At 36.0% G+C, this 140,836-nt stretch overlaps 12 protein-coding genes, 1 long non-coding RNA gene and 1 pseudogene across 19 annotated transcripts; 7 read left to right on the plus strand and 7 right to left on the minus strand.

Moving 5' to 3' along the window:
* Nucleotides 1–3,379: 3,379 nt before the first annotated feature.
* LOC103852716 (ethylene-responsive transcription factor ERF021) lies at nucleotides 3,380–11,094 on the minus strand. The gene has a single exon (XM_033285873.1). The coding sequence runs from the start codon at nucleotides 6,820–6,822 to the stop codon at nucleotides 6,274–6,276; it is 549 nt and encodes a 182-aa protein (XP_033141764.1). The 5' UTR covers nucleotides 6,823–11,094; the 3' UTR covers nucleotides 3,380–6,273.
* Nucleotides 11,095–29,195: 18,101 nt separating this feature from the next.
* On the minus strand, nucleotides 29,196–30,446 carry LOC103852717 (uncharacterized protein C12orf45 homolog). The gene has a single exon (XM_009129618.3). The coding sequence runs from the start codon at nucleotides 29,825–29,827 to the stop codon at nucleotides 29,321–29,323; it is 507 nt and encodes a 168-aa protein (XP_009127866.1). The 5' UTR covers nucleotides 29,828–30,446; the 3' UTR covers nucleotides 29,196–29,320.
* Nucleotides 30,447–31,139: 693 nt separating this feature from the next.
* Nucleotides 31,140–35,916, plus strand: LOC103852718 (SCY1-like protein 2). The gene is made up of 14 exons (XM_009129619.3): nucleotides 31,140–31,631; nucleotides 31,757–31,861; nucleotides 31,942–32,049; nucleotides 32,157–32,339; nucleotides 32,477–32,603; nucleotides 32,686–32,747; nucleotides 32,840–32,926; nucleotides 33,016–33,102; nucleotides 33,372–33,485; nucleotides 33,849–33,977; nucleotides 34,133–34,195; nucleotides 34,342–34,503; nucleotides 34,601–34,719; nucleotides 34,814–35,916. Exons 1-14 carry the CDS (start codon nucleotides 31,140–31,142, stop codon nucleotides 35,664–35,666), a joined length of 2,691 nt encoding a protein of 896 aa, XP_009127867.2. The 3' UTR covers nucleotides 35,667–35,916.
* A 720-nt stretch (nucleotides 35,917–36,636) lies between these two features.
* LOC103852720 (receptor-like protein 12) lies at nucleotides 36,637–39,661 on the minus strand. The gene has a single exon (XM_009129620.3). It carries the CDS (start codon nucleotides 39,173–39,175, stop codon nucleotides 36,746–36,748), a length of 2,430 nt encoding a protein of 809 aa, XP_009127868.1. The 5' UTR covers nucleotides 39,176–39,661; the 3' UTR covers nucleotides 36,637–36,745.
* Nucleotides 39,662–51,508: 11,847 nt separating this feature from the next.
* LOC103852722 (V-type proton ATPase 16 kDa proteolipid subunit) lies at nucleotides 51,509–58,699 on the plus strand. Its single transcript, XM_033285184.1, has 8 exons — nucleotides 51,509–51,621; nucleotides 51,786–52,074; nucleotides 52,127–52,140; nucleotides 52,475–56,916; nucleotides 57,082–57,648; nucleotides 57,733–57,783; nucleotides 57,918–57,994; nucleotides 58,095–58,699. The coding sequence occupies exons 1-4, from the start codon at nucleotides 51,509–51,511 to the stop codon at nucleotides 52,602–52,604; spliced, it is 546 nt and encodes a 181-aa protein (XP_033141075.1). The 3' UTR covers nucleotides 52,605–56,916; nucleotides 57,082–57,648; nucleotides 57,733–57,783; nucleotides 57,918–57,994; nucleotides 58,095–58,699.
* A 2,294-nt stretch (nucleotides 58,700–60,993) lies between these two features.
* On the plus strand, nucleotides 60,994–72,472 carry LOC103852724 (endoglucanase 9). 2 transcript variants are annotated; one of them, XM_033284753.1, is made up of 8 exons: nucleotides 60,994–63,461; nucleotides 63,623–64,129; nucleotides 64,217–64,366; nucleotides 64,561–64,666; nucleotides 64,743–64,835; nucleotides 71,366–71,448; nucleotides 71,628–71,739; nucleotides 71,812–72,460. In XM_033284753.1, exons 1-8 carry the CDS (start codon nucleotides 63,267–63,269, stop codon nucleotides 72,300–72,302), a joined length of 1,737 nt encoding a protein of 578 aa, XP_033140644.1. In that variant the 5' UTR covers nucleotides 60,994–63,266; the 3' UTR covers nucleotides 72,303–72,460. The 2 variants fall into 2 exon arrangements, with proteins under 2 accessions (XP_033140644.1, XP_009127871.1); XM_009129623.3 differs by lacking the exons at nucleotides 60,994–63,461; nucleotides 63,623–64,129; nucleotides 64,217–64,366; nucleotides 64,561–64,666; nucleotides 64,743–64,835 and adding exons at nucleotides 67,538–70,616; nucleotides 70,696–71,199 and having other exon boundaries at nucleotides 71,299–71,448; nucleotides 71,812–72,472.
* A 224-nt stretch (nucleotides 72,473–72,696) lies between these two features.
* Nucleotides 72,697–77,426, minus strand: LOC103852725 (annotated as a pseudogene).
* A 304-nt stretch (nucleotides 77,427–77,730) lies between these two features.
* LOC103852726 (cleavage stimulating factor 64) lies at nucleotides 77,731–80,809 on the plus strand. 2 transcript variants are annotated; one of them, XM_009129624.2, is made up of 10 exons: nucleotides 77,731–78,068; nucleotides 78,154–78,232; nucleotides 78,320–78,494; nucleotides 78,582–78,624; nucleotides 78,853–79,070; nucleotides 79,189–79,266; nucleotides 79,502–79,537; nucleotides 79,633–79,974; nucleotides 80,094–80,279; nucleotides 80,357–80,809. In XM_009129624.2, the coding sequence occupies exons 1-10, from the start codon at nucleotides 78,026–78,028 to the stop codon at nucleotides 80,510–80,512; spliced, it is 1,356 nt and encodes a 451-aa protein (XP_009127872.1). In that variant the 5' UTR covers nucleotides 77,731–78,025; the 3' UTR covers nucleotides 80,513–80,809. The 2 variants fall into 2 exon arrangements, with proteins under 2 accessions (XP_009127872.1, XP_018511731.1); XM_018656215.2 differs by having other exon boundaries at nucleotides 78,582–78,623; nucleotides 78,849–79,070.
* A 1,060-nt stretch (nucleotides 80,810–81,869) lies between these two features.
* On the minus strand, nucleotides 81,870–86,507 carry LOC103852727. Its single transcript, XM_009129625.2, has 2 exons — nucleotides 82,863–86,507; nucleotides 81,870–82,700 (listed from the first exon to the last, which is right to left on the minus strand). Exon 2 carries the CDS (start codon nucleotides 82,685–82,687, stop codon nucleotides 82,067–82,069), a length of 621 nt encoding a protein of 206 aa, XP_009127873.1. The 5' UTR covers nucleotides 82,688–82,700; nucleotides 82,863–86,507; the 3' UTR covers nucleotides 81,870–82,066.
* Nucleotides 86,508–88,612: 2,105 nt separating this feature from the next.
* Nucleotides 88,613–90,897, minus strand: LOC103852728 (cytochrome P450 709B1). Of its 3 annotated transcripts, XM_033284754.1 has the most exons (5): nucleotides 90,452–90,897; nucleotides 90,271–90,360; nucleotides 89,889–90,195; nucleotides 89,468–89,807; nucleotides 88,613–89,388 (listed from the first exon to the last, which is right to left on the minus strand). In XM_033284754.1, the coding sequence occupies exons 1-5, from the start codon at nucleotides 90,822–90,824 to the stop codon at nucleotides 88,957–88,959; spliced, it is 1,542 nt and encodes a 513-aa protein (XP_033140645.1). In that variant the 5' UTR covers nucleotides 90,825–90,897; the 3' UTR covers nucleotides 88,613–88,956. The 3 variants fall into 3 exon arrangements, with proteins under 3 accessions (XP_033140645.1, XP_009127875.2, XP_009127874.2); XM_009129627.3 differs by lacking the exon at nucleotides 90,271–90,360 and having other exon boundaries at nucleotides 90,452–90,895; XM_009129626.3 differs by having other exon boundaries at nucleotides 88,670–89,388; nucleotides 89,889–90,360; nucleotides 90,452–90,895.
* A 2,899-nt stretch (nucleotides 90,898–93,796) lies between these two features.
* On the plus strand, nucleotides 93,797–95,314 carry LOC103852729 (EPIDERMAL PATTERNING FACTOR-like protein 7). 2 transcript variants are annotated; one of them, XR_004455719.1, is made up of 2 exons: nucleotides 93,797–94,746; nucleotides 94,867–95,314. XR_004455719.1 is itself a non-coding variant. In XM_018656594.2 (2 exons), the coding sequence occupies exons 1-2, from the start codon at nucleotides 94,674–94,676 to the stop codon at nucleotides 95,044–95,046; spliced, it is 246 nt and encodes an 81-aa protein (XP_018512110.1). In that variant the 5' UTR covers nucleotides 93,807–94,673; the 3' UTR covers nucleotides 95,047–95,309. The 2 variants fall into 2 exon arrangements, 1 of the variants encoding a protein (XP_018512110.1); XM_018656594.2 differs by having other exon boundaries at nucleotides 93,807–94,746; nucleotides 94,874–95,309.
* Nucleotides 95,315–96,195: 881 nt separating this feature from the next.
* LOC103852731 (polyadenylate-binding protein, cytoplasmic and nuclear) lies at nucleotides 96,196–105,175 on the plus strand. Of its 2 annotated transcripts, none has more exons than XM_033285657.1 (21): nucleotides 96,196–96,798; nucleotides 96,869–96,906; nucleotides 101,550–101,670; nucleotides 101,833–101,891; nucleotides 101,964–102,081; nucleotides 102,160–102,248; nucleotides 102,327–102,350; nucleotides 102,441–102,504; nucleotides 102,650–102,708; nucleotides 102,789–102,906; nucleotides 103,005–103,091; nucleotides 103,285–103,355; nucleotides 103,438–103,555; nucleotides 103,671–103,756; nucleotides 103,868–103,891; nucleotides 103,979–104,054; nucleotides 104,200–104,276; nucleotides 104,354–104,471; nucleotides 104,603–104,676; nucleotides 104,777–104,809; nucleotides 104,910–105,175. In XM_033285657.1, the coding sequence occupies exons 1-21, from the start codon at nucleotides 96,634–96,636 to the stop codon at nucleotides 105,019–105,021; spliced, it is 1,731 nt and encodes a 576-aa protein (XP_033141548.1). In that variant the 5' UTR covers nucleotides 96,196–96,633; the 3' UTR covers nucleotides 105,022–105,175. The 2 variants fall into 2 exon arrangements, with proteins under 2 accessions (XP_033141548.1, XP_033141549.1); XM_033285658.1 differs by having other exon boundaries at nucleotides 96,204–96,786.
* On the minus strand, nucleotides 102,574–110,153 carry LOC103852732 (protein DETOXIFICATION 54). The gene is made up of 2 exons (XM_033285659.1): nucleotides 106,673–110,153; nucleotides 102,574–106,381 (listed from the first exon to the last, which is right to left on the minus strand). Exons 1-2 carry the CDS (start codon nucleotides 107,639–107,641, stop codon nucleotides 105,821–105,823), a joined length of 1,530 nt encoding a protein of 509 aa, XP_033141550.1. The 5' UTR covers nucleotides 107,642–110,153; the 3' UTR covers nucleotides 102,574–105,820.
* Nucleotides 109,827–114,557, plus strand: LOC117132104. Its single transcript, XR_004455601.1, has 2 exons — nucleotides 109,827–110,054; nucleotides 110,150–114,557. It is a non-coding gene; the product is annotated as an uncharacterized LOC117132104 (long non-coding RNA).
* Nucleotides 114,558–140,836: the final 26,279 nt, after the last annotated feature.

The raw sequence follows: 140,836 nt of genomic DNA on the forward strand, positions 1-140,836 counted from the left end.
TGGACAATTACGTCCATATCAGATCCAACAACCTTTTGATATAAATTTTTAACGTTATTGTACAAAAATATGGTTGATGAAATATTTTTCTGAGTAAAGGTATCATAAGAAATAATATTAAGATATGTTAAAAATATTTAAAATATTGTATGTTTAGAATGATTAATGTATTATCAGAAAAATAATAAATAGGTATACATAACTCCAACAACTTTTTTATATTAGATTTTTTAAAACTCTTTGCTTTTTAATAGTATTGATTCGTTTTAAGTGAAAAGTATATAAAAGTATAATAGAATCAATGAATAATTTTCAAAATCTTGAATAATCAATACTGATATCGTGAAGTCAGGTTAGCTTTAATAGAACCAATGAATTTCTTTTTTTTTTGTGAAGGTAACATGAATATTCAGAAAAATCATTTTTAAATATGAAAATATTATCAAACTATATACGGTTGAAAGTTTAGTATATGATATGAGATTTTAGTGGGAAAGTTTATATATGATATGATTATTTTATTATAAACGAAAGAGGAAGTTAGAATGTACACATATATGTCTTGTAATTTATCTTGCTTTAAATCATATATTATATGATAAAAGTGATAATATAAAAGAATAGTTTCAATGTTTTACGATTAAAGATCAAAATGATAAATATATTAATAGTAATGATTAGGACTTAGGAGTGAGATTTAAATAAATAAAAGAATTGACTAAATTATTGTTAGAGAAATATATGGTAACATATTGTTAGTATAAATTTAAGGTAATACCAAAAAATAATAAATTAAATGAAAGGGTCCAAACAACTTTTATAGGTAGATTTTTTTAGACTCCTTCCCTTTTAATAGTATTGATATATCATTCTCAGTTATAGTTTGATATATAAAAATACTAATCTAGTAGAAAAATCTTTATAAAGCTGTGACAAAAAGTTCAGTGTTTTACCACCAAATCATTTAAGTTTATGAACGGAAAAGCTAAAGCGGGTACAAAACGTATATGAGAAAGGGTCTGTTCGTTTTTTTATCCGGACGAACCATCTGGATCGAGACTAGAGTTTTGTTCGTTTAGACACTAAAAATGCAATTCATCCAGATAGATCATTCGGATGATTTTTAGAAATTTAGGGTTAATTTTGAAAATCAGTTGAATAATTCAAATTGAACCATCTAGATAGAGATGGTTCTACCAAATGATATAATGTCTATTATATTTTTTATGTAATTCACAAATTACAAACCTAAACATAATATCATTTTGTCACACACGAAAACTGACAAAACCACAAAACACACATTTTTCTGTCAAAACCTAAAAACGCATTTTTCGTCAAAATCTAAAAATATGTTTTTCCGCCAAAATCGCAAAAACGTGTTTTTCCGTCACAACCGTAAAAATATGTTTTCAAGCCAAAACCACAAAAAAATATATTTATGTTAAAACCACAAAAACGCGTTTTCGCGCCGAAACTATAAAACGCGTTTTTCCGTAATAAAAAGAGCAAATTAGCTCAATACACTGAAAAAAGTGGAATACCATTGAATTGGGGGAAAATGGTAGTGATGAGGGGAAAAATTGAAGGGAAATAGGGTATGGAATGCAAATAGGTGGGAAGTTGTGTGTAGAGAGTACAAATACTCTAATAAAAATGAAAGAAAGAAAGAAAGAGAGAGAGGCGAGGCTCATGTGTTTTCACCACGTGGTGTCGTGAATTGAATACCTCTTCTTTTTGTATTGTAGATTTTGTATAAACCATAAGCAATTTGATGAATCATATTAAGATTTTGTGTTGTTTTACATTATTATTTCGTATTTGTTATAATTAATACCTCTTCTTTTTGTATTGTAGTTCGCATCACGTCATATGATCATAATTCACAAAAAACATTATTTCGAAAAATATCCAAAACATGCCCATCATATTGATATTGAGATGTTGAAAATTATTTATTGCTTGAAGAAATGTTTATTGAAAAAGTATGGCCAACATGATCTTTTTTAAAAAGATAGAATATACCTTAGGGGGGATTGGTAATAGAAAGCTGCGAACAGATTTTAGCAGGAAGAGAAGAGCCGTAGACAAAAAAAAAAGAAAGAATCTCATATAAAGAGGTAAATCCACAAACAAGGACAAAGCAGACATCTCTATACATGTAATTCATATACTTTAAGACATGGTGTGAGTTGTTACTAAAGTATGTTACTTTCTCCATTTGTTGGGTAATGCTACCAGACCAAAGTGAGAGAGAGCGCAAGATAATAGCTGAAATGCATCTGTCCACACTTTTTTAAGTGGGAACATTTATTTAAGTGGGCCTCTATAATAGAAACGAACCAATGGACTCTACAGCGTTGTAGGCCAGAATGGAGTTTTATAAAAGGCCCATACCTTTGTCTGAAAATATTGGCTCACTTCTTTTGATACGTTAGATGCGATTAACCAGAACTAGAAAATGGATCGACTATTACGTTATATAGTCTGAATTTGAAATGTCTTCCAACTAATATAAAAAATAACAATATCATACGTTACTAGATTACCATGTAATAAACTGTATAAACTAAAGTTCAAGTTCAAAATGACCAATTAACAGTAACTTTGTTCACAGTATAAATCAAACCTAGGATACATGGATTTATACCGTGCCCCAAATCTTTTATTTCTAAGTTACCACTACTTGATTAACTTTTTCTTTTTAATGACTGAATCTATATATTTTTTTGGAAGAGATCTAAATCATATAAAACTCTCTTTTATAAAGTACACCTCTCTGAACTATATAAACTTAAAAAAAAATATTTATTCTCAGGAGTATAACTTCTCTTTTGTTGTTGTCAAGAGTTCTCTGACATGGACCACAATTATAGACGCCTATGGATGCAACGGACGCTTAAGGGTAACATGTATTAGAATTTATTTAGTTTGAGTTATGCAGAAAAATAAAAAATGTCACAATTAGTTTTGAGTTTTTGATGTTAGGTTTGAGTTATAATGTATTACTAGGTATTTTTCCTGCACCCATGTGCAGTGATAAATGTTTTAAGAGTTAAATTATATTTAAAATGAAATTTATTAATATTATATATTTTATTATTTTTGACTAATATTTAATATAAAGTTGATTATTTAAGCATAAAAAAAGCAAAAAAATAATTTTGTTTATTTTAAATTACATTTAATAATATATATGTAATATTAAAATTCGAATCTTAGATACATTTTTTATCTATTTATTTTGGTTAAATGTATTAAATCAACTTGTATAAAATTACTAAAAAATCAAATCATATAAAAATTTATAGTTATAAAAAATTATAACTAAATAATATTTATAAAATTGGTAGATATCTAAAAAAAACTAATGAAATTATGATTAACAATTTATTAATATTTTTAAAAAGATGTAGAAAATTTTGAAAATATTAGTAATAAAAATTGTATAATTATAAAAATACAATTAAATAATGTATTTCGAAATTTATAATGCATATTTCAATATATTTATTTTAGTGATGATTTATGAATTATTACCATATTTTAAGAAGTTTACCAAAATTATAAATCAACATTAAATGTAATGTATTAGTTATTGACAATAACTTATTGTCATATTCTATAAAGTTTACCAAAAATATATGTCAGTAATAAATATGATTTTCCATATCATATTAACTATAAGCTATGTCATCAATCTTGTTAGCCATGTCATCATTGTTTTTGTAAAAATGATTGTAGAGAGGACATGTGGCAAAATCACTTCGCAAATATATGCTCCGATTGGTGACATGTAGTATTAGAGTTGATTTGCAGTTGTATTACAAATCGATGTAACTTGCAGTAAAATTAATGTGGTAAAAACTGTAGATTTATACGGTAAGTTTGTAGTAAAATAAGAGTTACTATTTTATTAAAAATATTGACTGGTAACTTTTTTGAAGTATGAATTACACTGAAGTAATGCTTTAAATAAAATAATTAATGTATAAACATATAAATAATGAAGTATTTATTAAAGAAAAATAAAATTTTAAAATAATTTATTATTGAATAAAAATATATTACTTTGAATATGTATAAGAGATAAGAATTTAACAATTAATAAAATTGATTGGTAATGGTTTTAATTTATAAATTGTAGTAATTATTTTTTAAAATTAATAAAAATTATAAATACAAAAATAATAAAAGTTATTACTAATATAATAATTAAAATAGATTAGAGAAAATTTAAATCGATTAAAATTAATAAATATCTAAATATACATGTATAATAACAAAAAACTCTTATTATAAAATAAATTTATGGATGTAAATTTTAATTACCAAAAATTAACAATTTAAATTATAAAAGGTTTATTTCAAGTAATTGAATAGAAATAAAAAAATTTATAATGAAACTGACAAACAAATGAATTCATGTATATAACTATTGAAAATATTTATTTATTTATTGGCAAATAAATAGTTGTATGCAACAGTAAATGTTGGACAATTGCCATGTTTCAAAAGTTGATAAATTTCCTTAGAAAAAGAAAAAAAAACGTGGACAACCAACTCAAGTTAACTCAAAGTCTAATACATGCCATTTTCTTTGATGTTGATTTAATATTTGATTTGTTGATTTTTCAAAGGACATAACTCAAAAATATAACACAACTTTACCACATTATAATGCAAACACAAACTCAAAAATTTATAACTACATCATGATTGGTGACATTTCTGATTAGTACCCCTAATTCAAACTAAATCAAGTATACATCATGTTACCAATCAAAGCCATAGTCTAGGAGATTGTTGAGTTACTAGTTTGAGTTATGTCCTTTGTAAAAATGATAAATCAAATCTTAAATCAACATCAACAAAATTCTTATATATTAAGACTTGAGTTTAATAATTTTTTGATTTTCCATTAACTACCCCCACGTCCTTTTTTATTCTTTAACAAATTAAAAAATTAAAATTCATGATCATATAGTTGTACGTTTACTTGTTACTAATTAATACAATGTTTCAATAAATTACCTACTTGTTAGCCAAAGACTTTCTATGATTTTATTTGTTAATTTTAATTTTTAATTGTTTCTTAATATATGTTCTTAGTTAATTTTTACATTACATTTAGTTTTTCTAATTATTTTATTAAATATATAATATATGTTATTATTTCTGATATTTAGATTTAAAAAAAAAATTATACATACTGCAACTTATACATCAAAAATGTTACCAATTAATTATTTTCAAAATATATTAACTCAAATTTATACGGCAAACTCATTACATAAATCTAAAGTTTTTATCACATAATTTTTACTGCAAATTACATTGAACTATAATTTTTTTGATAACTCAAAGCTAATACTACACATCAACAATTAGAGCCAATAGAAGGTTATACTCTCAACGCAGCACTTTGGTTTCAGTTTTTTTGGTTTTAAAATAATTGGATTTGAGCTTTAATTTTTAAGTTCTTCTATTACGATTTTTAAATTCATCAAATAATAATGAATCTAGAATTTTTTCCAATAACTCGTATGAATACATATAACATGTTTGAAGATGTTTTACATACTAAATTTCTCAATAGCTCTTCTAAATTATTTTATATACAAATAAATTGTTTTCAAGTCCTCTATTCTGCGATGTGAAAAAATAGTCGTCCATTTGCATGGTGGTCGCTTTTTTTGCACCATGGCGAACGGTGCGCCTTCTCTCGCCACTGAGTGCCATATAGATTCCAAGTATGAAATGTAAACAAAAATTCTTAAGATCAGTCGTAGTTCGGTAAGGAAAAAAGTTGATAGAAAAAGTCTTGTTAGAATAATAAATATCTTATAGTTTTCAGAAATCCATAAAACATAATACCAAATCAAATCAATGTTTCATATCGAATTACATAAGCATATGGGGTAACAAACAATTGGGAAAATAAATAAAAAATAAGTCACACCTCACAATCTCTAACATAGCTTATGAAATAGAAGCTTTGTGTCTACTAGTGGCAAATAATGCTTAAAAATATTGGTGAAGAGGTCCATATTTGGGACCCATCAAGCTCTCTTGTTCCTTTAGAAGAATACAATCGTGCCCTTCCCTCCAAAACTCAGATGAGCTTTATTCCTTGCCATAACGTCAGAATCAACAACCCTTGTGCTAGACTCTGGAAACTAAACCCTAATAATTAAACATTCTAGGCCATTGACTTAAGCTGGAAGCAACCAATTATTGTTAAAATGTAGAAACTCCCCATGAGTTCGGGGATTAAGGGTCCCAAAGAGAGTCGGTCAGGTATGTATCCCAAACATTCATCCCCATATCATAGCCAAACCCCATTGAATCATATGTTGAATGCATCATCATGGTAGGAGATCCCATAGTTGACTCGTTGATCGCTTGAATTTCTCTGGGGGAGAGTCTGACCATCGTTGGACCTGCATTGGAGGAGCTTGAGGTGTCCACTTGCATGGCTGACTCCACTGGTTCGGTTCTGAGGCAGAGTGCTGCCTCATGAGCTGCCATGCGAACACTGTCTGAGCTAGAGTCTACAGGGCGTGGCAAGCTGCTGGCGAGTTCAGGGAAGTTGAGACGAGCCTCTCGTCCCCTGAAATGGAATGCTGCCACGTCATAGGCGGTTGCAGCCATTTCAGGAGTCTCGAAACTTCCTAGCCAGATACGGTTCTTGGTCCCTGGTTCACGAATTTCTGACACCCATTTGCCCCATTTTCTCTTCCGGACTCCTCTGTAGGCAGAGGGTATACCAGCTTGTCCATCACTTCGTGTATTGTTAGTGGAATTACTATGACCAGACATGAACAAACCACACAGAGAAGTAAGTTTTCTTTTCTCAAAATGTTTGCTGTTTTTTTATTTTGGACTGATTGGATTCTGATGTTGGAATGTTAACAATTGCTAGCAGTTATTTATAAGTGTGGATTAGTATCTTAAACAGCAGATAAAGCATGTACACGTTTAGTAATATATCTCAAATGTTTAAAAGTGTAGCTTCCAGGAAACTACACAGGTTGTTTGTGGGTTTAACAAGTGTTATATATCTCAATGGAAAACTGTAGATTCACTAAAATAGTATTATTGTGATTAAATAAGGTGTATCTAAAGGAAGGAGGCAGAATCTGGATTTTGTTTTAAAATTAAAAAGAAGTGTAGTGAAGAAATGGGACTAGTAGAGAGGAGCAGAGAGAAACAGAGAATGGATGAATTTGGATTTTGCTATAGTAGACGCGGTTTTCTTGCATCACATGTGGACCCTCTGATGATCCATTCTATAACTTTGTGATGCTAAGGGTTGGTGGAAATGTGGATTTATCCTCAAACAAATGTCAAAGATCATTGGATCAAATTCCTCCAAGTCAATTGCAAAAAGAAACATTGGTAATTTTTTTGTGTGGTAACAAATAATTACAGTCTCGGCATAAATACTAGAACCAAATACCCGGACTAAAACCGACTCAAAACTAACCGGTTCGGATCCGTTACATGTAAGTGTATTAAACCAATGGTTTTTCTCAACGAGAACTGTGACTACTGACTATCACTATCAGTTCGGTTAAGTTTTCTACCCAAAACCCGAGCGATTACTCGATCAACCAGAAACAAATGCAGTCTTATGCAGTTAGATTTTACAGATTCAACTCACCCTGTAATAATCAATACAGAGTAAGTGAAATTCTTACAATATACTTGTCTTTCATGTGCTAGTAGCTATTTTCAAGTACTTTGGATTTAAATTCTATATTTGTGATCAATATTGTCTTCAAAACTCGTTTAGATATTTCATTACATTTATATATTTTCTTGTTTCGGATATAATCATGTACTCTTTCTGTTCCACAATGATAATTTTTGAATTTTTTGTCAGAAATATTAGAAAATGATTATTACATAGCAATAACTATATTCATGTATAAAAAAAAGCAGATTTCAGTAACTTTATACCAATAGTTTTAATCTAAACTTTTTAAATTTAACAAATTATTCTTTTCACTTATTAAATATGAAGAAATAACTTAAAAATCTATTTTTATAAAATATTTTTTTCTCAAAACTTTCATTTTTTGTGGAACGGATAGAAGGATATTTTTTTTTGTGCAACCGGAGAGAATGATAATTTAAAATTAGATTGTTACCCAAATTTTTGAATATGAAACAGAATTTTAATTCTAGAACATATCCATAACTGACAGGAATCAAATCCATATCAAAACGCTACCATCCGATATGGATCCAAAATCTCTTTATCCAGTAAATTTAGAACTCATCAATGTCTACCTATTGAGTACCCGAATAAACACACCTTCCTGAAACTTATACTAATTAATCCGGAAATTATTAAAATTTATGTTTTATATAATTTATGATGTATTTTAAATATTGATATTATAAAGTCAAATTCTATAAATTTCAATTTTAAATCTAGGATAAACTAAATACAAAACATTAATCTTATATTCCTTCTATTTATCTTATTTAATTTTATAAATTTTATAAACAAAAACATCAGCTACCTAACTAACTATAATTAAACTAATAGAAAACAATTTGTAGAATATAAAAAATCATATAGCATAATTAAAATCATTAAATTTTACATTAAAATTAAAAATATCATGTAATTTGAAACAAAACAAAACCTCTTAAACTTATCAATTAAAAACGTAGGGAATAATAGATTACCAGTAGCAAAAAATAAACTAACACTAGACCATGTCAACCACTTATAGTTTTATATGCGCACTTTTTCAGGTGGCATAATAATTTTTTGATCAAGGTCTAAAAGCACGATGCAATTAGTTTAGTTAGTACTAGTAGTATACACATATACGGTAAAAAAACTATCAAAAGTTAAATCAAACTTTTTAAAAATACGATTGTACTTTGTGGGTATGTACCGAGTCAATCAATACAGGATCAGTGCTAGATCGCAGGTTGAAGATAAATTTTTACAAGTTTTACCAAGTTTTTAAGTAACAGAATTTTATACATCCAAATCGAAACGGATCACAAGGTTCGACCATTTTAACCATTTAACATCTAACTTGACACTTTATGTTTGTTTGTAACGAATTGGTGTTTGTTACCCTATGGTTTGAAAAAGTTTAGGACTTCTGTTTTGTTGTTTAGTTAGGTTTAAGGTTTAATCACAAATCTTATACTATAATAAAGTGAAATATCTATTTGCTTTACAAGAGCGTTGGAGAGAATGGTCTTGGTTTGAAAAAAGAGATATGTTTTTGTTTTCTTTGTCGGGAAAGACAGCAGATAAAAAGTTAATATGAACGGATACAGAAACAGATAAATCTGAGTAAAAAAAGGTTTAAACTAATGTTGTTGAGACATGTGTGACTTTGATCTTTATCAAAAAAGATTTACTTATAACTTTATAAGATACATGTGTGTCTGTGAGTTTTAGAAAGTTAGAACCAGGCGAAAACATAAAGTTTCTTTGGACCACCGACTTCAATTTGTCTTATATTTTCTGATATGAGAAGCATCTAAATACAAAATGATCCGTACTTGTAACTCAACGTACGTAAGAATAGGACGAAGAAAAGAATACAAATCTTTTCTTCTTTCCCTCTCTCCTGTTGTTTGTTATTGTAATTTGGGTTTCTTCAGTGTAAGCACTAAACATGGGTCTTACGCGTTTACAAAAACAATGAATCGAACCGCAAAACTCCTAGTAAAAGCTACAATGATGTATGCATACAACAATGCTTTGATTCATTAAATATAAAGAATATGCGTTAATATTCAAATAACTAGTGTTTAGAGATATTATTTAGGTGCTAAGTGCAATTAAATTAAGATAAAAGTGTGGTTCTTAGGAAGACAGCAACGGAAGATGTTAATTGGGCCTGCTACTATTGATGAACATCGAGAGAAAGTTGGGTGTGCGTGAATGTGAAAGAAGTAGTGGTGAATTGCAGCTGGATTCCTATTTTGGTGACTTAATAATACAAATGGTGGTGAGTTGCAGCTGGATTCCTATTTTTGGGTGTACGTAATTAGTCTTGATTATTAGTTTAATCCAAAAACATAAGTACACTCCTTTTGTCCTAAAGAAGGCCAGAAGTTATGACTTGTGAGCTCCTTTGACCATAATGTCGGCGTGAGAAACTGAGAATCGTTTCTCCTTTTTTAAATGGGCTTTCCCCAAACATTGAGAATTAGCCCATAACTTATGATTTGCTGTTGTTATTAAGGATGTAATAAGCCCAACATATTTTAACCCACATTTGTGTCAAGCCCATCATCATCGAGAAGCAGTCCCGTGAGAAAGCCAGCGTCCGTACACTCTTTGATCGTCCGTATCTGCGAAATGAGCGCCGAGTCTTTTGAAACTGGGAAGCGAGTCCACTCACTCAGCGTTGGAGTTGTTGAAGGATACTCTGGAGCCTGGATCGGCATTGACAGGGATCAAGACGGGAAACAAAACTGTTCCGTCCCTCTGCCTCCTTTGCTCCTTTATAGAATCTTAAACCATATCTAACCCAAACCTATTTTTCTCTCTATATTTTCTTCTAAAGTAAAATAATTCTATTATAAAAGTGAATTTTCTCAAATGGTATACCTTTATAATAGAGTTATAAAAAATATATAGGTATGTTAACTTTTACTTTATCTTTAGACAGAGTAAAATAATAATATTATTCTATATTTCTTTATATAATGTAACTCTATTTTAGAGAAATACATAAAGGTATTAGAGATGCTTTTAGCTGTGGTATCATTGTTCAGGCATTGGAGCTTAGATACCGAACGAGTTCAACTATAGACGAATAAGGTCTGCGTTGGTTGTAAAGCAAAACTGAGATTCATAAACTATTGACTTGATATTAACGTGAGCAAAGGCTCTTCTTAAATACAACATAGCGATGCCTTGATACGCAAGCTATTTGGACTTATCTCTAATATATTACATGTAGATAAACACAACTTTGAAGTTAATCCATAACGTAGGGATTATCTCCCTAATACTCCCCCTCAAGTTGGAGAGTGAAGGTCCTTAACGCCCAACTTGGAAGACAAGTATTCAAACTGAGGGCGCCCAAGAGCTTTAGTAAGAACATCGGTGTGGGAACCGAAATTCGCACCGTCGATTTCCGTTTAAATAAGGAAACTAAGAAAACCCTAGTTTCCCAGAGGACCCGGATATCTGTTAATTACCACACGTCAAGCAATCAGAACACGAGAATAACAACGATAAAAGTAAGAAATCGAAAAGAGAGCAAAGTAGATCTTATTCCGAATCTGCGTATGAGCGTTACAACAAGGTATAAGCCTGGGCTCGAGAGCTGTCGGCGAGATTCCTAGTTCTAGCAACCCTAAGACGGCTAAACCTAATTGAGTCGCAGCTCGAAATAACAAAAACGGAAAGTTGCCTAAATCGCTCTAAGTGCTAAGTTTGCTCTGAAAAAGTTCCCCCTTCTGCTCCTCGCCTAGGACTCCTTATATACTAGCTCCAAGGTCGGTTTACGCTTTTACTCTTCTGCCCTTAAGCCGTCATAGCATAAAAATGGAGATATTCCATTTTTCCCGATCTTCACAATTATCTTCAAAACTTCCGTATTTATCCGCGGAAACTTGACATTTATCCTTCCTCGTGGGCCAAGCGCGAACCATGCTGTGGTTCACGGGCTTTTGGTTAGGAAAAATCGTAGGATGGGCCTCGAGTCGTGTTTTAGGTCCCTTTGGGCCGTCTTCCGACTCGACACGTTTACTACGAGTTTTCCGCGGTTTCTAATCCGCGAAGTTTGATCGATGAATTAGAATAGCGGGAAACATAGACTGAGCTTGCTACGGTCTTCGGGAGATAGCATTCGAAGGTTTGACGAGAATGCAAGGACTGGTGTCGTATCGATGTTCGGAAAGGTTCAATCGCTACACAGCGACCAAACTTTGGCTCGAGCCCGGTCGCTATGTAGCGACCGAGCGAAACGAGTGCTCGGTCGCTACGTAGCGACCGAGCTTCGGCTTGAGCTCGGTCGCTACGTAGCGACCGAGCGGGACGATCGCTCGGTCGCTACGTAGCGACCGAGCTTTGGCTCGAGCTCGGTCGCTACGTAGCGACCGAGCGGGACGATCGCTCGGTCGCTACGTAGCGACCGAGCTTCGGCTCGAGCTCGGTCGCTACGTAGCGACCGAGCGGGACGATCGCTCGGTCGCTACGTAGCGACCGAGCTTGGCTCGAGCTCGGTCGCTACGTAGCGACCGAGCGGAACGATCGCTCGGTCGCTACGTAGCGACCGAGCTTGGCCGAGCTCGGTCGCTACGTAGCGACCGAGCGGGACGATCGCTCGGTCGCTACGTAGCGACCGAGCCTTGGCTTGAGTTCGGTCGCTACGTAGCGACCGAGCGGGACGATCGCTCGGTCGCTACGTAGCGACCGAGCGGGACGGACGTTCAGTCGCTGCGTAACGACCTGTTTCGAGCTTTCGTCGGACGTCTCGATTCTTTCTTCCGCCAAGCTTTTTCGTAAGGAAGAATCTATTTCGAAAAGTACTCTTCGGAGAAACTCTTATTTTCTTCTTCGGACGTTTTGAATGTTAAATTTGTCGTAACCGTTTTTGACCCCAACAGTTAGCCCCCCAGCCCGTTAGAGTTGTGACTCTAGCGGGCGGATAGATGACTTTGACAAGGTTAAGTGTATTGGACGAAATTTACAGTTAAAACTCCGCGGAAAAAAGTTGTCGAGGCGACATTCCGAACCCATACTTCTATAAGTAGTGAGCTCTTGTCATTCATTTTCTTCACACCTTTCCTCCTTCATTTTCTTCAAAAACCTCTCTAGTTTCATAACTTTCCTTTCAACATGTCTTCCTCCCAAGGTGATAAGAAGGATTCCGACGTCGAGATGGGTGAGGCCACTTCTCCGGCTCCGGTTCCAACTTCTCCGGCGGAAGTGCCGGCTTGTGTTGCCGGTCATCTTTCTTTCCGAGAGAAACTAGTTCGTCGCCAAGCCGAGAAAGAATTGGCTCAGACTGGCTCCGAGTTTCCGTCTTCCTCCGCGCAGGTCGTTGCCCCGTGTCATGGGACCGGCGTCGCGGCTTCTCCCCCGCAAGTCCTACCTGCGGGATCTTCCACGACTCCGATCCTCGTCGAGGACAAAGAGAAGGCCGCTGACTCTGTGCCTCCGCCTCCAGCCAGAAAAGAAATCGTTCTGGCATTGCGTGCTCCTAGCGCTGTCCAGGCTACTCAGCCTAAGAGTCGGAAGAGGAAACTGGCCAAGAGCGGTGACGGGGAGACTTCGCAGCGAGGTGGGTCGAGCCTAGCATCGGGACTTCGCGGAAAGGTTTGTTTCTTGTTTGAATTCTCGATCGTCTTTCGTGCATTCTTTTCATGGACTTAGTCTTAAGAATTTTTACCGTTCGCAGTTCATATCGTTGATCGATGGGATGATCAGCGAATGTGGTTCTGAGACCAGTCGTCTTTCCGGGGAGTTGGTGGAGCTTCAGGGCAGATGGTCCGAAACCGAGGCTATGTTGACGGCTGTCGAGGACTCTCACTCTGCGAAAGTGTCGAAGCTCGAGGTTGCGATAGGAGAGCTTGAGAGGGACCTCGGGAAGACGGCGAGTTCCTTGCTTAAGGAAAAGAAAACCAGGAAGGCCAAATCCTCGGAGGTGCGTCGACTCCAGCGTCAGATCGAGAGTGACGCTGGACTAGCGCGCCGCGGGATCCAAGAGGCTACGGATGCCCTTCGTGCGGAGTTTCAGGCTCGCTTGGCGAAGATTTCTGCTTCCCTGGGTTCCCTCGAGTGTATCCGGAGCAGGGATTTCGCTTTGGCGATGATTGAGGGCGGGATGGCCGTGGTCCGGTCGTTCCAAAGTGAGACTCCCCCGACCTTGGAGGCCGAAGAGGCCCGACTGTCCGGCTGTAAGGGAGATATGGCGGCCGAGGATGGCGATTTCGGTCTCATCCTGGCCGACCTAAAATCCGCTTGCTTCCTTCCGACGTGTCCAGAAGACCCAGAGGGGAAAGATCCGATGGTCGGAGAGAACGGAAGCGACGCGGCTCCAGGCTCGGACGAGGCGGCGGGTGAAGAGGGAGCGTAAGTTCTGAGGGTGACTTGGGTTAGATCTCTTGCGAGAGATTTGTTTTTTTTTTTTTGTCTTTATGCTTCGGCCTTGAACGGCCTTGTTTGTATTCGGGACTGGCCGTGTGTGGCTTTGAATCCCTGCCGCTCCGCGGCTTTATGGTATGATAATCGGATAACGTTTTTTATGAATTTGTGAATAGTGGGGAGGAAGGTGATGAGTTGTCGTCTCATATCCTTCTTCGATTGTGAAATGTTTTATTCGAGACCTGTTTCGAGAGTTCTTCCGCGAGATGTGAACTCTGCGGGGGCGCTGAAGGTATCGAACGTAAACATAGAGGCGTGGTTTAAGAATCTCTTATCTTTCGATATCATGCCTTTGAGATGTTAGAGACCAGTGCGCTGGGTTTAGGGCAAGACCTAGGTTTACTTTCGGTTTAAGGATTGTGCGGTGACTAACCGGCTATCGTTTTTCCTGTCGCGATTTCTTCCTGATTCGTATCGATGTAAAGTCCGCGAAAAGTTCTCGGCTTATACGACTTGTTTGATACGAATCGAGCATCTCTCCGGAGACCGGAAGTGCTAGACCAAAATTTCGGATTTCTTTTATAGCGCTATTATCCTTGTGTCGGATGTAAGAGAGTCATCTCCATGAGATGGCTATGTCTGTTTAGGACGTTTGTGAGTTCGATGTGATCAGCATCGGACTTGGTGGCGTGTGCCGTTGTTTTGATTAATTTGCGCAAAATAAATGTTAATGTGTGCATATATGTGTCTTTTTGCGGAGATTTCGTTTGCTCGGAAGAAACCAATTTTGAGGCATCTTTTGCGACGTCTCGCGATGCTAAAGGTTCGATTCTCCCAAGCGGCCGACCAATTTCCGAAGACCTCGTTGCGATTTCGCGGGTGAGGATGTTTTGATAAGTCGAAAACACCAAAAGTGCGGTAAGAAGTTTTTCGATTTTTTGGGAGTATACGAGTATACGTACCCACTCCCCCCCTTTTTAATAAGGGAGGACAGCTGAATTTGCCTTTCGGCAAACTGCCTACGTACTCCTTGCGGAGATCAAGCCGTCTCGTAGTTCAGTGATTGCGAGTTGGTTCGTTTAGTGATAGTATTTTTTGAGATGCATCGCATTCCAGGTTCTAGGGATTTTTATGCCCTGCATGTTGGCTATTTCGTAAGAACCTGGTCGGACGACTTTTTCGATTTTATAGGGACCTTCCCAGTTTGCTCCGAGTTTTCCCGCGTTTCGTTCAGCGGTGTTTTGGAAGACTTTGCGAAGGACCAGATCTCCCTGATTGAACCTTCGGTTCCGTACGTTGGAGTTATAGTATTTCGCAGCGGCGTGCTGGTAGTTTTGAATTCGGATGAGCGCTCGATCCCGGCATTCGTTAATGAGGTCGAGATCGTCCAAGAGCATAGCATTGTTGAGTTCCTCTCGTTCGGGTAAGAACCTTCTTCGAACACCGGGAAATTCTACTTCCGCGGGAATCATGCACTCCGCGCCGTATACCAAGGCGAAGGGAGTTTCTCCCGTTGCTCGCCTTGGGGTGGTACGGTGAGACCAGAGGACTCCTTCGAGTTCGTCGGCCCATCTACCTTTTTTGGCCTCCAAGCGTTTCTTCAGTCCGTCGAGAATGGTCTTGTTGATTGTTTCAGCCTGTCCGTTGCACTGCGGATATCTGGGAGTTGACTTGTTGAGTCGTATCTTCCACTTTTCGCAGAATGCCTCGAATCGGGTGGAAATAAATTGAGACCCGTTATCGGTTACGATTTCGTAAGGAACTCCATGCCTACAGATGATGTTTTTCCATACGAAATTCTCGACTTGGACGTCTTTTATACTCGCGTACGAGTCCGCCTCTACCCATTTTGAGAAGAAATCGGTAAGGACTAGAAGGAAACGCTTTTGCTTTGAATTATGCAGAGGTCCGACAATATCCATGGCCCAGCGCATAAAGGGATAAGGCGACGTGATGGAGGAAAGAACTTCGGCGGGTTGTCGGATAGTTGGCGCATGCCTTTGGCATTTTTCGCATTTTCGTGCGAATTTTTCGCAATCTCCGATCATTGTTGGCCAATAGTACCCGTGGCGTTTGATTTTCACGGCTAGTGATCTTCCGCCGGAATGGTTGCCGCATGAGCCGGAATGTATTTCCTCCATTACTTTCCTCGCCTTTTCTCCTTCCAGGCACGTCAGGAGCGGTCCGGAGAATCTCCACTTGTAGATTTCGCCGTCCACTGTTACGTAGCGTGCGGCCTGTGTTCGGATCTTGCGAGCTGACCATTTTTCGGCGGGCAGTTGCCCGTCGATAATGTAGTCTCGAATCGTCTGAAGCCATGGGGTATCACAACCGTAATCGGATTGCTCCGATGGTGGTGGTATCGTAATCTCTTCTTCCTCGTCGTCTTGACCCTCTATGAGATTGACAACGACTGGGGGTCCGATACTCGGATGTTCGATGAACTCGACCGGAATTACCCTTTTGAGTCCTGGATCGGAACTTGATGCTAAGGCCGCGAGGGCGTCCGCCTGGACATTCTCGGAACGGGGGATCCGGGTAAGGGCGAAACAGTCGAAGTCTTGAGCTAGACCTTGGACCAGTTTGAGGTACGCGTCCATCCGTTCGTCTCTGGCTTCATATTCTCCGCTGAATTGACTGGCCACTAACTGGGAGTCGCAGTAAGCGTGGAGATTGCGTATTTTTAAGCCGTGAGCCAAACGTAGACCTGCGATCAATGCTTCGTATTCGGCCTCGTTGTTTGAGGCATGGAATTCCAGTCTGAACGATTGTTCCAGGATCTCGCTTGTTGGAGATGTGAGACGGATCCCGATACCCGATCCTTGCTTGGATGAAGATCCGTCGACGTGGAGGAGCCAGGTGGAATTTGGTTCCTCGTTGGTTATTGCTCCCGTTGGAAGTTCGACCAAAAAGTCCGCGAGCACCTGTGATTTTGCGCTCGTCCTTGGTCGGTATTCGATGTCATACTCGCTCAACTCGACCGCCCACTTCGCCAATCGGCCTGATTGACTTGGGCTATGCAAAATTGTCCGTAAGGGAAAAGTCGTGAGGATAACAATCGTGTGGGATTGGAAATATGGTCGTAGTTTTCGGGCCGATGTTACGACCGCGCATGCCAATTTTTCCATCAACGGATACCTAGATTCGGCATCCAGCAAGGTTTTGCTTATGTAAAAAATAGGTTTCTGCTCCCCGCGTTCTTCCCTGATCAGGACTCCGCTTACGGCTGTTGCCGATACCGCGATGTACAAGAACAAAGGCTCTCCTTCCACGGGTTTTGCGAGGACTGGAGGAGTAGCTAAATAACGCTTCAGCTGTTGGAAGGCGTTTTCGCACTCTTCCGTCCATTCGAATTTTTTATTTCCTCGCAGGACGTCGTAGAAGGGCAGGCACTTATCTGTTGATCGTGAGATAAATCGGTTAAGTGCTGCGATTCTGCCGGTCAGTCTTTGGACTTCCCGTTTATTCTTCGGCGAAGCCATCTCGATTAGAGCGTTGATCTGTTTTGGATTTGCTTCGATACCGCGGTTGGTGACAAAGTAGCCGAGGAATTCTCCTGATGCCACGGCGAATCTGCATTTCGTCGGGTTGAGCTTCATGTTATGGGAGTTTAGTTGTGCGAAGCATTCTTCGAGATGTGACACGTGATCCCTTGCTTTGAGGGATTTGACAAGCATGTCGTCGATATAAACTTCCATCGTTTTTCCGAGTTGTTTGGAGAACATTCGGTTCACGAGTCGTTGGTAAGTTGCTCCAGCGTTTTTGAGGCCGAAGGGCATTACCTCATAGCAATAGGTTCCGCGATCGGTAATGAACGCAGTCTTCTCACGATCGTCGGGATTCATCCTAATTTGATTATAGCCTGAGAAAGCGTCCATGAAGGATAGGAGTTCGTTGCCCGCCGTTGCTTCTACCAATCGATCGATATGTGGTAGAGGGAAGCTATCCTTTGGACATGCCTTGTTTAGGTCGGTAAAATCTACGCAAACTCGCCACTTCCCGTTTTTCTTTTTGACTACTACGGGGTTGGCGAGCCAGTCGGGGTATCTTACTTCCGTTATCGACCCAACTTTAAGCAGTTTTTCGACCTCATCGTTTACTGCGGTAGCACGTTCGGGTCCCAGCTTCCGTCTTTTCTGTTTGACGGGTTTGAATGTTGGGTTGATGTTCAGCTCGTGACATGTTATGTTAATGTCGATTCCTGGCATATCTTCCGCAGCCCACGCGAAAGTATTAAGGTTCTTTTTAAGACAGGTTATGAGTTCTGTCTTTAAAGGCTCGTGGAGATTGGCTCCGATCTCGACGCAGCGTTCTGGGAAGGCTTCGTCGAGACAGATCGTTACCACGGGTTCACAAGTTGGCTCGCGTTTTTCATCTAGAGCTGCGAAGATACGAGATTGCCAGAAGAATTCCGCTGAATCCTGACTTCGCGTATCTTTGCTGGAGGTCACTTTCTCCGCTTTCTTAGGAGTAATTTCGAGGATCGGTCTCTTTCGTTTTAGTTCCGCGGCGAAACAAACCTGAGAAACTCTTGGATTTCCCCAGATTACCTCGACTCCGTTAGGGGTCGGGAACTTGAGGCAAAGATGGTAGGTTGATGGGATTGCGCGCATGGTGTTCAGCCATGGCGTCCCCATGATAACGTTGTAAGATGCGGGGCGGTCGACGACTAGAAACTCTGTGATGTTTGTCATGGTTCCGGCTTTGACAGCGAGTCTAATCGATCCGTAGGCCATGGTCGTTTCCCCCGAAAGCCCTAGCAGTGGGCTTGGGCATTTTGCGATCTCGGATTGACTGATCCCCATCTTTTCAAGAGTGTCTTTGAAGATGATATCGGCCGAGCTTCCGGTATCGATTAGTACTCTAGCGACGTCGATATCTCGAATTGTCAACTCGATAACAAGGAGATCGTTCCGAGGTTTGGCTCGATCGACCGTTTCTCCCCCCCTGAATGAGATGACATTCGCGCACGTCGAATCTCGCATGTCCTGATCGTTGAGTGGTTTTTGCGGGTTAGATTGATCCGTAAGTCCCCCTCCTTCTAGCGCCAAACTGTGGGAACCGAAATTCGCACCGTCGATTTCCGTTTAAATAAGGAAACTAAGAAAACCCTAGTTCCCAGAGGACCCGGATATCTGTTTCCGTAGCTCCCACGTCCCATTCTCCTCTTGAGCAACCATCTCCTCTTTCATTGAATCGCACCAGACTTTATGCTTGATTGCCTCAGAATAACTTTTAGGTGTAGTGGAGGCAGTGATCGCAGCTAAGAAGGCTTGATGCGTTTCTGAAAATTTAAGATTAGTAATATAATTACTGATGGGATAAATGATTTTACCTTGGACTATTTCAGAGGAGGACGATGAGGAGCAGATGAGATCGAGATGGGGTTCTTTAGTATCGGCGAGACACTGAACATTGTGAGATATGTAGTCTTGAAACTTAGCAGGTGGAGCTCTGTTCCTGTGGCCACGCCCTAAAGTTTCAACTATGACTGGAGTGTCTGAAGATTCCAAGGGAGCTGATACATGTTCTGCCTCGGGACTGACTGTTGTAGACTGATTTATTTGGTCACTAGACGGTTCCGCAGATGATGCAGAGTGTTCTGTTTCAGATGGAACTGACTGTTCTGGTGGAGATGAGGAAGGAAGAACCGGAGACGACTGAGGTAAGGTTGGTTCATCGTTACTCCCCCTTTCGACTGTAGCTGATAGTTCTTGTACTTGCCAGTCATCATCGGACGACAAAGATAGAACTGGATAAGTTTTACTTGGCTTGTTCACGCTGACCATAGAAGTAGCAAATGGAAACTCGTTCTCATGGAAAATAACATCACGAGAGATCAGAAATTCTTTCTTGTCAAGATCATAAATTAACCTTCCATCCTTTTTGATTGCACGGATAGCCTACAAAAATACAACGGCGGCTTCGAGCGCTGAATTTATCCTTGTCTCGAGCTCGATGATGTACAAAGCACAAGCAGCCAAAAATTTTGAGCTGATCATACGACGGTTTCGTTGTATACAAAACTTCAAACGGAGACTGATTGTTGAGAACAGCCGTAGGTGTTCTGTTAATCAGATAAGCTGCGGTTAGAATAGCTTCTCCCCAAAACTTTATAGGTAAACTTGCTTGAAATAGCAAAGCACGTGATACGTTCAGAATATGTCTGTGCTTCCTTTCAACACGGCCATTTTGCTGTGGAGTAGCAACACAGGATGTCTGATGTACAATTCCACTTTCTCGAAAGAATTGAGCCATGCAAGTAAACTCAGTACCGTTGTCGCTTCTAACTGTTTTGACTTGTTTGGAGAATTTTCTCTCAGCCATTGCACAGAAGTTTCGAAGTATAGTCTTGACCTCGGATTTCTCAAGAAGCAAGTAAGTCCAGACCGTACGTGAGAAGTCATCTACTACAGTAAGAAAATATGAAGCTCCAGAGGAAGAACGTGTACGATATGGACCCCATACATCGCAGTGAATAAGTTGAAAACATTCAGTAGTTTTATTCAAGCTTTCATAAAAAATCTCTCGAGTCTGCTTAGCTCGAAAACAAACATCATAAGGACTGTGATGAGCAGATTTATTTGAATCAAACGACAAAGGTAATAAAGGTAACACCGAAAAAGAAGGATGTCCCAGCCTTTGATGCCACTGAAGCCGACCATCTGAACCAACATTTGAGCCAGCAACATGAACTCTCGCAGCCATTACATCCTTGAAGAAATAAACCCCATCTCGTTCTTCACCTGCTCCAATCAGGGTCCTCGTGAAACGATCCTGTAAAATCAATAAGGTATCGGTCAGTACAGCAAAGCACTTTTCTTGTTTGAGTAACTTAGAGACCGAAATCAAAGAGCAGTTGAGATGAGGCACAAATAGAACATTCGAAAGAATGATATTGTGTGAAATTCGAAAGTTGCCAAGATGTGTGGCATAAGTTCGATTTCCATCTGCGAATCCAACCGGACATGGTGGAATCGGAGTAACATTATCCAGAAATGTGAGCTCTCCAGTCATATGATGCGAGACTCCAGTGTCTATAATAAGATCTCCATAACGTTTCTTACCAGTTAACCTTTCAGAAGGTTTGGACTGTTCATTGAGTAACTGAGTAAGCGCTTTCCATTGATCTTCAGTGAACGCTGGAAAAGTGGAGGAATTAGAGGAGGTGGCGTGAGCGTTACGAGCTCCATTGTTTCTACTCTGATCAGACACAGACGCTCCGCGTCCACGACCACGAGCTGATCTGGTATCTCTCGGTGGAGACCGTTCTTCCCACCAGTCTGGAAAACCCACCAGCTGCCAACAATTAGACTTGTCATGTCCTTTGCGTCCACAATGACTACATTGACTTCGTTTTGTAGGTCCTGAACTGCTGGTTGTTTCAGAAGATTCTTTCTTTGCAACAAAGCCAACTGCACTCTGCTGCGTCTCCCTGTCTTTTGCGGATGTGAGACGTTGTTCTTCACGAATAACCTTGGCATAAGCTTCGCCAAGATCAACCGGAGAGTCGCTGGCAATAATTCCCTGACAAACTCCTCCAAAACGAACCTCATCCAAGCCCATTAAGAACTGATGAACTTTCTCTTCTTCTCGTTTTGTTTCATAAATTGCGGCTGCACTGCAACTGCAAGGAGGAAGTGGTTTGTACATATCTAACTCTTCCCAGAGTTTAGCTAAGCGGCCATAATAGTCCATGACAGATTGTCCATCTTGACGACACCGAGCTAACTGCTCCTTAAGAAAGTGGAACTTTATTGCCAACAGAGAACCTTTTCTTCAAGTTATCCCAAAGCTTGTGAGAGTCTGAGATAAACGTAACTGTCGATCGAACGCGTGCCTCAATAGAAGAACGAATCCAACCTACAATCATCGAGTTAACAGAGGACCAAAGTTCGAAATTTGAATCAGTAATAGATGGTTTTGGTATTGTTCCATCAATGAATCCCAACTTTCGTTTTGCCCTCAACGCATTGATCAACTCCGTAGACCATTCATTGTAATTATCACCAGTAAACATCACAGATGTGATAAGCGCTCCAGGATTGTCTGAAGCAAACAACGAGAACGGAGATGTCGACTTTGAATTTGTAACAGGCAGCTCCACTGGAGCACTGCTGCTTTTAGTAACAGAAGAATCATCATCACCAGCCATCGACTTGATGTGCTAGAGATCTAAAAAAAAACTGGGAAGCGAGTCCACTCACTCAGCGTTGGAGTTGTTGAAGGATACTCTGGAGCCTGGATCGGCATTGACAGGGATCAAGACGGGAAACAAAACTGTTCCGTCCCTCTGCCTCCTTTGCTCCTTTATAGAATCTTAAACCATATCTAACCCAAACCTATTTTTCTCTCTATATTTTCTTCTAAAGTAAAATAATTCTATTATAAAAGTGAATTTTCTCAAATGGTATACCTTTATAATAGAGTTATAAAAAATATATAGGTATGTTAACTTTTACTTTATCTTTAGACCGAGTAAAATGATAATATTATTCTATATTTCTTTATATAATGTAACTCTATTTTAGAGAAATACATAAAGGTATTAGAGATGCTTTTAGCTGTGGTATCATTGTTCAGGCATTGGAGCTTAGATACCGAACGAGTTCAACTATAGACGAATAAGGTCTGCGTTGGTTGTAAAGCAAAACTGAGATTCATAAACTATTGACTTGATATTAACGTGAGCAAAGGCTCTTCTTAAATACAACATAGCGATGCCTTGATACGCAAGCTATTTGGACTTATCTCTAATATATTACATGTAGATAAACACAACTTTGAAGTTAATCCATAACGTAGGGATTATCTCCCTAATACTCCCCCTCAAGTTGGAGAGTGAAGGTCCTTAACGCCCAACTTGGAAGACAAGTATTCAAACTGAGGGCGCCCAAGAGCTTTAGTAAGAACATCGGCAATCTGATCTTTGGAGTGGACATACGTTGTAGAAATGACACAGGCTAGTACAGCATCACGCACACTGTGACAGTCACGTTCCAAATGTTTTGTGCGTTCATGAAACACAGGATTTGCCGCAATGTGCATATCAGCCTTATTATCACAGTAGAACGGAACTGGTTTGGTAATAGGAACACCGAGATCCTTGGAGATATTGATCACCCACTTGATTTCCTTTGTAGCAGACCCCATAGCTCTGTATTCAGCTTCAGCGGAAGAAAGGGACACAGTATCTTGCTTCTTTGTTTTCCAACATATCGGTGAGCCACCAAGAAAAACGACATAAGCACTCAAGGAACGTCGAGAAGTAGAGCAGTTACTCCAATCTGCATCTACATACATAGAAATGTCCAGGTCGGGTGCTGAAGAAAGTAGAATGCCCTGTCCTGGACAGCCTTTAAGAAACTTCAAAACTCGGATAGCTGCATGCCAGTGATCTTCATGGGGTGCTTTCATAAATTGAGACAATAAGTGAATTGCATAACACAACTCTGGACGGGTATTGGCAAGATATACAAGCCGTCCCACAAGTCTTCTGTATTGTTTTGGATCGGATAACAATGGACTCTTGTCTGCTGCAAGATGATGATTCTGTTCCACTGGTGTGGCGACAGGTCGTGCATTTGTTAGTCCAACATCAGCAATGAGGTCAAGAGTATATTTTCGTTGAGAGAGCACCATTCCTTCTTCAGAGCGGGCGACTTCAATGCCAAGAAAGTAACGAAGCTTTCCTAGATCCTTCATTTTAAAACACTGACTCAAATATGTTTTGAATTTGGACATAAGTTCCATAGAGTTGGATGCAATAATGAGATCATCAACGTAGATAAGCACCCGAACTTCTTTGTCTCCTTTCGTATAAGAGAACAGTGAGTAGTCATAATAAGATTGCACAAAACCAAACTTGATGAGTGCAGAGGAGAGCTTAGAGAACCAGCACCTTGGTGCTTGACGTAAACCATAAATGGATTTGTTTAGACGACAAACTTTGGTAGGATCAGAGTGCGTGAACCCTGGAGGAAGCCTCATGTACACTTCATCTTTCAAGTCTCCATGGAGAAACGCATTGTAAACGTCCATTTGATGGACTTCCCACCCTTTTGCAGTGGCCAAGCGAAGGAGGAAGCGAACTGTATTCATCTTAACCACCGGAGCAAAAGTTTCTTTAAAATCATCACCTTCTTTTTGATTGTTTCCGCAAGCTACTAATCGAGACTTATGGCGGCGTATTGTGCCGTCAGGATTGTACTTATCACGATAAATCCACATGTATGGAATAGCTTTCTTTCCTCGTGGAAGAGAAGCAATGTCCCACGTCCCATTCTCCTCTTGAGCAACCATCTCCTCTTTCATTGAATCGCACCAGACTTTATGCTTGATTGCCTCAGAATAACTTTTAGGTGTAGTGGAGGCAGTGATCGCAGCTAAGAAGGCTTGATGCGTTTCTGAAAATTTAAGATTAGTAATATAATTACTGATGGGATAAATGATTTTACCTTGGACTATTTCAGAGGAGGACGATGAGGAGCAGATGAGATCGAGATGGGGTTCTTTAGTATCGGCGAGACACTGAACATTGTGAGATATGTAGTCTTGAAACTTAGCAGGTGGAGCTCTGTTCCTGTGGCCACGCCCTAAAGTTTCAACTATGACTGGAGTGTCTGAAGATTCCAAGGGAGCTGATACATGTTCTGCCTCGGGACTGACTGTTGTAGACTGATTTATTTGGTCACTAGACGGTTCCGCAGATGATGCAGAGTGTTCTGTTTCAGATGGAACTGACTGTTCTGGTGGAGATGAGGAAGGAAGAACCGGAGACGACTGAGGTAAGGTTGGTTCATCGTTACTCCCCCTTTCGACTGTAGCTGATAGTTCTTGTACTTGCCAGTCATCATCGGACGACAAAGATAGAACTGGATAAGTTTTACTTGGCTTGTTCACGCTGACCATAGAAGTAGCAAATGGAAACTCGTTCTCATGGAAAATAACATCACGAGAGATCAGAAATTCTTTCTTGTCAAGATCATAAATTAACCTTCCATCCTTTTTGATTGCACGGATAGCCTACAAAAATACAACGGCGGCTTCGAGCGCTGAATTTATCCTTGTCTCGAGCTCGATGATGTACAAAGCACAAGCAGCCAAAAATTTTGAGCTGATCATACGACGGTTTCGTTGTATACAAAACTTCAAACGGAGACTGATTGTTGAGAACAGCCGTAGGTGTTCTGTTAATCAGATAAGCTGCGGTTAGAATAGCTTCTTCCCAAAACTTTATAGGTAAACTTGCTTGAAATAGCAAAGCACGTGATACGTTCAGAATATGTCTGTGCTTCCTTTCAACACGGCCATTTTGCTGTGGAGTAGCAACACAGGATGTCTGATGTACAATTCCACTTTCTCGAAAGAATTGAGCCATGCAAGTAAACTCAGTACCGTTGTCGCTTCTAACTGTTTTGACTTGTTTGGAGAATTGTCTCTCAGCCATTGCACAGAAGTTTCGAAGTATAGTCTTGACCTCGGATTTCTCAAGAAGCAAGTAAGTCCAGACCGTACGTGAGAAGTCATCTACTACAGTAAGAAAATATGAAGCTCCAGAGGAAGAACGTGTACGATATGGACCCCATACATCGCAGTGAATAAGTTGAAAACATTCAGTAGTTTTATTCAAGCTTTCATAAAAAATCTCTCGAGTCTGCTTAGCTCGAAAACAAACATCATAAGGACTGTGATGAGCAGATTTATTTGAATCAAACGACAAAGGTAATAAAGGTAACACCGAAAAAGAAGGATGTCCCAGCCTTTGATGCCACTGAAGCCGACCATCTGAACCAACATTTGAGCCAGCAACATGAACTCTCGCAGCCATTACATCCTTGAAGAAATAAACCCCATCTCGTTCTTCACCTGCTCCAATCAGGGTCCTCGTGAAACGATCCTGTAAAATCAATAAGGTATCGGTCAGTACAGTAAAGCACTTTTCTTGTTTGAGTAACTTAGAGACCGAAATCAAAGAGCAGTTGAGATGAGGCACAAATAGAACATTCGAAAGAATGATATTGTGTGAAATTCGAAAGTTGCCAAGATGTGTGGCATAAGTTCGATTTCCATCTGCGAATCCAACCGGACATGGTGGAATCGGAGTAACATTATCCAGAAATGTGAGCTCTCCAGTCATATGATGCGAGGCTCCAGTGTCTATAATAAGATCTCCATAACGTTTCTTACCAGTTAACCTTTCAGAAGGTTTGGACTGTTCATTGAGTAACTGAGTAAGCGCTTTCCATTGATCTTCAGTGAACGCTGGAAAAGTGGAGGTATTAGAGGAGGTGGCGTGAGCGTTACGAGCTCCATTGTTTCTACTCTGATCAGACACAGACGCTCCGCGTCCACGACCACGAGCTGATCTGGTATCTCTCGGTGGAGACCGTTCTTCCCACCAGTCTGGAAAACCCACCAGCTGCCAACAATTAGACTTGTCATGTCCTTTGCGTCCACAATGACTACATTGACTTCGTTTTGTAGGTCCTGAACTGCTGGTTGTTTCAGAAGATTCTTTCTTTGCAACAAAGCCAACTGCACTCTGCTGCGTCTCCCTGTCTTTTGCGGATGTGAGACGTTGTTCTTCACGAATAACCTTGGCATAAGCGTCGCCAAGATCAACCGGAGAGTCGCTGGCAATAATTCCTTGACAAACTCCTCCAAAACGAACCTCATCCAAGCCCATTAAGAACTGATGAACTTTCTCTTCTTCTCGTTTTGTTTCATAAATTGCGGCTGCACTGCAACTGCAAGGAGGAAGTGGTTTGTACATATCTAACTCTTCCCAGAGTTTAGCTAAGCGGCCATAATAGTCCATGACAGATTGTCCATCTTGACGACACCGAGCTAACTGCTCCTTAAGAAAGTGGACTTGAACTTTATTGCCAACAGAGAACCTTTTCTTCAAGTTATCCCAAAGCTTGTGAGAGTCTGAGATAAACGTAACTGTCGATCGAACGCGTGCCTCAATAGAAGAACGAATCCAACCTACAATCATCGAGTTAACAGAGGACCAAAGTTCGAAATTTGAATCAGTAATAGATGGTTTTGGTATTGTTCCATCAATGAATCCCAACTTTCGTTTTGCCCTCAACGCATTGATCAACTCCGTAGACCATTCATTGTAATTATCACCAGTAAACATCACAGATGTGATAAGCGCTCCAGGATTGTCTGAAGCAAACAACGAGAACGGAGATGTCGACTTTGAATTTGTAACAGGCAGCTCCACTGGAGCACTGCTGCTTTTAGTAACAGAAGAATCATCGTCACCAGCCATCGACTTGATGTGCTAGAGATCTAAAAAAAAAAAAATTAGGTTGCAGGATTGAATTGCTCTGATACCATGTAAAGCAAAACTGAGATTGATAAACTATTGACTTGATATTAACGTGAGCAAAGGCTCTTCTTAAATACAACATAGCGATGCCTTGATACGCAAGCTATTTGGACTTATCTCTAATATATTACATGTAGATAACACAACTTTGAAGTTAATCCATAACGTAGGGATTATCTCCCTAATATTGGTTTATATTCTCTACCTACAACTGTTCATAGCACATGCCTTTTGAATATGAAGTGAATCTCTTTTTTGCTGTTGTTAGAGGGAGGAAATGTATGTTATGTCTGCAAAGAATAAACGTGTTTCGATACAGCTTTTGGGAGGGGACAAGATCCAGGAGCTTAACAGTGCTTCTCTTCCTTTTCTTGGTGTTATCTCTCTTGGAGTTTAATCTGACTTGGGATTAGAAGCTGAACATTTTTTGACATTGCTTGTTTCATTTGCTTCCTCTGTTCCAGATTTGAAGCTGCTGGACTTAACTGGAAACTTGATTTCTGTCTGGGAGGTACTATTCTGTGACATTGCTATAAAATAATGTGATAGACACCACTATATATGATCTTCTATCAAGATGTTAGTTTATTGAAGAATACTAACAAAACTCCTACTACGGTAATTCGAGAAAACACTCCTCGTTTATTAAAAGAAACGACAACTCCTTTCTTGATCTCTAATGGATGATCTTTTATTGAAATCAAATGTCTCCTTTAAAATAGGAACAAACCTTGGTAAGCAAGTATTACATAAAGGAAGTTATGGAAATAACGAAACTAACAATAGGCAAAAGTGAAAAGTAAATATTCTAAAAGATGTTCTTTTACTACAGTTTATGATTGATCATCTGTTTCTGGCTTTCAGGAAATGGGTGCTCTTTGACTTTGTGAACAGTTACCACCCTTAACTTGTCTTGCAATTCTTTGTCAAGTGAATTTAATTCTCTGCCGGAGTTAAAACATATTCGTGTTTTGGTTGATTGGTTCTCAATAATACTGGTCTGACCTGGACTCAGGTGATATATATCACTCTTTTAACCTGACCTGTCACTTTCTCCCATGAGCTGTTTGAGCACCATTGCCAATTTTTTTAACTTTTATGGCTCTTACCATAATGGCGCGGGTTGAAAATCTTAGGAACAAGTGCCTGCAAATATGTTCAACATATTGGCTACCTTTAGTTGCTCTTTAATATCTGAATACATATATATATATATATATATATATATATATATATATATCGGTTAACCTGCTCGTGAGAAGATGGAGTCAGAAATCCGGTAAACCGTCAACTCTTCTTGGTCAATCTTATAGTTTGATTGCAGCGGCAGGACTTTGATTTGTATGATTTTGGATGATCTCAGGTATGTCCCGTATGGTGATGTCAAAGTTGAATGACAAGCCTGAGGAGATTGAGCTGCTCCACCCAGCCCTAGGTACATTTTGCAAAACTATATATCTTCTTCAGTCTAATCTTTCACAACCAAAATAGTAAAGGGTATTATTATGTTGGTTTCCGAATCCTGTTTTCTTCTATTCATGCAAGTTTCTGCTAGAAGAAGTAGATATAAGATATAAGATAGTTTCCCTCCCGAAAGAATATAGCGTCTGGACTTATCTGTATGTCTATATAAAACGTGTCTTATCTATGGTTAATTGATTCTACAGAAGCTATGGTTACTACATGTGCAGCCATTACTCTCAAATGCGTTCGTCCATCGATGGGGGAAAAGCCTCCATTGACAGACAAGTTACCAGGCAGTACCACGGTTATAACTAATCATAATTGCCAAGTGTTCTTTTTCGACAAAACACAACGATGAATCTCAATGATAACATTAGGTAAGTGTAACATATAAAGTATAAAACTTGAAAAGAGAAAATATTATCTCAAGAGAGCTCCATTATCTTGGTTCCTTTTCTGCTACTTTCTTCACCCAAAGAGCTCATCTTTTCATCATCATCACCATCACTCTCATCGCTGCTTGAATCTCCTCCACTTCCATTAGCCACACCATTACCGGCAATAGCCGCTTCAGCCGCACTGACTGCTTCAGGCGTGTTGAGATCAGCGACACCGAGCATCAAATCCATCTCAATAACCTGAGATTCGTTCCCCGTAAGTGCTTCGATATCAAAAGCCTCAGAGTTTCCTTCCTCTGTTTCTTGCTCCAACTTTTTGTTAGCTTCCGCCATGACCCCCAGAAAGCCTTTGACTTTGTCGAGAAACTCGCTTTTGGGAACTGGAGCTATCGTTGGCTTCGATGGACGAGCCTCCTCCCTCTTCTTCTTGGTCTCCTTACGGATCAAAAGTGCTGAATCGGTAGCAGAGGAAGAAGATGATGGATTCTTGTGTTCCAATTCAAGTAAGTCTCTGCAAGTTCCCTTCCCTTCCATGATGTTTGAAGCTTTGGAGAAGAAGAGAAGTGTACCTAGAAAAAGAGTTTGCGTCGGTGGAGCTTGATGTCGCCTGTGAAATCGCCGCTATAGCTTTAGGGTTTCGGTACTAGCTAGCAGTCGCGGCTATATAAACTAAAAAGAAAAAAATCTTATAACGGTAAAATGTAATTTTAACTTTTACTTTAAAAGGACAAAATGGGAACATCGACGGGTCAGACTTTGGCTTTACCGGTTGATAGCCGGAGCTCCGATCATCGTCCTCCTCTATTTGGAGATGATGACAAGTGTATCTCATTTCTCTAAGATTCGAATCGGTTTCACCCAGGGTCGGCCCTGAGATTTTGGAGAGCCTTAGACGATTTTTATAATAATTTTATTGAAAAAAAAAATTTAAGAAAATTTGGAAGCTTTTTAAAAAAATTTGAGACCTATGTATATGTATTTTTTTTCAAAAATTTTGGAGGTCCTAAACGAATGTTTCATCGGCTTTGCCCAGTACCGGTTCTGGTTTCACCATTTCAAAATTTTTTGCTGCTCCGGTGAATACTGGTAACCGCCGACAATAATAAGGTTACTTCCATCTCAAGTTAAGGAAAAGGACTGGTTTAGCAAATAAATAAAAATATTAAAAACGAGTGAGAGAAAAGAAATATAAAAAAGACTATTGCTGGATTCTTACCTCATTGTCGCCTTGTTTCTTCAATTACCACATCCGGATTCGATTTCACCGAAACTGAATCGATCTCTCTCTGTCTCTGCAATCTCTCTTTGTCTCTGACGAATCTCTCACTCTCTTTTCGAAACTCCCAATTTTTTTCTTGTTTGGAACCCTAAATTTCTAAATGAAATCGATTTGGGGAAAATGGTTAAGTCTGGGTCGGATTTTTCGTTTGGTTCGGGTCGGGTTTTGTTAATTGGAGTTTAACTTTACTTAATTACGAGCTGACCCCAATTATTTTAACTAAAATCAATTAAACCTCGTTATGATGTTGGCACCATGTTTTTATTAACGTCGTATATGTGGCATGTATTTATCATATACATCGTGTAGGTTTCGACACAATTCTAAACTCTAGATGGTTTGCACCATATTATAGTATACATGGTGTAGCTGAGAAACTTTTTTCCTTAAGGAAAATAAAAATCAATCAGACGACGAGAGGTGGTGGGGAGGAGGAGGAAGAAGACGATCTGATCTTCGATCCAGCAGACTTCTGCTTCAATCCTCCATCGTCTTCCTCCTCGATCCCAACTTAGATCTCTCCTCTGCAACAACATTCACGGAGCAACTGTCAAAATCCGTTAGAAAATGTCGATCAACATGAAAACCTTCACCGAAGCTCTGGCGAGAACCGCCGCCGTGATCGAGAAGACGGTTCACACCACAGTCCAGGAAGTCACGGGCCCGAAGCCTCTCCAGGACTACGAGCTCGTCCACCAGATCGGCTCCGCGGGCCCCGGCCTCGCCTGGAAGCTCTACGCAGCCAAGGCGCGTGACGCCACGCGATCGCAGCAGTACCCGACGGTCTGCGTGTGGATGCTTGATAAACGCGCTTTGACGGAGGCTCGTCTCCGAGCGGGGCTGTCTAAGGCGGCGGAAGACGCGTTTCTTGATCTGATCCGAGGGGATGCGGGGAAGCTGGTGAGGTTGAGGCATCCAGGTGTGGTGCACGTGGTGCAGGCGCTCGATGAGAATAAGAATGCTATGGCTTTGGTTACTGAGCCGCTCTTTGCCTCTGTGGCTAACGCGCTTGGGAATGTTGAGAATGTGGCTGATGTGCCTAAAGATCTCAAGTCAATGGTGAGCTTTCTTGTCCTCTCTTAGTATAGAAACTCGCGAATTAAACTCAGAAGAAAGCTAGAAAACTTATCCGTTCTCTTAGTAATGCTGATTTGTTTTGTTTATTATTTGCAATGATTGTGTAGGAGATGAGCTTGTTAGAGGTGAAGCATGGTCTTCTCCAGATTTCAGAGACACTGAACTTTCTCCACAGTAATGCCCAACTCATCCACCGAGCCATATCTCCTGAGGTTATTTTTTCAATTTTTTTACTTGCTTCTTGTCTTCGTATATGTTTAGTTAACATGTGGATTTTGTAATTTCCTTGCAGAATGTTCTCATTACTTCATCTGGTTCTTGGAAGCTTGCCGGGTTTGGCTTTGCTATTTCGACAGCACAAGCTGGGAATTTAGATAACATGCAGTCATTCCACTATTCTGTACTGAGTTTAAACTTTTAAATGTTACTAGACTTCTGTAGTTATACTTCCTGTATTCAAATGTACAAGCGAGATATGATGGTTGTCTTTTGATATGGACCGTGCAGGAGTATGATGTCGAGGATTCAATACTGCCGGTCCAGCCATCACTAAATTACACTGCACCTGAACTGGTGCGCAGTAAAAGTCCTTCAGCTGGAGCTTCTTCAGACATTTTCAGTTTTGGATGCCTTGCCTATCATTTGGTTGCGAGGAAACCGTTGTTAGATTGCAATAACAATGTTAAGATGGTAACTCTCAAAACCCTGGTTCTGACCTATTGTCTCATGCTTTATATCTTAGGAGTAGTTTTAGTCATCCACTAGAATAGTAATATTTCTGTGGATTTCACATGGTTAATGATGATTATTCTTGAAATATTTTGCAGTATCTCAACACGTTGAACTATATAACAAATGAATCATTCTCATCTATACCTTCGGACTTGGTATCTGATTTGCAAAGAATGCTATCAATGAACGAAACCTTTAGACCAACAGCAGTAGACTTCACAGGTAAGAGGACATACTCTTGATGAGGTTTCTTGATTTTTTCAGCTTCTTACTTACATTTTTGCCTTGAACTCTCACTCTGCAGGATCTAGTTTTTTCCGAAGCGACGCTAGGTTACGTGCTCTCCGTTTCCTTGACCACATGCTTGTACGTGTACACTTTCCATCTTTGTTTCAACTGGCTGTTTGTATCTCCACATGTGATAACCTTTTCGGAACACTTTTATTTTTTTATGTCAGGAAAGAGACAACATGCAGAAGTCCGAGTTCTTAAAAGCATTATCAGATATGTGGAAGGATTTTGATTCCCGTGTATTACGGTATAAGGTAGTCACTTTACTGACTTATTTTGCTGACTTGATAGAAAAATATTTCATTCAACAACTAAGCGAAGCAGAGTTTATCATGCATTATAGGTGCTTCCACCTCTTTGTGCTGAACTTCGGAATTTGGTTTTGCAACCAATCATCTTGCCAATGGTTCTAACTATAGCACAGTCTCAGGTAACTTTAAATTTGATAATCAGTCTCCCATGTGCTTCTTCACTAGATTGTTGTTGATATATAGAACTCAGTGGTTTCTAGATAAAACTAGTTTTCTTATTATTGACTCTACTTGTATCCTTGTATCCGAGCCGAGCAAAGGTTCTCCTTAACTTTTTTAGTTGTAACAAATGGTGTATGTTGTTAGATAATTCATTGTTATTTCTCAACCTGTAACTTTGTACAAAACTTTGAAGTTTCCTTGACCAACCTGATAATTACATTTACAGGATAGGAATGACTTTGAGTTGATAACACTGCCCGCTCTTGTTCCTCTTCTGAGCACTGCTTCTGGAGATACATTACTGCTGCTTGTAAAGCATGCAGAGCTTATTATTAACAAGGTAAAGTTGATCAATGTGTATGAGTCACTGCATTAAGTTTTTCTTACCGTGCACATGTTTATTTATGCTTAAGATCTTCTGATTGGATACAGTAGGACATTATAATCAGTGTAAAAGATTTCTTTTATTCTGTCATAAACTGAGACATACGGGGCCTCAATTTCTCTATTTAGACACATCTTTTATTTATGGTAATTTGGTTGAAAGCTTCCATATTGATGTTAGATTGGCTTATCTATGTTTCTGAATACCAGTTGTAAATATGCATTGAAATCACTTTTTTTTTTTTTTATCTATTGCATATTTTTGGCTTATATCAGGGTAAGATCCTTGCTTGGCTTATATTTTTGTGTACTTTTTCAGACTGATAGTGAGCATCTTGTATCGCATGTTCTCCCTTTGCTTCTCCGAGCCTACAATGATAACGATGTCCGCATACAGGAGGAAGTTCTTAAAAGATCAACATCTGTCGCTAAGCAACTCGATGGTCAGGTAATGCTCAATGCTTTCTTCGTATGTTTAATTATAAGAATTTTTCTGTCCAGAAGGGTAGATTCAATTTCAATCTATGGCTTGCACATATATAGTGTCACACACGTTTAGGCTTTTAGTTAGTTTATCTTTCTTTTTTTTTTCTCGTCTTGCAGGTTGTGAAGCAAGCAATTTTACCTCGCGTTCATGGCTTGGCTCTCAAAACCACAGTTGCTGCGGTATGTTATTGACCTATTTAATCATATCATCCTGGTTTTCTTTTAATATCAGTGTCCTTCGATAGTTGAAAATAGGAATGAGAAAACTTGGTAAGCAGATTCCATCATCCTATGTAAAAATTGATTGGAGTGTACTTCTTGCACAGGTCAGAGTAAATGCTTTGCTCTGCTTAGCAGAGCTGGTTCAAACGCTTGATAAACCCGCTGTCATTGAAATTCTGCAAACAATCCAGCGGTGTACTGCTGTTGATCGTTCTGCACCTACCCTTATGTGTACCCTTGCTGTCGCTAACGCAATTCTGAAACAGGTACGAAACAGGCTCAAATTTCACGTTAACATCTGAAATTTGAACCTCTTGAATACTGCGATAGCATCATCACTATTTCTCTGTCATTGTTCTCTAGTATGGAGTTGAATTCACAGCGGAACATGTGCTTACCCTGATGATGCCTCTTCTCACTGCCCAACAACTAAACGTCCAGCAATTTGCCAAATATATGCTATTTGTCAAGGATATTCTCAGGTATGCATTACTGTTCTGAATATTCTTTTCACGTCCTTAACATTGCCATAGTGTTGCTGTCTTTCTTATGATCTGGTTGTGTCTCTTGGAACAGAAAAATAGAGGAAAAGAGAGGAGTTACAGTAAATGATTCTGGAACCCCAGAGGTGAAGCCGCATTCTGTTGCCAATGGAGTCCAGTTTCAATCACCAGCCCAAACACCAGAGAAGGTTGCTTCTGCAGCCAAGAGCAGTCCAGCTTGGGATGAAGATTGGGTTTCTCCGAGCAAAGCTTCTGCTGTGGGAAACCCTGCGTCTTCTCATCACGTCACAAACAATCAGTTTAACAAATCCTCAACACAGCCATCTACCATGTCTACTTTGCCAAACAAGGCAACAGCGCCAACCACATGCCCTCCAGTGGACATTGAATGGCCTCCAAGACAATCATCAAGCCTCACTGCTCCAGCAATAGCTGATAAGACACAGCTGAACACAGGATCGTCGTCTACTCCTGGTTTTGATGAATTAGATCCTTTTGCTAACTGGCCTCCACGTCCCAACAGCAGCGTTTCTGTTGCTTCTACTGGTCTCAACAATGGCACATCTGGTTTCAGCAACAATTTACCAGCTAGCAATGATAATTGGGCATTCAGTAGTGCCTCATTGTCTTCCCTGAAACCACCTCAGCAAGGGAGTTCTGCAAGTAATCAGGATCCAGTAAACACTTTTGGGTTACCTAAACAGAGCCAAGGAATGTCATCTTTCAACGGTGGTTCGTACAATAACCAAAAGCCAGCAGACATCAGCTCCATATTCGGTTCAAGCAAAACCGGGCAGCCTGCAATGAAACTCGCGCCACCACCTTCGTCAGCAATGGGAAGAGGAAGGGGAAGAGGTAGAGGTGGAACCGGCTCCTCTACTGCAAAGTCCAATGGTTCACAACCATCTTTATTGGATCTACTATGACCAAAGGCACTCGGGGGTTGATGTTTGGTCATTTATAGTGAAGAGAAGCATATACACATGGAGATGTTATGTAAACATCTTTCGAGATTGGTTATTCCACGTATAAATTTTACTACAACTTCAGGCTGTTTCCGTCTCTCTCTAACTGTATGAGTTTTTTTTGTTCTGTTTATTTTCTCGCTCGCACCGTTGCTTCATTATACTGCTTTTACACTATGTTCATGTATACGAGTTTTCTTTTCTGGCGGCAGTTAAATATACAATGAGTGTTATATACGGAATGAATCTCCATTTCTCTTTTAAAAAAATTTAAATTGTTATGGACTTGTGGGTAAATGTTAGTATGATTGACGTGTGGGGAAGTGTGAAAAGAAGAAAAATAAGTTTGTACGCACCAGTTAAACAGAACTGGATATAGTAAGTTTTGTATTTAAGAGAACTTTTTATTGGGCTGTGTAGCCAAGATTTATATGTACTATCAAAAACCAACAAACGGGTCTATTTACAAAGTCATTACATAAAAAGTTACAAACAAACTAATCAAAAATAATAATAATACAAACGAGTCTTTTAGAGGTTGCACTGTCACATCTATGTTGAAGTCCAGTGATTCACAAGCCATCTTTATTGGACTTATCGTGACCAAGGCTCTAATTGTGACTACTCAAGGTTAGTGTTTGGTCGTGTAGCAAAGACTGGGATTCTGTCATGCAGAGTAAAGATGTCCTAGGATTAGGTTCTTCCACCATATCAACTTTACTACAGCTTCAGACTTTTGTCTTTTTATTAACTTGGAATATTCTAGTCCTATGGAAGAATTCAAACTAATCTCCAATGAAAGGTGTAGTCATGGATAAACTCTTTCTTCGGGTTAACAAGTTGTTTATATCTTTGTTGTTTTCAATTGTTATATTTATTTTACAGCCGCTATGCTATTTTCCTCTATATGTTGTTTTTAACAGTTGCTGGATACTTCATAAATATAAAGTTTATAAATCTTTTAAATTCAGTATAAACACGAAGAAGAAGACGTTGGACATACAATTTACAAATGCTAAAAGCAACTGCAGCATAAGAGATTAACGACCACTTATGGTGTTTTTCTTGGACCAAATTTTATGATAGTATGAAGTGAAGATATGTCCGATCACCAATCCACAAAACACACCAGGTCCATAGGCTATTGCAGCTGCTACCCAGCTGAACAATTCTTCCTCCGGCTCTGACAGTTTCTCAGGTTGCTGTGATGTAGGAGGTGAGACTTGGATTTTTCCACAGATTTCTTCGAGGCCGAAGAGTCTATCGTTATCCGAGAAGGAAGAACAGTTTTGTCTTTGAAACTGTGTGCCTCGTGGCACTGGACCTTTGAGAAGGTTACTTGAGAAGTTCATGTATGACAGAGAGGAGAGTTCACCAAGATCTTGAGGGATTTGACCTGACAGCTTATTACGCGATAGGTCTAGTGTCTCCAGCTTTGTCAGATTTGCCAAGGATCGTGGGATATGGCTTGTGAAGGCATTACCTGACAAGTTGAGAAGATGCAGTTCTTTCAAGAAAGACAAAGATTCAGGGATTTTGCCATAGATTTTGTTCCCAGAGATATCAATGGCTCTGAAGTCTTGTTGGATCCGCTCAAAGCTCAGCTCCACTCCTTTACTCACCATTACCATCGAGTTACGATAAAAGACTGATTCGTTGATGATATCTGCCATGTATGGATCATCTTCTTCCCTCAATATGGTCATTCCACGCCAGCTGGAAAAACAGTAAGGAGGGAGGGTTCCGGTGAAGTCATTGTGTGAAATATCGATGATTCTTAGACTCTGAAACCCAACGAACACATGGTCATGATGATGCAACGTCCCATGGAATTCATTTGATCTGAGGATGAGAACATGTAATGACGGCAGAGACCCCAACCATGATGGAAACACGTCCTTGATTCTGTTGCTTTCCATGTTCACAAGTTGCAAAGCTTTGCAGTTGATCAAAGACTTTGGAAGGTTTCCCTCGAGCTGGTTGCGGCTGACGTCTAGTGAACGTAACTCGATAGCATTGGCAAAGATATCTGGAAGTGTTCCGCTGAAGCTGTTATTGCGGAGAATCAGGTCACTAAAGGAAGCAATGGAATCCTCCAAGCATAGAGGAATGGAGCCGTTGAAGAGATTGTTGGACAAATCTAAGAAGCTTAACCCTTTAGTATTGCAAATCCAATGAGGGAATGGTCCTTGAAATGAGTTTGAATTCAGATCCAACGCTTGGATCAGTGTTTCTTGTGAAGGGTTTTCAAAGCTGCTGAAAAAGTTGTTAGAAAGTGTCACCGTTGTCAATCTCCATAAGCAAGCGGGTACTTGGCCTTCCAAGTTGTTGCTGGCAAGATTAAGAGTTTGGAGATTGACTAACTTTGATATAGATCTAGGGATATGTCCACTGAAATTGTTTCCGAAAAGATTTATCTCTCCAAGGTTGAGAAATTTAGATATGGATTCTGGGACTACGCCTATGAATATGTTACTAGCAAGGGATAGAATTTCTAGCTTAGGAGATGAAGAAGAAGATGTATTCACAAACTCTATAGGTCCTATGAATTGGTTATCATCCAAATAAACAACTTGTAACGAGGGAATTGTAAACAAGGATTTAGGGAAAGACCCAAGAAATGAGTTTGCAGCAACATCAAAATGTTCCAAATCATGGTATACACTCATGTCAGATGGAAGCGTGGATGTGAAGTTATTAGAGCGGAGACTAATATGATAAAGCTTAGTTAAATTGGCGAATGAAATAGGAATGGCACCATTTAAAGTGTTTTGACCAAGTGAAATGACTCTTAGGTCGTTAAGTTTTCCTATGGAATCTGGAACTTGACCTACCAAATGGTTAATCGAAAGCCTAAGTTCTAAGAGGCTAGAAAGGTTTCCTAGTGAAGAAGGAATCTCTCCTGTGAGCTCATTTGCCGCAAGGCTAAGGTATCTAAGCTGGTTTAGTTTGCCTAACGAACTTGGGATTGCTCCTATGAGAGTGTTAGCCCCAAGTTCAACATGTCTTAGCCGCTTTAGATTGCCTATTGAAACTGGAATCTCACCTACCAAATTATTATGAGAAAGGTCAATTACTGTGAGACGAGAAAGGTTTCCTAGTGAAGAAGGAATCTCCCCTTGGATGTCACAGTAACTAAGGTTTAGGTGACGAAGATATTGGAGTCTGAAAAGGCTGCTGTTAGTTTTGAAAGAGCCGTTTAGAAAGGTTCCAACAAGGTTGAGTGATATCACCTGACCAGATCTATCATCGCACGTGATGCCCTTCCATAAACAGCAATCAGTACTGCTCTTATTCCACGGATTAGGGTCAAACTCATCAATCGGAAACTCATCTCTGAATTCCAAAAGAGCCTCTCTCTGGTGGTGGAGGCAAGAGTGGGGTGTAGTAGAAGAAAGAGTGTGGATAATGAGGGAGAAAAAGATGGAAATGATACCAAAAAAGCAATAACAATGGCTTCCAGTCATCATGATAATGTTTATGATTGTGTTGTAACTGTAAGTAGTGTGTTATATTGAATGCTTCACTCGATCTCTTTAAGAAGAAGAAGAAGAACTGTTTGGTGTTGGCTTTACTTGGCAAGTTTTGCGTCAACTTATTTAATTCGGTTGGTTCATTTTCCCATCCCCCTATCATTAATGAATTATGCCACTTGCCTCGTAATTTTTTTTTTTTTTTTTTTTGTAACATTGCCTCGTAATTTTCTACATAAATAGTCACTTATTCATTGGGTTAGCTACACGAACTATTGGTCGCATTGATAACCATACCAACAATAACATGCATGTTAACTACACACCAATAAAGGGACATAGGATAAATTTTACTAACAAAAACATGTTATATGTCACAAATGATTTGTCTTATTAATATGTCTTGTCTAACAGCGTCATGAACTATTTAGGATTAAAAAGAAAGAGAACTTTAGAATTGTTACTTTAGTAGTCTGCTTTTGAGCAGAAGAACAAAATTTTCTATACATATCGGGGGTGATTGGTTGGGCTGTAAGAACTGACTTTATCTTTAATTTTCATCTACAACCTTAAATACTACCAATCATGATTTATCTTGGTTTTTAAATCTACAACCAAAAAATTAAAGTTACAGCAAAAACACACAAAAAATGGCTGTAAATATATTATTTTCTAAAGCTCTATTTTTTTAACTGTAGGAAATTTTAAAGCTACATCACATAAAACTAAATCAAAAATCCTACAGACAAAATGCTAAAGTAAATTTTCTACAGTTACAACCCAACCAATCACCCCCATCATCTATTTAATGTGTAGGTACACTGTCGGCGGCAGAGATATTACAAACAGTTCGCATTCATTTAGTTTTCAATTTAGCATAAGAATCAAACTTTTCGACTTTGGGTTCTGCATGAAACAGTTAATTTTTATTCGCTTTATTTACCGTAACTCCGTAAGTAAATATATTATCGTATTCAAAGATCTATAGACTGTGTCCATCTGAAGAAAACAGTTTGACAAATCAAAAGATATTAAAATCAGCTATTAACTATCCAGAAGATATAATGGGACAACTCCGGCGACAGACAGTGATGGCGATCGTAGTCACTCGTCGTATCGTCGTCTCACGAGAGAGAAAGCTAGTGAGCCCATTACCAAGAATGGCCCATATGCTCCTTTGATCATTGTAAATTTACATGATTTTATAACCCTCTCCAATGACCTGTAATACCCACAAGGTTAGGGCTGGACAAATAAAGCGAACCCGAAAACCCGAACCAAACCTGATCCGATAAAAATGAATCTGAACCGATCCGAATTCGGCATAAATACCGAATGGATATTGTTTTATGGTATTTTGGGTTATGGATATTATATGAACTGAACCTGAACCTAAATGGATACCCGATAGAACCCGAAACATTCACCAAAAACAATTTGTGCCAAACATGATCTCAATTCCTAATATGTATTCAAAGTATATTGAACATCTAAAATAATCAATACTATTAAAAGAGAAGAAATCCTAAAAAGTCTACCTATACAAGTTGTTTGGACCATTTCGTTAACTAAAAATATATTTGGTCTTATCATAATATTTAACTAATAACAGTACATAACCGAATATTTCTCTAATCATAATTTATGTATTGATATCGTAGACATTTATTATATTGTTACCTATATATTTGGAAATGTTAGCATCAGTTATTGGTTAATTTTATATCCACCTATATATTTGGAAAATATATATATCTTTTTCAACCCAAATCTATATTTCTCTGGGGTTGATTTTAATTCAATCAATATATTGATATCATTGAACGATATATTTTTGATGAGATTCTAATAATACTAAAGTGAATCATGTACTGAGTGAGGATGATTAGAATAGGAAACATCAAGTTTATGACTAAGAAGTAAGCTCGACAAAATGTAATTAGGTCGTGTGTGTTAAATATATTAATAGGTAGATGTATTAATTTAATAAAATGAGCCGTTAAATATTAGTATGCTTAGGTGGTAGTCGAGTTGTTAATATATAGGTAGGTGTGTGTTAACTAGAGTAGAACCTCTATAAATTAATAATGTTGGAATTTTGAAATTTTATTAATTTATAGAGATAGTAATTACAAAAAAATTCTTATTTAGATTTCTTATTTTAAGATAAAAAAATATTTGATTTTAGTATATGGACATAAATTTTTATTTCTGAAATTTGAAATTTATATTAATTTTATTATATTATTTGGTGTATATACTATATATTGCATAGAGCTTAAATGTGGTTTTAGATATAATATTACTAAATTTTATCAAAAATATATGAAGTGTTAAGAGAATATAAATATACTTACATTGTGAATATAAAACAAATAATATAATAATAGGTTATTAATTATATAAAATATGTATACATATAAATTATTAATTTATAATTTTCATGGGACCATATATTTACATATAAGTTTCTAAAAAAAATTATTATCTTATTATTTTATCGATTTGTATCAAATTTTGAACCGGCCCAAGTTGGACCGGCGAAATTTATTAATTTATAGGGATTATTAATTTATCAAATATTAATTTATAGAGGTTCTACTGTATAAGGCTGAAGTATTAAAAATTGTTAAAGGTAAAAAAAATTCTGAAAATATGATGGCACAAAAATAATATGTCATTATTTTTTTTTTTTGATTAACATAATATGTCATTATATTGAAAGGATAATTATTAAAACGATTATGTTAGACTAAATTATTATATGACTGAAGAATAACTTATAGTTAATGAAGGGGTGCAACAAATTTTGCAAGTAGATTTTTGAGATGATTTCCTTTTAATAGTATAGAAAGATATAAGTTGTGATGTATGTCAGAACTTTTGTAATTTAATAAATTAATTGTTATCAACTTATTACAGAATTTAAACATGTTACAATATTTTATATACTTTGTTTTATTTTTGTGTATTTTGATAGTTACTATACATATAAATAAATGTGACCAGAATTGTTTCTATATATATTTACCCCAGTTTATAATTTCTATACTACTAAATATACAAATTTCATTTTAAAATTTGAACACATTCCTCGAATCCGTATAAATCAATAGTGTTTATTTAAACCAAATATATATATATATATATATATATAATAATTTTTTGTCTATTGAATCAAACAATAAACCGTGTTTTAAAAACGTCCGGTCTGAATTGCGGTTCTATACTAATGTTTATGTGAATCCACATTATCTTATAAAAATTCATTTAAAATAATAATAATTTAATTCCAAAATTCATTTAAAATCTAGTTATCTATTATATGAAGATTGATGATTGAAGGTAGCGGTTGAAGATTGAAGTTTTTAGATTTTGCTTTAGTTTTCATTGAATAATGTTTTTCATTTTCTGAGAACTTGGTTTTCGTTTTATGCTTTCATTTATTTTGTTTTCTTTCGATCAATAACTATGTTTACCTTTCACTTGATTTTGAATGATCACATTTGATGTTTCTTTCCTTTTTTTGAACTGATTTTATTTATGTTTTGGTTACAAAATATGTACAAATCAAGTATTTTAAAACCAAAGAACCGATTTTACTTATGTTTTGGTTACAAAATAGATATAAATCAGGTACATTTAAACCGAAGAACTGATTGGGATGCAAACCCGAAAGTACATCGGATTGTACCGGTTCTTTGAAGATTTACTAACCTCGATCCGAACCCGATAGAACCCGTACCGGTCCCGAACCAAATTTTCATATAACCCGAATGAAGCTGATGTTGATAAACTCGAAAAACCGAAATCCGATTAGACTAAACCGAAACCCGATTGGGATCCCGAATGCCCAGGCCTACCCGAGGTTAAACAAAAAAAAACTTGTTGTTGGAAAGATCGAGAACATGAAGGTTGGCTAACTTTGACATGGATCTTGGGATTTTTTCCACTAATACTGTTTTGGAAAAGATATAACTCTCTGAGGCTGACAAATTTAGATATGTGTTCTGAAATTATGCCATCAAATTTATTACGATCAAGGTAAAAAAACTCTAGTTCAGGCGATGATGAAATAGATGTATCCATAAACTCTATAGGTCCTATGGATAGGTTTTTTCACAAACAAACCACTTGTAAGGAGTAAGTCATAAATATAGGCTTAGGAAAAAAAGAGGGTGAAATGAGTTTCCACTAACATCAAAATGCCCCAAGCTGTGGAATACACTATGTTACATCTAAACGGAATCAGCTACGTGGAAGCGGAAGCGTATGGAAGCGCAAAAACGAGATTTAAAAAAAAAACATTAGAAAGCGGGTACGTATTGGAAGTGTGTATCCATTTGTACATATATATATATTAAAATATAAGAAAATATAATAAAATTTAAGACTAAAAATTATATGATTTAAACTTAAAATTAAGTATTTATTCATTTATTATAACTTTGAAATGATTTCATATTAAAACTGTGAAAATACACATAATTAAATAAAGTTTAAAAGAAATTATTATATTAATCATTTTTAATACTTCATAAATAATTGACACAATATATTTGAATCTATGTTATATCTTTAATACAAACCTCTATGCATAAAGATATTTTATAGTATTAGTTTTAATATTTATATATTTCTATTATCTCTATCTCATTACAATTAAAATTTGGATTTTATATAAATTAAAACGTAAGCTTCCACAAGGTTCCGATCCCGGTTCCGAAGAGGGAAACAAACGTCCAGTTAAGCTTTTGTACGAAACGCAACCTAGGGAATACACAAATGTTAGATGGAAGCTTGGATGTGAAAGTATTTAAGGAGAGGCTAATATGATAAAAGCTTGGTTAAATTGGTGAATGAAATAGGAATACTTCCACTTAAGTTGTTTTGACCAAGTGACATGACTCTTATTTTGTTAAGATTTCCTATGGAATCTGAACTTCATATAATGATTAATCGAAAGTTGTAGATATAAGAGACTTGAAAGGTTAGCCCCAAGGTTAACATGTCCTAGCCGTTTTAGATTCCCCATTGAAGCAGGAATTTTACCTGTCAACCTATTATTAGGAAGGTCAACTAGTGTGAGATGAGAAAGGTTTCCTAATGAAGAAGGAATCTCTTCTTGAAGATTACAATAAGTAAGGTTTAAGTAACGAAGATATTGGAGTCTGAAATGGCTACTATTACTTTTCAAAGAACTGCTGGTCAGAGAGGTGTAAGGAAGGAAGAGTGATGATATCACCTGAACAGATCTATCATCACACATGACACCCCTTCCATAAACAGCAATCACTACTGCTCTTATTCCACGGATTTGGGTCAAGCTCATCAGTCGGAAACTCGTCTCTAAATTCCAAAAGAGCCTCTCTTTAGTGGTGGAGGCAAAAGTGGAGTGTCGTAGAAGCAAAAGTGTGGAGTAGGAGGGAGAAATAGATGGAAATGATACCAAAAAATCAATAACAATGGCTTTGAGGTCATCATCAGATATATATGTTTGTGTTGTAATTTGTTTCCAATGCGTTATGCTGTGTGACTTGGAAAGTCTTGTATCAACTCATTGAATTCGGTTGGTACATACCCCTCCATCTATCATAATTGAATTGGGCCACTTGCCTTGAAATTTTCCACACGAACTACTAGGCTAGGCAGAGTTCGGGGTTCGGTTGATTCGGATTTTTAGCTTTTCGGTGTTATGGTCATAAGTTATGTTTGGATTTTACTAAATATTAGGTCAGGTTCGGTTCGGTTCCTTCCGGATTTGGTTCAGATCAGATTATAACGAATGTTTGAAATCGTCTAAAAATATATTTTTCAAACCTCAAAATTGACAAAAAAAATTAATAATAAAAATTATTCACAAACTAATTAAAAATTAGTAAAACTATCTAAATTAACTAAAAAGTATTCAAAATAACAAATAAAACAAACTACAAAAATATTTTGGGTACTCTAAACTATCTAAATCACCTTAACATATATAAAAACATTAACATATTTAACTAATTTCAGATGTCTTCAGATCCTAGTTTGGATTTCGGTCGGTTCGGGTTATAATCAAACTCCAAAGTACTAAGCTTATAAATTTCGTTTGGATGTTTTTGTATAACAATTCATATCCGGTTTTGGTTTTTTCAATTCGGGTTTAGGTAGGTACTTCAGATTGGGGTAAAAACGCTCAGGCCTACGAACTACAACTATTGGTTGCATTGATAACGTTTTTTTTTTGAACGACTGATTGATTAGATTAAAAACTGAGTTTACACAATAACAAAAGGCCTAGACGTTCGGGTCTTCGGGTCGAGTTCGGACCGGTTCTTTTCGGGTCAGGTTCAGGCCGCTTTCTTTCGGGTCAGGGTCTTTCGGATCCTAAACATTTAGACCCAATAAGTACTTAGAAATTTTCGGTTTGGGTCGGTTCTTCTCGAGTCCAGATCGGTTCGGATCTATAATTAAAATACCTATAAAATACCCGTAATTGTTCGGATCTATATTGGGTCCGGATCGGGTTCGGGTATTTAGGATCTAAAAAAGACATGACATATTCAACTCCATCAAATTTAGTCGATATTTGTCATATATATCTAAAATTTTACAAAATAACTTAAATAAAACTATTAATAATTAAAATAAAATATTTTTAAACTCTAAATTTTACATTTAAAAGTTTCATATTACTTATAAAATATTACAAAATAATAAGAAATGTTGTTAACAAAAGATATTTCAACTAAATCATAAAATAATATCTATAAAATAGAACACAAAAAAATCATAGTTTTGGATATACATGTTTTAAGTCGGGTACAAATCAGTTCTAATCGGGTCGGGTCTATTCGGATCGGTTCTTTTCTGGTCCAGGTTTATTCGGATTGATTTTTTTCGGTTCTGATTCTTTCGGGTAAAATAAATTTAGACCCAAAAGGTACTTGTAAATTTTCAGTTAGGTTTCTTATCAGGTATTTTTGGATTGGTTCTGGTTCGGATTTTCGGATCCATGTTAAAATGCCCAGGTCTATGTGGGCTAAAGCTTGTGTTTTAGCTGCCTTAAAAGAGGAACGGGCCTGGATGTTAATATGCCACAAATGATCTTTGCTTTATTGATATTCTCTTGAATAACTGCTACATGAACTATTTTGGATTATAAAAAACATAGAATTCGTTGGTTTAGTACTTTTAAGCCCACGAACAAGTTTTTCAATTCACATCAGCGATGAGCCTGTAGGTTTTTCTGGTGACAGAGCTTACAAATAGTTTGCAGTCATGTAGTGTAATGTAAGCATTCAAAAGAAATCCAAAAAAAGAAAATGAACAAAGAATCACAAACTTTTTGACTTTGCATTCTGCATCAAACGGTTAATTTAGTATTCACTTTATTTACCACAAGAATTTTTTTTGTAACAAGTATATTATCTTTATTCACCATAAGTATTCTTTATTTACCACAAGTATATTTTCGTATTCACAGATCCCTAGTCTCTGTCCATACGAAGAAAACCATTTGACAAATAAAAAAATCTAAATCAGCTATTCCCTCCGTTTCCAAAAATAAGATTTTCTAGAGTATGCATGTTTATTAAAAATTTAATAAATATTTATAATTTAATTTTTTTTTTTTACTTTATTATACACTTTCCAATAACTTTCCACCAATAAAATTTAATCAGTTCAAATATTCTCAATTAATGTTCCTGAAAAATATAAAAAAAATACTTTAATAATATAAAAATTTTATTTTTGTGGAACAAAAAAAATTTAAAAAATCTTTCTTTCGGAAACGGAAGGAATATTAATTATCCAGAAGCTATTAAGGAACAACTCCGACACAAGACCTTGATGGTGACCGTCGGCACTCGTCGTATCTTACGTAAATTGTCTCATGAGAGACACGACTGAAGGCCAATTACTACAATACAATCTATATAGCATGTCAAGGCCTCAATACCACGATTGGGCCACATGGTGCTCCTTTGCTAATTTAATTTTTACATAATTTTATAGTCAAAACCCAATGTACAAATCTATGCATCGATAATGTACAAATCTATGCATCCGTAATTACACTCAAAGATAGTTCATGAGTTTTATTAACACAATAGGTCATTTATCACTATTCAAACACTTTTGTTTTAATAAATCTCATTTTCACTCATAAACTAACTAAATAACACTAGCACCTAATACTTATTACCCTAACTAAAATATAGTGGGACCTTGTAAATAAAGTGGTGTACTTGGGTTGAGTTTATGTAAAACTTAGAACTCCATAATTACATACACATATACAATATATACATACACAATTATGTATTTTTAGAACCTTCTAAGCTAGAACCTCCCATAGAGAGAATGCTCTTAGGTTTTCTATAATTTTTGAAAATGAAATTTGATTTTTCCAAATTTACTTTTTCATAGAAATTATCTTTAATATTGTATTCTTTTTAAACTATTTTTGATATATGTCAAACTACTACATCGCTGTTCGATGTGTAATGATGGCGTATTCGACGGCAACATCAACGGTAGAAACGTCGGCGACTCTTGTCTTTGGACTACCAAAAACATCTTCTCGTCACTCTGACTCATCATTCTCAACATAGCTACCTCGCCTATAGCCTCCGCGGGAAACCCGAGAGTAGTGTTTGGCTATGTTGCAAAAGGTAAAAAGCATCGATGGCATGTTTTTTTGCAAGTTGAGTCCCATACGTTTTGTTTAATTATGTTTTCAACCCAAACTATTCAATTGAAAAATTGTATCCTCTAATTAACCCCTAATTTTTTTGTTTTTTTGTTCCAACCTTTCTTCATAATTGCATGAATTGTCTTGTCTTTTGCTTGCTTTCATTTTTGCCCCAATACTATCAAAATAAACAAATTTTTCTTCGATTTCGCCTCAAACTTACCAATTATAAACTCTAACCCTTGTTACTGCAACTAAACACATATAGGAACTAAACACACCTACGTAATTATTACAGCTACATAATAAAAAATATTATGATTTGGAGAGTGTCCTATATACTCATGTACACACGTAAAAATGTATACATATTTAAACGTGTATACACATAAACATGTATATACCATTCAAATTCGTGATGAAATTATTTTTAGATATCATTTTGAAAGTTTTGTAGATGTATGTTTCAAGTGTGTGTGCATTTACACTATTCACATTAGGGGTGTTCAATCCGGATACCGGTTCGGTTTCGGTTCGGTTTTTTTCGGTTTTCGGTATTTCGGTTAGTAAAATATAACTACCATTCTAAATCCATATTTACTTCGGTTCGGTTCGGTTTATATACTGTCGGTTTTCGGTTTATTCAGTTTTATACCAAAAAAACATAATTATTTTGTTTGAGATCATATTATATGAATTTTAGAGTCATATTGTCAACACAATCATTTATTAAAAATATATTACACTTTCAAATAAATGAACAAAAAAATAAAAATGCTTCTACCATCAAATAAAATAATCAAATCTATAACTAAAATCAAATTTTGAAATTTTGAAAATAAAAATATGAAACAAAACAGAAACTTGAAAGAAAAGTTTTTTTCACTCTTCCATATTTAGTGTTCACTAAAATCATGCTTTTTCAATTGAAAATTTTCCATTAATTATTGTCCATCAAATTTATAATCTTCATATTAATTTAGTGAAGACTAAAATAAATCAAAAAGATCAAAAAAAGACTTAGAAAATAAGATGTCTCAATTGCGATGTATTGTTATTTAGTTATAGTTCAAATGTTTTACAAATTAAGGTTTTTTATTACTATAAAATTATGGTAATAATTATTAACACAAATTTAACTTATGTAACAAATAGATTTTCATGTATTGTTATAAAATAGATACATATTTACATGTTTCTACTTTTAATCGGTTTTGTTCGGTTTATTCGGTTTAATCGGTTATGTACCAAACCATATCCAAATCCTACGGTTTTTATAAAATTATATCCATTCGGTTTATATGGTATATACCAAAACCAAACCATATTATCTATTTCGGTTCGGTTCGGTTCGGTACGGTTCGGTACCATATTGAACAGCCCTAATTCACATGTACATCACTCCATAGTAGTTTATAACTAGTCTCGTGTACATCATTTCAATAATATACACTTGTACCCAAGTAATAATGTACACATTATGACCACTAGTAAATCTTGATTATCATGACTATTTATATTGGGTAAGAGTAAAGTAATCTACTACAATTTAAGGATAAAAAGTTGTGATATTTGGTTCGAAATAGTGATCTCATAGGTGAAAAAAGATAACTAAAGAGGTCTTTTTTTTTAATTAATGGCAAAAGCCTATTAAGTCATCTTCTACTTTTAGGCCACAATTTCACCGGCCAACTATGGTTTCTACTAAAATCACCAATTTTTTGTGTATTTTCATGTTGTATTGCCATTAAATTTGTAGATATACGTTAATAATTGATTTCTAACATCTAAACTTCTTAAGAAAGATATCTCAATGAATCAACTTTTTTGTCCAATATGCCAAAATCACCACGACCGTTCACCGCCAAGCCTTTCGATGTCGAGTACTCAGCTTCATCCTCACTATTGCGACTGCGCTCATGTAAAAATTGAAGCTCCTCCTCCGATGAGAAACAGCTGCCGAGGCGTCGGAAATTAAGGTACACTATGTGAGTCTGAGGTCGTCTCCTGCAACTCAGCTTCTTCGTCTCCATCGTGTTTTGCAGCTGTTTCTTCATCTTCACTGTCGGAAATCTTCTACAAAGTTGGAAAACTCTTAAAGTTATTTCCTGATACAAAGAGAGAGAAGGAAAGTGGCCAACTTTAAAATTAGTGGAGCCACTTTAGTTAGAAAATTAAGTAGAAGAATGAGTTTAGTTAAACAATTATTCAGTTATTAATTATTAGTTATAAAAATTACTTCAGTAGCAACAAGTGGCCTAAAGTATAATAAATAGATAGAAACTGACTCTGAGTGAAAATAACTCATTATATATATATTACAAATTTATTTTGGTTTAGTTTAACTGTTTTATAAATATATTGATGAATAGCGTAGTTAACAACTAGATAACCCATATTAGTTTTAGTATCTAGTTGTTAGAGTTCATAATTGGTAAGTTTGTTCTATGGGTCACTAGAATGGGAACCTCTAACACAAGGCTAAGGTAATTTCCGTTGAGCTAATGACCTCTAGTAACCCACCTCGTTTTAACATGTTATTAACCAAAGAGTTATCATATATATATTGACCACCAATACCAAAGTTTGATTTTACTCTTCAAACTTATTTCGATGAGTTGTTGCATTAGTCATGATCTTAAATAACACGTTTTGTAAACTCTTCCAAGAATCAGAGGAAGAATTGCAAATGACAAGCCCCACTATTCAACATCGTAACCGTGACGGGCAGGGATAGTATGATTGACCTGTGGGAGAAGGAAGAGTGTTGGGAAAGTGTGAAAAGAAGAAGAGAAAATATGCTGTAGTACAAGTGAAACACAGCTAGTAATTTATGTATGTAATAAAAGGAAGACTTTTCACTAGGCTACCCCGCAAGTATAAGATTTGAGGAGAATTCCCGTATTACATTTCAAGCTTTTAGATATATATACAAAAATATTAAATAGGCTTACTACAAAAAGATTAAATAGAAAATTACAATCACAAACAAGTCTTGGAAATTCAGTACAAAAATGAGCAAGACTTTGGACAATACATATGCCTTAAAATTCTTATTAGAAAGATTGCAAGAAATGGACTTAACCGCACTTGTAGCGACTGTGAGTTTTCTTTGACCAAACTTTAATTTCGACGAACCAGTCTTGATCGTGCGAAGCGAAGATATGCCCTATCACTAATCCACCTCACACGACAGGTCCATAGGCTATTCCAGCTGCTATCTAGTTGAACATTTGTTTATCCGCCTCGGACAATTCCTCAGGTTGTTATGATGTGGGATTCGGGACCTGACTTACTCCGCATATATTTCGAAGACCATATAGGGTTCAGGGTTGTCCAAAAATGATGAACATTTCAGCCTTTGAAACTATGTGCCTCGTGGGTCCAGCGAGGATAAATTGGCTAAGTTACTTAGAGCATGTACAACGGTAAAAAATGTGCAATCCTTAGTCAAAATCCTTAATGCTTTTTGATTAAAAAAATATTAAAAGAGGAAGGCAAAGTTAAGGATGATCCTTAATTAAGGATTAAAACACCGTAGTCCTTAGTGACGTGGCAAGCTTAGTAAAGTTAGAAAACCTACGGGAGCTGTCTGAGAAAATAAAAAGGAAATCGGAGGTGGCGAAATTTAATCACCGGAGAAGAAGAGTATGACGGTGGCAGAGCCCGGGAAGTTAAATATAGAGGAGCCTCCTCCGCTCTGGGGATCTCGCAGCGTCGATTGCTTCGAGAAGCTCGAACAAATCGGTGAAGGAACTTACGGGTAAATTACTCGAATCCACTCTCGACTTCTTTGGGTATTCAAAAAGGTGTAAACTTTCTTACTCGGGAGGATTGATCAGTTGTTGGGTTAGAAACAGTTTTTTGATTGTGGGTTTCAGTTTTTCACAATGCATATGCGTCTTCGTCTTCGTGTTCCTTCTGATTTCGATGTTCGTCTTCGTGTTCCTTCGTGAAGAGCGGGGTCGGTGTGGCGTCGATGGGTGTGATGAGACCAGAGCTTGTGATGAAATCGATTGTTCCCGTGGTTATGGCTGGTGTGTTGGGTATTTATGGTTTGATCATTGCTGTCATCATCAGCACTGGAATCAATCCAAAGGCCAAGTCTTACTATCTATTCGATGGCTATGCTCATCTCTCTTCGGGTCTCACTTGTGGTCTCGCCGGTCTCTCCGCTGGTATGGCTATTGGAATCGTCGGTGACGCAGGTGTCAGGTAATTGCAAAAACTATATAGTCTCTTTAAAAATATGGATTCTTTGTTTCTAGATTGATGATGCTATGTTTAAGTGTTAATCTTGGTGTTATATAATTGGAGAGTGAGTTGTTATTTAGAGCTAAAACGGTTGATGATGGATGACTTTGTTGTTTCTTTCTTGTGCTTCCTCGCTTCTTCCATAACCTTTGATAATAAAAAACAAGATCTCATTATCAGACGAAACCTACTCAAAACATAGCTAAACTGTAACAGTATGTACCTGAAAGTAGTTAAAGCCATAGTCGCTAAAAAGAGCCATACGTTACCAATTTCGTCTATTGTTGCATTAGTGTTTGTATCTAGTTGGAGTTGAGAGAGATGTTCTGTCTTTGTAATGTGGTGTGATTTGTGTATTGCAGAGCGAATGCACAGCAACCAAAGCTGTTTGTGGGAATGATTTTGATTCTCATCTTTGCTGAAGCTACTTGTAATCCTTTGCTACAATGGTTTTTAATTGTATTGCATTGTCGTTGCTTTCATTTTCGTTGAGATGCATATATGTAGAATAGAGTAACTTACTCTTTCTCTTAAAATTTCAACTTCTTAATTCCTAAGGATTTCAAATTAGAAAACACCATTGGAGATACAATTTTGATTAGAATCCTTAACTATTCAAATCAAAAAAAAAAATAGTTTAATAATGTTAAGGACTCCAATGGTGGTAACACCATTGGAGATGCTCTTACGTTTTGGGAAATTTCTAATGAGTATTATTAATCAAAGTGAGGATTAGCTAAGTTCCTTATGTTTTGGATCATAATTTTATATTTATATCATTTATCTCCCCTTTTTCTTTTATGTTATAATATAATCAAAGAGCTATATGATCTTAAATAATGTTATTTAAGATAATATAGCTCTTTGATTATATATGATTATATTATATATTTTTTTTCATCAACTTATACAGACTCATATAATTATTGCATTTACGTCTTTATAATCATTAATATTTATTTATTTTATTATTTTTATTGTAGATTATATTGATAAGTTTAATATTAACTAATACAATTAAGTATATTTTAATGTAACTTAATATATTTACACTATTATTGAAATCTATACTATTATTTGCGAAATAATTTTTCGCAATGAAGCTCTCACATGAAAAGTTAGACTGATTAATATTTTTACTGTTAATGATTTTTATATGTAATTTATTATATAATTTTTTTTAAACTTTATATTAATATGTTAGGTTTATCTCCTATATTAGATAATTGATTATAATTTAATATATGATAAGTTTTTTCACCAATAAAGTTAATAAATCTAAATTAGTTTTTAATTTAATTTAGTTAAAAAAATTTTACTAATGAAAAACTTAGAGCATCACATTGGTGATCTGATTTCAATAATTAAAACAATATATTAAAAGTGAAAGAGAACAGTCTTGCATGAGAGATTTCAATAAGTTTTGGAAAATTGCATCTACTGTTGTCACACGACACAATGATGAATCCTACTATATAAAAGGAACTAAATTTGAGACTCATAGACTATGCCACATCACCCAAAATATTTATATCCAATGAAAGTGCCACATCATCAAGATATACATGTCATCATCTAACCTCATGAAATCTGTATCCATTCCCTTCTCTAACGTTCCCGGTATAACTCCTAAAGACAATCCAAAAACTTTAAAGACAACCGTTCAGCAGCTCCGTAACGACCACTTAGATTCCTGAAAGCCTTATTTAATAATAAACATTCCAATGTCAGATGCCCCTTCGATATCCCCAGCTCTATTATATATATATTTCTAGGGTTTTCGATCTTGCACTATTCCATAGGCCAGCAAAAAAAATTCCAGATTTTATGGCTTCAAAATCAACCTTCATAGTTCCATCGGCAGTTTCCAGTGAAATTTGGGACGCTCATTGGCGTTGAGCTGCTCTTCCTTGACGATAAGGTACAGCCTCATATTCTCAAACCAATAAATTTGTTCCCCTTAATTGCAATTGATATGAATTAGTGACAATGTTCTTGAAATGATTTTTGGTATGTGTTTAAATTCCTTGAGATGCTTCATATGTTATCATGACTCTATTTTTGGTAATGATATTATCATGACACTTTCTGATGGACCTTTTGTTTTTGCAGGCAAAACCTTGCAAGAGTCTATAAGTGGACAGAACAAGCCTGAGTGTCTCAAATGATGACCTGAAGGTATAGTTTAGTAAATTTAGAAATCGAGGATTTAGGTTTCTCTGGAAACACAAGACACAGCTTTCGTTGATTATTACGAGATTGACGATACTCTACAGACAAGAAGCACGAATGTCAAGCAAATGGGTGGTAGTTACTTGCATGATTTTCTTCGACCACAAACCCCAGGTAGTAAGATCTCTTATGACATAACTTTTGATAATCAAAAACACTTTAACAACATATTTTATTCTGAAATAAAGTTGCATTTTATTTTACCTTTAAGAACAATGAGCTGGCTCTTACGATAACATGCATTGTAAATTATAAATCGCAGGTTAATTTTGAAGTGTTTAAAGTAGTTTGTCTCATGTTGCTAATGATATGTATCTGTTATAGTTGTTTTGATGTTTTATTATATGCTTACAGTATCCACACTCGTATGAAGATGCCAAAGGAGATGACCACTCAAGTAAGGTTTTGTGGATTCTTTTTAGGTGAGATCAAGAGACAAACAATTTTTTTCAATGGTGTCAAATCAGACTAATGCAATGAAAAACTGGATTTGAGAGTCATTTGTTTATGAAAAATGCAGAATTAACAAAAGTGGTTTACTCATCTTGCTCTAATAATATCAGCAACAACAAACATGTATGCAACTTCTCTCTTTCATCCCTCTCTAAATAATAAACACATTAACAACTAACGTAGTTTCCACCCCAAACATTGTCCACGTCTTGAAAGGCAACTGTTACTCACGTGCCTGAAACCAAACTTCTTATACAGTCTCACCAATTTCTATGCAACCACTCAAGCAAAGACATGTTCAAGTCTACCATTCTCACAATATGATTCATTGACAAAATCATCTTTAAAGTAGTATCTAATTAATGATATTTTAAACAATCTCTCAAAATATGCTACCAAAGAAATCAAAAGAAAAATATCTAAAAGTTTTTTTTTTTGCTAAAAAAAATATCTAAAAAATTAATAGATATATATACTAACTTATCGAAACTAACTTCAAAAGAGTCCAACAAAACAATGTTAACAAGTTTTATTTTACGGTAGATTACATGAGAATCATACTCCCAAACTAAATTAGAATAAATAACAAATAAAAACCATCAATAAGAAATTTAACTTGATATGGAAGCTCTTTGAAAAAGAAACATGAAAAGCTTTAGCTAATAGTTTTTTTTTAAACATTCCTAAGGAAAGCACAACTTTAAAATAGTCATATTTATCAAAAAGAAAAAATCAATGTAAAAGTAAATTAGAAAAGGAAAATACTATCTAAAATTAGTTGATATCTATGCTAAATTTTTGAAGAAATAACATGAAATATTTTTAAATGAATCATAGATTATGTCAAACATACGGAAATTGAATATATCAAAATAAAATAATATTTGTCAATATAATTAACCTGATAAAATTGAAAGAGAAAAGAAGATACATGGAGAAAATATTGAAAATAAAAAAAATAAAAACATCAAATTATTAAACAAATAAATAAAATTTTGAAATACAAAATCTATCAATATAACAATGTTTTAAAAAGGGAAATACCAAAAATACCACATTCTTAATACTGGGTTTTTGGAATATGAAATTTAGGATTCGAATAAATATATAAATGAATCATTATTTAGAAAAATAAAAAGTAGTTTCCAAAAGAATTTTAAAATTTCAAAAGATAATTAAAAAACAAATTCAAAAAAATTATTAGAAAGTTCGAATTTGAAAAAGTATAATTCAAAAACATAATTTTTTATTTATTTAAATAATTATTTATTTATTTAAATAATTATTTATTATATATACAAAGCAAGGTCTTTTGATTCTTAATGATGAAGGTATTTTTGAAAATGTCTATTTAATGAAAATAAACATGATTAATGGTACCAATAATGTAGTAAACATGGAAATTTTTTTTTTTTAAATGTCTTTTTATTGAAGGTAAACATGAATAATGTACCAGGTGGTAAATATGAAAATTTCCTTTTAAAAATTTTAATGAAATATTTCATCTATAATCACCTGCATTATTGCTTTAAAAATTTCAAGAATTTTTTTCTCTAAATTAATTCAAAATAATTTTAAATATTCAAAATAGTTTAAAAGTTAAATTGTTTATAATATAGAATCCGCGCGTAGCGCGGACACGGATCTAGTAAGATTAATTTTGTGAGACACATGTCGTCTTAAGAATAATTTTATTTTTAAGATACTAAATTTATTTGTGAGAGATCACAATACTAAAAGGGAGATATCTAGACTTCTTAGGGTGTCCACGTAGGCATGGAAATTCAAGCCAATCATAAGTCAAGAATGTGCCATGTCATCAAATACATTCATAACTTTTACAGATCGATTCGCCTCCGGCAAAGAGCAAAATAATTTTCTCGATTCACCTTCTCCCACAAACCGTAATATCTCTCACCTTTTCTAAATGTAAATGCACAATCGAAACAGCTCTGGAACTGAAGAGGATATTATGGCCTCCACTGGTTCATGATCATCATATAAGCTGTCTAGGATTGTGATTCACCTCCTTATCTCAAGAAAGCTAAGCCGATTGCTGGTTCTGCCTCTCAGAAGGACATCCAGTATCTGAGCACGGAAGGTGTGATCTCCGCTCCAGGTAAATTCAATAATTATATTAGGTTGTTCTGTTTCGTTTGATTCTCTCTGCAATCAATGAAAGCAAGTTTGAATATGTTGATGGAACCTTATGTTGCCGATCTGATGACCTCCATTGTTCATGTATTTTCTTATATTCTAAGTCAGTTTTTGATGACATTGACAGTATGGTGCCAACACAACACGTCACTCCATAGCTTATGATGCCTTCAGGTCAGTCTCTGTCTTCGTAAGTGTTTTTTTTTCATTCAGCAGGATGTGTGACAGGCTTTTCACAGCAACCTCTCATCCCCTTTCTGAATTTATCTTCTTTCTTAACAACCATTGTTAACAATTGAGTGACATGGTTAAGGTAAAGAACATGCATGAGCTCGCATCCACATCTTTCTCAATCTCTCGCTCTATTTCTTCTGTTTAGTTTATTGCTAAATTTTTAAGCTTTCTTGATTGGATCAATGGCTGAAAGAGCTTTGCATCAACAGCTTGGAGACCACAAAGAGGCGTACTTATAAAATCTGTGTCTATACTCCGCACTTGGCTCTTTGAACATTGCCTCCATCTTAAGAGACATCCTTCTTACTTCTCTTTGTTTAATTAATAACTATTTCCAGCTTTTTGCAGATATCCAAAGAAAATCAGACAAAATCATGCTTCCGAAGCAGACTTCCTCAGGGTCATTAAGATGCTTAACTAGACAATAGGAGTGGTGCTCGAGTATATGAAAGATACACAGGTTGGTAGTTCTATGCTCTGTCTTTTTTATGTGTCTACAAAATGTTTTTAATTGTAGTTTTGTTTCATACATGAAAATGGAAAGACTCAAAGAAGAGAGGACATTATCTTCTTGCTTCTGTGCGATTGTTAGAAGGTGATATAAACAGTCTTTATTCTAAAAAAATACCTTTCATTTTCTTTCTTTTTAATGTCTCTTTTTCCTGACGAAAAATTTACATTCTACATTGGTGACTTTTCTGCTCATGTGATTGTTATTTGCTGCTTCAGTGAGTTTTGAGTACTCCTTATGGAAGAACATTGATAGCCTCTGTCACTTTAGCTTTCACTGAACATTGATAATCCAGGTTCGTTCGCTAAGGATCCTGTCCTTATTTCTTTTACTCTATTACAAGGCTTTTACCATAATGCCTCCCAGGACAACTTTGTCTGATTTTTTCTTGACAGCCCTTTTGTGTCCACTTGCTTCTTACAAGTTACAATATTTAGCAATCGTCGAAAGCAGAACTGAACATTTACTCGAAGTGATCAACTCGAGAGATGATGTGCTTGGGACGTTGATGAGAAGGTGTACGTATCTCAGGTATGTGGAAGCTGGATTGATGGATAGGTTCTATACGCAGATGAGATATTGAAATATGGGTTTGAATGTGATTAAGACTTCTTATGTCCTTTGGAGGTTTTGAAGAATGTGCAGGAAGCTGTTAGGGATATGATGATATTGTCTTCAATGGTCTACCATCGACTGAGCCATTCTAGGTGTTCAATGAGATTAGTAAGTACTGAAGAAGAGGGTTACAACTCCTGTTATCATTTCTCTGGCCAAGGGTGTGGAAGCAGAGTTTGAACCTCATAATCTGATTGTTACTCATGTTTGAATGATCTAACGAGCATGTAAAATCACTTTTCATGTATTCTTTGTATGTTTGCTAGAATAGATGAATGTTTGATGTCATCCTCCTTAGTAATTTCATGACAGAGAGATTTTGTTTGTTATTGTTTTGCTACTGTGTATTGATTATTCACCAGAAATACCAAATTGCTTGATTGAGTTTAGTGTTAGTAAGAATCAAAAGCAGCTACTGTTACCAACTGCATCCATGGCTAGCCACCTCTTCCTTCCTAGAAGGGCTGTGATTATTCACCAGAAATACCAAATTGCTTGATTGAGTTTAGTGTTAGTAAGAATCAAAAGCACCTACTGTTACCAACTGCATCCATGGCTAGCCACCTCTTCCTTCCAAGAAGCGTCAGCCCCAATAAATGGAATTCTAAGTTTAGCTTCTTCGTAAGTTTCCCTTGATCATTCCAATCTAAGAAGCAGGAATGCGTAGGTATAGGGAAAAAAATAGCTCCAGATGCAGAGCTTCACTTTTATATAGTCAAAGAATGATTCGTGAGAATAACTCTAACACCGAAAGCTGTTAAAAAACTATAAACTGGTAAGCTCATATACAACTCCTCAAATTGTCCCTAAGTCTTTTATTTTTTTATTGCCTAAAGAAAGTATTTGTGCAGATTCTTCTGGTAGCTTTCACACGGGTGAATGGCATCAACAAGCAAGGAAACATCACTGTGCTAGATAAATATGGAGGGGGGAAACCCTTCTTCTGCAGAACAAAATAAAAGGACGGAACCATCTTGATGCGACCTATCTTTGCCTCATGTCTGCGTTATTCACTTCGACGTTGGCTAAGCAGTGGCGGGAAGTTTTGTTTTATTACTTGGGTTTTAAGTTATCGTCTGGCTGCTGGAACATGATTTAGCGAGACATTGTCATCTTTTTATATGAAATCCATGAAAAGACTATTATGATTTAATCTGTTATGGGTATTGTTATAGCTTTCAAGAAAATTTATGAGATATAGTGTTCAAAAGCATTTCAAAATAAGTGAAAAGATACTAAGAAAATATGCAGTTCTCTCATTTGGCTTTGGGCACTTTCTGATTTTAGAAGTTTGACTCAAATAGCTGGCGGAAAAAAAGACTTCAGTCGCCAATATTCATGGCATGAGAATGATGCACACCAGTCATCATACATATAAGTGGCATTTCATATAGATTTTGAAAACCCATAAGATTCTATAATACCGTAAATAATTAATAAAAACAACTCAAAAATTCTAAAAACAAAAAACAAAGCTCGAACGTTTGAACCAATTGTTATTAACGATTTATTTTCATTGAACTTTATGAATAATTTTATCTAATGTCCCTGAATGACTCCTAAATATGAATGATGAATTGGATTATAATTCAAGTTTAAAGTAGAAAAAGGTTTTATTGCACTCATTTCAAATTTGATATGAACTTGATGCAGATAAGTATTTGGAATATTTCCAAATATCTTGTTATTTATTTTATTAGTTATATTAATTTAGATAATTACCTTTTATTTGTATTTTCTATATTTTAATGGTTTTCCTATTTTAGTTAAGATTAGGGTTTTCTTGATTTAAGGATTTATTATAAATAGGCATTGAAGCCTAAAGTTGTATTCAGACTTTGATAAATAAAAATAGAGCTTTTGCTTATACCTTGAAAGAGATTTGATTCAATTCATCTTCTTTGAGTTGCCTTGTTATTGATTTGATTAAATTCATCAATACAAGAAGTTGGTCTCAAGACGCTATCGAAAGAAACTCTTGATTGATCCAAGAACAGGTCTCGAAAAACCCTAAAAGTTCCTAGATCGACCGTTCAACCTATCGTCCGCTGCAACAGAACTTATACTTTTATAATATGGCCACAATATATAGTATATATATTGAATAAAAAATATTTGTCCGAAATCCGGGCGTAGCCCGGAAGAATCTCTAGTTTCTCTAAAGGTTCTTTATTTCTTAGGACATGATTAGCGAGAGTTTTTTTTATCAAGATTAGTGGGAGTATTTCTTTCAGTTTCTCATATTAAAAATAATAAACAAAATTAATAAAAGAGGAGAAAGATATAAAAATATGAGAAATGGTTATGTGGCACGAGACTTTCTAAATAAGTTGATAAACTATGTCGCTATGTGTCACTCCAGTGTTCTAAAAATTGGTCTACACAGCGCTTAATTGTTCGTTTTGTCAATAAATCGGATATAACGAAAATATTTTTCAGAATAACTTTTTTTTTTTAAATCAGTTTAAACACTAAAAAATTCAGTGTATACATCTGCTTAATCAATAATCTCATATGAATCGTTTAACTAAAGTTTAGCGATTCGTTGAACATTGTGTCACTCTAATAATAAGTCTTTGCTTTGTTGAAATTAAAACTATATATATTATAATACTGCAAAAATAGCGAGAGGCTCTTTTCCGGTATCTGCTGACTCCACTATGCTATTAGAGCATGATTAATGGAAGTTCTTAGAAATAAGGTTCTTAGCGTTATTTAATAACCGGTTCTTAATTTTAACAAAGAAAAATGTTAAGAATTAATTCTTAAATACCCATCTCTAAGAACCTTGATTAACCATGGTCTTAGTGAGTATCCCAATTGAGGTATTTAAATAATACCAAAAGCAAAACAATAGCTTTATATTATCATATCTCTTTGTCTTGAGTATTTTTTTTTTTGGGTTATGTTTTTGGCTCTGAATGGTAACAGCGGATTGAGCGGTGCGGAACAAGCGGTTTGACTGCGGTACGGTTCTGACAGTTATAAAAACGTATAGATATATGTTATATGTAGAAATTTTTGTTACTGTTAACTGCGGTGCGGTGCGGGACGGATGTTACCATTCGAAGTCAAACTATATGATTCACTCTCTAAGAAAGAGAATTCATAGAAACCCTAAGTCGGGATGTGACTTAGCCAGTCATGTGTCAACGTGTCGGTTGGCTTCTCCAAGTCTTTGTCAATGAATAGGACAACTTGTCTCAAGTTTCCACATAAACCCTAAACTCAATTCAATACCCTCTCCGAAATATCTCTCAACGTCTTATTTAAGTTCTTCTTTTACATTCGCATCATCGTTGGCTAACTACACTGAACAAACAAAGTAAAAATATGACTGACTCTGTTAAAAGACATCTACTGTAGTTATGCAGAAAAAGTATTTGACATTAATAACATTAACAAAAGTTCCGAGTTGTACACTGGGTAGGGCCATACGGGGAAAGAAAGAGTAGGAAGATAAAAAGGTTATTGCTTAGTCTTCCTTTAGTCTCATACACTGAAACAAAACAAAAGATGATATTTTGAAATCTCATCTTCCCTTAGTCTCATGCAAACCTTCATGACATATAACTTACAGTTACAAAATACAAATTAATAAGTTATATCCTTGTTCATCTTTCATGCATCACGCGTCTGCCAGCTTTTTTTTTTTGATCAAACCGTGGTAAATATAGTATACCATAACCGTAATGCCATAAGATCAATAATATGGAGCAGCAGCGCCGGTCTTCGGCAAAGCGATGCCAAACATTCATTCGGTTTCCAAATTTTATTAATTTATAGATCATTTATCTATTAATTAAGTAAGAAAAATGTATGTATTAAGTAAGAAAAATGTATATATTTATTATATAACTTCAGTAGTTGTGTCAAACTCTATATAAATCTAAAAAACGGATGAACGTACAGTTGTCTCCTCCCCTTTTCATTCGCTTTTGTTATTCCATAAACTAAAAGAATGTACCAGGAAAAAAAATAACGAGAGAGGTCGATGAATAATTGGATTAACGAGCATGAAAAGAGAAACACATACAAAATTGGATTAATGTCGTCTCTAGGCCTGGACATATTTTCCGGATCCGAAGATCCAAACCGTAATTACCCGAAAAATCGGGGTTTGGATCGGATCGGATTCGGATATAAGAAAATATCCGGTTGAATAAGGTTTAAAATCTGGTCGGATGCCGAGTCAGATATGAGTAATATCCGGGATCCGTATGGGTATCCGAAAGACTCGAATTAAACTTTAATTAAGATAATTCTAGTAATATATTATGCTTGTTTCATTTAGGAGATTAAACTTTTCTTTGGTTATTTTAAAATGGTTATGTTATTTTATTGTATTGTAATTTTAATTATCTTGTTTATGTTTTTTTTGGATATTTAGAATATCTTCGGTTCTTTTGGATTATATTCGGTTCTATCGAATTAAATAATTTGGTATATATAAAGAACCGGACCAAATTCATTAATTTTTTGGTTACTTCGGATGTAACCAGATCCGACAGGTACCAAACCGTATCCGAATCAAAATTTTAAATTATCCGATCGATACCAAAATCTCTAGTTCTGAAATATCCAAAATCCAAAAAATCCGATCGGGATCCGAACCGGTTATCTGAATGTCCAGGCCTAGTCGTCTCCATTGTACTACAGTTTTGATTAAGACCGAAGACTAGGCACTGTTATCTTGGCACTAACGCTTCCTTCTTATGTTTTGTCCTCTGTTTCTTTCTAATATAACAGAAATGAAGAAATGAAGCTAAATTAAGGCTATTTTTTTTTCCAAGAAGCCGTATTTGGCACTTCCATCAGTGCCGTATCAAATCCCTCTCATATCTCTGCATGCATCTTTCTCTCCATTACTGTGTATATATATATATGGACGTTCATATCATAGACTGGTACCTCAAAACTCAAAACTAATCAACTTCTCTGCCTAAGTAAAAATGACTTCTCTTTTCTTCTTAGTTTTCCTTTTCTCTTCTTCTCTCACGCTAAATGTTGATGCCAATCCAAATTACGTAGAAGCTCTCTCCAAGTCATTGCTCTTCTTCCAAGGTCAGCGGTCCGGTCCCCTCCCAACAGACCAACAACTCTCCTGGAGGGCTAGCTCCGGCCTTTCTGATGGCTCCTCCGCCAATGTACACCCACTAAACCTCTTCTAGTTCTATCAGTAACTGTTTTCTTTTGCTAAAAATGTAAATATCATTTTAAAAAACGAAGGATGAGGGTTATAAATAGAATACCGATTGTCTTTTGCTTTTATCAGTAACATTTGATAAATATTTTATATGATTTGCAGGTGGACTTAACTGGTGGGTACTACGACGCAGGAGACAACATCAAGTTCAACTTCCCAATGGCGTTTACCACAACAATGCTTTCATGGAGCACACTTGAGTACGGTGCGCAGATGGGTCCTCACCTCCAAAACGTCTCACGTGTTAACATCCGCTGGGCCACGGATTATCTGCTTAAATGTGCTACAGCCACTCCCGGGAAGCTTTACGTCGGGGTAGGAGATCCTAATGCTGATCACAAATGCTGGGAACGTCCTGAAGATATGGACACCCCTCGTACAGTCTATTATGTTTCCTCTTCTAACCCCGGTTCTGATGTAGCAGCTGAAACCGCAGCAGCTCTGGCTGCAGCTTCTATGGTTTTCAGGGAAGTTGATTCTGAGTACTCGCTTTTACTGCTGGCAGCAGCTAAGAATGTGATGCAGTTTGCCATTCAGTACAGAGGAAATTACAGTGATTCCCTTTCTTCATCTGTCTGTCCTTTCTACTGCTCCTACTCTGGTTACAAGGTCTACTCTCACATGTATTATCTCTTTCCCAAAGACAAATCATTGCAACTAAACAATTTTAACGTGAATTTCATTATGATGACACAGGACGAGCTAATGTGGGGTGCGGCGTGGCTGCTGAAAGCAACCGATGACTCGAATTACAAAAACTTCATAGAATCTCTAGGAGGTGGAGATCATCCTGACATCTTCAACTGGGACAGCAAATATGCTGGCGCCTATGTTCTTCTTTCACAGGTATGTCTAGTTTTTTTACTAAATGTGGAAGTTCCGGTCTCTTATAGAACCGAAGTCAGCCTTTGTAAATTCCTAATAATATTTCGTATCAAAGGTGTTTTGAACCCGAGACACTTTAGTTGCTAAAAGAAGTTTCATAGAATCCCTATTTGACTCCCCAATTCACAACAAAAAGTTTCACTTTTTTTTGGCAGCGAGCATTAGTTAACAAAGACATCAACTACGAACTATACAAGCAAGAAGCTGAGAGTTTCATATGCAAGATCCTCCCAAACTCTCCCTCTACTCATTACACTCCAGGTGAAGATAAACTAACACAATCATGATTACGAATCGTTCTTTCTTTCTAAAACGTTTCTATTAACAATTACAACAGGAGGCTTGATGTACAAGTTACCTCAGAGCAACCTACAACACGTAACGGCCGTAACATTCTTGCTCACAACCTACGCCAAGTACATGAAAGCCACACAACACATATTCAACTGCGGAAACTCCGTTATTGTCAACCCCGACACCTTGATAAGCTTATCGAAGCAACAAGTGGATTACATACTCGGCGAGAACCCAATAAAGATGTCGTACATGGTTGGATTCGGATCCAGTTTCCCCATGAGAATCCACCACAGAGCATCATCGCTACCTTCACAAGTACTTCTTTCAAAACCTTTCAACTGCACCGAGGGATTCCAATTTTACCACACGCAAAACCCCAACCCTAACATTCTCACGGGAGCAATCGTAGGGGGTCCAGATAAGAACGATGAGTATCCAGATAAGAGAGACGATTACATACACTCGGAACCGGCTACTTACATCAACGCCCCCTTCGTTGGACCTTTGGCCTACTTCGCCTCCCGTGGATCTGCTTGAAATGGAATCCACCACCACTTTTGTCCCACGTGAAAGTTGCTTTTGAGTTGCGAAAATGGTTACTTGCAGCTGTTGGCTTAAACCGAACTTGACTATCTATAACGGAATAAATAATTCAAATGTAAAACTCTTAATGGGCTAAGACCTAATATTAACGAACATGTAATAAGTAAGATATTACTGAAATTTGATTTTAAAGAAGTTTTATAGAAACATGGAAGTCCTTCTAATCCAATCGTTTGATTACCAGTTCATTAATGACTTTACAATTTTGAAATACGATTGATCATTAATTATGTCTGAGTTATGGAAACAAAATCTAAAGCAAATCTTCAGCATAGTGGAATAAGAATATATACTGTTTCGGGTGAAGTTTCGGCCGTTCTAGGTGGCATCCTTATGGGTAAGGGTCTAAGAAAACATTGATAGAAGGAATGTTTTAGTATGTCGAAAAAGTAGTTAATGTTCATCATTCTTGCTATTTACTACTTATGAAAATTTTAATTTAGTTGTAAACATAGAGATCTGGTGATCACTGAAAACCCGATCGTATATGTTCCGATCTGTTCTCCTTTTCTTTTGTAGTGGAACAACAGCTCGCACATCAAAGAGGATTCGCTGATGAAGATTTTGCAAAAGTGGCTGTATAAACTTTGGTTTAGCCGTCAAAATAGTGTTGAAGATCAAGGCAGAGTCTGAAGGTAAATCGTGTGTGTCACGCCCTCTGAAAATTGGGGTTGTATTAAGGGACTTTGTAGAAACGATGCAATCAAATGAGAAATTACAGTCAGAGATGACAAAGCTGCGTGAGATGGTTGAAGACTATGCTAAACAGTTCCCAGCAACTGGATTCGGGAAAGAGATGATGAGATACAAAGAGTAGTTTTCATCAGTGAGAATCAACCACGTTTCCACATCCTCATGTGCCATCAGTGCAATAGAGTTCTATCATTAGTTTGCATTTTCCTTTGTTGTGTCCAATTTGTTGCCTGTTACTGCGTGTCTACAACTACAAAACACATTGCATCAACCCCCAGAAATATAAGAGAAATGGAGAACACATAAAATGTTACCATTACAACGTTGGCATTAAAGGAAAGAATTTCGAAGGCGGTTTGGGTGGGTTAGGGTCTTGCACTCTGACATTTTAATTCGCCTTGGGAACTCATTTGTCTTGGGGTTTTGTGTTCTCGGAAGAAAGGATCCGGTTTTGGATTCGGTTCGTATTACAACAGTACCCGTTTATGATACTGATTTTTTATGCTAAAATCCCCAACTATATTTGGATTGGATAAAAATCATAAACTAGAGATTTACAGAAGCCTTTTGTTTTACCGGCAATGTAAACAAAGGTTCTAATCTTTTAAATAAAATTAAGTTAAAGAGGTTTTGCTTTAAATCTCTAGTTTATAAGCTTTTACTCAAACCAGATTTAATTGAAAGGTTCTAGCATTAAAAAAAGGTTCTAGCACTAAAAAAAGGTTCTAGCATTAAAAATCCTTTAAAATATCATAATCTATCCACTTTAATATCAGAATCTTAGAAGTTTTTTTACTTATAGAAAAAAATCAGAATCTACCCCACTTGTTAGTTTTTGTGTTTAAAAAAAAAAAAATTCTACCCACTTGTTTTTTTTTTGTCACTTCCCACTTGTTTAACTTTTGTTGGAAAGTTAGACGGTGCAGCCGAGCGACCGTTCCCATTTACATTTGGACGTGTGGACCTGTGACCCAATAAAAATTCATGCATATTCACTATTTTATAGTTATGATCACACACCTATATTTTATATCACAGTGAATTGCAAATGACAAGCCCCACACAGCCGCACTATTCAACATACATCGTAACCTTACGGGAAGGGATACTATCATTGACGTGTGGACTGTGGAGTGTTCTAAAATACGGTCAACATCGTAACCTTACGGGAAGGGATACTATCATTGACGTGTGGAGTGTTCTAAAATATGATCTACGCATCCGCCGTCTAGGCGGCGGTTAGACGCTATACGGTAGCCAACCGTACTATTTTTATGTTATACCGTATTTTATGTGAATTTATTTAATTCGGATGATTAACAGTTTTTAGGTGGACATTATGCGGTTTGCGCCTAGGCGGATTTTAAGCATTAATATTCAAAAAAAAACTATTAATATTATTATTATATGTTATTAATGTTATTGTTTATATTATTTTTACTTATTTTATGCATTTATATGATTGTAGATATAAGTATAATTGTTGCAAAATCATTTTAAATTTATCATCTTTATATATTTAAAATGGTTTTAATTTTTATAATTTGAAACTATTTATATATGTTAAACTATATACTTATACATAAAATTGGATTTAAAATATATTTATGTTCAGTTTTTTTCAAAAATAATGTATATATATATATTAATCTCATACTTATATTTCTTGTAAAAAGTATATATCCGTATATATCCCCGTTTAGGCGTCCGACTATACGGCTAGACGCTATACAGTCATCTAACGCGTAATGAACACACGTTTTAGAATACTACGTGTGGGAGAAGGAAGACTCTGAATAGGTTGTAGTACAAGTGAAACACATCTAGTAAGTTATGATATAAGATAAGCAAGACTTTCCACAAGGCTACCGCAAGTTAAGATCACACCTATATTTTATAGTTATTCAACATACATCGTAACCTTACGGGCAGGGATAGATAGTATCATTGACGTGTGGGAGAAGGAAGACTCTGAATAGGTTGTAGTACAAGTGAAACACATCTAGTAAGTTATGATATAAGATAAGAAAGACATTCCACAAGGCTACCGCAAGTTAAGATATGCGGAGAAAGTTCCTTTTTCAAACTAAGATATGCAAAAACATTAAATAGGCAAGTCTGGGAAATTCAGTACAAAAACGAACAAGACTTTGGAAAACATATTCCTCACAAATGCTTCTTAGAGAGATTGCAAGAGATGCGCTTAACGAGCACTTGTAGCGACTCTGAGTTTTCTTTGACCAAACTTCAATTCCCGCGGACTAGATCTTGATTGTGCGAAGCGGAGATATCTCCGATCATAAGTCCTCATAACACGCCAGGTCCATAGGCTATTCCAGATGCTATCTAGTTAAACATTTGTTATCTACCTCGGACAATTCCTCGGGTTGTTGTGATGTAGGATTCGGGACATGACTTACTCCACATATATTTTCAAGTCCGTAGAGTGTAGTGTCGTCCAAGAATGATGAAAATTTCTACCTTTTAAACTATGTGCCTCATGGGTCAAGTGAGGATTAGCTAAGTTACTTATGTTTTGGAATTTGGAACATTGCTGATGAACATTATTTATCAAGTGAGGATTAGCTAACTTGCTTGGGATCATGGTTTTATGTTTTCATATCATTGTAGTTTATGTTTATATGCAATTTATGTTTAACTGAGAAAAAAAAATTTACTGTGTTATTTAAGATAATATAACTCCTTGATTATGTTATACATAATTATTGTATTCTAATAAAGTTTTTAAGATTTTATTTATAATCATTAGTATTATTGTTATTATGAATATACAGGATGATATCAACTACGTATAATTAATTAATACAATTAAATCTCTTTGAAATGTAATTTAACATATTTAAAATATTACTGAGATATTCTTTGATAAAGACAAATAATAATATATAGAAATTGTTTTTTCCTTAATTAACTGACAACCAACTCCAATTCTTTTATCCATTAACATATTAAAAATGTAAGTTACAAAGGTTGATATTATAATGTGTGATAATTTAATAGATACCTCACCGATAAAGTTAACAAATCTGAACTAGTTGTTAAATTTAACTTTTACTAAACTACTATTATTTTATCAGTTCCCTATTAGAGTACTATCATAATACCAAAATCAATAACAATATATAGCTTTATATGATCATATGTTTATATGATTCACTCTCCAAGAAGAGTTCGTAGGAACCCAAGTCGGGATGTGACTTAGCAAGTATTTGCGTCAACTTGTCGGTTAGCTTTTCCAAGTCTTCGTCAACTAATTGGACCACATAAACCCTAAACTCAATTCAATATTCACGCTTCCTTCTTCCCTTAGACCATGCACAATGGTGAGACTCATTGGAGTCCTTAGCACAAAGGTATTTCGGATTAATTTTAAATATTTTGGATTTTTTAAAAAAAAGAAAAGAAAAAAAGTGACCATTTACGGGCCGCCACGTAGTCAATGGGACCCGTGAACAGTGTAAGGATCAATCCTTACCAAAGGATTTTAAGGATTCTTTTTGACACAAACTCTAAAAAAAATGGATTCCATACCCTCTAAAGATTCCCTTAAGAGCTCACATTGTGGATGCCCTTAGTCTCATGCAAACCTTTTATCTTTACTGGAGAATGTATATTTCATATTATTGACATGACATTTAATAATGCGTCTGCCAGCTTAAATCATGGTAAATCTTATACATTATACACATAACGGCAATAACCATTGCATTAATTCACGTAATCTCATAAGGGCAATGACATCGATCGCGCAGATTAAGGATGGACATACCCATCCAGAACTGATCTTCGGATCAGGGTCCCAGACCCAATTGAACCCGGTTTAAATATTCAAAGGGTTCTAAATTGTTATATCCAAAAATTGATACCGTATTCAACCCACACCAAAAACCGAATGAACATATGCAAACATATAAATTAGTACATAAAAATATTAGTTATATTCATACTTATAATAATACTAGTACCTGAAATCATAAATCTAATATATTAGTCATTTAAAATATTTATAGATAAAATTGGATAGTTTAGAAACAAATACCGAAATCAAATCGTATTCATGGTAACTAAACATCAAACTGAATACAAATTAAACATGTGATGATAAAATTTCTCAAGAAGTAATGTTTTACAACATATTTTTTATTTCATAGATGAAGTAAAAATTCAGTCTTTTTCTTGATTTTTGAACTTCATGAAAATGTGTTAAGGTAAAAACATAATTAAATAAAATATATGGATTGGAGAAGTCATTTTTTCTCCAAAATGCCGTATGTACTGCTTCCATCAGCGCCGTATCAAATCCCTCTCTTATCTCTGATCTCTCTCTCCATTGTTGTATATATATATGTGAACGTTCATATCATGGATTGGCACCTCAAAACTCAAAGTAATCAACTTCAAAATGACTTCTCTTTTCTTCTTAGTTTTCCTTTTCTCATCTCTTCTCACTCCAAATGTTGATGCCAGTCCAATTTACATAGAAGCTCTCTCCAAGTCATTGCTCTTCTTCCACGGTCAGCGGTCCGGTCCCCTCCCAACAGACCAACAATTCTCGTGGAGGGCTAGCTCCGGCCTTTCAGATGGCTCCTCCGCCAATGTACATCCCAAAAAACACTAAACCTCTTATATAGCTTTGTTATTATATAAGAATGAATAAACTTTTATATGATCTGCAGGTGGACTTAGTTGGTGGGTACTACACCGAAGGAGACAACGTCAAACACAATTTCCCAATGGCGTTTACCACCACAATGCTTTCATGGAGCACGCTTGAGTACGGTGAGCAGATGGGTACTGAGCTCCAAAATGCTCTTGTTAACATCCGTTGGGCCACGGATTATCTGCTGAAATGTGCTACAGCCACTCCCGAGAAGCTTTACGTCGGGGTAGGAGATCCTAATGCTGATCACAAATGCTGGGAACGGCCTGAAGATATGGACACACCTCGTACAGTCTATTCTGTATCCCCTTCTAACCCCGGTTCTGACGTAGCAGCTGAAACTGCAGCAGCTCTGGCCGCAGCTTCTATGGTTTTCAAGGAAGTTGATTCTGCTTACTCGCTTTTGCTGCTGGCAACAGCTAAGAATGTGATGCAGTTTGCCATTAAGTACAGAGGAAGTTATAGTGATTCCCTTTCTTCATCTGTCTGTCCTTTCTACTGCTCCTACTCTGGTTACAAGGTCGGCTTTTCATATGTCCCATCTCTTTATTATTGCAACTAAAAAAACTTTTACTGCTACATATATATATATCAAAATGTAAAAATTATGATGACACAGGACGAGCTAATGTGGGGTGCGGCCTGGCTGCTGAAAGCAACCGATGACTCGTATTACAAAAACTTTATACAATCTTTAGGAGGTGGAGATCAGCCTGACATCTTCAACTGGGACAACAAATATGCTGGCGCTTATGTTCTTCTTTCACAGGTATGTCTCTCTGCTAAAAAGAAAGTTTTTTTTAATTGAAGTTCCAATCTCTCATAAGTCCGAACTAATCTTTTGTTAATTCCTAATAATATTCCGTACCAAAGGTGGTTTGAACCCGATACACTTTTGTTGCTTAGCATGTCACCAATTCACAACAATAATATTTCACTTTTTGGCAGCGAGCATTAGTTAACAACGACAACACCTTTGAACAATACAAGCTAGAAGCTGAGAGTTTCATATGCAAGATCCTCCCAAACACTCCCTCTTCTTCTACCAGTTACACTCCAGGTAAGGAGATCTAAATCGTGAATACGAATCATTCAAACTTTCTAAAACGTTATTTACAACTACAACCAACAGGAGGCTTGATGTACAACTACAAGTTACCTCAGAGCAACCTACAACACGTAACGGCCATAACATTCTTGCTCACAACCTACGCCAAGTACATGAAAGCCACACAACACACGTTCAACTGCGGAAACTCCGTTACCATTGTCCCCGACACCTTGATAAGCTTATCGAAGCAAGAAGTGGATTATATACTCGGCGAGAATCCGGCCAAGATGTCGTATATGGTTGGATACGGAACTAGTTTTCCCATGAGAATCCACCACAGAGGATCATCTATTCCTTCACAACCACACTTCAGCTGCGCAGATGGACTCCAATTTTTAAATACTTCAAACCCTAACCCTAACATTCTCACGGGAGCAATCGTAGGAGGTCCAAATGAGAAGGATGCGTATGCAGATAACAGAGAAGATTTCATTCAATCGGAGCCTACTACTTACATCAACGCCCCCTTCGTCGGACCTTTGGCGTACTTCGCCTCCGGTGGATCGGCTTGAAACCGTCGGCCGAAGCCGAACGTGACAATATCCAATTGAACAAGTAATTTAAATGTGTAACTTTTTAATAGGCTAAGGTCCAATTTTATTGGACCTGGTATAAATATGATAATCGTGTTCGTACGAGACTTCATTTAATAAACCAATCTTCCGGTTGAGACTAGAAACCATTTATTTTTTTGAATGTCGGTATTCAGAGGAAATCTGGAGTCCAAACCAACCCCCATGCTTCCATTCCATTCCCCATGGTTCCCGCAGCTCCTATGTATCTCATTCCCTAGCTTGCGGTTTGCTGAATGAACTGCCAATTCAAAATAACAAGTTTCCAACCAAGTTGAAGATAACAAACTGGCTAATAGCCATTGATCTGATCAGGGTAAACATTACATACATGTTGTAGCAGAAAGTGCTGCTGCATGTTAGTAGTACCACGCAAGAACCCAACCAAAAGCTCTACTCAAACTTTCTGAATTCATGTTCCCAAACAAAAACACTTTAGCTTTAAACTAAAAAATCGTTTGAACATGTATTACAAGGACCAAGGACAAAACCTTGTTCGAGATCACGTTACGATACTCAGAGAGCATCCATCATTCATCGTATCTTATCAATATTCAGCAAGTTTACAAGTTTGATATTGTTTTTCAATTAGAGTAATGATCCTTGCAATTTCTCAAACCGGCTTAACCTCGCAGGGGATAAGATCAACCCAGATTTCAGTCTCATCAAACCTCTTTGGATCCAAATATTTAGAGTAGTCATATACAAAGAAGGTTAAAAATTGCGAACTTTTGGTGAACAGAGAGATCAGTCAAGTGAGAAGAGGAAAACAATGTGTGGGCCCTCTATTTCACACACTATTTTCCTCTATCACTTTTGAGTTTTGACTGAAAGGTATGCATATCACAATCTGAAAAGAATACGCTGTTTAGGTTTTTCTATGAGTAGACGGGAGATAACGAGGTACATCCAGATTTCATGTAATCAGAGTTAGACTTATGTATAACCATGATTCAGATTATTTGAGAACATGCAAAGGAGTAAGAGTTGCAACAAAACTAGAGATGGTTCAATAGATTTCTACCATTAGATAGGCTCCAAACAAAGTCTACATAAAGTGCTAAGAGTTAAAATCTCAAAAGAAAAAGAAAACTATAGTAAAACTCAAAACAAACCAACCTTGCAAATAAAAAAAAAAAGGGGAACAAGATAACTAGTTTAAGCTGAGAGTTCCTAAAAGTTTTTTAAGACTGTCTAATAAAACCACAAAGAAATGTTGTCTTGAACAGTAACTAAATAGCCGGTTCACTCAGTTGAGGGAGCAAACTGGTCATCATGCAGAAGACACAGCTGGTGAATTAGCAGAGAGTCCTAGAGCAATCAAAGCCTCAGACACTTTGGTCTTAAGAGCTTCAGGTGCCTCGAGAAGGTGTAAGATCTCTGCTTGGTCCATCTGCAACAACATCCCTGTAACTTTGGCCGTATGAACTGGCTCCTGCTTCTCCACAAGTGGAAAGAGCTGCTCCCCAAGCATCTGTCATTAATTACTTATGTTGGCTTTGCGTTGAAACGAAATGTTCATCTCGTCTATGTCTCATGCCAGTCTCAGAAAAGACAATACCTGTGAGTGCTTGGCGGGGCTAGCCAGAGCCAAGGCAGAGGTGAGCTTAGAAATTGGGGAGTGGTGATGGCTTCTGTGGGGCTTGAGAAGCATTTTGAGAGATTGCAGATGCATCTACAGGCGGAGAGCCCATACCTCTTCTGTTGCCTACAACTCCCATGTATCTCATTACTGAGCTTGCGTTTTGCTGCATAATCAGATAGTTCAAAATAACAAAAATCCCAATCAAGTTTAAGATAAAACTTTTAAATAGCCATAGATATGAATCAGGTTAAACATTACACACCTGTTGTTGCTGGAAGTGCTGCTGCTGCATGTTAGTAGCGCCACGTCTGAACCCGGCCCAGGGACCATGCTGGTTTTGCCTATGAAGAGGGTAAGGCATCACAAAGTCAGCCAGGCCAGACCTCGGACGAGGCATTAACTGAAGTTGGTAGCCATATCCCATAGGCTGTGACGGCATCAGACCTTGACCGTTCTGGCCTATGTACATTTGATGATGTGGTGGTCCTGCCATTGCACCTCCTGATGGGTGTTGATGGAACCCAGGCATTGGAATTGGAGTCATTGTCCCATTCGGTCTCATTTGAGAGAACTTGGTCTGGATGAAACAAATGAAAACATAAAAAAATGTGTCACAATACAAATCATACAGTTCAGAGAGAGAGAGAGAGATAGAGAGAAGTATAAGAACCTGAAGGTAGTTCCTTCTCTCTTCCTTGCGTTGAGCCAAAGCAACGTAAAGAGGTTTCTTTCCTATCTTCTTCCCACTCATATCGTTCATCTGTATAGTGATCATCTCCAATAAAAACCATTAAGATCAACCAAAAGTGTGAATATGTAGAAAGATTATGAACTTACAGCTTTTGAAGCTTCTTCAGGAAGAGAATACGCAACAAAACCAAACCCTCTACTCAAACCTCCTGAGTTCATCATAACCTAAACACGTTCCCAAAAAAGCACTTAATAAGGTCAATAACATTAAACTAATAAAACGTTAGAACATGCATATATTTTAGGGATCAAGAACAAAACCTTGCTCGATGTCACGTTCCCATACTCAGAGAACATCTCCTTAAGCTTCTCATCATCCACACTATCATCAAGATTCTTCACATACAGATTTGATCCTTCCAGCTTCTCAAACCTGTTTAACTTCTCTTGCTCATGCTTTCTCTTCAACTCCTCTTCCCTCTCAGACTTCTTCTGCGCCTTCCCAACGAACAACACATTCTCCCCAAGACTAGTACCATTCATCTTCTCAACCGCAACCGCAGCGTCCTCAGATCTCTGGTAGTTCACAAACCCAAAACACTTCGAGTTCCCACTCTCATCTTTCATCACAACCGCACTCGATATATCTCCATATTTTTCAAACGTCTTCTTAAGCTTATCATCATCAATCTCTTTAGGAAGATTTTTCACGTACACATTAGTGAAACGCGGAAGCGCACGATTCTCGGACCGGGTACGGTCCTGATGTCGGACAAAGTGTCCCACAAAGACTTTCTTATCATTAAGAAGCATTCCGTTAAGCTTCTCTATAGCAGCCTGAGCGGTTTCCACTTTTTCAAACTGCACAAATCCGTACCCTCTAGACCTTCCCGACAAGGTCATCTCCACTTTGCAAGAGAGAATGGTCCCGAAGGTCGAGAACGTATCGTAGAGATCTTTGTTATCGATCGATACGTCTAGGTTTTTGATGAAAACATTGCCTTTCCCGCTAAGTCTCGTGCTCGGGTCACGGTTCGAACGCATGATCCTTATGGGTCTGTCTTTGATCGGTGTGTAGTTGAGAGTATCCATCGCTCGCATCGCTGTAACAATAAAATATCATAACTTTTCTAGCGAATATGCAACAAATAATTAAGCATACAATAATAACAATATTTTATTATATACCATCATTAGGGTTAGCGAAGTTGACGTAAGCGTATCCGAGAGAGCGATGACTCAAGTCGCGACAAACCCTAACTGTTTGGACAGGAGCCACTTGGTTGAAGAGATTCAAGAGATGCGCCTCGTTGACACTTTTGTCCAAATCTCCAACACAGAGAGACGAGTTAGGGTGCGCTTGCAACGCTTCCACAGCTGGTGCCGCCGCCGCGGCTAGCTGAGTCACAGCAGGGACCGCTGGTTGATTAGAGGCTTGATCTACCATCGCCGTCGTGGGGGCAGTTCCAGATGCCGCCGCCATACCGCTGATATTTAGAGTTTTTTCGCGTGTGTGTGCAAGACAACGAAAGATTCCTGTGTGTTTCTAAATTTATACGATATATATATATATATATATATATTTTTTTTATTTTTTATTTTTTTTTTGTTTTTAGGTTAACTCACGATTCGATTCACGAAAGGAAGTAAAGAGTGCACCACGGTTTTGTCTGTATTTATACGTTCGCTAATTAACGAATCGGTTCCTACGGATTTTTGATGCGTCTCTTCAGATTTAGACCGAGATTTACGCGGGACCTTGTGGGCTTTTTGTTGAAAGTTGAAACTGAAGAAAAAACGTCTGTGGATGCCACGTGTATTTTTTTTTTGGTCCTTGTTCTTTCTTTTTGTCGACATTTTATGCATTTTGAGAATTGGTAATATTCTGACCAAATCAAATGATATTTATTTTGTTTCTGCGTTGCTTATGAGTCTTTCAGGACTTTTAACAAGTGTACAGTTTATTAGGAACAATATGGTCAAGTTAAATCAATTGGTCCTGACATTTGTCTTGCTATATTTTAGTTTGTACCTAGGGTTTGGAGTGGACTCCATCGGGTTTGGATAGCCGGACCAAGGATTGGTCTCCCTTGCTTTAATTTGCCTATCACCCGTTCTGAGTCGCCTTCGGGACAGTCGCGGATCCAAGACTGTTCTCCAGTTGAAACCTCCAATGATCTCTGTTTGTTTATTGCATACATGGGCATCATTACTATTTTGAGGTCTATTGAAACCTAATAGCTTGCACTGTTATTTTATCTAGCTAAAGCTTTGATCTCTGTTCAAACATTTTATTGTTCTAAGAGGGTTTTGTTTTTACCTTTTTGTTGTTTTTTTAGGCACAATCTCCTATGTTTAGTAACTTCGTTAAATTCACTAAGATTTGATTTCTACATAACCTATTCTTTGTTGTATTCTTTGTTATTCTATACTTTTACTTATTTAATTTTTATTTTTTTTTTGGTGAAATATATGTGTTTTATGTATTACAATGAATGTCAATTAATTAGTTTCACGTCTTTTTATAACATGAAGACAAACTGAATGAATATCAATATAGATGATAAGTTCTAAAATTGATAAGGTCAAAGAAATTATAACATAAATTGATTTTAAAAGAAAATTATTTACAAATAAAGATATGTATTTTTGTGGTATAAACAAAAGTTCTAATTTTTTTTAAATAAAAATAGAATCATGTTATTTTGATATAATAAAATTACTGAAACACTGATTAATTAATATTAAGTTATATGTATACAATAATGACATCACATTATTTAAAATATTATATATTATTTTTCTGATATACAATTAGTTAATCATATTTAATTAAAATAAATATGTATTTAAATAATTTGTTTATAAACTTATAGAATTATCACTATATCTCAATATTCTGGGAAGATTATGCAATTTCAAGACTTTTGATTTTCAAAATATTTAAAGTCAAAAAAATTATTTTTAATAATTGTGATTATTATTCAAAATTATAGACATAATATTTACTAATATTTATACATTTTATTCATTAAAGGTATTTGACCAAAAAAAATTTGACCAAAAAAAAAAAAATTCATTAAAGGTATAAACGACATTAACCGCTCTAATTTTTAAAGTGAGAACTCGATTCCAAAAACTTACTTCGGTTTGACCGCAATATAAATTATTTTTTTGGACATCATATAAACAAATAAAGTTTCCTTTTCTGGTTTATTTTCGTTTTTGTTCTTGTAAGAACTCTCCCATTGACGAACGAATACGAAAGATCTCTGAGAATTCCACCAACCCACGGTTCGAACTCCACAGACCTCGTTCCAATCCAAATTACGCATTAATTTTTCTTCGCCGGGAGAAGATGAAGCCGCGCTTCTCCAATTGATTCAACATGGCTTCTTCTTCTTCTTCATCCCAACGACGCTGCGTCTTCGGTACTCTCTCTCTCTCTCTCCCTCTCTCCTTGGATTTCAATCCCTTTCGATTTTTAAAACAATCGATCTTTCATATTCTTCTCAGTTGGGAACATTCCTTACGACGCAACGGAAGAACAACTCCGAGAGATTTGCGGAGAGGTTGGACCCGTTGTCTCCTTCAGGTCAGCCTCCTTCTTCTTCAATTAAGAACTTAAAATCGTGTTTAGAGTTTTGATAAAGGAACCACCTTTTCTTCTTCCTGGTTTCAGATTGGTTACTGATAGAGAAACGGGTAAACCAAAGGGATACGGGTTTTGCGAGTATAAAGACGAAGAGACAGCGTTGAGTGCTCGTCGTAATCTCAAGAGTTATGAAATCAACGGTCGTCAGTTAAGAGTTGATTTTGCTGAGAATGATAAAGGAACCGACAAACCCCGAGATCAGGTTCTACTCCTCTCCTTATGTCTAAATGTCGAAGCTCCCATCTTAGGACAATAAGTTATAACTAAAGGTGGTAACTTTTTGATTAAGGGTCAAGGAGGAACTGGTTTACCTCCTGCTGTTGCTGCTACTGGTATGTTTTTGTCAATGTTCTAAAAATCGGTTTAGTTAAGAACAATTAATTCTTGAATGTTTTTTTTTAAAAAATTTGGTATAGATGCCTAATCAATAATTTCATATAAAACGCCTAATTACCCCATAGCTATTTCTTGAACATTGGTTTTTGTTTTAGTATGTGAAACTTTACTTGACTAGAACTGTCTTTAGAGAAATAAAACTTGTGGCTGTTGTTTGGTGACAGAGTCTCAAAAGCAGGTTGGAGGGGCTGTGGATTCGAGTATGCATCAGCCGGTTGGTATTCACCTTGCTATGCAGGCTGCGTCTGTTATGGCTGGTGCGCTAGGTGGTCCACAGGTGGGTTCGCAAAGTACGCTGCAGGTTCCAGCTAGTGATCCCCTGACTCTTCATCTTGCCAAGATGTCTAGAACTCAGCTCTCTGAAATTATATCGTCCATTAAGGTGTGAATGTCAACATGGGTTGTTTTCTTAGTTATTTGTTGACGTTTTGTTGAACTATTGTGTACTAGTAGTAGTGGTGTGAATGTGATTGTGACTGTGTTTTTTTCTTAATGGTCAGTTAATGGCTACGCAGAATAAGGAAGAAGCTCGACAGTTGTTGGTTTCAAGACCTCACTTGCTAAAAGCTGTCTTTCTGGTACTACTTTCACATCTCCTGATTCTGCAAATCATTTGTCTCTTGTGCAATCTTTCCAATGCTATAATAAGGTAGTGTTGGTGATATATCATGGAAGTTAGGAGGGAACAATCAGTTTAGTTTCGCCATTTACTGACCTTAGTATTCCCTTAACTAGATGAGTCAATCTCCCAGGGTGTATTACATTATGTTTTGTACACCATCTTTTGAACCTATACCTTCTCTGCTATTGTAGGCACAAATAATGCTTGGAATTGTGAGTCCACAAGTCGTAAGTTTCCATCTCTCTGAATAGTTTTGTGCGTCTTCCTTTTCTATCTATCTGCTATTTCTTAAGAGGGCTGTTTCCATTCTTGAACTGTGCAGTTACAGACGCCAAATATTGTTCAGGCCCCAAACCATATGACAGGATCTTCAATTCATGACACACATCTCTCTGGATCTAGTCAAAGCCTTTTACCACCACTTGCACAAAGACCGCAACAGCTAAACCGCCCTCCCCATAGTCAGTTTCCCGTTCAACAGTCTTCTAAACAACCTCTCAGTCAGATTCCACAACCAGGCGTGAATCCTCCTCCTAGATCCCAAGTTAAAGGTCTCAGCGAAACCGCTGCTCCATTCCAACGCCAAAAACAAGTGCTTCCAGCTTCTAATGCTATCCAACCATCTCAAGTACCTCGGCCACCATTAACAAGCTCTGTGATGCAGGTGAGTTTTCAGTGGGCTATATGATCCTATTCATTACTTTCTTACTTTTATTTGTGTGTTTAGATTCTGTGTGGAGATTACTTAACATCTGTGTATATATATATATATATACTTTACAGCAAGGTGGGCAAATGGCATCACTAAACTATGGCAAAAGAATAAACAATGAGGGACCTCATGAATCAATAGATAGACCATCGAAGATGATGAGAGTGGACGATCGGAGAACCACTCCATTTCATACAGGCCATGCGTCTAACACAATGCTTCCAAATCCACTACAGCTACAAGAGAAAGCGCCTCAGGTACCACCAGCTCACATAATTTGGAAGCTTAATTAGATGAAAGAATTGTTTGATTGATTGTTTTTTTTTTGGTCTAGGCACTTCTGTCCCCGGATGTTCAGTCAACATTGCTCCAGCAAGTGATGAACCTTACGCCGGATCAGCTGAGGATGCTGACCCCAGAACAACAGCAAGAGGTGCTGAAGCTGCAGCAAGCTCTCAAGCAACAGGACCACGTGATGCAGCCTTCATAGCTTTGAGGTTGTTCTCTTATATGCAAATCACCATAGAAAGAAAGCTCTCTCTCACACCTGAAGTTGGAGAGTGAATGTATTATTAGTGTAAGCATTTATTTGTCTTATAGAAGAACTGTGCAGCCATCAAAATATAAAGGAAAAAGAGAAAGTTATACGTCCAAACAACTGTGTTCTATCTCTTTCCTTCTCTTGTTATTTCGTCTTTTGTTTTCTGCTCAAGTCAAACTCTCCTCCATTCGTTTTCGCGTCATGTGGACACTACTAGTTTGGTCATTGGTGAAGATTTTTAGTACTTTTAGTGAATAAAACATTTTACTTCAATGAATAAAAATTGCGACTAAGCTTACAAATATGCAAATGAGATTACATAAAACATTACAGTACTGCGGTTGAATAATAAATCACATGTATACTGTCTGTAAAATGTAAAAAGTCTTTTATGATATTGGCTTCAACTGATTTCTAATAGGTATGGATTAAATTCATCTGCATGATGTGCCTGGTCAGTTCTTGCATTACCTTTTGTTCAATCATTCAATTTGAACCAACTTAGTTAGCTATAGCAGAAGATGGTTGGTCAGCATTTGCGTTAGAACAAAATGTTGGCACAGTTGTTTATCTAGTGACTCAAACTAAGCCATTGTTTGAGCTAAAGTTTCAACTGCAACATATGCAGCTGAAGAGGATCCAGACGTTCATCTAGGACAGCTCAAGAGATTTTCTTTGCGGGAGCTACAAGTGGCAAGCGACGGTCACAGTAACAAGAAACATTCTAGGAAGAGGCGGGTTCGGGAAAGTCTACAAGGGCCGTTTCGCCAGACGGAACACTTGTTGCTGTCAAGAGACCGAAGGAGGAGCGTACCCCAGGTGGAGAACTCCAGTTTCAGACAGAAGTAGAGACGAATAAGTATGGCAGTTCATCGAAACCTCTTGAGATTACAAGGTTTCTGTATGACAAGCGTTGTTTCTCGTTTAGGTGGAAAGGGTTGTTGAAGGAGAAGAAGCTAGAGATGTTGGTGGAACCAGATCTTCAAACGAACTAGAACAGGTGATTCAAGTGGCGTTGCTTTGCACGCAAGGCTCTCCAATGGAAACGACCAAAGATGTCAGGTTGTTTGTAAGGATGCTTGAAGGAGATGGGCTTGCTTAGAAATGGGACGAGTGGCAGAAAGTTAAGATTTTGAGGGAAGAGATCGATTTGAGTCCTAATTGATTCTACTTACAATCTGCACGCTGTTGAGTTATCTGGTCCCAGATAAAACACAAACATACAAACAAACCAAATTGAAATAAAAGTTAGGTAGCCTTTTAACCAGTAATTGGATCATAATCTAAAGATGTTTGTTGTCTCTAATGTAAGAACAAGAATGTTATTATCTCACACTAAACTCCAGCAACATTGTCTTAAAACCAATTCAAAAAAAAAAGAAAAAAAAGTTAAGCCTTAGAATTAGGGATTAGATGGCCACAACTGTTAATTACAGTCTAAAAGTTTTCACTGAACTCATCCAAATCACAAGACCAAAAGACTAATGTTAAACACAAACACAACTAATGTTTCCTCGGCCGTCCTCTCTTCCTGGTCGGCTTCTGGACATCCTCTTTTGCTCCTCCTCCTTGTCCACTCCCCAACGATTCAACCACTCTACTGGACGAACCCACCTCCACCGCACTCCTCTTGTTGATCGAATCATACTCTGCGTTTGGCCTCTCTCTTAACCTCCCCACGGACCACTCCTCATTTTTACTCGGAGAAGAGATTGGCACTATCATCCCATTACTCGCATCACCAGAGTGTAACAACAACTCTTGATCCCTCAACACCATGTCGCCGTCTTCATCAACCTCAGCCTCAACCTCAGCAGCAGCAACATGTTTGTCCTTCCTGACCTCCTCCTGGTTAGGAAACGAGGCGATCAGTTTCAGAGCGGCCTTAGCCGCAGCGACAGCTCTAGCAGCAGCGTAAGCTTTGGCATTTGCGTTAGCTCTGGCCGCCTTTGCAGCTGAAGCGGCGGCCGTAGCGGCCGCAGAAGCAGACCTCGACGCCTCTGCGATCTCTTGAGGGGGTTTCTCAAACTGCGAGGCTAAAAGCTTGTTGAGATGGTAGTAGACAATTGCATTGTTGGTCTCATTACGGAGCATATTGGCGTTGACATTGAAGGAGGGTTCCATTGATCTCTAAAACCTAATCAAGAAAATTTATGCAAAACCCTATTTCATCAAATCAGATCTTACTCGAAGGATAATTCTAATTCACGCAAAAGGGAGAAAGAGAGAGGTATAATTTAATAAATAAACTAATGCATTTTCTATAAAAAAATCAATGGAGTGGGGTAAGAGAGTTTACCTTGGAAGAATGCAGCCTGCGGAGTGGAGGAGGATGGGGGAGGGAGGTGAGATGATAAGTGATGATAATAAGAGAAGACTGCCACAATTAGGGTTTTTGATGATTAGGGGTGTCGAAATGGGTCGTCCGCGTTCAATTGGGCTTGTCTATACGCGTTTTATTTTAGTGGACTGAATTGGTTAGTCCGTTATGGGTAACGATCCAACAAAATAAAACTCGAGAGAGAAATGGATTTGTTTATTAACGACTCAATTTAGCTTCGGACTTAACTGTTTGCATATCTTTGAATAGATTCTGAATTGTTTTTATGGACTGAAATAGTAATGATCAAAAAGATGAAATTCGATAGAAATGAATCTGCCTATTAACAACCCAAATCATCTTCAATTGATATTTGATGATTAGAGCTATTAAATGGGTTGTTCGCGTTTAGTTGGGCTTGTATCTATGCGTTTTATATTTTTTAGACTGAATAGATTAGTTCGTAATGGATAACAATCAAAAACATAAAAGTAGTTAGAAATGTATATGTCTATTAAAGATCCAATTTAACTTTGAACTTGATTGTTTACATATCTTTGAATAGATTCCAAATTCTGCATTTTAGTTTTTTAGCTTTTTTGTCACTAGAGTAGTTTTAGGTTTTTAAAAGACTTGAATAGAAATTTGTCTAATTTTTGGATTTATAGTTTTTATCCATAGTTAGAAATAATGTGCATTTAGTTTTAATATTTCCCTTTTAAAATTACTAAATAAGTTGATGAGATAAAATATCATCAAGACCTACAAAGTAATCTTTTATATAATTTATATGTAAATCATAGCTATTCTGATAAAGTAATGTATATATATTTTATGTTTATATCATCATTTTAAAACACCATTAATACAAATGATTGTAGAGATGTTTTCATATATGGAAATTGTGTTTATCTGTATGTAGAAGTATCAAAACTTTCTTTTTATATAAAAATGATTTTTTCAAAGATTGGTTTATAAAATAGTCATATTTGCCCCAAAAAAAAGGGTAAAGAAAACAATGAAAATATGCTAAGAAAATTTACTCAAAAACATAACAAAAGTGCTCTTTATGTTTAGATAATGATTTCAAACTTGTTTAATCTTGAATTGGAACCAAGACAACAAAAATTTGGTTCTAGGTTTTATAAGAATTACTTTAATGAAATTTATATTTTGCATATAAGAAAATTGAAGAAATTGCTGGATTTGGGATTAAGCTATGCAGATTACATGAATCTGTTTTATTTGATTTCTCCTAAAACTGGTATTTTTTTGACAACCACTTATATAATTCATAGAACTATTCGGATGTTTTTAAAGATATAATAAATCTCATTTTTTGCTAATTTATTATCTTCTTATTATTTTAGAATTGGTCTATTTAATCATGAAAATATCACAATATGATAAACCAACCAAATTTTGAAAAACTATGTTTCTTAAACCATGAAAACTCTAATTGTCCTATATTTTGAACAGTTAATATATATATATAATATATATATATATATATATTGTTTTTTTATAAAAAAAAGTAATCTCAACGTACAAATAATGAAAAATAAGATTTCAGTTTTAATAAAATGATAGTTTTCATCAAAACAATAAAATAATATTCTGTCAAAACTACAAATTTATATTTCCATAAAAATTTAATGAAAATGTTTAAACTGTAAAATTATATCAAACTGTAAAGTTACACTATCACACCAAAACTAAAAAAATATAATATTTGTAATAATACATAATTATATTTTCAAAGCCGTAAAACCACAAAATTATATATTCTGTTAAAATCGTTAAAACCATAAATTATCTATTCATTTAAACTACAAAATTACATTTTTTGTTAAGATAGCAAAATTGTTTTCTCTCGCCAGAACTGCAATTTGAAATTTTTCTCACAGAACCAAAATTTATAATTAATAGCCAAACCACAAAATTATGTTTTTCATCAAAATTCTAAAATTTAAATTTCTGCCAAAATTTGCAAAAGTTGGAGTTTATGATTCATTTTGGTGTTGCTGCAGATGAAAACGGCTCTATTCGCTAGCAAGAAGAAAAAACGACTCCATTCACGCATTCATTAATGATCCAATTTAACTTCAGCCTTAATAGTTTGCATATCTTTGAATACATTCTGAATTATTACAGACTGAATTAGTTAGTCTATAATGGGCAATGATCCAGAAAATAAATTTGATAGAAATGGATCTGCCATAAACGTTCCAAATCATCTTCAGGTGATATTTTGTGATTATGGCTATTATATAATTAAATCGGTTGTCCGCGTTCAATTGGACTTGTCTATATGTTTTTTTTATTTTTTGGATTGAATTTGTTAGTCCGTAATGGGTAACAATTCAAAAAATAAAAATAGTATGGATATGTCCTTTAACAGTCCAATATAACTTTGATCTTCAATGTTTGCTTATCTTTGAATAACTTCCATTTGAAATTCTGTTTTTTGGTTTTTAGTTTTTAGTTTTTTTTTTATTATTAGAGTAGTTTAGGCTTTTAAAAACTTGCATAGAAATTTGTCTAGTTTTGGATTCATAGTTTTTATCTATAGTTAGAAATTATGTGCTTTTAGCATTTAGTTTTAAAATTTCCTTTTTAAAAGTACTAAATAAGTTAGTATAAGTCTGTTTAAGTTGATGACAAAAAAAAGTACTAAATAAGTTTATGAAATAAAATATCATTAAGACCTAAACAATAATATTTTATATAACTTTGATGTAAATAATAACCATCTCCGATAAAATATATATATATATATATGTGTATACATATATATTATATTTATATCATAATTTGTTTCATTCTTATTTATATCATAATTTTAAACCGCATTAATAAAAATTATTGTAGAGATGTTTACATAAAGGAAATTGTGTTTTCTGTATGTAGAATTATGAGAACTATCTTTTTATATAAAATAATATGTTAAAGACTGGTTTAGAAAATAGCCACATTTGTAAAAAAACGAAAGAAAACAATTAAAATATGCTAATGGAAATTTACTCAAAAACATAAAAAGTGCTATTTTTGTTAGATAATGATTAGGAACTTGTTTAATTTTGAATTGGAACCGAGACAACAACAAAATATTTCTCGGAGAGGCAGCAATTGTATAAGGATTACCTTAATAAAATCTCATTATTGTATATAAGAAAAATGAATAATTCTCTGGATTCGGGATTGATCTCTGTAGATTACATGAATCTGTTTTATTCGTTTTCTCCCAAGACTAGCATTTTTTGTCAATCTCTTAGATAAAATCATGGTACTACGCATATGTTTTTAAATATAATAAATCTCAATCCTTTTTGAAATAAGCACAAAATATTTGATTCGAGATTTCATAATAATTAGCTTAATAAAATCTCATAATTTTATATAATAAAAATAAATAATTATCTGGATTCAGGATTGATTTCTGTAGATGACATGAATCTGTTTTATTTGATTTCTCCCAAGACTGGCAGTTTTTGACAATAGCTTAGATAAAATCATGGTACTATTCATATGTTTTTAAATATAATAAATCTCAATCTTTGTTAATTTTTTCATCTTCTAATTATTTTAGAATTGGTCCATTTAATCATGAAAATATCACAATATGATAAACCAACCAAATTTTGAAAAACTAATAGTTAATATATATAGTGTTTTTAGAAAAACAAAAAACACAACCTACAGATTATGAAAATAATTAGTTTTCAGTTTTTATAAAATAATAGTTTTCATCAAAACAATAAAACAATATTCTTTCAAAACTTCAAATTTATATTTCCATCAAAATTATAAGAAAATGTTTAAACTGTAAAATTATATCAAACTGTAAAGTTACAATATTACACTAAAACTACAAAATTATAATATTATTAATAAATATAGAATTAATTTTTCAAAACTGTAAAATCAGGAAATTATATATTCTTTTAAATTTGTTATAGCTTATAACCATACAATTATATTTCAGTTAAAACTACAAAATTACATTTTTCGTTCAGATCGCAAAATGATTTCTCTCGCAAGAACTGCAAATTTAAATTTTTCTCACTGCAACAAAAATTATATTTAATAGTCAAACCCACAAAATTATGTTTTCCATCAACATTCTAAAATTCAAATTACTGCTAAATTGCAAAACTTGGAGTTTATGATTCATTTTTGTTGTTGCTGTTGATGAAAACAGCTCATTCGTTGGCAAAAAACAAACGACTCCATTCACATATTCACTGGTCACAGAGGTAACAACTTAGTTCGCACTTGATGCTACCAATGGTTTGTTCTTTACAGGTGAGCTTTATGCATGGGCTCGTAGCCCAACAGATCCTACCGTTGTTGCAACTGGAGGTGGAGATGATAAAGGCTTCCTCTTTAAGATTGGAAATGGAGATTGGGCTACTGAGCTTCCACGCACAAGGACTCGGTATCTTCTTTAGATTTTAGCTACGATGGTCAGTTAGTTTCATCGGGATGGAGTGCTTCAGGTCTTTGATGCATCATATCAGGGATTTGAAGTGTGTTTTGTACGGTCCTGGTGTTGAAGCTGAGGTATAAACATATATGATGGTATCTTCTCAGTACTACATTGAGTTACTTACTTGCCTTTTCAATGGCATCCGAAAAGACACATTGTGTTGGTGTAGGAAATGGATTGCATCCCTCCACAAAGCCCATAAAATAGAAGTTTTGGCCCGCTAAGCCGACCCAGGACACTAGTTTGGCTAAGCGGTCCCCGACCAAAAGCTCAAGCTCGGCTCAAGACCACCTCAATCGACTCATAGAAGAAAACACATCAGTTCGGCTCGAAAGCCCAGTTGCTCAGCCCGATCGAGATCAAGCCCGTTAGGACATGACGACCTAAGGGAATGGAAAAGAGAGGCAGCTTATATAAGGAAGAAGAGGACCGGCAGGGGATCCGAACATTCACATACATACTTGGCGGGCTAGAAATTAGGATTTACTCACCTGTATTTTTTCCGACTTGTACTTTCCCGGCCAACTCACCGAGCACCCGCTTACTTTTCCATTTGTTTCCTCATTTGTAAACGGAACCTTTTCCCGATCAATAGAAATACGCCTTTGAACTAACCCACCGAATTAAGTCTTACCGTACGAGTCCCGGTCAAACTCGGTTCAAACAATTGGGTGGATTATAAGATTGTTCTCGATGGGTGCGGAATGCTGATAAAGAGCATATCTTAATATGTTTTCTGGTCACAATCAGAGTTTTACTTGCGGTGACTTCACCCCTGGCGGTATCTATATAAGCTTCTGCCCCAGTATGCTTTATGTGGATTACTTAGTTAAGTCTTTCCTTTGCTTGCCTCATGTGAATGTGTGAAGTTTTCACCAAGCTCTGCAACCATCCCTATGGCGGCAACAGATGGAATTTTCAAGACATTTATAATTTGGGATCTGCAACATTCAGCTCCCAGGTTCATCTGCTGTATAAACCTCTTGTAGATTTCTCTTATGCTATAGAATACAGAAAAGAAACAGAGATTGAAATGGAAACAACAAGCCTTTCTTCTCTCTTTTGTTACAGGAAGGTGTGACATGCGTGGCTTGGATATGATTCTATAAGTCCTTTAATGCCAACAAGTTTAAAGAACTACCTGACATAGAGGTTCTGCAATATTAATCTTAGAGGTTCACCTGTGACCGATGGTGTAAGGTTGTAGTTTCTCTGATGATATAATCAAAAAACAGAGAAAGCAACAAGGCATTTTTCTATTACAGGAAGGTGTTACATGCATGACTTGGATAGGAAGTTAGGAACCATGTACTATTATTACCTCTCGTATTGGTTCAGACATGTGTGATTATCTGATGAGATGATAACATTCTACGTTTCATTATTATCAATAGCTTCTATGCAATATCAACTAGCAGTGTAGCCGCCACTCATAACCCATTAAGTCGGGTTAAGAAAAGCACAATATAGTTATAATAGCTTAGCCCAGAAAGCTCCCAAGGACTAAGGACTAACCCCATAAAGTATGAAAACTTGGCTAACACGTAATTAGGTAGAGATAAGTAGGTTCATTTAGACATCAGATCAATCCTCCAGAGGCTCAAGCACTAGGGGCAAGCCGTACAGAGGCAGTATAGTGATATGATCCACCGGGGCGTGCTTATACTCGCAAGAGAGGCTAAGCCGGAACCGTTGAAGGATCATGGTGAGTACGGTCTTGGCTTCGATCATGGCAAAGTTTTGGCCAATGCAAGCCCTTGGCCCTATTGAAAACGATACGAGAGCGTTTGGGTGTTTGGCGGCTTTAGAAACGCCGTTTTGGAATCGCAGAGGGTTTAATTTGTCTGCGTCTGATCCCCAGATGTCCTTGTCGCTATGCATCTTCAGGAGCGGAAAAATTAGGGTTGTGCCCTTGGGAATCTCTAGGTGTCCTAACGTCACGTCTTTTGATGCTTCTCGGGTAATAAATGGCACTGGTCCGTACAAGCGAAGCGACTCCATGAACACCATGTTCATCTGCAAGGACATAAAACATGTTGCTTAAATCACAAGAAACACTTTCTTGTATTACAAGTAAGTTTTAATTAGGTCATACCAGTTTGAGTTTTGAGAAAGTGTCTGAATCTGGGGTTTTGTCTTTACCGCATTCTTTGAAAATCTCTTCTCTGAGTTTCTCCTGCCAATCTTGGTGCAAGCTCAGCAACATCGTTGTCCATGTCAATAGATTGGAGTTATTCTCATAACCTGCGAAGAAGAAACTCTTGCACTCATCAATGATCTCTTCAATACTCAGGCGAGATTTCAACATGATTCCGAGAAGATCGTCTCCATAATCTGATTTTGATTGTAGCCTCGAATCTACAATTTTCTTGATTGAGTTCTTCATTTTCGTATCCAGCTTCCATATCCGAAAATTCAAAGGCGTAGGAAGATAGCTTGGAACACAAGAAAAAACAAGACCAATATAAAGAATCTTTGTCTGAACAGAGAACTAAAGAAAAAAAAGATTTACTTACTGTGTTCCAGGGATAAAAACGTTAGTGAGAGAGATAACACAACACTCAATAAGCTCCTTTTGTGTTCTAAACACTTCGATTCCTTGGTCGTAACTGCTCCCAAACGCAGCGGTTGCTATAATATCAGCCGTTAATCTATGAAAATCTCTGTCCATCTCCTTTTTCATCATCAGTTTCTCTGTTATGTCTTCACTCCACTCATCTAACATCCTCAGTGTGCAATCCACCACCACTTTTGTCATGACCTTGAGCCTATCGATGGAGAAAGCAGGGTTCAAGATTCTTCTATGGCGAACCCAATCAGCACCTTGAAGAAAGACAAGTCCTTTACTACCGACAAGTTTAAGGAACTCGGGTCTTATATTTGCTCTAAGAAAGAAACCTGACTTGCTAGACAAGACATGTTTCACAAGTTCGGGATCTGAGATGCATAATCTCGGCTCTGTTCCGTCCCAGTAAAGAAATGTCTCTCCTAATAATTAATAGATAAACTTGTGTGTTACGAATTCATTACAAAAAAAAATAACTACAAAAATAAAAAGATGGCCAGAGAGAAACGGCACCGTATAGAGACATCCATTGTTGATAATGAGGGAAAATACGTGGAAAAATATCATGGGAGATTCGATCAAGAACTGAAAGCTGAGATTCGCTCTTCATCTTGTTTATCTCCATGAGGTTTCCGTACAAGAATCTGTATTTTGGGCCAGAGATTCCTTGTTTCTTGAATCTTCTGGTCAACACAAATGGCTGCCAAATAAGGATCCTCAAAGCGTTGTAGATCTTGAGACCAACAAGAAGCAAAACAAGGAGTGTTAAGATAGGATTAATCGGGATTATGAGCTGCATTGTAAGAACACAAAATGTATTTTTGTTGGTGATTGTATGTGTAATTGTTGGTTTAGTGATTTTATGTTCCACGCTATATAATGACATGCATATAGCTAACTTCCACGTTTAGATTGGTAGGAGAAGCTAGTCAATGAGCCAGTGACTTCTATTTTAAACATGAAGTAAGGACAGACAGACACGTCTATCTATTTTCATTTTGAGACAAAGTAAGTACTTTAATAAATTGTTACACGTTCCACTACGCCCGAGATGTGAGGTGCAGGTATGCATGAAAAGTAAATAAACAACGGTCAGCAATAAAAGAATGCAAGATCTGAGATTCTGCAAATTTGCTTCCCGCACCTATATTCCACGCACGCAAAATCAGATTTTTGATTTTCTAAGTTTTTTCACAGGAAACTTTATTTTATTGGTTGTTTTATTCCGGTTTGGTTATCTAAACCACCTCAAGTTTGAGTAATAAAATAGTCGTTCGTTGTCAAAAGAAAAAACACCAAATGCAATTTGTACCGTCTAAAATTATATTTAGATCTTCTTCAAAGAAATATTAATGGTATATTTCAAAACATAATAATATAATTTTAATAGTTGATAGCTCCACTTATGTATGTTTAATTTTTCTTTTGGAATTATAGATCTTAAAGTAGTAATTTTAACATTTTATGTCTTAGTTTATACATCTATTTTTTTTAAATATCGTGATTATGTTCAAGTTTTTCACTTACACATACTTAAAACTAATCCTTTTGAGAAGAGTAATCGGATACACTGGAAATCACACGTAGAAATTATTTTAAATAAATTAACAACAGTTTAGAGGTTTTTTCTTTTGGCTTAAATGGTTAATTTTTCATTGAAACGACAGAAGCAAAAAAAAAAAAAAAAAAATCACAAATGCCTTCTAAAAGTTTAGTTTCTATTACAGGCCATATCCATAAGACTTGGATAACTAGAACTAAACTTATAGCAAATAAGGTCATGAAACTTAGTAGCAAATAAGATCATGAAAGTAAACAAATTTTGTGATTAAAACAAGGGCAAACCAGACTGGGATTGGCGATGCGATTGATCCTTTCTTGTGTATACCCCCGTAATCTTTTGAAATTTTAATTAGTTTGCTACGGCCAGCAATACAAGAAATGTGAAAGTCTTCGAGATTTGTAAAAAACACACACACGAAAGTTATCAGTGCCATCTCAAATTATTTCGAAATCTGGTCCAAAAAATATTAACAATATATTTACAAAAATAATTTTATAATTTCATCAATGTTTGTTTAACTTTTCTTTTGAAGTTATAGGCTCTAAATTAGAAATGTAACTAAAAGAGTTTTATTTCTTTTGAACTTGTAATCCTGTTTAACCGTTGCATTTACACATGAAAAATGACAGTTTTGAAAATAATATTTTTGAGTGAGTAATCAGATACTACATTGGAAACTAACTTAAAATTATTTTAAATAAATTAACAACAGTTAGAGGTTTAAATGACTGATTTTCTTTAACCAAAAAATGATTGATTGTATTTGACCAAAAAAATTATTGATTGTATATTGACACTGCAGAAGCTAAAAATGATTCACAATTCACAAATGCCTTCTAAAGGTCTAGCTTTTTTGCAGGCCATATTCATAAGACATGGATAATTAAAACTAAACAAGTAGGAAATAAGATCATGAAACTAAGTAGCCAATAAGATCATGAAACAACAAAAAAAATGGGGATTAAAAATAACCTAACCAGACTGAGATTGGCGATGCAATTTGGTCATTTCTTGTAAATACCGTAATCTTTTGAAATTTTAGTTTGTTACGTCTCTTATTTCTCAGTATTGTTTCATATATTAAAAGGATATTATTGTAGGTGAATTTGTTAAGACTTAACTATCCACTTTCTTATCACGTTAGAATCTTGTTGACTTGTGAACACTAATCAACTTTTTAAAAGAGTAATTATTTGCAAATCCGTCTTCTTGACAAAGATTTGTTGATACATATCTTGATCAGGCTCATATGATATGGACTCATGTCGTGCTAGTTAACCGTTAGTATTTTCATTAGATTAAATTTATAACTAGAATATTTACGCCAGATCCCTTTGTTTGGTTAAAATTTTATTTTTATTTCATAATGTATATATTGTAGTAGAATTCATGAGAAAAATGCTAAAACGGTTATGTTGGAACTTGGAAGTAAATGAGACTGAACTATGTGGTTGTAACAAAGAGTAGGGACTTCATTAATAGCAAGGTCTCTAGGAGTCACACTTGATGGCAGGTAGGACTTGATGAGAGTTTGATGATAATGAGTCGTCATAGCCAGTGTACCTTCACAAAAGTTCATATATATGCCAGTGTATCGTTAAAATATGAATTTCGAAAAAGAAAAAAATATAAGAGCAGCTCCATAGGTTATAGTCTTCTAGATAGAATATCTAAGATAAAAAGAAGAGTCATTCTTGGGTTCACTCCCTAGGGTGAACCAATAGGTTCACCAACCAATAGAATTTCATTATTTCAAATTCGATATCTTTTAAAAAAGGAAACAAAATATTCTCAAATTATATTATGTTTTTAAAATAAAAAAAGATAATAGTTACAGAAAAAAGAATTAAAAAAATATATTTTAATGTTCTCAACAAAACACTAAACCCTAAATCCTAATCCCTAAACCCTAAATCCTAAACCCTAAACCCTTGGATAAACCCTAAACCCTTGGGTAAATCCTAAATCCTTGGGTAAATCCTAAACCTTTGGGTAAATCTTAAACCCTTGGGTAAACCCTAAACCCTTGGATAAATCCTAAACTCTAAATAAAAAATACTAAAACCCTAAACCCTAAACGCTTGAATGTTTTAGTGTATAGTGATTTTGATTTAGAGTTTTGGATTTATCCTAGAATTTAGGGTTTATCCAAGGGTTTAGGGTTTAGGATTAAGGGTTTAGGGATTAGAATTTAGGGTTTAGGGTTTAATGTTATGCTGACGATGTAAAATATTTTTTTTGTAATTATTACTATTTTTTTTTTACTTTTAAATTTTAAAAACATAATATAATTTGACAATATTTTGTTTCCTTTTTTAAAAGATATCGAATATAAAATAAAGCAATCCTATTGGTTGGTGAACCTAGAGGTTCACCCTAGGGGGTGGACCTAAGAATAAGTCTTTTAAAAAAAAAATCAAAAATACAAAAACATGAAAGAAAAGAGAGGCAAGATCGCATGCGAGAAGCTCTGACACACTTATAAGAAACCCATATCACCACATGTCTTTCATCTATTGGATTAACTTTAACAAATAAAACAAAAATTAAACTTTAAATAAAAATAGATAGATTAAACTAATAATATTTTTTGGTCAGAGATACCTAAATTCAAGATCAACCGATAAGGTTCCTCTAAGAATTTAAAAATAAGAACCAAACAGTTATAAGAGCATCTCCAATTCATTGCTATTTTCACCTCTATAATAGCATTTAGAGGTAAAATTGATCCAACCCACCTCTATTTCTTTCTCTATAATAGAGATCTCTATATTTTCCTCTATTTATAGAGAAAGAAATAGCATTCCTCTATTTTTTACTCTATAATTGAAGATTGCTATTATAGAGAAATACATTGGAGCATATCTCACTTCTATTATAGAGTTCTTCTATTTTAGAGGTGAAAATAACAAAATACATTGGAGATGGTCTAAGAAGATTCAGCAGGTTAATGGATAAGGAAGATTCAGCAGGTTAATGGATAAGGATCAAAGAATGTGAAAGCCTTTTGAAAAGAAAAGGATGAATCATGTGAATCTAACACTATTTCATTTAAAAAATGTTACTCTCACTCACGTTATATATCTTAATTTATCTTCATCTCTTCATAACATATTCAACCATTCAGAAGAGTTTTTATATGAGAACCCAAATCATAACTAAAATTTTCAAATGAAATTGGTATCTTTAGTCGCGATTCTTCTTCTCCATCTCTTTGTTAGTATTAATAGTTTCCGACTGGATTGTGAGTATTATTTGGCAGTAACATAATTCAATATTAAAGACGATCAGCAGTATTAATTATATACTGTATCTTAAGTCTTTGTTGACGAGTGATTATTTTGTTGTTTATTTTTATTGCGAGGTTGTAGATGTGGCAAGTGGGTCAAGCATACCGGACTGCTCGCACGCATGTGGATCATGTACACCATGCAAGCTCGTTGTGGTCAGTTCCAAGTGCTCGGCATCAGAGTCCGAGGCTTGTCCTGTCGTCTACAAGTGCTTGTGCAAAGGAAAATACTATCACGTGCCTTCTATCGCCTAACCCCTTTACGTTATCATAAGCTTAAGAGATATTAAGATGGTCTGTTGTTGCTTATTGTCTCAAGTTAGGTGTAGTTGATTTGTAATGCCTGTAATAAAAACCAAGATTAGGTCATTTAACATAGAAACTAAAAAGGAACAAACTAAACGGCCGGAAAAATATAGCACAACAAGTGATGAATGTAAAATCGTTTGAAGAGAACTCAGACGATAAGGTGGCCATTAACACACTGATACTTATCTAAAATGAAGTACAGTTCATTCGAATACAGTTTATTCCAAATACAGTTCATTCCAATCGAGATTAACTTTTTAAGCGTAAACAATGATATCCCCTATATATTATTTGAGAAGCATTGCAACATTTTTTTGTAGCCACATGTCATCACTAAAATGATTCTTAGAATCCTTAGAGAAATATGTTGGTCCATCTAAATATATAATAAGTTTTTTATTAAACCACAATAAATACATTATTAAATGTGCTTCATTATTTCCTTAAATAAGATTACGGAATTTCCTAATGTGGTTAAAGTATATATGACAATTAATGATTTTGAATAATAAATATTTGATAAAATAAGTGTGTATTATAATTATATTTGTTTAATTTTAAGCTATTAAAATAAATTAAATAATCATAGCAACTATATAATAAAAATTTAAAAAATTATTTATATATTATATTTTGAATTTTTAAAAACGAGTATAAATTACTAAAACTGTTAAAAGTTTCAAATTCAAATTTTGTGATCTATGATTTAAAACTTTTGTTATGACATGGTACAAATAATTAAAAAATAATATAAGTTGAAAGTCTCATTTAATAAGTATCAAAAATAAAAGATATATAAATATATGTATCATTTTAAATTAAACTATATGCCATATAAAAATATATATAAATATCTTAATTTTGAAATTTACTTTGAACATTTTTTTGATAAAAAATTTGAAAAATATTGACAACTTAATTTTTTAAAATATTATAAATTACTTAAATCATTAATCCCACAATGAAAATTTTGTTATCACTAATTTAGACTTTTTGCTATAACAGATACAAATGATAAAAAAAAGCAAAAAGCATCATCTAATAAATATTAATATTAAAATATACCATATATATATGTTACTATCATTTAAATTTAATTATATATCATATCAAATAGAAAATATATTTTTCGATTTATATAATTTATTTATATGTTTGCACCAATTTAATTATATAAGTAGTAGATAATGACTTTTTAATTATTCAATATATATTTATTATTTCATAATATGTTATAAACATATAATATATAAAATAATTTATATATATATAATGTTTATTCCGCGCAAGATCTTTATTCAGTTTCGACTCCGAACCTCATATTCAAACAAAATTTACTTAAGCTTTTTATAACTAAAACTACTTAAGATAATGTCGGCTAGAGAACAAAATACAAAAAGCCCAACCAATAAAAGCCCAGCCCAAACAAGATATGTTGTTTTATAAATAAAGCTCTCCCTAGGGTTATTTAAAACTAATTTCTGCTCTCAACTCTTCCCGGTAAATAAACCCTCACTGTATTACATCTTCTCCATGGCCAGTTGTAGCCAGAAAGCTAATTTATTGGGTAAGCGAAAGCCGGAAGATGGTTTTGGAACCGAACTGGTTCTGAAGAAACATAAAGAAAAATTTGAGGAGAAGGAGACCGAAGCAAGGGTTGAGTTGTTGTCTGATGAGGCTAATTCGGTACAATTTTCTGTAAGTTTGAATATTTTGTATTTATGCTTTATGTTCTTCAGTTAAGCATCTTGGTTTTTATTATGGCCAGGTGACAGTGGAGACCGAACCTATTCTGAAGGGAATTAGGTATGGGACTATGGAAAGTCTTGATACCCACTCCTATCATTACGCTTAATATATTCTCTCATTAAGCCAGTATATAGCCTTACCTTACTTGTATCATCTCTACTGTATAAAACAGAGCATTACTCTTGTCAATAATATATGTTCAACTCATACCTCAATATGGTATCAGAGCAATAACGATCAAATATTTTTTCCTTTCTTTTTTTTTTTTTTTTCTCTCGTCTTCTCTTCTCTTCCTCTACGCTCCATCTTTTTCTTCCTCTGCTTCTCTTTGTTAACAATATGTCGGGAGATAACACTCATTCCTCTGCAGAGAACACGATTGTCTACAATACTGACAATCCTTCGACAACGTTGATCTCGATCAATATGTCCAACATAACGAAACTCACGCATCTCAATTACATCATGTGGAGCCGACAAATCAGGGCTCTCCTTGAAGGCCACGAACTCCACCAGTTCCTTGAAACACCGGCTCCTCCAGCCACGATCGTTGTAGATGGCGACGACTCTCCCAATCCAGATCTGGCTCCGTGGAGACGTCAAGATCGACTTCTCTATAGCGCTATCATTGGAGCCATCTCTCTTCCGGTTCAACCAGTTGTCTCGAGCGCCATAACGACAGCTGATGTGTGGAACATCCTTGCATCTACGTATGGAAACCCCACCAGAGGTCATATCCGACAGCTCAAATTTCAGATCAAGCAATGCTCCAAGGGTACCAAAACCATCAGTGAGTACCTACGTGTCATCAAATCAAAGGCCGATGAACTTGGCTTGCTTGGCAAGCCTCTGGATCCAGAAGATCTCACTGAACAGATACTAGCCGGTTTAAGTGACGACTACAAGCCAGAGATTGATGCTATCAACGGTCGTGACAATTCAATCTCTTTTGCTGAGCTCCATGAACGCCTACTCAATCGAGAAGCCATGATCCTCTGTTCTGAAACTCCATCGAGTGGTCCAATTACAGCGAATGCAACTGATACTCGCCCTCGCCAGAACTGGAAGCCAAACAACAACAACAACACCACACGCAACAACAACTATACGGGATCCTCACCGTACAACAACAACCGAGGCTCACGCCCTTATCAGGGTCGTTGTCAAGCGTGTGGGCTTCATGGCCATAGTGCCAAGTACTGTCCAGAGTACCGCATCGTTCGTGGCTCTGCTGGTCCGGTCTCTGCTACTGCACCACCGTGGTCACAATCCAACAACACCAGACCATGGCAACAACAGCCACAGCACTGGCGTCCCCAAGCGAACCAAGCACTGATGTCTGCTGGTGATTCCTCTACCTGGCTTCTTGACTCCGGTGCCTCCCACCATATGACATCAGATCTTGCGAACCTGGCTCTTCACTCACCATATACTGGTGGCGATGATGTCTTACTTGGTGATGGCTCAGGTTTACAAATCACACATACTGGTTCTTTATCAACCCCTTCCTTTACTCGTCCTTTCTTTCTTGACAATGTTCTTTACGTTCCATCTCTTGATAAAAACTTACTCTCTGTCTTTCAACTATGTTATACTAATGGTGTTTCTGTCACATTTACTCCCACTTACTTCCAGGTGCGCGATCTGAACACGGGGGTTCTTCGGTTGGAAGGCAAACCTAAGAACGGCACCTATGAATGGCCCCATCTACGCACGTCTTCCCCACCTTCTTTAGCTTTTGCTTCGGCTACTAAGACCTCCTTTTTGGATTGGCATTCCCGTTTGGGCCATCCTGCTTTATCTATTTTACAAACTATTATCTCTAAATTTGATTTACCTATTACGTCTAAAACTTTTTCAGACAAGCCATGTTCTGCTTGTTCTATCAATAAAATGCATAAGTTACCTTTCAAAAACTCAACTCTTGTCTCTACTCATCCTCTCCATGTTGTCTTTTCGGATGTGTGGACCTCTCCAATCCTTTCTATAGATGGTTTCAAATACTATGTGTTATTTGTTGATCACTATACTAGGTACATGTGGTTATATCCACTAAAACAAAAGTCTCATGTCTATGATGTCTTTGTTAAGTTTAAAGCATTGGTTGAAAAACAATTTCAATCCACGCTGCGAACATTGTATACGGATAATGGAGGTGAGTATATCGCACTAGCCAGCTTCTTATCTAGTAATGGTATCTCACACTTCACCACTCCGCCGCATACGCCTGAGCATAATGGCATTGCTGAGCGACGCCATCGACATATAGTCGAGACTGGTTTAGCTTTATTGAGTCATGCTTCGATGCCTAAGTCCTACTGGACCTATGCTCTTGCTACTGCTGTCTATCTGATTAATAGAATGCCTACTCCCACTCTGTCGCTTAAAACCCCATATGAATGTTTATTTGGCAGTTCACCAAATTATCAGAAACTTAAAATATTTGGGTGTCTATGTTTTCCTTGGCTTAAGCCTTATGCGCAGAACAAATTAGATCCTAGGTCTACTCCTTGTGTTTTTCTTGGTTATTCTCCAACCCAAAGTGCATACTTTTGCTTGGATCGCACAACATCTAGGATTTATACTTCACGTCATGTAGTCTTTCATGAATATGTGTTTCCATTTGCTATTACATCCCCACTAACATCTGATAACTCTTCCACTCATGAATTTTTAGACACTCCTGCAGATTCTGTTACAGTCACAACACTGCCCTCACAGACTCCGGTATCGTCCTCATCACCTACACCTCCCGTGACTGAACAAGGACCATCTGCAAGTAATCAGCCTGCAACAGCTTCACCACCAACCGCACCTACATCTCAAGCTGTGCCTCCTCCTCCTGCTGTTGTACCTGCACCAATGCCAACTGAGATCATTCCTGAGGAACAAGCAACAGTGTCACCTCAGCCACCCAAGCGTACAAGCAATCGTGTCAGGAAGCCGCCTCAGAAGCTCAATCTTACTGCAGCCGTGGTTCCCCTCTCAGATAAAATACCCACAAGTGTGGCTGAAGCTCTCAAGGATCCACGTTGGCGAAAGGCTATGTATGAAGAACTTGAAGCACTAGCTCGAAACAGAACATGGGATCTCACTGATGCGGCTGCTGCAGCTAATATTGTAGGATGTAAGTGGGTCTTCACTATCAAACGGAATCCTGATGGCTCTATAGATCGTTTCAAAGCGCGTCTGGTTGCCAAAGGATTTCATCAACGACCTGGTGTTGACTTCCAAGAAACCTTCAGTCCTGTCATCAAACCTGCCACCATTCGTCTGGTATTGAGTGTCTCTGTTTCTCGCAATTGGCAGCTGCGTCAACTAGATGTAAACAATGCATTTCTCCAAGGCCAATTAGATGAAGAAGTTTTCATGGCACAACCACCGGGGTTCAAAGATACAGCACACCCACAAGCTGTTTGTAAACTTCACAAGGCAATATATGGACTCAAGCAAGCTCCCCGAGCTTGGTATAATGAGTTGAGAACGTTCCTACTCCACTCCGGGTTCACTAACTCCCTCGCAGATGCCAGTCTCTTCATCTACAACAAAAATGGCACTTTCATCTATCTACTTGTTTACGTCGATGATATTATCATCACTGGAAACAATGACTCCATTGTGAACACCTTCATCGAGTCTCTCTCCCGCCGCTTCTCTCTCAAGGACCTAGGCCTTCTCTCTTACTTTCTTGGCATTGAAGTTTTACGTACTAATAAAGGGTTACTGATTAATCAACATCGCTATATTGCAGATATCCTACACAAGACCAAGATGACTGATGCTTCACCTGCAACAACACCAATGTGCTCTACTACACCTCTCACGCTGCACTCAGGAACCCCACTTGCTGATCCCACTGAATATCGTGCTACTGTAGGAAGCTTACAGTACCTGTCATTGACTCGGCCGGACATATCCTATGCGGTCAATAAGCTCTCGCAGTACATGCATCATCCCACGACAGACCACTGGACTGCAGTCAAGCGGATCCTCCGTTATCTTGCTGGAACTTCGTCACATGGTCTCTTCTTCTCCAGCAACAACACTCCTTCTCTCCATGCCTATACCGACGCTGACTGGGCTGGAGATAAAGATGACTACATGTCTACTGGTGCCTACATTGTCTACATTGGAACTCATCCTATTGCTTGGTCCTCTAAGAAACAATCAGGAGTAGCTCGTTCTTCCACTGAAGCTGAATACCGCTCTGTTGCCAACACCACTGCTGAAGTCATCTGGATCAAGTCGCTCCTCGCTGAACTCGGCATTTCAACTACTACACCACCTGCAATCTACTGTGACAACAAAGGAGCTACATATCTCTGTGCAAATCCAATGTTTCATTCCCGGATGAAGCACCTCGCCCTTGACTATCACTTTGTTCGTAATCATGTCCAAGCTTCCAATATACGAGTCTCACATATCCACACAACTGATCAGCTTGCTGATGCCCTCACCAAACCTCTCCCACGACCCCGCTTTGCTTCGCTCTGTATCAAGATCGGACTCGCTACCCCTCGTCCGTCTTGAGGGGGCGTATGGGACTATGGAAAGTCTTGATACCCACTCCTATCATTACGCTTAATATATTCTCTCATTAAGCCAGTATATAGCCTTACCTTACTTGTATCATCTCTACTGTATAAAACAGAGCATTACTCTTGTCAATAATATATGTTCAACTCATACCTCAATATTAGGGAGGAGAAGGAGACAGCGATAGGATTTTTTGATGAGATCAAAGGAAGGGTCGAGTTGTTGGAGAATGAGGCTAATTTAATCTCAGTGGAAGGACTTGATGAAGGTCCTGAGGAAGCTGCCGTAAGTATATTCTAATGTTTGTTGTATATTTTAATTCAATTAAGCATCTTCTTGTCATCTCAAAATCTTGTTCCAATTGCTAACAGGAGACCTCTTCTTGTATGCAATTGAAGAAGGCCTTTACCACTTTTTTATGCTAACACATCTTGCTTTTAAATTCAGGAACTTAAAAAGACGCTCTTTGTTGCTCATCTCCCTCCCCAAACTAAAATAAGAGATATGTAAGTAGCACCCTTCACTTGAACTAGTTGAGTTTCTCATACTGATGTGTATATATATATTTCATCCGTCAGCATCCGTTTCTTCAATGATGTTGGACAAGTTGTTCGTGTTCTACTTCAAGCTACCCACAAGGGAAAGTGTGTGGGCGAAGGCTTTGTTGAATTTGCTTCTGCTAACCAAGCAAAGAAGGTGAGACTAGTTCATATTACTGATGAACTAGTGTTTACTTATGATACATATAGTTATTTGAATCTTTATATGCTCTAGGCACTGGAAAAGAAGAAGAACGAATATTTGCACAAACGCAAGATTTTCCTGGATGTGGCTCATAAGGGAGCTCTATGCCTTCCACCCAAGTATATTCATTAATATTTATGATTTCTAGAGTTTTGATGCCATTACTGGTGATTAACACTATTGTTTCTCTTAATTAGGTATTGCATAGATCACAAGGTTTGGTAAGTGATTTTACTATTTGCCTCTTTAGACGAGCACATTGGGTGCAGCTTTTTTGGAGATATCCACAAATGTTCTTTGATGTATTCCAGGTACCAAGAAGACTATCTTCAGCAGGAAAGCCTTAGGATACAAGAAAATCCCAAGTTTTCGGAGGTACCTCTTCTTAGTATCTTCATAATATCACCACTGTTGGACACAAGTCGAATATACATCTTATTTTGCTACTTTTTGTTGTTGTGCAATTTTAAGTCATTTTCTCCTTAAGAGTCTTGCTAACGCACTTGCCTGTTAAATTCAGGAAGCTACCGTTCTCTTTATTGCCAATCTCTCTCCGCAAACAACTAAAATATTACATATGTACGTAGCACCTTAAGTTTCCACTTTCCTTCTCTGACCCAAGTTTTCCGTGACTGAATTTTTACCATCCACTTTTACAGCATCAATTTCTTGGAAGATGTTGGAGATGTTGTCAGTGTTCGACTTATTGTAAACCACGAGGGTAAGCATGTGGGTTATGGCTTTGTTGAGTTTGCTTCTGCTAACCAAGCTAAGAAGGTGATCAGTTTTTTTTCTAGTAATTATGAAACAAGTGTTAAAAGTATAAACGTAGTTACTTGAAAGTACCATAGCTGATTAAATCTTTTATACCGCAGGCACTGGAAAATAAGAATGGTGAATATTTGCACGATCATAAGATCTTTTTGATGAAAAGACGTGATGAAAGTCCCAATTTTTCTGAGGTACCTCTTCTTATTACCCTCAAAATATGTCACGCTTAGCCTTTAATAAACAATTGTTGCACACAAAGTCGAAAGATCTCTTACTTTTGGATTAATCGTTAGATGAGGCTCTGCTTTTTATTGTTATATATGCAATTTAAGTCTTTTTTTTTTCCTGAGAGTCGTGCTGATACACTTTGCCTGTTATATGCAGGCAGTTGCCACTGTAAGAAATAAGACGATCTGTATTACCCATTTCTCTGGACAAACTAAAATATCAGATATGTAAGTTACCACCTTAAACTACCATTTTTGTTCTCGTGAAATCTTTTTCATGACTGATATTTTTTATCCTCCATTTTTACAGCATCAATTTTTTCAAAGATGTTGGCCAAGTTGTTCATGTTCGACTTATTGTAAACCCCAAGATCAAGCATGTAAGGCTTGGCTTTGTTGAGTTTGCTTCTGCTAACGAAGCAGAGAAGGTGAGAGTTTTTTTAGTAATGATGAAAATTATTTTAGTAGTCATTGAAAACTAGAGTAAACTTATGATGAGAATTATACAAGTCGGATTCCTAATTATTTTTTTTTCTTTTGTAGGCGCTCGAAAAGAACGGCGAATATTTGTACGATAGAGATATTTTTCTTGATTTTGTCGAGGAAGCTACATACACTATACTATCCAGGTAAATTGGTATTCCATGTTATGGAGATTTGTTTATGTAACACTGGTTGCAACTTATTGTTACAGTTTTGGTACCATTAAAGCAGACTAACGCAATTTTTTTTTTAATTAGGCATTGCGTAGATCACAAGGTTTGGTAAGAGATTTAACTGTTTTGCATCTTGAGTCTGTTATCAATGGGGTAAGTTTTTGGTGTAGATCACAAGGGTTTTTGATATTCCAGGTATGAAGACTACCTACAACGAGAAAGCCTTCTGATAGAAGAACATGCAGTAGCAGAAACTCCCGATTTTGTTGAGGTACATCTTAAATATGTCAGGCTCAGAAGAACCATAAAGTCAAAAGATGACCGTCTCTGGGATGATTCTTCTTTTTGTTATTATGCACATCAAATACTCCTTTTCTCTATAGAGTTGTGCTAACACACTTGGCTGTTAAACTCAGGATGTTAACTTGATGAAAACGACGGTCTTTTTTGCCACAGTCTCTATGAAAAAAGAAAATTGTAGCATGTCAAATATGTAAGTAGCACCTTTAATTTCGTCTTTATTCTTGGAGCAAGTTTTTGATAGTTGATATTTTATCCTTTATTTTACAGCATCAATATCTTCAAATGTGTTGGAGAAGTTGTTCGTGTTCGACTTATAGTAGATGACTGGGGTGAGTCTCTGGGCTGTGGCTTTGTTGAGTTTGCTTCTGCTGAGGAAGCGAAGAAGGTGAGAGTCGTTTATAGTAATGATGAAAAGTATTGAAGTAGTCATTTGGGGAGTAGTTTATACATAGATGAAAAATATACGAGAGAAGAATGCATGCTGCGATTAAAGTGATTAAATCTTTTATACTATAGGCTGTGCAAGAGAAGAGTGGTTGTGCTATTTATGTCAAGGTGGCCGAGAAAGCTCCATACCTTTTCCGACCCAAGTAAAGCGATTCTCCATATGGAAATTTGTTTCTCTAAAGTTAATGCTATAGTTTTTATGCCATAACCAGAAGATTAACGTTATCAACTTTTGTTAATTAGGTGCAACCTTGCAGACCTTGCGGAGAAGCTTTGGTAAGAGATTTAACTATTTACCTTTTTTGCTTTTTATTATCAAAACCACATTTGTGAAGTTTTTGGGTATATATGACAATGGTTTTTGATATTATTCCAGGTATGAAGACAAGCTTCGACGAGAAGGCTTTGGTTTGCCGAGCAAATCAGAGCTGAGGAAAGAGGAGGCAGTCTTCTGCGGTAAGAAGATTACCTTCTCTGACAAAGACTGATCGAAGAAGAAGATGAAGTTCTTTGGTGTCTATTACTTGTGATACAATCCAACCTTTTATATTTTCTTAAAATATTTTCTGTGATGTAAGATTTCTCAGTGCCTCCAAACACAAGTCATATCCTTTTGTTAGCAAAGACTGCAATTTCAAAGCCTTTGTACAAACAAACAAATAGGTGATAACACTAGGCTTCTAATCTGAATTTCTTGTTGCTGACATGTTTATTGTTTCCTAAATTCACAGTCGAGACTTGATGTGTTTATTGTTTCCTAAATTCACAGTCGAGACTTGATGTATCCGACAAAAGAAGTCATTTGTATTGGGCTAATATGACATTGACAATGGTATGTCCCAAAGTTTTTGGGAACAACTTTATATGTGCCAGGCTTTGAATCATGGTATCATTTCTCATCATCATTTGTTAATCCATAATTACACAACTAATATTTACATAAATGTTTTTATCACTAAAAGTAAGATAAAGGACTATATGCATGCATCCAATGGTGTTTGGCTTAGTATGACCAAAAAATGTTTTTTTTTGGCTAAAAATGACCAAAAATGTTTCATTCAAGCTTTAATTATATTCTCCTTTTCACCATTTCTGGCAAAATGCCATATCCAAAATTCCTTTTAAAAACAGTATTATTAATCAGAATTCAACGTTTTAAAAATGATTAAATTTCCAGGAAAGATTCCAATTAGCAAATGCACTTAAAACACACACAAAAGATAAACAAGTCGAAAACAACAATAAGTCTCTAAAGTCTTTGCTTTACCCCACAACTGATCCGATTTATTACAAGACAACACCCAACTTCTCATCACTCCTATTGCGATCATCCAACAACGACGATGATTCTTCGTCCTTTCCAACTTTCCTCATCTCCAAACTCGTCATCCTCATAGCCCTCATTGCTTCTCCTTCCCAATCTGTCCTTGCCAAAACTGCATACAATATTGAAACTGCACAAGCCGCCTGGGCCGAAAGCAACCCAAACCACAATCCACTAAACCCAACCTTCAACCAAAACGCTAGTCCAACAGCAACAGGCGTCCCAACAAAATAAAACGACCCAAGATTCACATGTGCCCCAACCGTTGGCCGGCCTGTCCCTCTTAGAATCCCGCAACCCGTAGTTTGAGGGCAGTTCCCTAGCTCGCAAAGCCCAACAATTGGCATAACCGAAGCAACCAGCACCTTGAGTGGCTCGTAGCCAGTGAAAAGTCCTGCCCAACGCTCTTTTAGAACCACGGTCCAAGCCACATTGGATGCTCCTATAACAAATGCGCAAGCTAGAGCCACGTTTGCCGCTAGTCTCGCCTTGTATGGTCTACCTGCACCTAGCTCGTTTCCAACCTGTGAGAATATTAAGGAAACACCAAAAGAAATCAAATCTTACAAGTTGGTTATTGAACTCAACCTTTTGTCACGTTCAAAGGAAACAGAGAAGGACAAGTGGGTTTCGATGAGGTTAAAGCGTATCATGAGATTGGCAACAAATAAATAGACCATACTTGACTTCTTTCTTTTCAATCATTTATTTTATTTTTATGTATGTTTCTGTCCAATCACGTGTCAGGGTGTCACCTATTAATGGAAGGTGATGCAATATTTTTTCACAGTGGAGTGATAAAGACAAACACGTACCCGAGCAGACACGCATCCAGCTAAAGCCATAGGAACAGTATACATAAGACTTGTTGTCTGAATCAAAATCCCAGTAGCAGCCACAGCAAGCTTAGGATTCTCCAAATAACCACCCATCACAATCACAATCTCATACCACCACCACTCCAAACATATCCCCAAACAACTCGGAACCGCCACTCTCATCAACGGTCCCAACCCACCAACCAACTCCACAACCGAGGACTGAGCCGCCACCGTAGCCACCATAGACCCACTAACACCCTGACTCTTTTGCATCTTCCCACTTAGTGAAACATAACCCACAAGAAGCATAACCATAATTAAATTCGTCACAACTGAAGCAGTAGCCACACCAGGAACACCCCATCGCTTCACCATCACAAGCCAGTAGTTCAACGGCACGTGGAACGTCACAGCAGCTAACGTGCACCACATCATCGGTTTCGTCACCCGCTGTGACCTTAGATAAACCCGTAACGGCTGAAGCAGAGTATTAGTCAAAAGATCAGGAAGCGCGTAGAGGCAGTACTCTGCGGCCGTAGCGGTTATCTCCGGGTCTTGGCCCAAGAATAGCATGATGGGCCCGAGGTTGATCCATAACAGGCCGATGGGCACGGAGGCGAACAAGAGGATCATGACCATACGGTGGAGAGAGAGCGAGAGGAGCTCCCAGTTTTTGCTACCAAAGGCTTGGCTGCATACTGGCTCGAGTCCCGAGGCGAGTCCTACGAGGACTGAGTAGCCTGTGATGTTGGTGAAACCGATTGAGAGAGCTCCTCCGGCTAGCTCGAGGCTACCGAGACGGCCGAGGAAGAGGACGGAGACGACGGCGCGTACGTAGACTAGACAGTTCATTGCTGTGATCGGTAAAACCATAGCCCAGAGCTCTTTTAGCTCCTCTATGACTTGAGGAAAAGTTGGATGTTTATGGGAAGAGAAATCGTCTGGTTGGTTTTGCTCCTCCATTGTTCTGAAACTGTGAAACAGAACTCTGATAGTGTTGCGAGCTTTAAGCTGAAACAGAAAAGCTAGAAAGGTAAGGGAAAGAGAAGAAAAACGGATGAAATAATGATCAGTTCGTTTGTCTCCTGAAAGTGAAAGGAGGAAAACTGCAATAAATAGAGGAGAAAGAGTTCCAAGAAAAATATCATCATTTTAAAAACATTTAAGATTTGTCTATTCTAATATGCTTTGACATTTTTAAACAATTTTTAGTTAAATGAAAAACTGTCTGGCCAATTATATTATATAGTTTTTGATGATTGATTCGATTATTATACACTTAATAGTAATATATCATTTTTTTGTCCCAAATATCATAAGTCTCTTTTTCTTACAAGAATTATATATATATATAATATTATTTGAAAAGTCAGTTTTTTAATTACTTAAAAATCTAAGATATAAAATTACTTAAAATTGATAAATTATTTTTATTATTGTAAATTAACGCTTTCAAAATTTTATATGTTATTTTTATACTTATCACTGTTTTATTTTTAATATATTTTGGAAAATCAACATATATTAATTAATCTAAAAAATCCAAAAATATTATTAGTATCAAAGATGAAAAACTAAACTAATCCGATAAATAAAATCAAATTCAATTTGGCTTAACAGGAATTAAAATAACTATACTTCAATTTGAAAAATATATGTCACTATATATACCCACAAAATTAGTAATTGGACCAATCAAAAATTTTATATCCAAAATCAAAGATCTAACTAAAAAACACATTAACAAATAAATATAAAATATGAACAAATTGTTACAATTTATTTCATTTGTAAACTATATGCATGAGATTTCAAAATATTATCTTCATATTCATTTGTGTAATTTTGAATCAATTAACATTTTTGTTTAATTTTCCAATTTGATTTTCAAAATAATATATATTATATTATACCATAATTGTAATAAAATATATTTACATATGTAAGAGAAATCCAATTTAAATGTAAATAACAAATAATTTTTAATATATTTAGAAAAAATATAATGGTTGAATTCGAAGAAATTGATGCAATTTAATATATCCAAGTGACAACCAAACCGGCTAGATGCTATGTATCCAAAATCACATGTCTATTAAAACAGCATAATATTATTAATATAAATTATAAAATGATTGAATTTCTTTAAAATGATTTTTAATTAAAATTAAAAGAACGGATACAATCTATGATCAATGGATCATACAGTGAAACAACGTTTTATAAAGATAGCAACATGAAGCACTTAAGCCAACAACAAGCATAAAGATAGAAGAAAGAGCAGCAGTTCTAGATGATAAACTTTAAAAGTTGGAGGGACTGAGAAAAAAAACAAATGATCTAAAAATGAAAATAGACTATTAATTTATTTTTATTATATATTTATTTTATAAATATTATATTCGTACATGAGCACGGGAAAATCATCTAGTATATATATTTATGAGATGAACTGAGTGATACATTATTTGGAAATCTATTTAAATAAACTAATTTAAGGTTTTCTAGAGCCTAACCTGCATTTGATTTTGGCGTATATATTTCCTGAATTTGCTAGTATTAATTTACAGAAACAAATTCTCAAATAAACATTGAGTGAATACTGACCTTTTTCCGTTGCATATTATTATTAAAATTTTAAAATAACATTGAAAATTAAAAAACATATACAAAATATGCATGGGACCTTATGGTCGGGTGGTAAAGATGTTTTCTTGGGTTCATTCTTTAAAGTGAACATAGGTTCACCAACCATTAATAGTTTGTCATCTCATATTCAGTTTTTTTTTTAAAAGGAAACACAATAATAAGAATTTAAGTATATTATTATTCTTAAATATAATAAATAAAAAATAGTAGTAACTGCAAAAAAAAACGAATTAAAAAAAAAATATTAACGCCGTCAGCAAAACACTAAACTCTAAAACATAAACATTAAACTTTAAACTCTTGGATAAATGCTAAACCATTAGGTAAATTCTAAACACTAAACGCCCTAAATGTTGTCAGCAAAACTCTAAACCCTAGATCCTAAACCCTAGGGTTTAGAATTTACCCAAAAGTTTAAAATTTACCCAAATCTTCAGGGTTTTACCCAAGGGTTTAGAGTTTACTTAAAAATTTAAAGTTTACCCAAAGGTTTAAGATTTAGGGTTAAGTATTTTGTTGTCGAGTTAACATTGTTAAAAATATTTCCTTTCTTTTGGCAGCTATTAGTATTTTTATTTTGAAAATATAATATGACTTGGAAAATTATTATTATTATTTTGTTTCTTTTTTCAAAAACTGAATATGAAGTGGTAAACTATTATTGGCTGGTGAACTCAAGAAAAATTCGGTGATAAATGAACGAGTTTAGAACGCCAACATGTTTCAGGTTTGATTTTTTTTTTTTTTGCTAAACTGTGAATATCATAAAATGAAAGTTTAGGGTTACAAGAGCCTAAGAGTGTTACCTTGGCAAAAAAGAAGGTTTGATTTTTACGCAAAACTTAGTCACACAAAACTTAGTCACATTGTTCTCGACACTCACATATATATGAATCTTTGCTTTAGGCCCGTTATATTAAATACATGAAGAGAGAATCTAGCCGTGAGCTATTCCTTCTGTTTAGTCTGGATTTTTCCATAGGTCTGGAGTACCTCCAAATTAATACCAAAAAACATATACATAATATGAACGTACTTTAAGAAAAAAATGAGCCTTCAAAATATAATTACAGGTTTAGATATTCCTTTGTTGTCTTAGTTTAATGGTCTCATCTGACCATTCATTTTAATCATTTCCCTTGCATCATAGTATTTTTTTGTTGGTTGAAATTGAAATACAATTTTGAAAATTCGTGTATAGAGAAAGCCATGCATGTATTTAAACGTCAAAGATTATAATACTTGTACCATCTAAGGAGATAATTTACTCAAATGAACAGCAAGAAAATATGCTAATAGATGCAATATGGTGTAGTAGATTAGATACTATAAATGCTATTAAAGTAAAAATAGAGTCGGACAAAATAATGGACAATGTACTAAGAAAACAAATATTGATATCTGCTGTTTTTATGTTGATCTTGTGCCGGTAGAGAATAAAGAAAACCAAAAATGATGGGGTGCCTGAGTGAACTAAGGGGTGAAAGGTATGAGAAACCAATTGCATTGCCATGATTATTAATATTATATTACTATCCTCTTTTATAGGTGAATTTTATTTTATTTTTTATTGTTTATAAGATATTATTTTAAATTTAGCATACTAATTAAAATAATATTGCAATTTCCATTGTGTTTTAGTTGTTGGGTTTTTGTGCTATCTTTGATAAGGATCACACTCAAACTTTTATATGTACTACACTTGTAAACAATATAAAACAAAAACAGAAAGATAGGATGATGAAATGTTACCTATTAAATAAATTAATAATATTAACAAATCTACGTTACATATTTAACGCTATTTTACTACTATATTTGAAAACATTTAAGCTAGCATTAATTATTAATTTCATTGAAGTAATATAACAGAAAACGTATCACCATGAATTTAATGTTAGTTTATGTCTGTGTTATGATTTCATATAAAATCATAACCATCAACAAGACATTGTCAACTGCGATGAATATAGATGCAGCATGCTCTCATGTAATTTACAACCTGGTTATGCCATGATTGAAGACTAAATTGGGTGAATGAGAAACGCTCTACCCGCACGGTACAAGGTTAAAATCATGGGTGAGACAATCAGCTTTATATCATGCAAATCAACGGTCATACAATTGCATGAGTATGTAGCCAAAAGGTATTCTAATGCATAATATAATTACAAAATTATAAATAGCTTATGAAAGACTAAGAATAATATGTAGTTAGAGGCAGATAAAAAAACTTACTCCCTCCGCTTTTATATATATGACGTTTTGAAACTGTTTTTAGTTCCACTTTACATGACGTTTTGCAGAAAATTAGAAAAAATATAGTAGCATTGACTTTATTTACCCTTTATATTATGCTTTTTAATTACTCCTTCCGTTCCTTAGTGATATATTTTTTAGAAAATTTATTTTTTTCACACAGATGTATTTTTTTGTGTTTTTTATGAAAAAATTGTAAACAAAAATTAATTGACTTTATTAAATTACTATTGGTTCAAAGTTATTGAGAATTGAAAATTACAGAAACGATACATTTATTATAGTAGTTTAATGTGTTTTTTAATATGTGTGAAAATACTAAAAAATCTATTTCTGTGGAACGGAGGGAGTAAGAGCAGCATTATCCCTGAAACCCACTTAAGGGTTTCTTAAAAAAAATTTTGTCTGATTAAAAAAAATAAATAACGCACCAATCGCTGGCTGCCACATGTCGGTGGACCCGCAAACAGTACAAAAAACCACCACAATCGGTCCTTAATTCATGACTTTGGGAACTGGTTTTTATGGTTTAGTGGAGTTCACACATTGTTTTTTTTAAAGAAACTCCCTTTTAAAAATCCCAATAATGCTGCTCTAACAAATAAGACTCATTTTTTCTTCACGTCTATTAGTGATAGAGGATAATAATGGAATTGTGAAAATTGTCTTGTTTGGTGTGAAAAGTATAAAACTGAATACTAAAGATCTCTAATTGTTGGAAAAAAAAGATCTATAGTTAAATTATTTGTAACATCTCTCTATTATATAGAAAAATAACATATTTAAATACAATAGAAATAACATTAACACCATTTTGTTTTTGAAAAATATAGAGATATCTTTTTTTAACACAAAATATATAGAAATATCTTGAAAATTGTTTAAGAGGGATGCAACCTTTCCAACCTCTACTTCCTTAAACAACTACCATATTTAAGATATTTCAACATGCAAAACTAACATTCGATTCATACAAAACTGCTATAAATACCAAAGTGAAAAAATATAGTGTGTTCAAACATAAAAAAAACAATGGGTGTTAACTATGAATGAATTTATTCGCTTGGAACCTTGGACGATGGATTCTACATTTTTTGCACCTAATCATTCATATTCAGCCTAATAACATAATTTAATTTTCTTCCATTCTTACTCTATATAATGAGTATCAAACATTTATGTAATGGATTTTTTTTATAAATTAATTGAAGAAAAACTACTTATGTCTTTTCTGAAATCATAAAATTTTTTTTGAAAACTAATGTCTTGTAAAATGAGAAAAGTTATTTTAGTTAGACATTTTTGGTAACCCAATTTGTGACACTGATAGAAATTATTATTAATATTAAATTTAAAATAAATTAAGTATTTATATCATATTAAAATCATAAATTATATTACCAAAAAATAACATTGATTTAATTCTATTTGTCAACAGTCATTTTTTAATCTAATTAATGATATTAATATGATTTATTCTAAATACTAAGTTTATTTTAATATTAATATTAGTAATAATTTATATCAATGTCTTTTTTTGAAAAAAACACAATTTATATCAATGTCACAAGTTGGGTTACCATAAAAATGTCTGACTAAAACATTTTCTCATTTTACGAGATGTTGGTTTTCAAAAACGAATCTATGATTTCAAAAAAGACAAAAATAATTTTCCTTCAATTAATTTATAAAAACAAAATCAATTATATAAATGTGTGATACTCAGTATATAGAGTAAGAAGGAAATAAAACTAATTCTGTTATTAGGGTGAATATGAATGATTAAGTGCAAAAAATTATAGAATCCATCGTCCAAGGTTTGCAAGCGAATAAATTCATACATCTGTTTTTGCTGCTTAAAGCATCTACAATGGGAAAATGAAAATCTAACAATGGAGATCTATAGCTAGTGGGATTCAGGCTATGGTTCAGACATATATATTGATCAAAATTTTCACCATCCTGTTTTAGAAATATATATATACCATCTTGATTCAACTGCTAGAAGACAATCACTTACTTTCAAATGTTATTGTTTTCCTACTAAAATAATGGTGTGTATCCAATTAATAATTTAAGGTTTTAGTCAAAATATCATATTATTAAAGAAACTATCGTTATCAATATTTGTTTCCAAAAAAATTGTATAACTTTTTAGTTATGTTAGCACAATTTTAAAATAATTGATAAAATAGTTCCAATATATTAATAAAGGATCTTGCTTATTCGTCTAATCAAATTTTTTATTTAACATCAAACTTATGTTGCATTAAATTTTTGAATAAAATCTGCAACACAACACTACAGAAATATGCTTAATAAAAACATTTTCATTGTTGAAAAACTAATGAAAATCTCTTTCGTAAATTTAGCAGTATGTTATAATAATTTGGATAGGATTAAATTATAAATTCTCTTAAAATATGTCAGTAATAAAAGGATAAATTTTTCTATAACTTCTCATAAGTTTTATATTTTCTCATTTAAAAAATTGTTCTCTCCTTCTCTACTACTTTTTAATATTTCTTCTTTTTGATTAATGAAACACTCACTCAAAAATTCCCCATAAAAATGGTCTATAAGTCACTAGTCATCACAAGACAACACCAACTAATTTGGTGTTAATGGTTATATTTATATGTTAACAAAGACTTGAATATGCACGTACGGCTACCTATAAACCCAGTAGTGACAACTGACAGGTCCGATAATACGACATGATCAATATGCTTCTTAAAACATCACTAACACTTAATTAATATGTTTTCTGGCTTTATAGGCATTTATTTACGTTTCGGCTTGTCGACTAAAGTATATAGAGTTAATTAAAAGAAAACACCCTGACGAAAGCATGTGTCTTCAGAATTCAACATATATTATATCGTCAGTGTCTCGTACGTCATAAGCCGGGCCGGCTTAGACAGTGAATGTGACCACTCCGATACTAATAATATTTAAAAGCTCGATTATTATTTTTAAAAAATTAAAATTCATAATAATAAAAAATATATAGGTTAACATAAATTTATTTCCATTTATTGTTACTAGTTTTGTCACTAAATATCATATGATCTTTAATAGTTCCCTCGAATTAAAAATGTATATTTTGATCAAACTTCTTAAAAATATCATATGGTCTAATAGTTCTCTCGAATTAAAATTGGACTTATTCTTAGGTCCACCCCCTAGAGTGAATCTCTAGGTTCACCAACCAATAAAATTGTTTAATTTTATATTCGATATCTTTTAAAAAAGGAAACAAAATATTGTCAAATTATATTATCTTTTTAAAAGTAGTAATTACAAAAAAAATATTTCACGTCGTCAGCATAACATTAAACCCTAAACCCTAAATCCTAATCCCTAAACCCTTAATCCTAAATCCTAAACCCTTGGATAAACCCTTAACTCTAAGATAAATCCTAAACTCTAAATCAAAATCATTATATACTAAAACATTCAACGGTTTAGGGTTTTAGTGTTTTTTATTTAGAGTTTAAGATTACCCAAGGGTTTAGAGTTTACCCAAGGGTTTAGGGTTTACCCAAGGGTTTAAGGTTTACGGTTTACCCAAGGGTTTACGGTTTACCCAAGGGTTTAGGATTTAGGGTTTAGGGATTATGATTTAGGGTTTAGTGTTTTGTTGACAACGTTAAAAATATATTTTTTTTTAATTCTTTTTTTGTAACTATTATCTTTTTTTACTTTTTTATTTTAAAAACATAATATAATTTGAGAATATTTTGTTTCTTTTTTTAAAATATATCAAATTTGAAATAATAAACTTCTATTGGTTGGTGAACCTAGAGGTTCACCCTAGGGGTGAACCCAAGAATAACTCTTAAAAGTATATATTTTTATCAAAATAGAAATTTGCTCAAGTGCCCTATAATAGGTTAGCTGGCGCTGGTCATAACGAGAGAGAGAGATGCCTTGTGGCCAATTCGAAGGGGTTAAAATTCCACAATTATATTGAGATGCCTGTAATTATTATATTTCTCTAATCAATCAAACAGCAAATTAAAATGTCATTGCTTTCATATATAAGTTTCAACCACCAAAAAAAAGTTTCAACAACGATATAATTTATAAAATAAGGTGCATTCCAGAAGTAATAATTGACTATATATTTTAGGGAAGAATCTTGGATAGGGAGACGGCAAATAAAAATTGGTAGTGTGAGTGTTGTGAAATGCAGATTGTATTATCAGTATCACATAAATTTTCTACAGGGATATATTACATATTTTACGAGTGGCTAATATGCAATAAATAAGTAATCGTATATAAAACAACAGAGACATCTAACAATACTAAAAGCAGGATATCAAGTCCTCTAAATATGTCCACATCGAATTGAAAATTCAGACCAATCAGAAAGTTTAAAATCGCCATGTCAGAGCTTAAAACTGGGCTTCTGCGTGGGGTTTCTGATGTATCGAAAGCTTTATAGGGATATAATCCGTTGATTCTTAAAATACCCGGAAAACTAGGATAATCACAAAGATCTTATTTAGTCTAAGAATGCCTAAGATTAACGTCTTCTTAAATTCGTTGAGAACACTTATGTTCTAGCCTTAGTCTAAAAATGCCTAAGATCAACGTCTTCTTAAATTCGTTGAGAATACATATGTTCTAGCCGAAAACAAGGAATAAAAAAAAATCTCTTAACTTTTATTAATCAAATCATCAACTGAATACAAACTTAAGCTTAAATGGCTATATATAAAAAATCCACAATAAATAAGTATCGTATATAAAACAACAGAGGCATCTAACAATACTAAAAGCAGGATATCAAGGCCTCTAAATATGTCCACATCGGATTGAAAATTCAGACCAATCAGAGAGTTTAAAATCGCCATGTCAGAGCTTAAAACTGGGCTTCTGCGTGGGGTTTCTGATGTATCGAAAGCTTTATAGGGATATAATCCGTTGATTCTTAAAATACCCGAAAAACTAGGATAATCACAAAAATCTTATTTAGTCTAAGAATGCCTAAGATTAACGTCTTCTTAAATTCGTTGAGAACACTTATGTTCTAGCCTTAGTCTAAAAATGCCTAAGATCAACGTCTTCTTAAATTCGTTGAGAATACATATGTTCTAGCCGAAAACAAAGAATAAAAAAAATCTCTTAACTTTTATTAATCAAATCATCAACTGAATATAAACTTAAGCTTAAATAGCTATATATAAAAAAATCCACAAAAACCTAAAACAATAAAGATAAGTATATAAATTTAAAACAATCAATAAAATAAATAATACTAAGATATTTGAAAATATTCCAAATACTTATCTTCATCATTCTCTCCGGATTGGGGAACATTCGCCCTCGAATCTTGTTCTTATGTAGATATTCTTTTTGTATTATCTTCTCTGATTGTTGACCCCACACGTGATACATCTTGGAATTATTTATCTTCAATACTTCTTCAGTAATAACATTGAAGAACTTTTCCAAATCTACCGTGTAGTAATATATCTCCTCACTTGATAATGCATTGATCAATGAGCAGTCACACAATTCCCAACCTTCCAGTGCACGTGTAGTCCTATTGATAGAACCTGAAATCTCTCACGTATGCATGCATGGTCTTGAATGCATCCTTTCTCAATACATAGTCGATTGGCTCGACAATCATAACGTCTTCACCATATGTATTAAAAATCGCAGGACCCCTAATTTCTTTGTATACTCCGTACATGTCCTCCATCGAACTAAACGGATATTCATCACAATGATAATAACACCCAAGCGTCTTCTTCACCGTGGATCCATGACTCACCATGAGCAGCCATAGAAAAAAAGGAAAAGAACAAAATAAAACCGATACCAAGGATCGTGGTTTGACTTAGAAAATCAAACATGCAGTCTCTGATACCAACTGATATAGCGGAAGCTTTATAGGATGGAACTAGAGATCCGTTGATTCTGAGAATACCCCGAAAGTAGAATAATCACAAAGATCTTATTTAGTCTAAGAATGCCTAAGATCAGTGTCTTCTTAAATTCGTTGAGATCACCAATGATCTACCGAAAACAAGGATTAAAGAGAAATCTCTTAACTTTTATTAATCAAATCATAAACTCATAAACTACATAAAACCATAGCCTCAAAGACTATATATATAAGAAAACATAAAAATCCTAAAACATCAGAGATAATTATCTTAATAATAAATAAACTCTAAATAAAACACTAAATAAATAAGATATTTATTCTAAATATCCTCTCTGCATCAGTTTCTTCAAATTTCTATCTGGCCCAACCCAGCCTATGCCTAGAAACTGTATCGTCTCCAAACGTCTCTCCCCGACTCTTCCTCTTCATCTTCTCCAATGTCTGATTTTTTTTCCTTAGTTACTTTCTCAATCAATAATGATCTTAAAGCTATTCTTGAATTTTTTGTTTCACCTTCCCTCAATATTTCTGCTATATAAAGCTATATCTCTAAACCTAAATTCATCCTAAATTAAAAAAACTAATCTGAAGAAAATACATCCAAGGCCATGAAATACCACCGGAAAATTTCAGCTCTCCACCTACAAATTTGCAGTCGTCGTCTACTTCTTGAGTTGCTTGCTATACGCTGCTTCTCCTCTGTTCGAAGAACAAAATTTCCTCGATTCACCTCCTCCCACAAACCGTAATCTCTCTCCGAAGGTAAATGCAAGTCGAAATCAATTCTGAAGACGGAAGAGAATCTTATGGCTTCTCAGTTACTCTACCGCTTCATGCTCAATATACAAATGTCGAGGATTGTGAGTTACGATTCAGCCTCTCAAGAGAATTGGTCGAAATCTCAGAAGAACATCCAGCAGCTGAACAAGGAAGCTGTAATCTCCGCTCCAGGTAATTTCAAAATCGTATTAGGCTGTTCTGTTTCATTCATAAAGTCTGAATATGTTGATGGGAACCCTATGTTGCTGATCAAATGGCTTTCCTATAGAATCGTCAATTGTACTTTTTTATATTCTAAAGTTTTGTTTTTGATGACATTGACAGTACGGTGCCAACATGATACACCCCAAATTAGGGAACGATCACTCAATCGGACTTAAGGGATATGATCTCGCCAAAAGGGAGAAATGATGGATTGAATGGTGACACAAGAGGTGCAGAAAGTCTCTTGATACTACCAGACCTTAATTGTTGCTTGATATGACACACAAGTCCAACAAAAGAAGGGTTTCTAAACGTTTCTTGATATGACGCACAAGTCCAATGAAATAGAGATTTGTCTACTCGGAGATAATCTCACCAAGAAACGAAAAGTGTTTTACAAAGAACAAAGAAGATAAACTCACAAAAAGGGGAAAACAACTTATCTTATTCATTGGATGTGATTACATATTTTTAATACAACGAGTCAAAGAAAGACATAAATAAATTGTGGAAAACTAAAAACTTTGTAAACACAAACAAAGACTATGACTAAAGACTTTTGTAGAACCGAGAAGTTGAATTTTGACTAGTCTTTGAAAATATCTTGGCAAGCCACGACCATGACTTATTTGTTGACTCCCTCTTGGTATTCTTGATGAAAATGGGCTTGAAATAGACTAAGGAAAGGGCTGGACGAATTTGGAAAGAAACAAACCCATATTGAACTTTTTATGAACTTTTCTTTGGGCTGAAAAAGGTCCATTTCTCTCAGCAGCTAAACCAGCTCCATCTCCAGTGTCACTTAGCTCACTTACCTCCAAAGTAATGTCTCTTAGCTCATCCAGCTCCAAAGTAGTGTCACTTAGCTCATCTACTCTCACTTCAGCTGGTTTTAAATCAGTATGCTCGCCATTAATCCATACTGGTTTGTCCTTTGTTGAAGAAACATCTGTCTCAACCATAGTCGCATCATCCTGGCCCGGGTCTACGAGCCGATGTGCATCATTCCCTCCCTCTTGAAAAGGATTTGACCTCAAATCTATTTTACCTGTATCAAAAGAAAATGATTCAGACAAAAAGAATTTAAAAGTCATGTAAAATTCAATAAAATAAATTTTTGGACAGAAACTTCTTTGGAGTTTTGAAGTCTTTTTCGTCAAGTACATGCAGCTCCAAATTTCAGGCTGATGAGCACGGTCAATGCTTTCACTTTTATGAGTGTTGGGGTCAAAATCGGTCACGACGGAATCAATGTCTGAAAGTCCGTAAAAATCAGCATAACCATTTTTACGAAAAGTAATCTTCGTAAAGATATCTTTACGAACAGCCTTGCAGTAAAATATCGTCCAAATCTCAATCGAACCACTAAATACCGATTGTCCGAAGGCAACGGACATGTATCCAAATCGGCCGCGGACAAGCTCGAGTATGGAAATCAGACCGCGGACAAGCCAAGCTCGATCGGTACGCGGCAACCAAGCATGCACACAGCTCGGTCGCTACGTAGCGACCGAGCTCGAGCCAAGCTCGGTCGCTACGTAGCGACCGAGCATCCGTCTCGCTCGGTCGCTACGTAGCGACCGAGCCCGAGCCAAGCTCGGTCGCTACGTAGCGACCGAGCGATCGTCACGCTCGGTCGCTACGTAGCGACCGAGCGATCGTCACGCTCGGTCGCTACGTAGCGACCGAGCTCAGCCAAGCTCGGTCGCTACGTAGCGACCGAGCGATCGTCCCGCTCGGTCGCTACGTAGCGACCGAGCTCGAGCCAAAGCTCGGTCGCTACGTAGCGACCGAGCGATCATCCCGCTCGGTCGCTACGTAGCGACCGAGCTCAGCCAAGCTCGGTCGCTACGTAGCGACCAAGCGATCGTCCCGCTCGGTCGCTACGTAGCGACCGAGCGATCGTCCCGCTCGGTCGCTACGTAGCGACCAAGCTCGAGCCAAAGCTCGGTCGCTACGTAGCGACCGAGCGATCATCCCGCTCGGTCGCTACGTAGCGACCGAGCTCGAGCCAAAGCTCGGTCGCTACGTAGCGACCGAGCGATCGTCCCGCTCGGTCGCTACGTAGCGACCGAGGTCGAGCCAAAGCTCGGTCGCTATGTAGCGACCGAGCGATCGTCCCGCTCGGTCGCTACGTAGCGACCGAGCTCAGCCAAGCTCGGTCGCTACGTAGCGACCGAGCGCTCGTCCCGCTCGGTCGCTACGAAGCGACCGGGCTCGAGCCAAAGTTCGGTCGCTGTGTAGCGATTGAACCTTTCCGAACGTCAATACGACACCAGTTCTTGCATTCTCGTCAAAACCTTCGAATGCTATCTCCCGAAGACCGTAGCAAGCTCAGTCCATGTTTCCCGCCATTCTAATTCATCGATCAAACTTCGCGATTAGAAACCGCGGAAAACTCGTAGTAAACGTGTCGAGTCGGAAGACGGCCCAAAGGGACCTAAAACACGACTCGAGGCCCATCCTACGATTTTCCTAATCAAAAGCCCGTAAACCACAGCCTGGTTTACGCTTGGTCCACAAGGAAGGATAAATGTCAAGTTTCCGCGGATAAATACGGAAGTTTTGAAGATAATTGTGAAGATCGGGAAAAATGGAATATCTCCATTTTTATGCTATGACGGCTTAAGGGCAGAAGAGTAAAAGCGTAAACCGACCTTGGAGCTAGTATATAAGGAGTCCTAGGCGAGGAGCAAGAGGAGGAGCTTTTTGGACTCGGAATTTTCTGCACTTAGAAACTTTAGGCTTATTCTCGACAAGTTCGGTTTCTATGACTGGCACTCAATTACTAGACGAACTCGCCCAGGCAGTTCGATCTCTTGTCCAGCTCTATCAATTGAACTACGTTCGGCTTGATCCTCGAAAGGGGTACGTAGGCAGCCTTTAACAAGGTTCAGTCCGAAATCAATCAAAAACCTTTTATATATCTTTTTCGTCTTTTGTTATCGAGCTGCGACTCAACTAGGTTTGAGCTTTTAGGCTGCTAGAACTAGGTAACTCGCTGATAGCCTTTGCGGCCAAAGCTTTTATGATCTCTTGTAATGATTGCAACGCTCTTACGCAGATTCGAAATAAGATCTACTGTTTTCTCTAAACTCGTTTGTTATCTTTTCACGATTTCCACATATATTTGGTCACTTGTCGTTGGCTCTCGCAGAGATCCGGGACCTCTGGGAAATTAGGGTTTTCCTAGTTTCCTTATTTAAACGGAAATCGACAGTGCGAATTTCGGTTCCCACAGTTTGGCGCTAGAAGGAGGGGGGGTTACGGATTACTCTTACTCATGGCCACAAAACGCTTGATCGAAACGATGTTTGGATATATGAAAGACAAACTCGCAGCACTGACTGCTCCTATGGCCAACGCTTACGCAAACGCCGTAGTTTTCAACAAAATCGAAAACTTAGTCGCGACCTTCCGCCACAGGAAGAGCACTAAAACAAGCTCGCGATTCCTCCCTGTAAACAAGAAGGGAAACAATAAATCTTATCAAAACCCCGTAAACAAATCTCGATGCATAAGGGTTTTACCAAAACACGTTTTCCAAAAACATTTCGGAAGGATAAAACTTGTTCTCCCAAAAAAAACCGCTGAAAAACCCTATACGTTAATCGCGGAAAAAGGAAACACAATAAAACGATTACACAGCTCGGTCGCTACGTAGCGACCGAGCACACACGCTGCTCGGTCGCTACGTAGCGACCGAGCACGCACACGGCTCGGTCGCTACGTAGCGACCGAGCACGCACGCTGCTCGGTCGCTACGTAGCGACCGAGCACACACGCTGCTCGGTCGCTACGTAGCGACCGAGCACGCACACTGCTCGGTCGCTACGTAGCGACCGAGCACGCACACGCTGATCGGTCGCTAGCGACCGAGCACACACACTGCTCGGTCGCTACGTAGTGACCGAGCTCAAGCCAACTCTCCACTCGCTACATAGCGACCTGTAAGGCCTCAGAAAGGTCCTCCTTTGGGTTCTCTTTTGAATCCTCGTCGAAACGCTTTTCGTTTCGTCTCAATCGAAGTTTCCGTTGAGATTTTACGACGAACACAAGTGGGACTCTTCTCGGCTTGCTTCCACTCGCTACGTAGCGACCTGTCAGACTGTCAGTCGCTACGTAGCGACCGAGCACACACGCTGCTCGGTCGCTACGTAGCGACCGAGCACGCACACTGCTCGGTCGCTACGTAGCGACCGAGCACGCACACGCTGATCGGTCGCTAGCGACCGAGCACACACTGCTCGGTCGCTACGTAGTGACCGAGCTCAAGCCAACTCTCCACTCGCTACATAGCGACCTGTAAGGCCTCAGAAAGGTCCTCTTTGGGTTCTCTTTTGAATCCTCGTCGAAACGCTTTTCGTTTCGTCTCAATCGGAGTTTCCGTTGAGATTTTACGACGAACACAAGTGGGACTCTTCTCGGCTTGCTTCCACTCGCTACGTAGCGACCTGTCAGACTGTCAGTCGCTACGTAGCGACCTGTAAGGCCTCAGAAAGGTCCTTCTTTGGGTTCTCTTTTGAATCCTCGTCGAAACGCTTTTCGTTTCGTCTCAATCGGAGTTTCCGTTGAGATTTTACGACGAACACAAGTGGGACTCTTCTCGGCTTGCTTCCACTCGCTACGTAGCGACCTGTCAGACTGTCAGTCGCTACGTAGCGACCTGTAAGGCCTCAGAAAGGTCCTTCTTTGGGTTCTCTTTTGAATCCTCGTCGAAACGCTTTTCGTTTCGTCTCAATCGGAGTTTCCGTTGAGATTTTACGACGAAAACAAGTGGGACTCGTCTCGGCTTGCTTCCACTCGCTACGTAGCGACCTGTCAGACTGTCAGTCGCTACGTAGCGACCTGTAAGGCCTCAGAAAGGTCCTCCTTTGGGTTGTCTTTTGAATCCTCGTCGAAACGCTTTTCGTTTCGTCTCAATCGGAGTTTCCGTTGAGATTTTACGACGAAAACAAGTAGGACGCTTCTCGGCTTGCTTCCACTCGCTACGTAGCGACCTGTCAGACTGTCAGTCGCTACGTAGCGACCTGTAAGGCCTCAAAGGGTCCTCCTTTGCGTTCTCCTTTGAATCCTCTTCGAAACGCTTTTCGTTTCGTCTCAATCGGAGTTTCCGTTGAGATTTTACGACGAAAACAAGTAGGACGCTTCTTGGCTTGCTTCCATTCGCTACGTAGCGACCTGTCAGACTGTCAGTCGCTACGTAGCGACCTGTAAGTCCTCAAAGGGTTCTTCCTTTGCGTTCTCCTTTGAATCCTCTTCAAAATGCTTTTCGTTTCGTTTCAATCGGAGTTTCCGTTGAGATTTTACGACGAAAACAAGTGGGACTCGTCTCGGCTCCCTTCCACTCGCTATAGCGACCGAGATGACATCCTCACTCGCTATAGCAACCTGTCAGGCCTCAAAGGGGTCCTCCTTTGCGTTCTCCTTTGAATTCTCATCGAAACGCTTTTGGTTTCGTCTCAATCGGAGTTTCCGTTGAGATTTTACGACAAAAACAAGTAAACCTCATCCTAAACTCCTTGGCTTGTTTCTGCTCACCCTACCTCCATCTTTGCGTTCACTTTCGAATCTCGATCGAAACGTCTCTTGTTTCGCCTCGATTGAAGTTACCATTGAGACTTTACGATATAAAAAAAAAAAACCGCAAAGACCTATTTTCTCGCATGGATTCAGATTAATCGTATAAAACGGCAATGGTTAACTTAACACCTTAGCCGCCTTAACTATACGATTACGTTGGACCTTTTTACAAAAATCGACGTCTTATCTAAGGAGAAGATAACAGTCAAGTTCGGAAGATAAATGTCAAGTTTCAAAGGATAAACACCAATATCGGAAATGGCGAACATACACGAGAATAGGAAACGGAAATGAGCACGCAAAACTGAGAAGGGACAAAACTGCATCTTCGAGAGAACTAAGGTATTTCCGACTTGAAATTTTTGAAATCAGACTTGGAATTTTCGTAGGAAATTACTTTGAGGCTGCCATAGAACTTTAGGGAACGTAAAACCTAGGCGGATAGTCTAGCGAACTAAGTTTTAAGCGATTTTTCCTGTCTCGATATATTGTCCCATAATTGTTCATCCAAATCTTGCAAACCGATCTAAACTCTCCGAAAGTCGAGAAATGATCGCCACGCATATCAAGCTCGCTTCCTAAAGAGAGAAAAAGTTAGAGACATGAACGTCGTCTTAAAACCGATTCGTTTCTGGCAATTTTCTCGGAACCGACATATCCCAAGTCGTCAACGTGGAAACAACCAAATCACAGTCCAAGCGTCGTCTATAAATCGTCCCGAATTATCGATCATTCCAAACATCAGGAGAGGAAACGTACACAACCCTTCAAAGTATCGGTTCAACCGTTTTTCTTTCGTAAAAAAAAAAAAGGGGGGAGTAGGTACGTATACTATACTCGTATACTCCCAAACTTCAAAAAACTTCTGCAAATCGTCAAGAATAGGCAAACGACAATCTTAATATTCGTCTAAACGCTAGCAACATATCCAGACGATCATGAACATAATCTCAAAAACTATACATCATTTCTTGTCGCAATCATGCGTACAGAAAACTTGTACCAATATCAAACTGAAACTCGACGATTAGCCAAAGTATTGAAGCCTTTTCCGGCTTCAGAAATCCAGTTTCGTTTTAAACTTAGCGGCGAGAAATCTTCAATCACCAAAGCATTTCTTTCAGTTTCCGTTGTACCAAGTAAGTCACGGAAAAGTATCGAAAACATTTGCGACGAAAACTCGAGAATATATGTAGCATCGTGCACATTAAAAGGAGCACTTTCCTCCCGATGGTTAGCTAGATCCACTTCTGGTTGACCAATTCTTTCAAGAAACAAATGTGTCATGAGAATCCTCTCGAAAAACCTATGAAAAACGTTCCGCGACTAGATCGTATTGAAATAAACTTCGGTAATACTCCATGGGTAACGCCAAGCAACTTTCACCTAAGATCAAAATCACAGCGGGAACGTTTCTCGTAGAACCCGCAGAAACAATGCTACTTTGACATATGTATACATATCACTGATTTACGACCTTCGTAAAATCGGTTATATGATATGATAAATTATCGTATAGCCCACAATCGGAAATCATATGATAAATTCTTCATAACGAAACTAAGTCCTAACAACCAAACGGTTAACGGAAAATCTAAACTTTTCGAAAATTGACCAAGTTCAATACGCTCCACAATTCACTTTAAGCCCGCAACGTTTTAACCACAATACGCGGCATGTAAGGAAAAATTCGTAACAAAGCTTCTAGAGCTATACGAAACATCCTAAAAAATGCACGAAATACATCTCGGAAGGCCAACTCTTCACAAAGCACCATGAAGGAAAACACTTGTTCCCATGGACAAATTTACACGACACCTCAGTCATAATTCCTCGATCGCAAACAAAACTATTAGCATCCGCAGGAACAACAATTTTTGGCTGCGAACATTCTTAGTCAAACCAGAATGTTTCTCAAACACAGGGCTAATACTAAACCCTCGCAACATCGCGAAATATCTTCAAAGCCCGCGAACATTTCAAGCACGAAACGTGGCATACGAAAGAATAACAAATCTTCAGCATCGCGAGACGTCGCGGACGCCTGAAGATTAGTTCTTCGACGAAATTTCCTTCCTCGATAAAAACACCTTCATGGAAGACCAGACAGTCATACGCACTAACATCTTCTCAAAACATATTCTTCGCGAAGACTCAAAATAGTAATTTTTACCATTAAGTTTGTTGCTGATCACAACAAACTCTTAACGTCCTAAACAGACTTAGCCATCTCGTAGAAGATGACTCTCTTACATCCGACACAAGGATAATAGCGCTATAAAAGAAATCCGAAATTTTGGTCCAGCACTTCCGGTCTCCGGAGAGATGCTCGATTCCAACCATACAAGTCGTATAAGCCGAGAACCTATCGCGGACTTTAAATCGGTATGGAATCAGGATGAAACTGAAACGGGATACGTAAGTCGAATTAGTCATCGCACCCTCTAAAACCAGGAGTAAACCTAGGTCTTGCCCTAAACCCAGCGCACTGGTCTCTAACATCTCTAGGCATAGTATCAAACACCCTGATACGAGATCCCAAAATTTGTCTCTTTGCCAATATTCGAACGTCTTCAGAAAATCCCGCAAGTTTACACACTGCGGAAAACTCTCGAAACAGATTATGGATATGGCAATTCACACAGAGTTAGATTACGAGACGACAACTCGTAGTCTTCCCTCTACACCCATACAAAATGCCATCGGCAGCAACACGCCTTATAACCGCTACATAAAAACTAGACCATAAAGGTCCTACTGGAAAACTAGTCATAAGAACCTTAACTCCAAGATGAACTACGAAAGGCTTGATCCCTTCAACAAGGGTACGTAGGCAGCCGTCATAAGGCGCAGCCCCAATCTTATCGCGTTTTCTACTTTTAGGAGAGCGAGAAGATCACTTACCACAGACCTTTTCAACCATTAATTCCGCCTAACTCACCTAACTTGCCAAGCCACTCGCTAGAACCTCACGCTAGAAGCTCATGATTCTAACGAGCTGGGGGGCTAACTGTTGGGGTCAAAATCGGTCACGACGGAATCAATGTCTGAAAGTCCGTAAAAATCAGCATAACCGTTTTTACGAAAAGTAATCTTCGTAAAGATATCTTTACGAACAGCCTTGCAGTAAAATATCGTCCAAATCTCAATCGAACCACTAAATACCGATTGTCCGAAGGCAACGGACATGTATCCAAATCGGCCGCGGACAAGCTCGAGTATGGAAATCAGACCGCGGACAAGCCAAGCTCGATCGATACGCGGCAACCAAGCATGCACACAGCTCGGTCGCTACGTAGCGACCGAGCTCGAGCCAAGCTCGGTCGCTACGTAGCGACCGAGCATCCGTCTCGCTCGGTCGCTACGTAGCGACCGAGCCCGAGCCAAGCTCGGTCGCTACGTAGCGACCGAGCGATCGTCCCGCTCGGTCGCTACGTAGCGACCGAGCTCGAGCCAAAGCTCGGTCGCTACGTAGCGACCGAGCGATCGTCACGCTCGGTCGCTACGTAGCGACCGAGCTCAGCCAAGCTCGGTCGCTACGTAGCGACCGAGCGATCGTCCCGCTCGGTCGCTACGTAGCGACCGAGCTCGAGCCAAAGCTCGGTCGCTACGTAGCGACCGAGCGATCATCCCGCTCGGTCGCTACGTAGCGACCGAGCTCAATCGTCCCGCTCGGTCGCTACGTAGCGACCGAGCTCGAGCCAAGCTCGGTTGCTACGTAGCGACCGAGCGATCGTCCCGCTCGGTCGCTACGTAGCGACCGAGCTCGAGCCAAAGCTCGGTCGCTACGTAGCGACCGAGCGATCGTCCCGCTCGGTCGCTACGTAGCGACCAAGCTCGAGCCAAAGCTCGGTCGCTACGTAGCGACCGAGCGATCGTCCCGCTCGGTCGCTACGTAGCGACCGAGCTCGAGCCAAAGCTCGGTCGCTACGTAGCGACCGAGCGATCGTCCCGCTCGGGTCGCTACGTAGCGACCGAGCTCGAGCCAAAGCTCGGTCGCTACGTAGCGACCGAGCGATCGTCCCGCTCGGTCGCTACGTAGCGACCGAGCTCAGCCAAGCTCGGTCGCTACGTAGCGACCGAGCGCTCGTCCCGCTCGGTCGCTACGAAGCGACCGGGCTCGAGCCAAAGTTCGGTCGCTGTGTAGCGATTGAACCTTTCCGAACGTCAATACGACACCAGTTCTTGCATTCTCGTCAAAACCTTCGAATGCTATCTCCCGAAGACCGTAGCAAGCTCAGTCCATGTTTCCCGCCATTCTAATTCATCGATCAAACTTCGCGAATTAGAAACCGCGGAAAACTCGTAGTAAACGTGTCGAGTCGGAAGACGGCCCAAAGGGACCTAAAAACACGACTCGAGGCCCATCCTACGATTTTCCTAATCAAAAGCCCGTAAACCACAGCCTGGTTTACGCTTGGTCCACAAGGAAGGATAAATGTCAAGTTTCCGCGGATAAATACGGAAGTTTTGAAGATAATTGTGAAGATCGGGAAAAATGGAATATCTCCATTTTTATGCTATGACGGCTTAAGGGCAGAAGAGTAAAAGCGTAAACCGACCTTGGAGCTAGTATATAAGGAGTCCTAGGCGAGGAGCAAGAGGAGGAGCTTTTTGGACTCGGAATTCTCTGCACTTAGAAACTTTAGGCTTTATTCTCGACAAGTTCGGTTTCTATGACTGGCACTCAATTACTAGACGAACTCGCCCAGGCAGTTCGATCTCTTGTCCAGCTCTATCAATTGAACTACGTTCGGCTTGATCCTCGAAAGGGGTACGTAGGCAGCCTTTAACAAGGTTCAGTCCGAAATCAATCAAAAACCTTTTATATATCTTTTTCGTCTTTTGTTATCGAGCTGCGACTCAACTAGGTTTGAGCTTTTAGGCTGCTAGAACTAGGTAACTCGCTGATAGCCTTTGCGGCCAAAGCTTTTATGATCTCTTGTAATGATTGCAACGCTCTTACGCAGATTCGAAATAAGATCTACTGTTTTCTCTAAACTCGTTTGTTATCTTTTCACGATTTCCACATATATTTGGTCACTTGTCGTTGGCTCTCGCAGAGATCCGGGACCTCTGGGAAATTAGGGTTTTCCTAGTTTCCTTATTTAAACGGAAATCGACAGTGCGAATTTCGGTTCCCACAATGAGGTTGAACCTATTTATCCTGGATACTCAAAACAAACATTAAAATACCAGAATCATATGTGCAAGACATGTACTTATTCAAATCGGAAATCAAAGTCTCTTTCCGAAGAACAAGTAGCACACGTTTCATCCTTTCAAAATTCACACCAAAATAGGTATTAATGACAAAAAGGGTTTCAAGGCACGTGATTGAATACTGGAACATGGAAAGAAAAGAGGAAATGATCTTCTTGCTTTTTGTGCGAGTGATTGATTGAAAAGTGCATATAAACAGTCAATTAATTTACATTCTACATTGGTGAATTTTCTGCTCATGGGATCGTTATTTTTTGCTTCAGTGAGTTTTGAGTACTCCTTATGGAAGAACATTGATAGTCTCTGTCACTTTAGCTTTCACTGAACTCTTTATCTTGCTGACAGTCCTGATGCATGGAAACATCAGGTCGTAGATCTTCTAGACCATATGCTTTTAGTCGAGGGCAGAGAGGAATCCAGGTTCGTTCGCTAAGGATCATGTCCTTATTTTTATATTCTATTACAACACTGTGACTGTAATGCCTCTCAGGAAAACTTGGTCTGACTTTTTTTTTACAGCCCTTTTATGTCCACTTGCTTCTTACAAGTAACAGTATATAGAAATCGTCAAAAGTAGAGCTGACCATTTGTTCAAGGTGATCAACTCGAGAGATGATTTACTTAGGAGGTTGATGAGATGGTGTGCGTATCTCAGGTATGTAGAAGCTAGATTAGCGAATAGGGTTCTATACGCAGATGAGATATTGAAAGATGGGTTTTTCTTGAATATGATTAAGACTCCTTTATGTCGTTTGAAAATTTTGAAGAATATGCAGGAGGCTGTTAGGGATGATGATATTGTTCTCTATGGTGTACCATAGACTACGAAATTCTAGGTGTTCAATGAGATTAGTAAGTACTAGAGGAAGAGGGTTACAACTCATGTTATCATCTCTCTGGCAAAGGGTGTGGAAGCAGAGTTTGAACCTCATCCTCGGATTATTACTCATGCTCAAATGATCTACCGAGCATGTAAATTCAGTTTTCATGTCTTCTTAAAATGCTTGCTAGATGAATGTTTGATGTCAGCCTCCTTAGTATTTTCATGATAGAGAGTTTCTGTTTGTTATTGATTTGATATTGTGTATTGGTTATTGGTTATTCACCGCATCGCCTGATTTTGTGTAGTGTTAGTAAGCATCATAGGTTGCTACTGTTACCCACTATATTCATGGCTAGCAACCTCTTCCTGCTAAGAAGCGTTAGCCCCAATTAATGGAGTCATAAGTTTAGCTTCTCTTTTAATTTTCTTGGTGTGTGTAATATAACGGATCCATGTTTTCCCTTCATCATTCCAATCTGAGAAGCATGAATGCGTACATATGGGGAAAATTTAGCTCCAGATACAGAGCTTCACTTTCATATAGTCAAAGACCGATTTGTGAGAATAACTTACACCGAAAGATGTTAAAACTTATAGCTGGTAAGCTCATATACAACTCCTCAAGTTCTCCCTAAGTTTGTCAGTTTTTAAATTGCCTAAAGTAAATTATTTGTGCAGATTCTTCTGATGGGTTTCGCACGGGTGAATGGCATCAACAAGCTAGGAAACATAATTCTGCTAGATAAATATGTAGGGGAAAAACAGGTGGTGGATCTTCTGCAGAAAAATATAAAAAATAAAACCATCTCCATGGGAAAAGGATAGCGAGGAAAAATGACTTTTGTTGCTTAAGTTATGCACTATATATACTTTGAGACTTTTGTTTCTAAAGAAGAGTCACACAATGATGTAGGGAGATTTCCAGATATGTTGCACTTACAAGAAAATGTTGTTTCCAGATATGTGACAAGTGTATGTTTTTCCAATGCATTTTTTGCTGTTGTAGAAAACGCAACCATTCATGAAGAAAGACATTCCCACGACGATGAGTGTATGATCCTTCATTTAATTATTTTAGGATTGATGTTCTAAATTTATGGTTTGTACAAGGCGTTAAATTAGATGTTAAACCTCTAACATGTGTGAAATTGTAGATACTCTATGATTTTACAGCGGTTTATTTTTATTTTGCTCTTGTGTTTCTTTTGTGTGTGTATACAAATGCTGTCGCTGAATTTACAGTAGATCATCTAACAAAGCTGCAATTTGTGCTCTTCTACAAATCTTCTATGTCAACTTCTCTTAATATTTTTTCATATATCTGAAAATAACTTCTCTTGGTATGTTCCTGTCTTCATTTTATTAAATTGTCAAGTTTGTGTTACATTCTGGAGCATGAGTGTGTAATCATTTTGTTTCAGATTCTAGAATTTCATGCAAAATGAGTTCGGCTTTATCAAGCTTTAAGAATTTCCATAGTGAAGACATTGTCATCTTCTTATATCAAATCCATGAAATAACTTGCAATAGCTTTCACGAAATTATGAGCTACTGTGCTCAAAAGTATTTCAAAATAAGTGAAGAGGTATTAAGAAAATGAACAGACCTTTTATTTGGCCTTGGATACCTTCTAATTTTAGGTATGGGAGTTTGCCGCAAATATCTGGCGGAAAAACGACCGTAGATGCCAATTTTTATGGCATGAGAATGACGTACATCAGTCATCAAACATCATTATAAGTGACATCAGTTCATATAGATTTTGTAAACCCATAAAATTCTCTTATACTGTAAATAATATATTAATAAAAATGTTCAAAAATTCTAAAATCAAAAACAAAGCTTGAAAGTTTGAACTATTAACGATTTATTTTCATGAAATCCTACATGTGAATAATTTTATCGAATGTCCCTGAAGGACTCCTAAACACTACAAGAAAACGCATTTATAACGACCACGGTTGAAATTCTTAAAAATCATATATGTCAATATAAAATATAAATAAGCTTAAATATATTTTAATAAAAAATTATAAGATAATAATTTATGAATTTAATAAGTTTTTTAGAGCTGCTTTTGATTATACTCAGTAAATCGCATTACATTTTTTTTTAATTGTTACCTTCAATCTATCAATATACCGCTAGATTTGTCCATCGTTATTTATAATGTTATATTAAATAAATTTGTGTAAAGATCAATTTAGGTTAGAAAATCACCAACTAATGCATTGAGAATTATTTTAAAATTTTTAAAAAAACTTTAAATTATTTCTCGCTATTCCAACATCTTCGTAAGCTTAAAAATAATGGAAATACGTTTCTACTGTAACATAAAAACAATATTCCAAGGTTATGAATTTTTTTAATTTACCAATGACTAATATATATGCATATGTGTAATGCATCATATCCAAAATACTTTTATGTAGTAACTAAATACAGAATTATTACATATTTCACATTTTTATAACAAATAATTATTCACAAAATAATAAATACCAAAAAGTTTAATATTGAAAATAAATTATGGCTTTAAAACTTAAAGAATTGCTGAATTATTTTATTGGTTATCAAAATTTACAGATTTAAGTATTCAAAATTATTACACATTTATAAAATTATATATTTATATAAAATAAAGGTTATTTACCTATACTTCAAATAATAATTCAAAATCAATCAGACGATATATAAGAAAATATATAATATACATAAGATGATAGAATATTTTTTTATTTTATCAAATGTAGAGTATTTTATTAAGAAAGATTTAAGCATGGTTACGAAAAGATTAATAGAGACATTTAATATGTTAACATAAATTAATGATATTTCAAACAAAAAAAATATATCGAAAAAATAAATGATATAATATTAAAAAAAAACAAAATTGATTTTTTGAAAATCTAAGGTTTAATGTTTATAGACAAACGGCGCTAATCTCTAGTGTCTATAATGGCAGACAACACATTCATTTGTTTCAAAGCTATGCGTTTTAAGAAAGTAGTTTCCTATATTTTGGTACAATCATTTTACCGAGAATTGGCTTAATATTTTGGTACAATCTTATTCTTCTAAAAGTTTATTTGCAAAATAACCAAAAAATAAGAATTAGATTTGTAGAGAGAGATAGAATGAGGGCAGAAAAAGTAGGAGAAAGGGGGTGGTTTTGGGTAGTTTGTGAATTTGTGTTTTTTTTTCCTTGGTAACTAGTGAATTATTAAGGGTATGACTGGTGTACGGGTGCGATTGAAAGCGTTTGCGGATGTGGGTGATTGCGGTTTAAAGCGTTATTAAGATATTTGTACGACCGGTATAGAGGTTAGAAATTGGTGCGTTTTTGGGATACTTATGGCTTGTTAAGACCAAACGCAGCAGTGGTTAAATAATAAATTAACAATATTTATATTTTATATAATTACAAAATATTAAAAATCATACTATATATAAATATAAAAATTATATTTATAAATTACACTATTAAATTTTAAAAAAATTATAGAAAATATTTTTGTTTTAAATTTTTATAATATAATATATATTAGTATTAATATTATTTCAATATTAAATTTAACTACTGAATACTTTTATTTTTATATGTATATAGTTTTTTCAAAAAAAAATTTATCTTCCCGTAACCGCAAACGCTAGATAGAATCAGCTTTTAAATTTTAGAGGTTCATAGAGGTTCGTAGCAATATATAGTGTTTTTCGTGATTGTTGCAAAATGCCAACAACCGCTACCAACTGTGTTTGCAGGTAGTAGCGGGAAAACCAGGCATCCCCTAAGTCTAACTTTCTTTCTTCTAACTCTGATATTCCTCATTTCTGATAAATTAACTAAACTATCTTGTCTCTGAAAATAATAATTACGTATGCTGTTTAAAAAAAAAAATATTATGTCTTTTAATATACATCTCTAGAGCAATGAAGAATTAATGTAATATATACATATGCACTTCAATGAAATTATTCCCTTTTTAAAACAACATATAAGTTAGAATTGATCTATTGATTTCAAAATGTGTTTCAAATTAAAGAATATAATAGATTTATCCGTTATATTGTGAATGAATTAATGTAATAGATACTTATATGCACCTAACGAATTAAGTTCATTTTAATCTGTGATAATAACCATTTCAAAAGACAAAATAAATGTTTTGTGTGTGATTTACTTTTCATTTTTTTAATTCATACTTCAAACTTTTATTTAGTTGATAAAATCGAATAGAACGTAACTTCATATAAAATCATTTGATATACATGAAATTGTAACACTTTTTCGTAAAAATTGACTTATACAATTTATTTATTAGTAAACCATATCATGAGGTGATATACAAAATTTGGAAACTGTAAACCATCTTTCCGATTATTTAGAGAAAAAAATGAACTTAATTTCTCTGTTATATCCAACAGATTTTAGTCAACTATAGTAAAAATTAAGCCATGAAGGCTAGGAAAATACTACAACCTCATGTAACCATACTAAAGAGATAGTAGACAATATCTTTTTTTGTGTCGATACGCCGATATTAGTGGTATATTCTTAAATTATCTATATATATATATATACGGTAAAAACTCAATAAATTAGTACTCGATAAATTAATAAATTCTATAAATTAATAAATTTCTTACGTTCTGAATTTGGAAGGTTCAAAATATGACGCAAATCGATTAGACAATAAGATAATAATTTTTAGAAAGTCTTATGTAAATGTATGGTCTCATTAAAATTATATATTAATAATCTCTATATCTATATTTTTTTTATATAAGTACAAGCTAAACATTATATTGTTGGCTTTATATTCACAATGAAACCATTTCTATTTTTCTTAAAATTTAAATATATTTTGATAAAATTTAGTAAAATTATATCTAAAACCACATTTTGACTTCTATGAAACATAAAAATCGACACCAAATAATATAGTAAAACAATATGAAAGTCTAATTTTTAAAATTTGATTAATGAATATACGGTAAAATCAATTATTTTCTTATCTAAAAATCAATTATTTTCTTATTTAAGAAATAAAAAGTATTTAAAAATAGAAAAAAAATCTAAAAAAGGAAACTTTTATAAATTAATATATATATATATATATTAATAAAATACCATAGTCCCAACATTGTTAATTTATAAAAAATTTACAATATATTTATTTATCTTTTGGTGCCAAGAGAATGAATATCAATGATGTGAGTTACTAAACTTCCGAAGAAATAACACATAATAAAATATGAACAATACTTAAGTTCACTCTCTATGGTGAATGATTAAATTTACCTCACTTCTTATAACTAAATAAAATGCCATGTAGAATTAGTAAAGAAAGTAATAAAACTAAAAAAACATAAAGCTAGAAAAAGCAATACCGACGTTAATGTTGTCTGCAAAACCCTAAACTTTAAACCATAAATCATAAATCCTAAACTTTAAACCCTGATTCCTAAACCTAAAACTCTAAACCTAAACCCAAAACAATAAACCAAAAACCTTAATTCCTAAACTCTAAACCCCAGAACCTAAACCGAAAACCCAAAACTCTAAACCATAAACCCGAACACAAACAAGTGATGGGTTTAATGTTTAGGATTTAGGATTTAGAGTTTAGAGTTTATGATTTAAGGTTAATGGTTTAGAGTTTATGATTTAGAATTTTAGGTTTAGGATTTAAGGTTTAGAGTTTATAATTTAGGATTTATGGTTTAGAGTTTTGGGTTTAGAATTTAGGATTTAGGGTTTTGGATTTAGGATTTGGAGTTTAAAGTCTAAAGTTTAGGATTATGGTACAGAGTTAGGGTTTAAATTTAGTGTTTAGACTTTAAGTTTTAAGAGTTTAGAGTTTTGCAGATGGAATTAACGTTTGTATTTTTTCTAGCTATTTCAGAAAATAATTATTACTTTTTAATTAATTATACATAGCAATTTGGTTGGTTATAAAAAATGAGGTGAATTTAACCATTCACTTTGGACTGTGAACCTAAATTTTGTTCATAAAATATTGGGACCTAAAATATTTTAAGAACTGAACGATCGTCTTCAGCTCCACTATGAAAAAGGTAATTGCTAAGCTAGTTAGGTAAGGAATAGAATATGTATCGGCAAAGAGTTGAATCGAGTAAGTGTCGACGCACATACTGTTTTTTTTTTTTTAAAGAAGAGACAAACTATTTACTCGTCGACATCCCCCTATTTGAATTTCGCTGGTTATAAAATGAATAATCAAACGAGTCATAAGGCAACTTCTAGACATTTGGTATATCCGTAGTTAATAAAATTAATAAAGGTAAGCATGATATTTGATTACTGATATTTTTCAGACCACTTCGACTATAGTACTATTTTAATGTGGGGATGTCATGTTGACCTGATAGCATGAAACACTGGATACTCTTGTATATAAGATATACTTACAGAGACTAGTGACCAACCATATTCTTTTGTATTAAAAACCCATAATTGAATATATAATATAGCCTTTTTTGGCAAATAAATGATCGATATCATTGACCAACATCGGTCATTGTTAATGACCAGTGACCAACAAATTGTAAACGAGAATATGGAGTAAGTCCAGAGTCCAAAGAAATTACAGAAGTGAAACAGTCATATGCCATTTGCACTCAACGGCGAGAAGAAGCACAACATGTGTTGCATTGTAGATGTGTAGGGGGGCTTAACGATTGATAGTGGGCCTTATCAGTATTCACAAACTAATATAGGCCCAGTACATAACGCTATGGGCTACACTTTCAAACTATTGACAAGAAAACATCCATTTTGTTAATTTTTGGAGTTCCACAATTTCATAAAAGGGCATGTAAACTAATGTTAGCATTTTCTATGTGTGTATCTGTCGAATTATTAGACATGATAGTCAATATCAGTCAAATAGAATATCGGTTAACAGTAGAATACAATATTAGACATCCCCTATATCTTAAAATAGAACCATTACAACATTTGAAATAGCCATTGTTATCATGACAATGAAGCTTAGAATCCTTAGAAAATTAGGTTGGTTCATCTAAATATATAATATGTTTTTCTTTTATTAATGTTTTTCATTCTTTCCTTAAAAAAAGTTACAGAATTGCCTAATGTGGCTAAAATATATATGAAAATTAATGATTTTGAATAATAAAGATTTGATAAAAAAAAGTGTATTCTCTATCATATTTGTTTAATTTCAAGTTAATAAAATAAATTAAACAACCAAATTAACCATATAATAAAATTTTAGATTTTTCTGTATATGTTATATTTTGATTTTTTTAAACGACTATAAATTACTAAAACTGTTCAAAAGTCTCACATTCAAATTTTTGCGATCCATGGTTTAAATTTTTTTATGATAAAATACAAATGATTACAAAATCATATAAGTAAGAAGTCTCATTTAATAAATATTAAGTGTAAAAGATAAAATATATATATATATATATATATATATATATATATATATATATATATATATATATATATATATATATATATATATATATATATTAAAATTAAACTATATACCATATAAAATATATAAATATTTTAATTTTGAAATTTGCTTTGAACAAATATTTTGGTAAAATTTATTAAACAAATATTAACAACTTAATATTTAATTTTTAAACTTAGCTTTGAATTTTTTAAAAATTTAAAAATTACTAAAACTATTAATCACACAATGAAAATTTTGTTATTAGTGATTTAAATTTTTTAATAAAAATATACAAATGATAAAAAAAAAAACCATATGTGTAATAAGCATCATTTAATATATATATCAATACTAAAAATACATACTATATATATATATATATGTTAGCGTCATTTAAATTTAATTAGATACCATACAAAATAAAAAAAAAGTGATTGTTTGGATTAATGAAATTTATTTATGTGTTCACATCAATTTAATTATATATGTAATACTTACTGACTTTTAAATTATTCAATATATATTTATTATTTTATAAATATGTATAAGAACATATACTGCATAAAAATAGTATATATAATGTTCGTTCCACGCATGGCGCGGATCTTAACCTAGTATATATATATTTGACGAATCATGAAATTTTTATGATAGGCTATTAATACAAAGTACATAATTACCTTAACTTATAACAAAGACCCTTATCTGAGACAGGAAAAATAATAATACTGTAACCGGTGAAACAATTGGTTTCTATTTAATAAAATCTGGCTAAGTAATTGTTTCGCTCTTACCACATACGAAATCAAAATAATTTTACCTTTTTGTATGATCTTTAATTACCAACGGCTGATCTTGGAAACTCTTACTTTTACCCTATATGAACATTTGGCTTTATAAACAAAAAGGTAAAACATAAATTATTTACTTGTGTCTTTATATAAATTTCAAGACGGATCTTGATACGAAGAGAGCTGTATGTGGGTACCTTTTTATTCATGCAACTTGCACGTAGTTCATCAAAGTGTCTTAGTTAGGAAAATCGTCTACAAACAGAGACTTTTTTTAATAAAATAGGAATGTTGTATTATCATAATTAACTGATTATGAGTGATAGAGAGTCAACGATCAACTGATCTGGTCTTAATCACTATTAGACATTGAAAATACTACCTGTGGCCGTGTGTCCATGACTAATCCAGACAAGTGACTTTGGCCGTTGATATTTTCTATTGCATTGTTTGAATCGTTGAGCTATGTTAGATTGGATGAAAACATCATGCAATTTTGTAGACATTATACAAATACAGTCTCACTATAATACATATGTATCCCAATGGAAATGATGGAATGCTTCGATGGCAAATAATTAATAAGCAAATTGTCTATTGTAGTTTTAATACGATGATAAGTTTTTTAACCATGGGGATCTCATATATACGAAGAGGCCCAGACTAATCTCGAAGACGATAATATGTTTGATGTTTTATTATAGTTATTGACTGAGATCTATGCATCATCAAAATTAGGAATCAGAGCATCTAGCGTATATAACATATATATACTAATACATACATATACATATATATATTCCTCTCTCAAAATGCCACATGATTTTTAGCAAAAACAAATGCCACATGATCATGTGATTTTTGGGTTTTGTTTTTGGTATTTTTTTCAACTCAACTAATGACCCTTGATAATCATTTTTGGTTCTGAAAACATATACAATTAAATTTAACACAAAATATACGATCGAAAAACTTGGACGGACTGCATTGTACGACAAAACAAAATCATTTGTAGATGGAATAAAATTAATGAATTTAGTTATAGGTTATATGATGATTTTTTGTAACGTAAATGATTGAATAGCTTTCCCTTTTAACATATATAGAAGAGACAAATATTTTATGGAATTTTGGTGAATGTCCATAAGAGAACGGCCACAAGACATGTTCACATTAATCAAAGTAGTCTTGTTTGTATTTGGGTCTCTCGGGAGAATCTAATGGGGAGTTAGGTTACTTTTTTTTTTTTTCCCAACTTGAAATTATATATATATTAACTTGGTTCCAAACAACAACACCTCCAAGCAACACAGCTTGCATCACAACCACTACAAAAATGGGTTAGAAAGACTCATCCAACTACACATCCACGCCTACAAAAGCGGATACCAAAAAAACAGCAAACTAATTAGTTACCACCAGATGCACTTCTGTCATTCGCATAGATATGATTCAACCATCTTGGATGACCAGCAGCTACATAAGACTGAGTGAGACCTAAGTTTCTCACACTCTGAGCAATGAAAGATGCACATCTGATTGTATTCGAAGACCCAATCCTTAGTTCCCACGCTTCAAACGCCTGCAGCTCTCTCTTGATCTCTCCCACCTCAAACTGCAACGCAGGCCAGCAGGAAGGTTTTTCAATTGCTTCGATCAGATCCCCAAAAGATGAGACAAACCTAACTTTCTTTTTCTTCAAACTTCTCGTACTTTCCAGAACCCATAACCACAATTGCAATTTAGCCTCTGTCAATGATCCCACCTCCACAAAGGCACGCCTACTATGCTCCAAGACTAGGTTACTTTGACTATGACATTTTAATTTCTTATATTATGGAAATGAAAATAAAATGAAAAATGGCAGCCACTAATAACTGTATACCATTATCATATTGTATTACCTCATTTTGTTGGACATTTTCATTTATTTTACCTTTCATATGTGAAAATTCACTAATCACTAATCACTAATAATTTTCTTATAAAGAGATTTTCTACATCTTCATTTTTCCTTAATTTAATAGTTGTTCTGACATATTCTCAGAGAAGAAACAATTCTTACATCAATATGTACTAGAAATTTTCATTTTATGATATTTGAAATTTTGTAAAAGTAATACGTTATTACACATATTTTGTTAATATTATTTTAACGGACGTTTGTTTGCGTCTATAATTTGACAGAATGCCATTCTGTTTGGATAGTTATGAAATTTATAGTTCCCAGACTCCCAGTAATTCAACATATATATATATATATATGCCTTATTGTATATACTTTAACCCTGTATATAAACAAATATTAAGGGTTTAAATTTTGACAATTGAAAAAAAATATTTAAGATAGGGATTAAAAAATCAAAGACAAGAAAATAATTCAGCTTCGAAAACATTTGAACAACGGCGAGTGACTAATTTCATATGTGATTTAATTTTAAACCTACATCCGAATTATGACAAACTTTACAGTAGTCTAAT

This window comes from Brassica rapa, chromosome A02 (genome assembly GCF_000309985.2).
Source record: "Brassica rapa cultivar Chiifu-401-42 chromosome A02, CAAS_Brap_v3.01, whole genome shotgun sequence".
Lineage (NCBI taxonomy): Eukaryota > Viridiplantae > Streptophyta > Magnoliopsida > Brassicales > Brassicaceae > Brassica > Brassica rapa.

What these genes read in the sequence shown, in the direction of transcription:
- LOC103852727 (XM_009129625.2), bottom strand. Translation starts at nt 82,687, where the DNA reads ATGGAACCCTCCTTCAATGTCAACGCCAATATGCTCCGTAATGAGACC.
- LOC103852720 (XM_009129620.3), bottom strand. Translation starts at nt 39,175, where the DNA reads ATGATGACTGGAAGCCATTGTTATTGCTTTTTTGGTATCATTTCCATC.
- LOC103852716 (XM_033285873.1), bottom strand. Translation starts at nt 6,822, where the DNA reads ATGTCTGGTCATAGTAATTCCACTAACAATACACGAAGTGATGGACAA.
- LOC103852718 (XM_009129619.3), top strand. Translation starts at nt 31,140, where the DNA reads ATGTCGATCAACATGAAAACCTTCACCGAAGCTCTGGCGAGAACCGCC. An exon ending in TAACTATAGCACAGTCTCAG is followed by an intron (nt 33,103 to 33,371) that starts GTAACTTTAAAT and finishes TTACATTTACAG; the next exon opens with GATAGGAATGACTTTGAGTT. An exon ending in CAGAGCTTATTATTAACAAG is followed by an intron (nt 33,486 to 33,848) that starts GTAAAGTTGATC and finishes GTACTTTTTCAG; the next exon opens with ACTGATAGTGAGCATCTTGT.
- LOC103852724 (XM_033284753.1), top strand. Translation starts at nt 63,267, where the DNA reads ATGACTTCTCTTTTCTTCTTAGTTTTCCTTTTCTCTTCTTCTCTCACG. An exon ending in GCTCCTACTCTGGTTACAAG is followed by an intron (nt 64,130 to 64,216) that starts GTCTACTCTCAC and finishes ATGATGACACAG; the next exon opens with GACGAGCTAATGTGGGGTGC. An exon ending in CTCTACTCATTACACTCCAG is followed by an intron (nt 64,667 to 64,742) that starts GTGAAGATAAAC and finishes CAATTACAACAG; the next exon opens with GAGGCTTGATGTACAAGTTA.
- LOC103852722 (XM_033285184.1), top strand. Translation starts at nt 51,509, where the DNA reads ATGACGGTGGCAGAGCCCGGGAAGTTAAATATAGAGGAGCCTCCTCCG. An exon ending in ATCGGTGAAGGAACTTACGG is followed by an intron (nt 51,622 to 51,785) that starts GTAAATTACTCG and finishes TTCCTTCTGATT; the next exon opens with TCGATGTTCGTCTTCGTGTT.
- LOC103852717 (XM_009129618.3), bottom strand. Translation starts at nt 29,827, where the DNA reads ATGGAAGGGAAGGGAACTTGCAGAGACTTACTTGAATTGGAACACAAG.
- LOC103852731 (XM_033285657.1), top strand. Translation starts at nt 96,634, where the DNA reads ATGGCCAGTTGTAGCCAGAAAGCTAATTTATTGGGTAAGCGAAAGCCG. An exon ending in CCTATTCTGAAGGGAATTAG is followed by an intron (nt 96,907 to 101,549) that starts GTATGGGACTAT and finishes CCTCAATATTAG; the next exon opens with GGAGGAGAAGGAGACAGCGA. An exon ending in TGCATAGATCACAAGGTTTG is followed by an intron (nt 102,351 to 102,440) that starts GTAAGTGATTTT and finishes GATGTATTCCAG; the next exon opens with GTACCAAGAAGACTATCTTC.
- LOC103852726 (XM_018656215.2), top strand. Translation starts at nt 78,026, where the DNA reads ATGGCTTCTTCTTCTTCTTCATCCCAACGACGCTGCGTCTTCG. An exon ending in CTCCTGCTGTTGCTGCTACT is followed by an intron (nt 78,624 to 78,848) that starts GGTATGTTTTTG and finishes TGTTGTTTGGTG; the next exon opens with ACAGAGTCTCAAAAGCAGGT. An exon ending in GAATTGTGAGTCCACAAGTC is followed by an intron (nt 79,538 to 79,632) that starts GTAAGTTTCCAT and finishes TGAACTGTGCAG; the next exon opens with TTACAGACGCCAAATATTGT.
- LOC103852732 (XM_033285659.1), bottom strand. Translation starts at nt 107,641, where the DNA reads ATGGAGGAGCAAAACCAACCAGACGATTTCTCTTCCCATAAACATCCA. An exon ending in CTGGATGCGTGTCTGCTCGG is followed by an intron (nt 106,382 to 106,672) that starts GTACGTGTTTGT and finishes ATATTCTCACAG; the next exon opens with GTTGGAAACGAGCTAGGTGC.
- LOC103852729 (XM_018656594.2), top strand. Translation starts at nt 94,674, where the DNA reads ATGAAATTGGTATCTTTAGTCGCGATTCTTCTTCTCCATCTCTTTGTT. An exon ending in TAATAGTTTCCGACTGGATT is followed by an intron (nt 94,747 to 94,873) that starts GTGAGTATTATT and finishes GCGAGGTTGTAG; the next exon opens with ATGTGGCAAGTGGGTCAAGC.
- LOC103852728 (XM_009129626.3), bottom strand. Translation starts at nt 90,824, where the DNA reads ATGTCATTATATAGCGTGGAACATAAAATCACTAAACCAACAATTACA. An exon ending in GTTTTTATCCCTGGAACACA is followed by an intron (nt 89,808 to 89,888) that starts GTAAGTAAATCT and finishes TTGTGTTCCAAG; the next exon opens with CTATCTTCCTACGCCTTTGA. An exon ending in CTTTCTCAAAACTCAAACTG is followed by an intron (nt 89,389 to 89,467) that starts GTATGACCTAAT and finishes ATGTCCTTGCAG; the next exon opens with ATGAACATGGTGTTCATGGA.